At 43.6% G+C, this 144,179-nt stretch overlaps 7 protein-coding genes across 8 annotated transcripts in view; 5 read left to right on the forward strand and 2 right to left on the reverse strand.

Annotated features, from left to right (window-relative positions):
• The first annotated feature begins 12,402 nt into the window (after positions 1-12,402).
• On the forward strand, positions 12,403-34,513 carry LOC129825676 (dentin sialophosphoprotein-like). Its single transcript, XM_055885864.1, has 4 exons — positions 12,403-12,486; positions 12,908-13,015; positions 23,173-23,587; positions 32,733-34,513. Exons 1-4 carry the CDS (start codon positions 12,403-12,405, stop codon positions 34,511-34,513), a joined length of 2,388 nt encoding a protein of 795 aa, XP_055741839.1.
• An 18,940-nt stretch (positions 34,514-53,453) lies between these two features.
• On the reverse strand, positions 53,454-87,745 carry LOC129825502 (poly(A) polymerase alpha-like). The gene is made up of 20 exons (XM_055885653.1): positions 87,548-87,745; positions 85,161-85,331; positions 83,874-83,940; positions 83,558-83,639; positions 83,249-83,358; positions 83,052-83,105; positions 82,771-82,882; positions 75,173-75,262; positions 72,183-72,321; positions 67,916-67,988; positions 67,332-67,452; positions 63,584-63,668; positions 59,444-59,497; positions 58,598-58,717; positions 58,260-58,369; positions 57,884-58,005; positions 56,877-57,152; positions 56,429-56,716; positions 55,777-55,848; positions 53,454-55,504 (listed from the first exon to the last, which is right to left on the reverse strand). Exons 1-20 carry the CDS (start codon positions 87,553-87,555, stop codon positions 55,409-55,411), a joined length of 2,250 nt encoding a protein of 749 aa, XP_055741628.1. The 5' UTR covers positions 87,556-87,745; the 3' UTR covers positions 53,454-55,408.
• Positions 87,746-108,137: 20,392 nt separating this feature from the next.
• Positions 108,138-116,441, forward strand: actc1a (actin alpha cardiac muscle 1a). Its single transcript, XM_055885654.1, has 8 exons — positions 108,138-108,244; positions 111,785-111,938; positions 112,204-112,332; positions 112,643-112,838; positions 113,504-113,665; positions 113,808-113,999; positions 115,406-115,587; positions 116,172-116,441. The coding sequence occupies exons 2-8, from the start codon at positions 111,810-111,812 to the stop codon at positions 116,313-116,315; spliced, it is 1,134 nt and encodes a 377-aa protein (XP_055741629.1). The 5' UTR covers positions 108,138-108,244; positions 111,785-111,809; the 3' UTR covers positions 116,316-116,441.
• An 818-nt stretch (positions 116,442-117,259) lies between these two features.
• On the forward strand, positions 117,260-121,528 carry LOC129825504 (inactive Rho GTPase-activating protein 11B-like). Its single transcript, XM_055885656.1, has 8 exons — positions 117,260-117,600; positions 118,370-118,466; positions 118,621-118,741; positions 118,949-119,084; positions 120,148-120,296; positions 120,620-120,763; positions 120,886-120,982; positions 121,099-121,528. Exons 1-8 carry the CDS (start codon positions 117,407-117,409, stop codon positions 121,235-121,237), a joined length of 1,077 nt encoding a protein of 358 aa, XP_055741631.1. The 5' UTR covers positions 117,260-117,406; the 3' UTR covers positions 121,238-121,528.
• A 116-nt stretch (positions 121,529-121,644) lies between these two features.
• On the forward strand, positions 121,645-131,369 carry LOC129825505 (neuroendocrine protein 7B2). 2 transcript variants are annotated; one of them, XM_055885657.1, is made up of 6 exons: positions 121,645-121,744; positions 124,157-124,372; positions 126,911-127,060; positions 129,469-129,581; positions 130,134-130,187; positions 130,440-131,369. In XM_055885657.1, the coding sequence occupies exons 2-6, from the start codon at positions 124,159-124,161 to the stop codon at positions 130,563-130,565; spliced, it is 657 nt and encodes a 218-aa protein (XP_055741632.1). In that variant the 5' UTR covers positions 121,645-121,744; positions 124,157-124,158; the 3' UTR covers positions 130,566-131,369. The 2 variants fall into 2 exon arrangements, with proteins under 2 accessions (XP_055741632.1, XP_055741633.1); XM_055885658.1 differs by having other exon boundaries at positions 121,655-121,744; positions 124,131-124,372.
• An 85-nt stretch (positions 131,370-131,454) lies between these two features.
• On the forward strand, positions 131,455-133,357 carry LOC129825506 (gremlin-1-like). Its single transcript, XM_055885659.1, has 2 exons — positions 131,455-131,632; positions 131,849-133,357. Exon 2 carries the CDS (start codon positions 131,850-131,852, stop codon positions 132,396-132,398), a length of 549 nt encoding a protein of 182 aa, XP_055741634.1. The 5' UTR covers positions 131,455-131,632; position 131,849; the 3' UTR covers positions 132,399-133,357.
• Positions 133,358-133,432: 75 nt separating this feature from the next.
• LOC129825677 (uncharacterized) overlaps positions 133,433-144,179 on the reverse strand; it is a 63,212-nt gene continuing 52,465 nt past the window's right edge. The window contains exons 15-18 of the mRNA XM_055885865.1: positions 138,751-138,802; positions 138,421-138,570; positions 137,161-137,242; positions 133,433-134,052 (exon numbers count right to left, since the gene is read on the reverse strand). Of these exons, the coding sequence (XP_055741840.1) occupies positions 134,005-134,052; positions 137,161-137,242; positions 138,421-138,570; positions 138,751-138,802 (332 nt within the window). The 3' untranslated portion in view covers positions 133,433-134,004. The remainder of the gene's footprint in view (positions 134,053-137,160; positions 137,243-138,420; positions 138,571-138,750; positions 138,803-144,179) is intronic.

A 144,179-nucleotide genomic window follows, 5' to 3' on the forward strand; every position in this document is an offset into this window, starting at 1 on the left:
GTACTGGAGCTGAGGTGCAGGGGTAGTCCTGGTTTGTAGGAGTACTGGAGCTGAGATTCAGGGGTAGTCCTGGTTTGTAGAAGTACCGGAGCTGAGGTGCAGGGGTAGTCCTGGTTTGTAGGAGTACTGGAGCTGAGGTGCAGGGGTAGTCCTGGTTTGTAGGAGTACTGGAGCTGAGGTGCAGGGGTAGTCCTGGTTTGTAGGAGTACTGGAGCTGAAGTGCAGGGGTAGACCTGGTTTGTAGGAGTACTGGAGCTGAGGTGCAGGGGTAGTCCTGGTTTGTAGGAGTACTGGAGCTGAGGTGCAGGGGTAGTCCTGGTTTGTAGGAGTACTGGAGCTGAGGTGCAGGGGTAGTCCTGGTTTGTAGGAGTACTGGAGCTGAGATTCAGGGGTAGTCCTGGTTTGTAGAAGTACTGGAGCTGAGGTGCAGGGGTAGTCCTGGTTTGTAGGAGTACTGGAGCTGAGGTGCAGGGGTAGTCCTGGTTTGTAGGAGTACTGGAGCTGAGGTTCAGGGGTAGGCCTGGTTTGTAGAAGTACTGGAGCTGAGATTCAGGGGTAGTCCTGGTTTGTAGAAGTACTGGAGCTGAGGTGCAGGGGTAGTCCTGGTTTGTAGGAGTACCGGAGCTGAGGTGCAGGGGTAGTCCTGGTTTGTAGGAGTACCGGAGCTGAGGTGCAGGGGTAGTCCTGGTTTGTAGGAGTACTGGAGCTGCAGGGGTAGTCCTGGTTTACAGTTTATGAGTATTCAGGCTTCAACACATTTAGACCTGGCTCAGTTGACTTATATGGTTCCAGCACAGTTGCAAACTTTGTAGTTATGTATATGGGAGCGTGTACACCTGTAATTCAGAAGTACACTTATTTATATGACAATTGGGACTGACATGTAGCAGTAAACCTTTTGTTTGTTATCAATATTGGGTTAGACGTGCAGGTGTACACACCGGGTCTGTAAGAATATTGGTGCTGAAGAACAGGTGTGGATGTGGTTTGAATGAATTTTGAGGACTTTGGAGTAGACCTGTTCTATATGAGCATGTCTACGTATTTACCTGCTTTATAGAAGCAATGGGTGTAGGGATACACAGGGTTCATACAGGTAATGGGTCTGGATGCATGTCTATTGCACATTCAAATCCTTTCTGGCAACAAGTTTGTGGTAGGAAATGAATGGGGGTGGGGCACATGTGTTAACCCGCTGTACTATGAGTTTATCTATGAAAAGATTAGTGTGTACAGGTCAGAGGTCACAGGATAAGATATGCAAATAACAGGGTTGTGGTGTACAGCGAACAGCTGAATATGGGTTACTGTTGGTGACTTGGGGAATACAAGCCTAGGCAAAGTGGGTAATAGGGCTGTGATAGGAAAGTAACAGGGATGAGGTGTATTGACAAAGGAACTGGGGCCTATGAGTAATAAATAGGGGATTTAGGGCCAGGATATGGAGGTATTGGTACTGGATTGTATTCATTTTCATCGTATTGGCATGTGAGTGTAAGGGTTAGGGCATTGGGTAACAGGGCTTGTGTGTGTAATTTGGGTTTCAGTGTGTGGGTAAGTGGGCTGAGGTATACAGTGCATTTGGAAAGTATTCAGACACCTTGACTTTTTCCACATTTTGTTACGCTACAGCCTTATTCTAAAATTGATCAATCTACACACAATACCCCATAATGACAAAGCAAAAACAGTTTTTTAGAAATATTTGCAAATGTATAAGTATTTAGACCCTTTACTCAGTACTTTTTTGAAGCACCTTTGGTAGCGATTACAGCCTCGAGTCTTTTTGGGGAATGACCTTACAAGTTTGGAACCACCAAGACTCTTCCTAGAGCTGGACGCCCGGCCAAACTGAGCAATCGGGGGAGAAGGGCCTTGGTCAAGGAGGTGACCAGAGTTCCTCAGTGGATTTGGGAGAACCTTCCAGAAGGACAATCATCTCTTCAGCACTCCACCAATCAGGCCTTTATGGTAGAGTGGCCAGACGGAAGCCACTCCTCTTGGAGGCACCTAAAGGACTCTTAGACCATGAGAAACAAGATTCTCTGGTCTGATGAAACCAAAATGTAACTGTTTGGCCAGAATGCCAAGCGTCAAGACTGGAGGACACCTGGCAACATCCCTACGGTGAAAAATGGGGGTGGCAGCATCATGCTGTGGGGATGCTTTTCAGCTTCAGGGACTGGGAGACTAGTCAGGATCGAGGGAAAGATGAACGGAGCAAAGTACAGAGAGATCCTTGATGGAAACCTGCTCCAGAGCACTCATGACCTCAGACTTGTGCGAAGGTTCACCTTCTAACAGGACAATGACCCTAAGCACACAGCCAAGATAATGCAGGACAAGTCTCTGAATGTCCTTGAGTGGCCCAGCCGAACATTTCTGGAGAGACCAGAAAATGGCTGTTCAGCAAGACACCCCATCCAACCTTACAGAGCTTGAGAAGATCTGCAGAGAACAATGGGAGAAACTCCGCAAATACAGGTGTGCCATGCTTGTAGCGTCATACCCAAGAATCCTCAAGGCTGTAACCACTGCCGAAGGTGCTTCAACAAAGTACTGAGTAAAGGGTCTGAATACTTATGTAAATGTGATATTTTTTTTTTTTTTAGCACATGACAAAACAGTTGTTGCTTTGTCATTACGCGGTATTGGCTGTAGATTGATGAGGGGGGGGAAACGATCTAATCAATTTGTGGAAAATGTCAAGGGGTCTGAATACTTTCCGAATGCACTGTATATCTTTTAAAGCAATATGAATTACATGTTAGGGTTTCTAATGGCATAAGATTTGCAAAGTGGCATGTCTGTAAACAATCAGGGAACAAATGGGTTCAGAATAATGCTCTCAGAAATATCAGAGGACTCACATTATCTACAGTCCAGAGAGACTGAAAAACAAGAGAACAGATTCCTCCAAATGAAACAGTCTTGTTTTCTACATCTTCCTCCCTTCATCGCTTGCTATGTCTCATTACTTTGATGCCAGACAGACAGACAGACAGACAGACAGACAGACAGACAGACAGACAGACAGACAGATGTTCTTCCGCCCAAAAGAGACAGAGCTTCAAATAAACCCGTTGCAATTCTTTTCCAGTTCAGTCATCCTCATCCTCATCCTCGACTCTGCCAGGTTAGGGAACTCATTTAAATGTCTCCCCCCTCTCCTCTCTTTTCTTCTCTCCTCTCTCTAGCTCACCCTATTCCTCTACTTGTCTCTTCTCCCCTCTCTCTAGCTCTCCCTATTCCTCTACTTGTCTCTTCTCTCCTCTCTCTAGCTCTCCCTATTCCTCTACTTGTCACTTCTCTCTTCTCTCTAGCTCTCCCTATTCCTCTACTTGTCTCTTCTCTCCTTTCCTCGCCCCTCTCTCCTTTCTCTCCCCCTGTCCTCTCTTACCTCCCTTCTCTCCATTTCTACCCCTCTCTCTCCTCCACTGAATGAGATGCCTGTGTCTGATGGCCCGAGCCAATTTGCAGAGTCGGGTGGCACCCCTACCTTCAGATCGAAGCATTGTGCCTCCCGCTCCCTGGCATTGTGCCTCCCGCTCCCACACACACACACACAGACACACTGCTCCCTGGCAAAGACGAGAGGAATTATTTTTATCCCCAGAACGCACTGGTTATGCACCGATGATTTCCAATGCCTGGCTGGCGTGCGCCTCACATTGTCAGGGATGATTCTGGAGCGGTGCCAAACCTATTATATTGATCTCTCTTTCAATGGCAACCGACAATAGCGATTTACAGCAGAGCATATTAGGGAAATACAATCTGCCTCTCACATTGCGCGTGTGTGTGTGTGTGTGGGTGTGTGTGCGTGCGTGCGTGCGTGCGTGCGTGTATTTAATTACTTGTAGACGATGACATTCTAACACTATCATATTGATGTCCAATAAATCCCTGTGCACTTGCCTTTCCTAATTTGTACCTCATTTACGTCTCATGCTAAAGATGTACATTATAATTAGCTTCAGATAGACAGCTATACTTTCATGTCATGTCAGGATCGTATTACTGTGGTTCAGCCAGTTTTTACTGCTTATTGCCTGCTGGCATCCAGGTCTCAATTCCTGAGAGTCCTCTCTCTCTCTCACTGGCAGGCATGTCAGAACTGGCTATTTTGGAAGAGATCAGACCTTCGATGTTTACCAAGGCAAACACGGGAATATTCAAATGCTGAAACTGGCCGGGAACAGACGGTTAATGAGCGTGTCTATGAGAAAACGATTCATTTGTTTCCAGAAAATCACAGAGAATGAGAATCCTCTGTAGAGAAGAGACGGGATCAGGAGCAATGGTACGGTGGTGGAGCGACTATGTTAGGAAACCAGACCAGGAAATGAATCTCTCTCTCTCTCCATGCCAGCGTCATTAGGACAGTGAGAGGACAGAGTTGGTTAGTGTGTCTCCTTTGACTGTCATTAGAGAGCGGGGACACCAGAGGTAGCTAACAGTCTGGACCTTGGATTGGAGGTCACCCCAGTCACAGGAGAATTAAATAAGTGTCTGCAGATGCGACTTTTTCCAGACGTTTCTTTTCCCGATAGCTAAAGGTCCCACAGCCTCTGCGCTACTCGTTGGGCTGCCCAGAGAACAGGCTACTCTGGCAAATGGTGCTTGTTTAATAAAGTTAGATCAAAGATGAATCAATATCAGGGTCTGTAAAAGTCAGCCTTGAATATAACGATAATAGTAACACAACACCTGATCACCGACAACGATGAGACAGCCTATAGGGAGGAGTGGCAGTGTGGTGCCACAACCTCTCCCTCAATGTGAGCAAGACAAAGGGAGCTGATCGTGGACTACAGGAAAAGGCGGTCCGAACAGGCCGCCATTAACATCAACGGGGCTGTAGTGGAGCGGGTCGAGAGTTTCTAGTTGATTGACTGGTTGCAACACCGCCTGGTATGGCAACTGCTTGGCATCTGACCGTAAGACGCTACAGAGGGTAATGCCTACGGTCCAGTACATCCCTGGTGCCAAGTGTTCTGCAATCCAGGACCTATATAATATGCGGTGTCAGAAGAAAGCCCATAAAATTGTCAGAGACTCCAATCACCCAAGTCATAGACTGTTTTCTCTGCTATCGTACGACAAGCGGTACCGGAGCGCCAAGTCTAGGACCAAAAGGCTCCTTAACAGCGTCTACCCCATGCCATAAAACTGCTGAACAATTAATCAAATGGCCACCGTACTATTACATTGACCCCCCCTCCCCCACCCCATTTGTTTTGTACACTGCTGCTACTCTGTCTATTATCTATGCATAGTCACTTCACCCCTACATTTATGTACACTGCTGCTACTCTCTGTCTATTATCTATGCATAGTCACTTCACCCCTACATACATGTACACTGCTGCTACTCTCTGTCTATTATCTATGCATAGTCACTTCACCCCTACCTACATGTACACTGCTGCTACTCTGTCTATTATCTATGCATAGTCACTTCACCCCTACCTACATGTACACTGCTGCTACTCTGTTTATTATCTATGCATAGTCACTTCACCCCTACATACATGTACACTGCTGCTACTCTCTGTCTATTATCTATGTATAGTCACTTCACCCCTACATACATGTACACTGCTGCTACTCTCTGTTTATTATCTATACATAGTCACTTCACCCCTACCTACATGTACACTGCTGCTACTCTCTGTTTATTATCTATGCATAGTCACTTCACCCCTACATACATGTACAAATTACCTCTACTAACCTGTACCCCCGCACCCTGACTCGGTACCGGTACCCCTGTATAATGCCTCGTTATTGTTATGTTATTGTGTTACTTTTAATTTTTTACTTTAATTTATTTGGTAAATATTTTCTTAACTCTTCTTGAACTGCACTGTTGGTTAAGGGCTTGTAAATAAGCATTTCACAGTAAGGTCTACACCTGTTGTATTCGGTGCATGTGACAAATAAAGTTTGATTTAGATTATATTTTATTACGCATCTCACCAATATACGGCTGCAGTCTGTCAACACATTCCTACCATTCACTCAGGTCAGAATCTGCATAGCTTCGTACTTACACGCACACACAAACACACACGTACAAAATGGAGGGCAGGGCAGTGCAGCGGTGAAGATCCAATTCAGAACTCAATTGTGGTGCTGCTGGCCCTGAGGCATCGCCACGGGAACCCAGGGGAACCCTATCACAGCTCTATATGCAAATATCCCTCCACCTGGCCAATAGACTGGGTATGCTGAGACCCAACGCTTATTTAGGAACATTTCATAGAGAACACAACACTGAGCAGAGCAGACAGAGAGACAGAGCAGACAGACAGAGCAGACAGACTAGGCCTGAAGCCCCTGAGTCCAGGCCTGTAGGGTACCCAAAAGCAGAAAAAAAGTATAATAAACATCACACAAAAAAAAGGAAATACAGTGCCTTCGGAAAGTATTCAGACCACTGGACTTTTTTCACATTTTGTTACGTTACAGCCTTATTCTAAAATTGATTACACTCTTTTTTCCCCTCATCAATCTACACATAGTACCCCATAATGACAAAGCAAAACAAGGTTTTTAGAAAAAAACTGAAATATCACATTTACATAAGTATTCAGACCCTTTACTCAGTACTTTGTTGAAGCACCTTTGTCAACGATTACAGCCTCGAGTCTTCTTGGGTATGACGCTACAAGCTTGGCACACCTGTATTTGGGGAGTTTCTCCCATTATTCTCTGCAGATCTTCTCCAGCTCTGTCAGGTTGGATGGGGAGACAGCTATTTTCAGGTCTCTCCAGAGATGTTAGATCCTGTTCAAGTCCGGGCTTTGGTTGGGTCACTCAAAGACTTGTCCTGAAGACATTCCTGCATTGTCTCAGCTGTTTGCTTAGGGTTGTTGTCCTGTTGGAAGGTGAACCTTCGCTCCAGTCTGAGGTGCTGAGACCTGAGCATACTTTGCACCATTCATCTTTCCCTCGATCCTGACTAGTCTCCCAGTCCCTGCCTCTGAAAAACATCCCCACAGCATGATGCTGCCACCACCATGCTTCACCGTAGGGATGGGGCCAGGTTTCCTCCAGATGTGACGCTTGGCAATCACGCCGAAGAGTTCAATCTTGGTTTCCTCAGACCAGAGAATTTTGTTTCTCATAGTCTGAGAGTCCTTTAGGTGCCTTTTGGCAACTCTAAGCCGGCTGTCATGTGCTTTTTATTGAGGAGTGGCTTCTGTCTGGCCACTCTACCATAAAGGCCTGATTGGTGGAGTGCTGAAGAGATGATTGTCCTTCTGGAAGGTTCTCCCATCTCCACAGAGGAACTCTAGAGCTTTGTCAGAGTGACCATTGCGTTCTTGGGCACCTCCCTGACCAAAGCCCTTCTCCCCCAATTGCTCAGTTTGGCCGGGCGGCCAGCTCTAGGAAAAGTCTTGTTGGTTCCAAACTTCTTCCATTTAAAAATGATGGAGGCCACTGTGTTCTTGGGGACCTTCAATGCTGCAGAAATGTTTTGGTGTCCTTCCCCAGATCTGTGCCTCGACACAATCCTGTCTCTGAGCTCTACAGACTGTTGCTTTGACCTCAAGGCTTGGTTTTTGTTCTGACATACACTGTCAACTGTGGGACCTTATATAGACAGTTGTGTGTCTTTCCAAATCATGTCCAATCAATTGAATTTACCACAGGTGGACTTGAATCAAGTTGTAGAAACATTTCAAGGATGATCAATGGAAACAGAATACACCTGAGCACAATTTGGATTTTTTTAAACTGTAATACATTTGCAAAAATTTCTAAAAACCTGTTTTCACATCATCATTATAGGGTATTGTGTATAGATTAATCAGGAAAAATGTATATATAATACATTTTAGAATAAGTCTAACGTAACAAAAGGTTGAAAAAGTCATGGGGTCTGAATACTTTCCGAATGCACTTTATATACAGTATACATTATATATGTAGTATATATTTAGTATTTTTTTTAATGCAACCTCCAACCACAGGAGTACTCAGGAGCCCGCTCTCAATGAGGGTAGATAGCCTTCTGCTGCCCGCTGCCTACTGCCGCTCTGCTAATTATCAGATTTGGGGAGGAGAGGCGATAGGGTGCCCACATGGGTAACTGGGGGGCCCTGCCTTGATTGGGTAACTGAGGGGCCCTGCCTTGATTGGGTAACTGAGGGTCCCTGCCTTAATTGGGTAGCTCATTAATAAAAATCAATCAATCAATCAATCAAATGTGTTTATAAAGCCCTTTTTTACATCAGGAAATTTCACAAGTGCTGTACAGAAACCCAGCCTAAAACCCCAAACAGCAAGCAATGCAGATGTAGAAGCACGGTGGCTAGGAAAAACTCCCTAAAAAAGCCAGAACCAAGGAAGAAACCTAGAGAGGAACCAGGCTCTGAGGGGTGGCCAGTCGTCTTCTGGCTGTGCCGGATGGAGATTATAACAGAACATGGCCAAGCTGTTCAAATGTTCATAGATGACCAGCAGGGTCAGATAATAAAAATCACAGTGGTTGTAGAAGGGTGCAACAGGTCAGCACCTCAGGAGTAAATGTCAGTTGTCTTTTCATATCCGATCATTCAGAGTTAGAGACAGCAGGTGCGGTAGAGAGAGAGAGTCCGAAACAGCAGGTCCGGGACAAGGTAGCACGTCCAGTGAACAGGTCAGGGTTCCATAGCCGCAGGCAGAACAGTTGAAACTGGAGCATCAGCATGACCAGGGGGACTGGGGACAGCAAGGAGTCATCGGGCCAGGTAGTCCTGCGGCATAGTCCTATGGCTCAGGTCCTCCGAGAGAAGAGAGAGAGAAAGAAAGAGAGAGAGAATTAGAGGGAGCATACTTAAATTCACACAGGTCACCGGATAAGACATGAGAAATACTCCAGATATAACAGACTGACCCTAGCCCCCCGACAAATAAACTATTGCAGCATAAATACTGGAGGGTGAGACAGGAGGAGTCGGGAGACACTGTGGCCCTGTCCAACAATACCCCCAGACAGGGCCAAACAGGCATGATATAACCCCACCCACTTTGCCAAGGCACAGCCCCCACACGACTAGAGGGATATCTTCAACCACAAACCTACTACCCTGAAACAAGGCCGAGTATAGCCCACGAAGACCTCCCCCACGGCACGAACCCGAGGGGGGTGCCATCCCGGTCAGGAAGATCACGTCAGTGACTCAACCCACTCAAGTGAAACACCCCTCTTAGGGATGGCATGGAAGAGCACCAGTAAGCCAGTGACTCAGCCCCTGTAATAGGGTTAGAAGCAGAGAATCCCAGTGGAGAGAGGGGAACCGGCGAGGCAGAGAATCCTAGTGGAGAGAGGGGAACCGGCGAGGCAGAGAATCCCAGTGGAGAGAGGGGAACCGGCGAGGCAGAGAATCCCAGTGGAGAGAGGGGAACCGGCGAGGCAGAGAATCCTAGTGGAGAGAGGGGAACCGGCGAGGCAGAGAATCCTAGTGAAGAGAGGGGAACCGGCGAGGCAGAGAATCCCAGTGGAGAGAGGGGAACCGGCGAGGCAGAGAATCCCAGTGGAGAGAGGGGAACCGACCAGGCAGAGAATCCCAGTGGAGAGAGGGGAACCGGCGAGGCAAAAAATCCCAGTGGAGAGAGGGGAACCGGCTAGGCAGAGAATCCCAGTGGAGAGAGGGGAACCGGCCAGGCAGAGAATCCCAGTGGAGAGAGGGGAACCGGCGAGGCAAAGAATCCCAGTGGAGAGATGGGAACCGGCGAGGCAGAGAATCCCAGTGGAGAGAGGGGAACCGGCGAGGCAGAGAATCCCAGTGGAGAGATGGGAACCTGCCAGGCAGAGAATCCCAGTGGAGAGAGGGGAACCGGCGAGGCAGAGAATCCCAGTGGAGAGAGGGGAACCGGCGAGGCAGAGAATCCCAGTGGAGAGAGGGGAACCGGCGAGGCAGAGAATCCCAGTGGAGAGAGGGGAACCGGCGAGGCAGAGAATCCCAGTGGAGAGAGGGGAACCGGCGAGGCAGAGAATCCCAGTGGAGAGAGGGGAACCAGTGAGGCAGAGACAGCAAGGGCAGCCCGACGCTCCAGTGCCTTTCCATTCACCTTCACACCCCTGGGCCAGACTACACTCAATCATAGTACCTACTGAAGAGATGAGTCTTCAATAAAGACTTAAAGGTTGAGATCGAGTCTGCGTCGCTCAGATGGATAGTCAGACCATTCCATAAAAATGGAGCTCTATAGGAGAAAGCCCTGCCTCCAGCTGCTTGCTTAGAAATTCTAGGGACAGTAAGGAGGCCTGTGTCTTGTTATCGTAGCATATGTGTAGGTATGTACGGCAGGACCAAATCGGAAAGATCGGTAGGAGCAAGCCCATGTCATGCTTTGTAGGTTAGCAGCAAAACCTTGAAATCAGCCCTAGCCTTAACAGGAAGACAGTGTAGAGAGGCTAGCACTGGAGTAATATGATCACATTTTTTGGTTCGAGTCAAAATTTTAGCAGCCATGTTTAGCACTAACTGAAGTTTATTAAGGGCAGTAGTCTAATCTAGAAGTGACAAAGCATGGATTAATTTTTCTGCGTAATTTTTGGACAGAGTTTCAAAAAAATTAAATGCTACAAAGATGGGAAAAAAACTGTCCTTGAAACAGTCTTGATATGTTCGTCAAAAGAGAGATCAGTGTCCTTCACAGTTATATCTGAGATGAATGTACAACCATCAAGATTAATTGTCAGATCCAACTGAAGATCTCTTTGTTTCTTGGGACCTAGAACAAGCATCTCTGTTTTGACTGAGTTTAAAAGTAAAACATTTACCGCCATCCACTTCCTTATGTCTGAAACACAGGCTTCCAGGGAGGGCAATTTTGGGGCTTCACCATGTGAACCATTTCATCATTGAAATGTACAGCTGTCTATCGTCTGCATAGCAGTGAAAGTTAACACTATGTTTCCCAATGACATCACCAAGAGGTAAAATATATAGTGAAAACAAAAGGGATCTAAAACGGAACCTTGAGGAGGAACACCGAAATATACAGTTGATTTGTCAGAAGACAAACCATCCACAGAGACAAACTGATATCTTTCCGACAGATAAGATCTAAACCAGGCCAGAACTTGTCCGTGTAGACCAATTTGGGTTTCCAATCTCTCCAAAAGAATGTGGCGATCGATGGTATCAAAATCAGCACTAAGGTCTAAGAGCATGAGGATAGATGCAGAGCCTTGGTCTTACGCCATTAAAAGGTCATTTACCACCTTCACGAGTGCAGTCTCAGTGCTATGATGGGGTCTAAATGATGGGGTTTCGTATACATTGTTTATCTTCAGGAAGGCAGTGAGTTGCTGCGCAACAGCTTTAAGCTTTAACAAAAAAATGAGAGGATTTGGGGGATTCGATATATAGGCAGATAGTTTTTTTTATATTTTCTGGCTTTTTCTTGTGCTTGGCATTTTCAAGAGAGGCTTTATTACTGCAACTTTTTGTGAGTTTAATAGGGAGCTTATTGTGTTCAACATAGGAGGGCCAAGCACAGGAAGCAGCTCTTTCAGTAGTTTAGTTGGAATAAATTCCAGTACGCAGCTTGAAGGTTTAGAGGCCAAGACTGTTTTCATCAATGTGTCAAGAGATATAGTATTAAAAAACGTGAGTGTCTCCCTTGATCCTAGGTCCTGGCAGTGTTGTGCAGATTCAGGACAACTGAGCTTTGGAGAAAGAGTCCGTAATTTGCTTTCTAATGATCATGACGTTTTCGTCAAAGAAGTTCATGAATTTATCACTGCTGAAGTGAAAGCCATCCTCTCTTGAAGAATGCTGCTTTTTAGTTAGCTTTGCGACAGTATCAAAAAAATGTTTTGGATTGTTCTTATTCTCCTCAATTAAGTTGGAAAAATAGGATGATCGAGCAGCAGTGAGGGTTCTTCGATACTGCACGGTACTGTCTTTCCAAGCCAGTCGGAAGACTTCCATTTTGGTGTGGCGCCATTTCCGTTTCAATTTTCTGGAAGCTTGCTTCAGGGCTCGGGTATTTTCTGTATACCAGAGAGCTAGTTTCCCTATAATATTTTTTGTTTTTAGGGGTGCGACTGCATCTAGAGTATTACGCAAGGTTAATTTTAGTTCCTCAGTAGGTTGGTTAACTGATTTTTGTACTCTGACATCCTTGGGTGGGTGGAGGGAATCTGGAAGGGAATCTAGAAATCATTGGGTTGTCCAAGAATTTATAGCACAGCTTTTGATGATCCATGGTTGGGGTTTTAGCAGATTATTTGTTGCGATTGCAAATGTAACAAAATGTTGGTCCGATAGTCCAGGATTATGAGGTAAAACATTAAGATCCACAATATTTATTCCACGGGACAAAACTAGGTCCAGAGTATGACTGTGGCAGTGAGTACGTCCGGAGACATGTTGGACAAAACCCACTGAGTCAATGATGGCTCCGAAAGCCATCAGCTTCAACACCCATGGTTCTCCTGAGGTCATCTTGAGTGACCGAGATCATGAACGCTGGAACACGGTATGGATGGTTTAGCTTATATTCTGACACCAATGGTTTGTTTAATTTATTTTTTACACTTTGTTTTTGTTTTTCCATGGTACGTAATCAGACATATATAAATATCTTGCATTGTCAATAGATATCCCTTTCCTACCCCCTCCTCCAGGTTTGGATGTATGGAACAACCAGACCCTCAAGGCTGCTATGGGCAAATCTCTTGATGGGTACCAGGAACGGTGAGAGAACAACCTGAAGATAATTCTCTTTGCTCACAGCAGCCTGCAGGCCTCCACCAAGTACGGGTGGGAGCAGCAGCTGTTGACTGAGGGAAACAATGCAATTGTATATGCACTTATTACATATACTATAGTCTTTCATATTTGTGACTGTCTTAGTGTTGTTGTTTGTCCATTGCTTTTTTTGTATAACGTACTTTCAGATCACTGAAACCCCACGTGATGTGGTGGAAGTTTTCGAACCACATCAGAACGCCTTCGAGGACCACCTTCCAGGACGGACCGAGCATGATGTGGAGGTGTTTGACCAGGTAAAAATGATTGTCCGCTGTTCATTTATTTTCTGGCCCTCCAAGAGATATGTAAGAAAAGTATTTGTAATATGAAATATAATTGCATTTATTCCTGTTATCAATCAAGGTGAGACTGAACATCGACAAGCCGTAGAAAAAACAGAAGGAGAGCTACTGGAGGAGAATCAAGAATGGGACCAAGTGCTTCGACATCCGGGTGAATTACTTGGTTTTGTCACGCCCTGATCTGTTTTACCTGTCCTTGTCCTTGTGCTTGTCTCCACCCTCCTCCAGGTGTTGCCCATCTCCCCCATTATCCCCTGGGTACTTATACCTGTGTTCTCTGTTTGTCTGTTGCCAGTTCGTCTTGTTTGTCAAGTCAATCAGCGTTTTGTCTCAGCTCCTCCTTTTCTCCATTCCCTCTTTTTCCTCACTCTCCTGGTTTTGACCTTTGCCTGTCCTGACTCTGAGCCCGCCTGCCTGACAACTCTGCTTGCCCCTACTTTGGTTTTCCAACCTCTGCCTGACCTGACCCTGAGCCTGCCTGACCACTCTGCCTGTCCCTGACCCTGACCACTCTGCCTGCCGTCCTGTGCCTTTTCCCACTACTCTGGATTATCGACCCCTACCTGCCTTGACCTGTCGTTTGCCTGCCCCTGTTGCTGTAATAAACATTGTTACTTTAACACAGTCTGTATATGGGTCTTACCTGAAATGTGATAGGTTTGGAAGGACGAAAGGTAGGCGAGACCTGGAAAACCTCACTGCTCTTTCACTCCTAGCTAGGGTCACCATCTGTTAGTTAAGGTGAATATAAAAAAATCTCAGATAAAACTGTTTGCATTTGCACACAAAATAACCTGAAGCTACTTTTAGTTTCCCTAACACTGATATTTTTGTCTTCCTAGGGTTACCTTGGTGGAAGCCAACAATCTTCTCCAGCTGGATGGTCAGCCACTGAAAGCCCTGACGCCTTACACTTTGTTGAAGCCCAATAGACAGAGAACGTTAAGCTTTGGTTGACATTTGAGGAAACAAGAAATGGTAGTTGTGCTGAGCTTAACAAAATGTACCTCTTTAATTTACCTCTTTAATGTACCTCTCCATATTACTTTAGGACCATCGACTGTTCGAGCCCCCGAGGAGGTATCCCTTCCACCAGAGCTAGTGAGATTGGATCCGTCTGATTCTCTGTGCTCGGAGTCAGAGGGGGACTAGCTTGAGGTAGGCTATACCTTCCAAAAGTACATATCTCCAATTTATAACACTGCACTAATCCATCAAATGTTCTCCCAGTAAAGTGTAACCTGTGTGTTTGCGTCTCTGTCTCCGACCCTGTTCCCATTAACTCTGCTCCTGTTTTCCAGGACCTAGGGGTTCCACCCAACACCTGCCATGGATCCACCTGATGTCCTCCATTACCGGGCATCATTGGGGTGGCAGGGTAGCCTAGCGGTTAGAGCGTTGGACTAGTAGACGAAAAATTGCAAGTTCAATTCCCCGAGCTGACAAGGTACAAATCTGTTGTTCTTTTTGAGACTGAGAACAAGTGACAGACAGAACCTCCCACCCACACCAGAATTCAGTATTTTAGTTTATGATTGCCATATGAGTGTACAAAAAAATCTGTGAAAATAAATTAACGATACAACAAAAAAGCTGAGTTTATATATAACAAAATGTAATATTGCCAGGTTGGTTTTCACAGCTGTTTCACAAGGCGTTCATTATTGTAAGTTGTAAGGATTCCTTTGATGGTACTTATTTGTTCCACATTATTCATTGTTTTATCCTAGGACCTACAATAGATACATATATATTCAACCACAAGGGGGTGCTAATGAACAATGTGAGATAGAACAAAAATGTTCATAATAGAGGACTACTGAAAATATATTATTTCAGTGTAAATAAGGGAAGGGCAGGTTAAAATAAAAACATGTCGGCCAGACAAGTCAGTCTGGAAAATCTGAATTGAATAGCAGGGATGAAAATAATCATTAGGTCATCACACTGTTGATATAGCAATGGACGCTAAAAGTTAATCGAATTCCATTGTGATGCAGTGGGGGACACTTTTTGGCTGGGGGACATTATTTGGCATGACAGGCCGAAAAAGCAAGAAAATATACAGTTGAAGTTGGAAGTTTACATACACCTTAGCCAAATACATTTAAACTCAGTTTTTCACAATTCCGGACATTTAATCCCAGTAGAAATTCTCTGTTTTAGGTCAGTTAGGATCACCACCAATGTGAAATGTCAGAATAATAGTAGAGAGAATGATTTATTTCAGCTTTTATATCTTTCATCACATTCCCAGTGGGTCAGAAGTTTATATACACTCAATTAGTATTTGGTAGCATTGCCTTTAAATTGGTTAAGCCATTTTGCCACAACTTTGGAAGTATGCTTGGGGTCATTATCCATTTGGAAGACCCATTTGCGACCAAGCTTTAACTTCATGACTGATGTCTTGAGATTTTGCTTCAATATATCCACATAATTTCCCATCCTCATGATGCCAAGTGCACCCGTCCCTCCTGCAGCAAAGCAACCCCAAAACATGATGCTGCCACCCCCATGCTTCACAGTTGGGATGGTGTTCTTCGGCTTGCAAGCCTCACCCTTTTTCCTCCAAACATAAAGATGGCCAAACAGTTCTATTTTCGTTTCATCTGACCAGAGGACATTTCTCCAATAAGTACGATCTTTGTCCCCATGTGCAGTTGCAAACCGTAGTCTGGCTTATTTTATGGCGGTTTTGGAGCAGTGGCTTTGTCACGTTCCTGACCTATTTCTGTTAGTTTGTTTTATGTGTTAGTTGGTCAGGACGTGAGTTTGGGTGGGCATTCTATGTTTTATGTTTCTATGTTGGTTTATGGGTTGCCTGGTATGGCTCTTAATTAGAGGCAGGTGTTTGGCGTTCCTCTAATTAAGAGTCATATTTAGGTAGGTGTTTTCACAGTGTTCGTTGTGGGTGATTGTCTCCTGTGTTTGTGTATGTCGTTACGCCACACAGGACTGGTTTCGGTTTGTTTGTTCAGTGTCATTTATGTGTAGGCTTTTTTCCCTGTTCGTGCGTTCTCGTGTGTTATGTGAGTCCGTCGTTCAGATCTGTCTACACCGTTTATTTGTTTTGTTAGTTTATTAGTCAAGTTCGTGTTTTCGTGTTTTTTCTTTAATAAATCATGTCTACAAACTCAGCTGCATTTTGGTTCGATCCCTGCTCCTCCTCTTCTGATGAAGAGGAGGAGGAAAGCCGTTACAGAATCACCCACCAATCCAGAACCAAGCGGCGTGAAGGCAAGCAGGATTATACACAGGAATCATGGACTTGGGAGGAAATATTGGACGGGAGAGGTCCATGGGCACAGCCGGGAGAATATCGCCGTCCCAAAGCTGAGCTGGAGGCAGCGAAAGCAGAGAGGCGGTGGTATGAGGAGGCAGCAAGGACACGTGGCTGGAAGCCCGAGAGGAGACCCCAAAAATTTCCTGGGGGGGAGCTAAGAGGTAGTGGGCCAAGGGCAGGTAGGAGACGGGGAGCATTCAACCAGGTAAGGTTGGGCAGGCTCGGTGCTCAAGGGAGCCAGTACGCCTTCACGGTCCGGTATTTCCGGCACTACCTCCCCGCCCCAGCCCAGTACCACCAGTGCCTACACCACGCACCAGGCTTCCAGTGCGTTTTCAGAGCCCTGTGCCTCCTCCACGCACTCTCCCTATGGTGCGTGTCTCCAGCCTAGTGCCTCCAGTTCCGGCACCGCGCACTAAGCCACATGTGCGTCTCCTAAGTCCTGTGCACACTGTTGTTTCTCCCCGTACTCGTCCTGATGTGCGTTCACTCAGCCCGGTGCCACCAGTGCCGGTACCACGCACCAGGAATATAGCACGCTTTGAGAGTCCAGTGTGCCCTGTCCCTGCTCCCCGCACTAGGCTTGAAGTGCGTGTCCTCAGTCAGGTGCCTCCAGTTATGGCACCACGCACCAAGCTTACAGTGCGTCTCAGCCGGCCAGAGTCTGCCGTCTGCCCAACGGCGCATGAACTGCCTGTCTGCCATGAGCCTGCAAAGCTGCCCGTCTGCCATGAGCCTACAGAGCCTTCCGCCAGACAGGAGCAGCCAGAGCCTTCCGCCAGACAGGTGCAGTCTGAGCCATCCGTCTCCGCAGCGCCATCTGAGCCATCCGTCTCCCCAGCGCCATCTGAGCCATCCGTCTCCCCAGCGCCGTCTGAGCCATCCGTCTCCCCAGCGCCGTCTGAGCCATCTGTCTGTCCTGAGCCATTAGAGCCGCCCGTCTGTCCCGAGCCGTCAGAGCCGATAGTCAGTCAGGAGCCGCTAGAGCCAGTTATCAGTCAGGATCTGCCAGAGCCGCCAACCAGACAGGATCTGCCAGAGCCGCCAACCAGACAGGATCTGCCAGAGCCGCCAACCAGACAGGATCTGCCAGAGCCGCCAGTCAGACAGGATCTGCCAGAGCCGCCAACCAGACAGGATCTGCCAGAGCCGCCAACCAGATAGGATCTGCCAGAGCCGTCAGTGAGCCATGAGCATCCAGAGCCTTCAGCCAGCCATGAGCGTCCAGAGCCGTCAGCGAGCCATGAGCGTCGAGAGCCGTCAGCGAGCCATGAGCGTCGAGAGCCGTCAGCCAGCCATGAGCGTCGGGAGCCGTCAGCCAGCCATGAGCGTCGAGAGCCGTCAGCCAGCCATGAGCGTCCAGAGCCGTTAGCCAGTCATGAGCTGTCCCTTAGCCCGGAGAGGCTATTTACCCAGAACTGCCCCTCAGTCCAGAGCTGTCTCTCTGTCCGGAGCTGCCTTTCAGTCCGGAGTTGCCCCTCTATCCTGATCTACATCTCTATCCTGAGCTACCTCTCTATCCTGATCTATCCCTCTGTCTTGAGCTATCCCTCTGTCTTGATCTATCCCTCTGTCCCGGTGCTGCCCCTGTTGTTGATGTTACCAAAAGGATTTTGTGGGGGTAAGATGAGGGTGGACATTCATAGGGGGAGATGGAAGCTGGGAGTGACTATGGTGGGGTGGGGACCTCGCCCGGAGCCTGAGCCACCACCGTGGTTAGATGCCCACCCAGACCCTCCCCTAGACTTTGTGCTGGTGCGCCTGGAGTTCGCACCTTATGGGGGGGGGTTATGTCACGTTCCTGACCTATTTCTGTTAGTTTGTTTTATGTGTTAGTTGGTCAGGACGTGAGTTTGGGTGGGCATTCTATGTTTTATGTTTCTATGTTGGTTTATGGGTTGCCTGGTATGGCTCTTAATTAGAGGCAGGTGTTTGGCGTTCCTCTAATTAAGAGTCATATTTAGGTAGGTGTTTTCACAGTGTTCGTTGTGGGTGATTGTCTCCTGTGTTTGTGTATGTCGTTACGCCACACGGGACTGGTTTCGGTTTGTTTGTTCAGTGTCATTTATGTGTAGGCTTTTTTCCCTGTTTGTGCGTTCTCGTGTGTTATGTGAGTCCGTCGTTCAGATCTGTCTACACCGTTTATTTGTTTTGTTAGTCTATTAGTCAAGTTCGTGTTTTCGTGTTTTTTCTTTAATAAATCATGTCTACAAACTCAGCTGCATTTTGGTTCGATCCCTGCTCCTCCTCTTCTGATGAAGAGGAGGAGGAAAGCTGTTACAGGCTTTTACTTGCTGAGCGGCCTTTCAGGTTATGTCGTTTTACTGTGGACATACAGTGGGGAGAACAAGTATTTGATACACTACCGATTTTGCAGGTTTTCCTACTAAGAAAGCATGTAGAGGTCTGTCATTTTTATCATAGGTACACTTCAACTGTAAGAGACGGAATCTAAAAATCCTGAAAATCACATTGTATGATTTTTAAGTAATTCATTTGCATTTTATTGCATGACATAAGTATTTGATCACCTACCAACCAGTAAGAATTCCGGCTCTCACAGACCTGTTAGTTTTTCTTTAAGAAGCCCTCCTGTTCTACACTCATTACATGTATTAACTGCACCTGTTTGAACTCATTACCTGTATAAAAGACACCTGTCCACACACTCAATCAAACAGACACCAACCTCTCCACAATGGCCAAGACCAGAGAGCTGTGTAAGGACATCAGGGTTAAAATTGTAAACCTGCACAAGGCTGGGATGGGCTACAGGACAATAGGCAAGCAGCTTGGTGAGAAGGCAACAACTGTTGGCACAATTATTAGAAAATGGAAGAAGTTCAAGATGACGGTCAATCACCCTCGGTCTGGGACTCCATGCAAGATCTCACCTCGTGGGGTATCAATGATCCTGAGGAAGGTGAGGGATCAGCCCAGAACTACACGGCAGGACCTGGTCAATGACCTGAAGAGAGCTGGGACCACAGTCTCAAAGAAAACCATTAGTAACACACTACGCCGTCATGGATTAAAATCCTGCAGCGCACGCAAGGTCCCCCTGCTCAAGCCAGCGCATGTCCAGGCCCGTCTGAAGTTTGCCAATGACCATCTGGATGATCCAGAGGAGGAATGGGAGAAGGTCATGTGGTCTGATGAGACCAAAATAGAGCTTTTTGGCCTAAACTCCACTCGCCGTGTTTGGAGGAAAAAGAAGGATGAGTACAACCCCAAGAACACCATCCCAACCGTGAAGCATGGAGGTGGAAACATCATTCTTTGGGGATGCTTTTCTGCAAAGGGGACAGGACGACTGCACCGTATTGAGGGGGAGGATGGATGGGGCCATGTATCGCGAGATCTTGACCAACAACCTCCTTCCCTCAGTAAGAGCATTGAAGATGGGTCGTGGCTGGGTCTTCCAGCATGACAACGACCTGAAACACACAGCCAGGGCAACTAAGGAGTGGCTCCGTAAGAAGCATCTCAAGGTCCTGGAGTGGCCTAGCCAGTCTCCAGACCTGAACCCAATAGAAAATCTTTGGAGGGAGCTGAAAGTCCGTATTGCCCAGCGACAGCCCTGAAACCTGAAGGATCTGGAGAAGGTCTGTAATGGAGGAGTGGGCCAAAATCCCTGCTGCAGTGTGTGCAAATCTGGTCAAGAACTACAGGATACGTATGATCTCTGTAATTGCAAACAAAGGTTTCTGTACCAAATATTAAGCTCTGCTTTTCTGATGTATCAAATACTTATGTCATGCAATAAAATGCAAATGAATTACTTAAAAATCATACAATGTGATTTTCTGGATTTTTGTTTTAGATTCCGTCTCTCTTACATGCTTTGTAAGTAGGAAAACCTGCAAAATAGGCAGTGTATCAAATACTTCTTCTCCCCACTGTAGATACTTTTGTACCTGTGGTGCATGCATGGTCCCATGGTGTTTATACTTACGTACTATTGTTTGTGCAGATGAACGTGGTACCTCAGGCGTTTGGTAATTGCTCCCAAGGATGAACCAGACTTGTGGAGGTCTACAATTTTTTTTCTTGACGTCTTGGCTGATTTCTTTTGATTTTCCCATGATGTCAAGCAAAGAGGCACTGAGTTTGAAGTTAGGCCTTGAAATACATCCACGGGTACACCTCCAATTGACTCAAATTATGTCAATTAGCCAATCAGAAGCTTCTAAAGCCATTACATAATTTTCTGGAATTTTACAAGCTGTTTAAAGGCAAAGTCAACTTAGTATAGGTAAACTTCTGCCCCACTGGAATTGTGATACAGTGAATTATAAGTGAAATAATCTGTCTGTAAAAAATTGTTGGAAAAATTATTTGTGTCATGCACAAAGTAGATGTCCTAACCGACTTCCCAAAACTATAGTTTGTTGACAAGAAATGTTGGGAGTGGTTGACAAACGAGTTTTAATGACTCCAACCTAAATGTATGTTGACTTCTGACTTCAACTGTACAAATAAACATAGCATTATTTTATTTTTTTGTAATTATCCAACCACAGGAGCCCGCTCTCAATGTTCAAAATACACCAGAGAGCATCATTTAACAACAGAGGAGCAATAGTTTCTAAAAAAATAACTGTAGATTTGGTGTTATCACAGTCAAATACAGGTAACTTCTAAAATAAAGGAAACACCAACATTAAGTGTCTTAATTAAAAGGGTGTTTTTTGCATTGCTTTGTGGCCATAGACCTATAATCCTTAGAAGGGTTTTGGAACCTTTTACCCTGGCAATTTGACTGTTAAACTCATGCAATGGCTGCCAGTCCTGACTTGAATTGGAACCGCCATCTATGGAGTATATTTCTATGGTTGTTTGCAGCTGTAGGTTTTCCTTTTGCAGATTCCAAAATACAATCTCGGAAATACGTACAGTTTGGAAAGCAAATGACTACTGCTGAAAAGAGAAGACTAATCTGTCTGTAGAACCAATAGATACAATTTCTTATCAACAACTCCCAATTATTTGAGAGCAGCAGCACTGTTTTTCAAAGTAACTCATTTTGAGGTAGGCTATTGCCACTAAGAGCGCGTCGGCCATCACCGTGAGTACCCTTCATCTTCATCATTAGGTGTGCCACTGGAAATTGCATTTAGTTGCTTACTGTAGACGATAATATATTCCCTCCTAATAATCTGTGTGTTGCTTCATTGGCCTGGGCTATAGAGCGCCACAGCGGAGGTGTCGTAATACCCATAAAACCTAGCAGTCAAACAGAGAGATGGTTCCAATCATTTTTCCACCATTCATTTTTCCCATAGGGAATTTTAGAAACACTTAACATAACGGCTGTGTTTCATGTAGGCTTACCTTGGCGTGATGTGTAGATAGCCATGTAAATATCTCTCGGACAAGGTGACTTTTATCAGTATATTTGGCTCTATTTACTTTCAGATTGTAAAATGCTAATTAGTAGACATGCAAAACTTCAAATCCCTTTAAGCCCCTGAACTCAAGCTGACCCCTTTGCTTCAAATCCCTTTAAGCTCCTGAACTCTAGCTGACCCCTTTGCTTCAAATCCCTTTAAGCTCCTGAACTCTAGCTGACCCCTTTGCTTCAAATCCCTTTAAGCCCCTGAACTCTAGCTGACCCCTTTGCTTCAAATCCCTTTAAGCTCCTGAACTCTAGCTGACCCCTTTGCTTCAAATCCCTTTAAGCTCCTGAACTCTAGCTGACCCCTTTGCTTCAAATCCCTTTAAGCCCCTGAACTCTAGCTGACCCCTTTGCTTCAAATCCCTTTATGCTACTGAACTCTAGTCGACCCCTTTGCCTCAAATCCCTTTATGCTCCTGAACTCTAGCTGACCCCTTTGCTTCAAATCCCTTTAAGCCCTTGAACTCTAGCTGACCCCTTTGCTTCAAATCCCTTTAAGCTCCTGAACTCTAGTTGACCTCTTTGCTTCAAATCCCTTTAAGCTCCTGAACTCTAGTTGACCCCTTTGCTTCAAATCCCTTTAAGCCCCTGAACTCTAGTTGACCCCTTTGCTTCAAATCCCTTTAAGCCCCTGAACTCTAGTTGACCCCTTTGCTAACAGGTATTGTGTCAATTTAAAACTTGCGCAAAACAATTCATAGAATTGTCAATTTAAAGAAATGTTGCCAGTTAATTCATGACTACATTCAGCTAACATCAGATAGTCAATCCAGAGATTCTTACTTTTGCCTTGATTTGTCAGTCTCGTCCAGAGTATCATGGTATCTGTAGTTCTTTATGACAGCCACATTAGCAGCTAATTAGCATTTCATTTTGGAGGCGGTAAATACAGGAGAATATACTGATAAAAGTCACCTTGTCCTAGAGAGATTTACATGGTTATCAAAACGTCACGCCAGGGTAAGCCTACATGAAACACAACCCTTGTTTTAAGTGTTTCTAAAATCCTATAAAAAAAACAAAGCCCGGGGGTCTATGATTTCTTAATCCGGCCTTGCGCATGCACATGCATGCATGTACGTATACAAACACACACAGACGGCTATCTTTCACTGGCAGTTCATTTCTCACTCTCACTGTCTCACTCTCTCGGTCTCTGTCTCTCTCTCTCTTTCTCGGTCTTCGTCTCTCGCTGTCTCTTTCTGTCTCTCTCTCTCGGTCTCTGTCTGTCTTTCTCTGTATATCTCTCTCTCGGTCTCTGTCTCGCTGTGTTTCTCTGTGTCTCTCACTGTCTCTCTCTGTCTTTCTCCCACTCTCAAACTAGAGCAAAACTAATAATCTATCTGTCTCAGCTGGCTCTCTCCGCCAACCAACAAGGCCCTGAGATCATCTCTGTCTCAGCTGGCTCTCTCCGCCACCCAACAGGGCCCTGAGATCATCTCTCTGTCTCAGCTGGCTCTCTCCGCCACCCAACAGGGACCTGACATCATCTCTCGGTCTCAGCTGGCTCTCTCCGCCATCCAACTGGGCCCTGAGATCATCTCTCTGTCTCAGCTGGCTCTCTCCGCCACCCAACAGGGCCCTGAGATCATCTCTCTGCCTCAGCTGGCTCTCTCCGCCACCCAACAGGGCCCTGAGATCATCTCTCTGTCTCAGTTGGCTCTCTCCACCACCCAACAGGGCCCTGAGATCATCTCTCTGTCTCAGCTGGCTCTCTCCGCCACCCAACAGGGCCCTGAGATCATCTCTCTGTCTCAGCTGGCTCTCTCCGCCACCCAACAGGGCCCTGAGATCATCTCTCTGTCTCAGCTGGCTCTCTCCGCCACCCAACTGGGCCACCGTGGGAGAGCTATCACACAGGATAGCTCACTCCTACCCCTCGGCGCTCACCGCTTAAAACAGGCAGTATTAATATGCAAATGTATGCAAGAAAATCAAAACGCAGAATGGGATTATGAATAATTACGGTACATTTTCTGGAATTTAGTTTTTCCTTGACACAATTACTTTATTGAGGAAATGCAACAGTGGATGGGTAATTGTCCGGTATCCAGTAGTGAAAAACAACTTAGTCCTGGACTGGTGGACACAGTAGGGGGGACTAGAGTCAAAGTTCTCCCTGCTTTATTACTAAATATTCTCCTTTTATGGTGGTTTCCACATACATTGCAGTGACACTATAAAACAATTTCGAAAACAAGGGTTATATGGCACCTCTATCTCCATCTAAAGTACTGGAGACAACATGGTCTCTCTATCTCCATCTATTGTAGACACAACGCTCCCTCCATCACCATCTACGGTAAAGTAGCAAACATGGCCTCTCTATCTCCATCTACAGTACAGTAGCCAACATGGTCCCTCTATCTCCATCTACAGTACCCAACATGGTCCCTCTGTCTCCATCTATAGTACCCAACATGGCCCCTCTATCTCCATCTACAATACCCAACATGGCCTCTCTATCTCCATCTACAGTAGCCAACATGGCCCCTCTGTCTCCATCTATAGTACCCAACATGGTCCCTCTGTCTCCATCTATAGTACCCAACATGGTCCCTCTATCTCCATCTACAATACCCAACATGGTCCCTCTATCTCCATCTATAGTAGCCAACATGGCCCCTCTGTCTCCATCTATAGTACAGTAGCCAACATGGCCCCTCTATCTCCATCTACAATACCCAACATGGCCCCTCTATCTCCATCTACAATACCCAACATGGCCCCTCTATCTCCATCTATAGTACCCAACATGGCCCCTCTGTCTCCATCTACAATACCCAACATGGCCGCTCTATCTCCATCTATAGTACCCAACATGGTCCCTCTATCTCCATCTATAGCACCCAACATGGTCCCTCTGTCTCCATTTATAGTAGCCAACATGGCCCCTCTGTCTCCATCTATAGTACCCAACATGGCCCCTCTGTCTCCATCTACAATACCCAACATGGCCCCTCTGTCTCCATCTACAATACCCAACATGGCCCCTCTATCTCCATCTATAGTACCCAACATGGTCCCTCTATCTCCATCTACAATACCCAACATGGCCCCTCTATCTCCATCTATAGTACCCAACATGGCCCCTCTGTCTCCATCTACAATACCGAACATGGCCCCTTTGTCTCCATCTACAATACCCAAAATGGCCCCTCTGTCTCCATCTATAGTACCCAACATGGCCCCTCTGTCTCCATCTACAATACCCAACATGGCCCCTCTATCTCCATCTACAGTAGCCAACATGGCCCCTCTATCTCCATCTACAGTACCCAACATGGCCCCTCTGTCTCCATCTACAATACCCAACTTGGCCCCTCTGTCTCCATCTACAATAACCAACATGGCCCCTCTATCTCCATCTATAGTACCCAACATGGCCCCTCTGTTTCCATCTATAGTAGCCAACATGGTCCCTCTATCTCCATCTACAATACCCAACATGGCCCCTCTGTCTCCATCTACAGTAGCCAACATGGTCCCTCTATCTCCATCTATAGTATCCAACATGGCCCCTCTATCTCCATCTATAGTACCCAACATGGCCCCTCTGTCTCCATCTACAATAACCAACATGGACCCTCTATCTCCATCTATAGTACCCAACATGGCCCCTCTGTTTCCATCTATAGTAGCCAACATGGTCACTCTATCTCCATCTACAATACCCAACATGGCCCCTCTGTCTCCATCTACAATACCCAACATGGCCCCTCTGTCTCCATCTACAATACCCAACATGGCCCCTCTATCTCCATCTATAGTACCCAATATGGTCCCTCTATCTCCATCTATAGTACCCAACATGGCCCCTCTGTCTCCATATATAGTAGCCAACATGGCCCCTCTGTCTCCATCTACAATACCCAATGTGGCCCCTCTATCTCCATCTACTGTATAGTAGCCAACATGGCCCCTCTATCTCCATCTATAGTACCCAACATGGCCCCTCTATCTCCATCTATAGACCCAACATGGCCCCTCTATCTCCATCTATAGTACCCAACATGGCCCCTCTATCTCCATCTATAGTACCCAACATGGCCCCTCTATCTCCATCTATAGTACCCAACATGGCCCCTCTATCTCCATCTATAGTAGCCAACATGGCCCCTCTATCTCCATCTACAATAACCAACATGGCCCCTCTATCTCCATCTATAGTAGCCAACATGGCCCCTCTATCTCCATCTATAGTACCCAACATGGCCCCTCTGTCTCCCTCTACAATAACCAACATGGCCCCTCTATCTCCATCTATAGTACCCAACATGGCCCCTCTGTTTCCATCTATAGTAGCCAACATGGCCCCTCTGTCTCCATCTACAATACCCAACATGGCCCCTCTATCTCCATCTATAGTACCCAACATGGCCCCTCTGTCTCCATCTATAGTAGCCAACATGGTCCCTCTATCTCCATCTACAATACCCAACATGGCCTCTCTATCTCCATCTATAGTACCCAACATGGTCCCTCTATCTCCATCTATAGTACCCAACATGGCCCCTCTGTCTCCATATATAGTAGCCAACATGGCCCCTCTGTCTCCATCTACAATAACCAACATGGCCCCTCTATCTCCATCTATAGTAGCCAACATGGCCCCTCTATCTCCATCTATAGTACCCAACATGGCCCCTCTGTCTCCATCTACTATACCCAAAATGGCCCCTCTGTCTCCATCTACAATAACCAACATGGCCCCTCTATCTCCATCTATAGTACCCAACATGGCCCCTCTGTCTCCATCTACAATACCCAACATGGCCCCTCTGTCTCCATCTACTATACCCAAAATGGCCCCTCTGTCTCCATCTACAATAACCAACATGGCCCCTCTATCTCCATCTATAGTACCCAACATGGCCCCTCTATCTCCATCTATAGTACCCAATATGGTCCCTCTATCTCCATCTATAGTACCCAACATGGCCCCTCTGTCTCCATATATAGTAGCCAACATGGCCCCTCTGTCTCCATCTACAATACCCAATGTGGCCCCTCTATCTCCATCTACTGTATAGTAGCCAACATGGCCCCTCTATCTCCATCTACAATAACCAACATGGCCCCTCTATCTCCATCTATAGTACCCAACATGGCCCCTCTGTCTCCCTCTACAATAACCAACATGGCCCCTCTATCTCCATCTATAGTACCCAACATGGCCCCTCTGTTTCCATCTATAGTAGCCAACATGGCCCCTCTGTCTCCATCTACAATACCCAACATGGCCCCTCTGTCTCCATCTACAATACCCAAAATGGCCCCTCTGTCTCCATCTACAATAACCAACATGCCCCTCTATCTCCATCTATAGTAGCCAACATGGCCCCTCTATCTCCATCTATAGTACCCAACATGGCCCCTCTGTCTCCCTCTACAATAACCAACATGGCCCCTCTATCTCCATCTATAGTACCCAACATGGCCCCTCTGTTTCCATCTACAGTAGCCAACATGGCCCCTCTGTCTCCATCTACAATACCCAACATGGCCCCTCTATCTCCATCTATAGTACCCAACATGGTCCCTCTATCTCCATCTATAGTACCCAACATGGCCCCTCTGTCTCCATATATAGTAGCCAACATGGCCCCTCTGTCTCCATCTATAGTACAGTAGCCAACATGGTCCCTCTGTCTCCATCTACAATACCCAATGTGTCCCCTCTATCTCCATCTACTGTATAGTAGCCAACATGGCCCCTCTATCTCCATCTAGAGTACAGTAGCCAACATGGTCCCTCTGTCTCCATCTACAATACCCAACATGGCCCCTCTATCTCCATCTATAGTACCCAACATGGCCCCTCTATCTCCATCTATAGTACCCAACATGGCCCCTCTTTCTCCATCTATAGTAGCCAACATGGCCCCTCTATCTCCATCTATAGTACCCAACATGGCCCCTCTGTCTCCATCTACAATAACCAACATGGCCCCTCTATCTCCATCTATAGTACCCAACATGGCCCCTCTGTTTCCATCTATAGTAGCCAACATGGTCCCTCTATCTCCATCTACAATACCCAACATGGCCCCTCTGTCTCCATCTACAATACCCAACATGGCCCCTCTGTCTCCATCTACAATAACCAACATGGCCCCTCTATCTCCATCTATAGTACCCAACATGGTCCCTCTGTCTCCATCTATAGTAGCCAACATGGACCCTCTATCTCCATCTATAATACCCAACATGGTCCCTCTGTCTCCATCTACAATACCCAACATGGTCCCTCTTTTTCCATCTGTAGTAGCCAACATGACCCCTCTATCTCCATCTATAGTACCCAACATGGCCCCTCTGTTTCCATCTGTAGTAGCCAACATGACCCCTCTTTTTCCATCTGTAGTAGCCAACATGACCCCTCTATCTCCATCTATAGTACCCAACATGGCCCCTCTGTTTCCATCTGTAGTAGCCAACATGACCCCTCTGTTTCCATCTGTAGTAGCCAACATGACCCCTCTATCTATCTGCAGTGACTAGCCTATAACAGTAACGTTTAGCACCAGTGTTTTCACAGTAATTAGCGCAGTGACTAGCCTATAACAGTAGCATTTAGCAACAGTGTTTTCACAGTAATTGGTGCAGTGACAAGCCTATTACAGTAGCATTTAGCAACAGTGTTTTCACAGTAATTAGTGCAGTGACTAACCTATAACAGTAGCGTTTAGCACAAGTGTTTTCACAGTAATTAGTGCAGTGACTAGCCTATAACAGTAGCGTTTAGCAGCAGTGTTTTCACAGTAATTAGTGCAGTGACTAGCCTATAACAGTAGCATTTAGCAACAATGGTCCAGGGATGTACGCCTGGCGCTCTAAGTCTATCCGTGCATCAGCCTGGTAGCACACTGTCAGCTATGATACTCTGATACCAAGCTCCTGCCTTTCACCTCCACGAGAAGACAAATAGAGGAGAGGAAGAAGGGAGGAGACGGCAGGGAGGGGAATAGAGAGAGGAAGATGCCATGACTTATGGTTTGACAGTTTGAGTGATAGCGAATGTAGAATGTGACATAAAGAGCCTTCAGAAAGTATTCGCACCCCTTTGCTTTTTCCACATTTTCTTGTGTTACAGCCTGCATTTAAAATGTATTAAATTCAGATTTTGTGTCACTTATCTACACACAATACCCCATAATGTCATAGTGGAATTTTGTTTGCAGAAAACTTTAGAAATTAAATAACAATGAAAAGCTGAAATGTATTGAGTCGATATGTATTCAACCCCTTTGTTATGGCCAGCCTAAATAAGTTAAGAAGTAAAAATGTGCTTAACAAATTGCATAATAAGGTACATGGACTCACTCCGTGTTCAATAATAGTGGTTAACATGATTTGTGAATGACTACCCCATCTCTGTATTCCACACATACAATTATCTGTAAGGTCCCTCAATCGAGCAGTGAATTTCAAGCACAGATTCAATCAGAAAGACCAGGGATGTTTTTCAATGCCTTGCAAAGAAGGGCATCGATTGGTAAATATGTAAAAAAATATATATAAAAAATAAACGGAATATCCCTTTGAGCATTGGAACTTCATTAATTAGAGTTTGGATGGTGTTTCAGTACACCCAGTCACTACAAAGATACAAGCGTTCTTCATAACTCAGTTGCTGAAGAGGAAGGAAACTGCTCAGGGATTTCACCATGAGGCCAATGGTGATTTTAAAACAGTACAGACTTTAACGGTTGTGATATGAGAAAACTGAGTATGGATCGACAACATTGTTGTCATGCCCTGATCAGTTTCACCTGTCCTTGTGCTTGTCTCCACCCCCCTCCAGGTGTCGCCCATCTTCCCCATTATCCCCTGGGTATTTATACCTGTTTCTCTGTTTGTCTGTGGCCAGTTCGTCTTGTTGTCATGTCAACCAGCATTTTGTCTCAGCTCCTGCTTTCCCCTAGTCTCTCTTTTTCTTGCCCTCCTGGTTTTGATCCTTGCCTGTCCTGACCCTGCCTGCCTGACCACTCTGCATGCCCCTGACCCTGAGCCTGCCTGCCATCCTGTACCTTTGCCCACTACTCTGGATTACCAACCTCTGCCTGACCTGACCTGTTGTTTGCCTGCCCCTGTTGCTGTAATAAACATTGTTACTTCAACACAGTCTGTATTTGGGTCTTACCTGAAACGTGATAATTGTAGCTACTCCACAATACTAACCTAATTGACAGAGTGAAAAGAAGAAAGCCTATACAGAAGAAAATATTCCAAAACCTGTATCCTGTTTGCAACAAGGCACTAAAGTAATACTGCTAAAAATGTGGCAAAGAAATTAACTTCAGTCCTGATTACAAAGCGTTATGTTTCGGGCAAATCAAACACATTACTGTGTACCACTCTTCATATTTACAAGCACGGTGGTGCCTGAATCATGTTATGGGTATGCTTGTCATCGGCAAGGACAGGGGAGTTTTTTAGGATTAAAAAAAAGGAATGGAGATAAGCACAGGCAAAATCCTAGAGGAAACCTGGTTTAGTCTGCTTTCCACCAGACAGTGGGAGTTGAATTCAAATCAAATTTAATCAAATCAAATTTATTTATATAGCCCTTCGTACATCAGCTGATATCTCAAAGTGCTGTACAGAAACCCAGCCTAAAACCCCAAACAGCAAGCAATGCAGGTGTAGAAGCACGGTGGCTAGGAAAAACTCCCTAGAAAGGCCAAAACCTAGGAAGAAACCTAGAGAGGAACCAGGCGATGAGGGGTGGCCAGTCCTCTTCTGGTTGTGCCGGGTGGAGATTATAACAGAACATGGCCAAGATGTTCAAATGTTCATAAATGACCAGCATGGTCAAATAATAATAATCACAGTAGTTATCGAGGGTTCAGCAAGTCAGCATCTCAGGAGTAAATGTCAGTTGGCTTTTTTAGCACGTCCGGTGAACAGGTCAGGGTTCCATAGCCGCAGGCAGAACAGTTGAAACTGGAGCAGCAGCAAGGCCAGGTGGACTGGGGACAGCAAGGAGTCATCATGCCAGGTAGTCCTGACGCATGGTCCTAGGGCTCAGGTCCTCCAAGAGAGAGAAAGAAAGAGAGAAGGAGAGAATTAGAGAGAGCATACTTAAAATCACACAGGACACCGGATAAGACAGGAGAAATCCACCAGATATAACAAACTGAACCTAGCCCACCGACACATTAACTACTGCAGCATAAATACTGGAGGCTGAGACAGGAGGGGTCAGGAGACACTGTGGCCCCATCCGATGATACCCCCGGACAGGGCCAAACAGGAAGGATATAACCCCACCCACTTTGCCAAAACACAGCCCCCACACCACTAGAGGGAAATCTTCAACCACCAACTTACCATCCTGAGACAAGGCCGAGTATAGCCCACAAAGATCTCCACCACGGCACAAACCAAGGACAATAACCCAAAACACAAGGCAAAATCTACACTGGAGTTGCTTACCAAGATGACATTGAATGTTCCAGAGTGGCCATGTTACAGTTTTGACACAAATCTGCTTGAAAATCTATGGCAAGACTTGAAAATGGCTGTCTAACAATGAACAACAATCATCAGCAATCTACTTGACAGAGCTTGCATAACTTCTTATAGAATAATGGGAAAATACTGTACAATCCAGGTGTGCAACACTCTTAGAGATTTACCCAGAAAGACTCACAGCCTTAATCACCGCCAAAGGTACTTGTACAAAGTATTGACTCAGGACTGTGAATACCTATGTAAATTAGATGTTTGTGTATTTAATTTTCAATACATTTGCAAACTTTTCTAAAAACCTATTTTCACTTTGTCATTATGGGAAATTGTGTGTAAAAAAAAATATATATATTTAATCCATTTTGAATTGAGGCTGTAACAACAACATTTTGAATAAGTCAAGGGGTATGAATACTTTCTGAGGGCAAAGTCTCTTTTAGATGGAGATGAGGAGTGAACATTAAGAGAGGCGTGTGAGGAGTTGTTGGTGCTTTGTCAGTAGATGAAATATGGCAAAGTGTCAAGAAAACCAGTAGGTGTTGAGGAGGTAGGGGAGTATGAAGGAGCGTAAGGTTGAGCTCTGTGTTGTTATACAATTTAGAAGTCCTTGTGCTGTGCAAGGCGTCGGCTACGGTGGAAGCAGAAGTTAATTTAAATGCATGCTCACGCCTGGGTGGCATGGTGGAGTGGAGAGGGTCTCTCTGTCTGATAGCAATTCATCAGGGCCGTTTTGTCGCTGTGTAGTGACGCAGCCATGGCCCCTGAGACAGTGTTTCTGCCGGTGTTTCACACTCTTGAGGCGAGATTGCTTTATGGACACTCGTTATGTAGAATTAGATAGCCTAGGCTTTTCCCCCTGACACATGCAATCAACTCTGACCCTTTCGATATTATCTATTTCCTCATTTGAATAAACACAGTCTTTCTTTATCTGTACGGCAGTATACTACATCAAAACAACTCGGACTGATTGGTCGAAAACGTTATGCACTGGTCCATTTTCTCATTGACACACAAGACCAGTGTCCTTCTCTCTGATGACATGCATGTAGACACACAGTCTTTGAATACAGCATAGACCCATCCACCCAGTGTAATTTACTGTAGTGTAAGATGGTAGTATGAACAGGCAAAAAGAGACAGAGGGATTATCATCTAGTCCCATAGAAGTAGCCACAGTCATAGAAATCACCTATATTTCAACACAGATCATTTAGTAAAGAGGGGTAATTAAAACACGCACAAAGACAAACAGCAAGGGGAACAATGGGATTAAAAGGTGCGTGTGTGTGTATGTACAGTATCTGTGTTTGTTTGTTATTTCAAATGGAAATCATAATTAACAGAATAAGTGGTTACTGACTGTAAGTGGTAATTGACTTGCAGTGCAGTGTTGTGAATTCAGACTTTTCAGCCCTTACAGTAGCTGTTGATGAAATAGCTTTAAAACAAGGCTAAAAACAGCCGATAAGTGAACTTAAACTGTACCCTTTCTTACAGTGATAAAGATAACGAGGAGGCCTACATGCAGCTTCATCAACACAACGACACAGGTCGTGGTTTTGCTAACACCGCTAACACCGCTGACCCTTCTAACACCGCTAACACCGCTGACCCTTCTAACACCGCTGACACTGCCAACACCGCTGACCCTTCTAACACCGCTGACCCTTCTAACACCGCTGACCCTTCTAACACCGCTGACCCTTCTAACACCGCTGACCCTTCTAACACCGCTGACACTGCCAACACCGCTGACCCTTCTAACACCGCTGACCCTTCTAACACCGCTGACCCTTCTAACACCGCTGACCCTTCTAACACCGCTGACCCTTCTAACACCGCTGACACTGCTAACACCGCTGACCCTTCTAACACCGCTGACCCTTCTAACACTGCTGACACCGCTGACCCTTCTAACACCGCTAACACCGCTGACCCTTCTAACACCGCTGACACCGCTAACACCGCTGACACCGCTGACCCTTCTAACACCGCTGACCCTTCTAACACCGCTGACCCTTCTAACACCGCTGACCCTTCTAACACCACTGACCCTTCTAACACCGCTGACCCTTCTAACACCGCTGACCCTTCTAACACCGCTGAACCTTCTAACACCGCTGACACCGCTAACCCTTCTAACACCGCTGACACTTCTAACACCGCTGACCCTTCTAACACCGCTGACCCTTCTAACACCGCTGACACCGCTGACCCTTCTAACACTGCTGACACTGCTAACACTGCTAACACCGCTGACCCTTCTAACACCGCTGATCCTTCTAACACCGCTGACACCGCTGACCCTTCTAACTCCGCTAACACCGCTGACCCTTCTAACACCGCTGACCCTTCTAACACCGCTGACCCTTCTAACACCGCTGACCCTTCTAACACCGCTGACCCTTCTAACACCGCTAACCCTTCTAACACCGCTGACCCTTCTAACACCGCTGACACCGCTGACCCTTCTAACACCGCTGACACCGCTGACCCTTCTAACACCGCTAACACTGCTAACACCGCTGACCCTTCTAACACCGCTGACCCTTCTAACACCGCTGACCCTTCTAACACCGCTAACCCTTCTAACACCGCTGACCCTTCTAACACCGCTGACCCTTCTAACACCGCTGACCCTTCTAACACCGCTGACCCTTCTAACACGGCTGACACCGCTGACCCTTCTAACACCGCTGACACCGCTGACCCTTCTAACACCGCTAACACCGCTGACCCTTCTAACACCGCTGACCCTTCTAACACCGCTAACACCGCTGACCCTTCTAACACCGCTGACACTGCCAACACCGCTGACCCTTCAAACACCGCTGACCCTTCTAACACCGCTGACCCTTCTAACACCGCTGACCCTTCTAACACCGCTGACCCTTCTAACACCGCTGACCCTTCTAACACCGCTAACACCGCTGACCCTTCTAACACCGCTGACACTGCCAACACCGCTGACCCTTCTAACACCGCTGACCCTTCTAACACCGCTGACCCTTCTAACACCGCTGACCCTTCTAACACCGCTAACACCGCTGACCCTTCTAACACTGCTGACCCTTCTAACACCGCTGACCCTTCTAACACTGCTGACACCGCTGACCCTTCTAACACCGCTGACACCGCTGACCCTTCTAACACCGCTGACACCGCTGACCCTTCTAACACCGCTGACCCTTCTAACACTGCTGACCCTTCTAACACCGCTAACCCTTCTAACACCGCTGACCCTTCTAACACCGCTGACCCTTCTAACACCGCTGACACTGCTTAAATTATAGTCCCTAATTACTCCATTCCATGCCATGGCCATTCTCTGATGTCACATGACCATTTTCCGATGTCACCTGACCATTCTCCCAATTCACTTGACTCTTAACTAACTACAAACAGGAAGCTCAGGATGGCGTAGTAGGCCAATCAGTCCTCCTCTTTGGACCACCCACTAACCTCCCTCCACTCCCACCTCCATCTATCTGAAAAGTTTATGGAGGGGGTTAGGTGTTGGTATGTGGTGGTGAAGTAGTTAGCCTAGGTGGCAATTAACGCAGTGCTAATGAATTCCCAAGCATTATCAGTAAATCAACAGGCCCATGCTAATTACAGTTAGCGTACAGGACAGACTCGTCTCTCCCACAGTGTTGGGGCGGGAGGCACGGCGTCGGGCTCCCAAGGTCCCTCCGGAGCCAAACTCGCCAGCTGTGCGGTGCTGACAACAGCCACAGGTGCTCCTCAGACACAGACACACGCGTAAACACATACAGTTGAAGTCGGAAGTCTACATACACCTTAGCCAAAGACATTTAAACTCAGTTTTTCACAATTCCTGACATTTAATCCTAGTAAAAACTCCCTGCCTTAGGTCAGTTAGGATCAACACTTTATTTTGAGAATGTGAAATGTCAGAATAATAGTAGAGAGAATGATTTATTTCAGCTTTTATTTATTTCATCACATTCCCAGTGGGTCAGAAGTTTACATACAGTCAATTAGTATTTGGTAGCATTGCCTTTAAATTGTTTAACTTGGTTCAAACGTTTTGGGTAGCCTTCCACAAGCTTCCCACAGTAAGTTGGGTGAATTTTGGCACATTTCTCCTGACAGTGCTGGTGTAACTGAGTCAGGTTTGCAGGCCTCCTTGCTCGCACACACTTTTTCAGTTCAGCCCACAAATTTTCTATAGGAATGAAGTCAGAGCTTTGTGATGGCCACTCCAATACCTTGACTTTGTTGTCCTTAAGCCATTTTGCCACAACTTTGGAAGTATGCTTGGGGTCATTGTCCATTTGGAAGACCCATTTGCAACCAAGCTTTAACTTCCTGACTGATGTCTTGAGATGTTGCTTTAATATATCCACATAATTTTCCTGCCTGATGATGCCATCTATTTTGTGAAGTGCACCCGTCCCTCCTGCATCAAAGCACCCCCACAACATGATGCTGTCACCCCCATGCTTCACGGTTGGGATGGTGTTCTTCGGCTTGCAAGCCTCCCCGTTTTTCCTCCAAAGATAACGATGGTCATTATAGCCAAACAGTTATATTTTTGTTATGTTTCCAAAAAGTACGATCTTTGTCCCCATGTGCAGTTGCAATTCGTAGTCTGGCTTTTTTTATGTCAGTTTTGGAACAGTGGCTTCTTCCTTGCTGAGCAGCCTTTCAGGTTATGTGAATATAGGACTCGTTCTACTATGGAAATAGATACTGTGTACTTGTTTCCTCCAGCATCTTCACAGGGTCCTTTGCTGTTGTTCTGAGATTGATTTGCACTTTTGCACCAAAGTACATTAATCTCTAGGAGACAGAATGTGTCTCCTTCCTGAGCAGTATAACGGCTGCGTGGTCCCATGGTGTTTATACTTGCGTACTACTGTTTGTACAGATGAACGTGGTACCTTCAGGCGTTTGGAAATTGCTCCCAAGGATGAACCAGACTTGTGGAGGTCTACAATTTATTTTCTAAAGTCTTGGCTGATTTCTTTTGATTTTCCCATGATGTCAAGCAAAGAGGGACTGAGTTTGAAGTTAGGCCTTGAAATGCATCCACAGGTACACCTCCAATTGACTCAAATTATGTCAATTAGCCTATCAGAAGCTTCTAAAGCCATGACATCATTTTCTGGAATTTTACAAGCTGTTTAAAGGCACAGTCAACTTAGTGTATGTAAACTTCTGCCCCACTGGAATTGTGATACAGTGAATTATAAGTGAAATAATGTGTATGTAAACAATTGTTGGAAAAATGACTTGTATGATGCACAAAGAAGATGTTCTTACCGACTTGGCAAAACTATAGTTTGTTGACAAGAAATTTGTGGAGTGGTTGAAAAATGAGTTTAAATGACTCCAATCTAAGTGCATGTAAACTTCTGACTTCAACTGTACATCGCACACGCAAGCACACCTACAAACACACACACACACACACACACACACACACACACACACACACACACACACACACACACACACACACACACACACACACACACAGCCAATGTTAGCGACACACAGAACAACACTGTGTGTGTATCTAGCTATTTCCCCCATCCAAGGGGCTATATCAAATCATATGGGAATGATATGGCCTTTCAATCTCAGGTCCAATATTTGTGCATGAAGATTGTATGTGTCCTAAATGTCACCTTATTCCCTATATAGTACACTACTTTTGACCAGAGCCCATAGGACTCAGGCAAATTACCAACTAACTTCTTTAAAATGCAAGCAAAGCACGGGCACATAATGAATTGGTGAAACATCACTAGAGACACCGGTTGGTATCATACATCTAGTGCAGTTTAAAGGATGATTGTTGAGAACAGGAACCAATACATTAAACCCCCGAGAGTCGATTGACGCACCAGTGTGTCAATCTAAGTAACATAATAAAAAAATCTCCATAAAAAATCTGTCAGTTTAAACTAGAGATATCTGGGGGGGGGGGGGGGGGGGGGTTGCATTGGTTGTGTCTGAATCCACCGCATCCTCTGATGTCGCACTTCCGCATCTGCGGTGGAAGGTGGCAGAGCTGGAGTGGTGTTTGTCAGACCTGGAAACATCTGCGGTGGAAGGTGGCAGAGCTGGAGTGGTGTTTGTCAGACCTGGAAACATCTGTGGTGGAAGGTGGCAGAGCTGGAGTGGTGTTTGTCAGACCTGGAAACATCTGTGGTGGAAGGTGGCAGAGCTGGAGTGGTGTTTGTCAGACCTGGAAACATCTGTGGTGGAAGGTGGCAGAGCTGGAGTGGTGTTTGTCAGACCTGGAAACATCTGCGGTGGAAGGTGGCAGAGCTGGAGTGGTGTTTGTCAGACCTGGAAACATCTGTGGTGGAAGGTGGCAGAGCTGGAGTGGTGTTTGTCAGACCATGAGACATCTGTGGTGGAAGGTTGCAGAGCTGGAGTGGTGTTTGTCAGACCTGGAAACATCTGTGGTGGAAGGTGGCAGAGCTGGAGTGGTGTTTGTCAGACCTGGAAACATCTGCGGTGGAAGGTGGCAGAGCTGGAGTGGTGTTTGTCAGACCTGGAAACATCTGTGGTGGAAGGTGGCAGAGCTGGAGTGGTGTTTGTCAGACCTGGAAACATCTGCGGTGGAAGGTGGCAGAGCTGGAGTGGTGTTTGTCAGACCATGAGACATCTGCGGTGGAAGGTGGCAGAGCTACAGTGGTGTTTGTCAGACCTGGAACCATCTGCGGTGGAAGGTGGCAGAGCTACAGTGGTGTTTGTCAGACCATGAGACATCTGCGGTGAAAGGTGGCAGAGCTGGAGTGGTGTTTGTCAGACCTGGAAACATCTGCGGTGGAAGGTGGCAGAGCTGGAGTGGTGTTTGTCAGACCTGGAACCATCTGCGGTGGAAGGTGGCAGAGCTACAGTGGTGTTTGTCAGACCTGGAAACATCTGCGGTGGAAGGTGGCAGAGCTGGAGTGGTGTTTGTCAGACCTAGAACCATCTGCGGTGGAAGGTGGCAGAGCTACAGTGGTGTTTGTCAGACCTGGAACCATCTGCGGTGGAAGGTGGCAGAGCTACAGTGGTGTTTGTCAGACCATGAGACATCTGCGGTGAAAGGTGGCAGAGCTGGAGTGGTGTTTGTCAGACCTGGAACCATCTGCGGTGGAAGGTGGCAGAGCTACAGTGGTGTTTGTCAGACCTGGAACCATCTGCGGTGGAAGGTGGCAGAGCTGGAGTGGTGTTTGTCAGACCATGAGACATCTGCGGTGGAAGGTGGCAGAGCTGGAGTGGTGTTTGTCAGACCTGGAAACATCTGCGGTGGAAGGTGGCAGAGCTGGAGTGGTGTTTGTCAGACCATGACACATCCCGAAAATCGGTCTTCTCATGAAAACGTTTGTGGCGTCCGATTGGTTTGGACTACAAACTATTATCTCACGAACAAGACGGTGGTCTCTATTTTGCTCTACGACCCCCACAAGTGAATTTATTTGAAGGTTAACTGGTATCGGTTATTAAACATGAATGTAAGCATGAAGGGAGTTTTGTGCCAAACCCCCAAAAACGGTTAAATATGTGTAAAGAAAACCAAAACTATTTCCTGAACTTTCTTTCTCAAAACTTTTTTCTTAAGATTTTTAAATTATTTTTTACTGTATTTTTTGCCATTTATGAATGTGATATTCAATGAGTTTCAATGGGCTTTAGCAATAAAGGCCAAATTCTATATTTTATAAAATAAATGTTATATATTTTTATACCTAAAGAGGTCCTAAACTTCTAAATCAAATACCTGAAAACAATTCCATGTGTCACTTAGAACCAACCCCCCCCCCCCCCCCCTAGAACGGCTTACAGGCTCACAGAGGTCAATAGATGACTGGTAATGACGAATTCTAATAACTAAATCAGTGAAGCAGAGATTACCCAAACGATCACGAGCGTCGCACCACAGCATGAGCTATAAAACCTGACCTGAGCACGCACACACACACACACACACACACACACACACACACACACACACACACACACACACACACACACACACACACACACACACACACACACACACACACACACACACACACACACACACACACACACACACACACACACACACACACACACACAAACAAACATGTACAGACACACACTCACACACACTGCTCGTGAGTGTTGAGGAGATTCCTCCATAATTTAAGAGGAGATCAGTGAATGAAACACTTAATCCCAAAGGGGTGCTTTCTCAACTGTAATTTCAAAATAGTGTTTTAATAACACACCACTGCAACACTACATTAATCTCTGAATTAATTACCAACCCCACCCCCAAACCCACTCCCGCACCCAGCCCCACCCCCAAACCCACTCCCGCACCCAGCCCCACCCCCAAACCCACCCCCAAACCCAGCCCCACCCCCAAACCCACTCCCGCTCCCAGCCCCACCCCCAAACCCACTCCCAGCCCCACCCCCAAACCCACTCCCGCTCCCAGCCCCACCCGAAAACCCAACCACACTCCCAGCCCCACCCTCAAACAATACAGGAAGTTATTCACCTCACAAACTCAAATGAACAAACAATTAAATTAGGCCATAAATCTATAACATGTCCCTAATCTAAACATAATGTAACAAACATCTGGTGTATTAAGGTATAAATTACGGAACATTCACCTACATTTTATGCGAGACATTTTTAATCAAACATTTTAATAAAATACAATTCCAGAGAGAAATTAAAGAATATAGCGGGCGACTACGAGCCAGACCTGAAGGCAACACACAAACATTAAAAAAACATTTTAAATAGGGAACAAATACTGTAATAACCTTCTTCTTTGGTAATATAACATTCAACGGTCAGGGGACGACAAGCACTTTGAATATAAGGAAATGAAACACAAGAATCATGAATCATGCTGTAACAGGAACGTAAAGGAATTTGTGATTGTGAAATTAGCCTACGCTTTTTTTTTTTGCACTGGTACCAAGCAGTAGTAACACATAGACCTAGATAAAATATTGTAGCCTAACAATAAGATAAAGGCATTTGTGACACAAAAGTTCAAGCTGACAAGAGATAAAAAGCCCCAATTAAAAATAAAAATAAATCTGATTAGCAACAGTGCTACGGATGATAAAAGAGAAATCCCTCCCCTGCTATCCTGGCTAACCTCTATAATAATAAATAAAGAGCTGACACTACAGTGATCTCCCTACATCACACTGTGTATGTTCTCATATGGATAAAATAACAGTGAGTGAGCGACGTGTGTGTGTGTGTTCTCTCTGTGTGTGTGTGTGTGTGTGTGTGTGTGTGTGTGTGTGTGTGTGTGTGTGTGTGTGTGTGTGTGTGTGTGTGTGTGTGTGTGTGTAGGTGTGTGTGTAGGTGTGTGTGTAGGTGTGTGTGTAGGTGTGTAGGTGTGTAGGTGTGTAGGTGTGTGTGTGTGTGTGTGTGTGTGTGTGTGTGTGTGTGTGTGTGTGTGTGTGTGTGTGTAGGTGTGTGTAACTCTCTCTCCGTATGAACTATCTGCAGAGAGACTAAAGCATGCCCTCGAGGTCTGCGTATCAGTGATAACCTTTAGAATAAGGTGTAGTTCATGCCTGTCGCCCTCCGCTCTGCTCTGCCCCTGTCTATCTGATGAAAGGATATGGAGATGGTTTGGATAGATTCTCAATTTCTCATGCAGAGGAAGGGAAGACAGGCAGGACAGGCAGACTGGCATATGTGATTGATGTCATATTTTTGTATTAGGCATTTTAAGGTGTAGCAGAGTACATAGCCAACCCTTACAGCAAGCTGAAATACTCTAACTGAAAGGAGGGTGTTTTGGCATGTAAGGGTTGTCTAACTGAAAGGAGGGTGTTTTGGCATGTAAGGGTTGTCTAACTGAAAGGAGGGTGTTTTGTCATGTAAGGATTGTCTATCTGAAAGGAGGGTGTTTTGGCATGTAAGGGTCGTCTATCTGAAAGGAGGGTGTTTTGGCATGTAAGGGTTGTCTAACTGAAAGGAGGGTGTTTTGGCATGTAAGGGTTGTCTATCTGAAAGGAGGGTGTTTTGGCATGTAAGGGTCGTCTATCTGAAAGGAGGGTGTTTTGGCATGTAAGGGTTGTCTAACTGAAAGGAGGGTGTTTTGGCATGTAAGGGTCGTCTATCTGAAAGGAGGGTGTTCTGTCATGTAAGGGTTGTCTATCTGAAAGGAGGGTGTTCTGTCATGTAAGGGTTGTCTATCTGAAAGGAGGGTGTTTTGTCATGTACAGGTTGTCTAACTGAAAGGAGGGGGTTTTGTCATGTATTTCAGAGGTTTGACTCCCCTTGGTTTCTGGTAATGGTCCTAGCGGTCCCTTTAGTGTGATATGCCTATGGCCAGCTCTGCTACATGACGTCAATGTCATATATTCATCTTGTGTAATTCCACTCTCTCTGACAGGAAAATGAATGAAGAATTCAACACACACTCAGACATCCTCTACCAAGCACTCATATTTCAATTAACTTTTGATTGAGTTATGAAATATACAAAATGACAAAATATTTTCTTGTTTGTGACATCCGTCTTCTTAGATTCCCCAGTATTCTACATGACATTCCATTAATTCCGTTTGCACCGGGACAGGTGATCGTCAGCAATAGTAATTTCATCAATACATTTTTCCGGGCCTTGCCTTCTATTTTTCGAATGAAAAAATAACTTGCTAATTTTGTCGGTGCTCTTTCTAGACACTGCAGGTTTAATTGCTAATTGTGAACTGGGAATGAATACATTTGCATATTAATTAGTTAATTCATTTGCATTTTTAATTTGCTGCCTTCAAAGGGGGTGAGATAAAAGGTCGCGCAATTCTGAATAATTTAAATAATTTATGCTCCATTGGTGAAAAGAAGCCGAACAGAAGTGCTGTGTGGATGTTAACCCCAGAGAGCTTTTAGCGAATAAAGCACTCCAAAAATTGTTTTAACAAATCTAATTAAACGGAAAAAGCCACCAACCAGTACAGTTGAGGAGAGAGTAGTGTCCTGAGGAAGAGCGACTGAGAGAGAGAAAGAGGGAGGGGGGAGAGAGGGGGAGGGAATAAAGAGAGGGTGAGAGAGACAGGTATGAAGCCACCACCCAGAGCAGTAGGAAGGAGAGAGAGTAGTGTCCTTAGGAAGGGAACATGAGAGAGGGGGAGAGAGAAAGAGAGAGAGAGACACAGACAGACAGAGACAGACAGACAGACAGACAGACAGACAGACAGACAGACAGACAGACAGACAGACAGACAGAGAAAGAAGATGGAGGAGACATCCTTTCATTGGGATATGAAGGCCATTCTGATTCTTATCATCCTTTACATTGATCATATAGCCCTAGAGGGATGAAGAGGATGGAGTTATTACTCAGTACTTGCTTCTGTCATTCTCTCCCATGTTCAAAGTTACTGGAAATACTGTACAGTGCCTTCAGAAAGTATTCACACCCCTTGACTTTTTCCACATTTTTGTTGTGTTACAGCCTGAATTTAAAGTTGATTCCATCTAGATTGTTTTTGTCACTGGCCTACACACAGTTTACCCCATAGTGTCAAAGTGGAATTATGTTATTAGAAATGAAAAGCTGAAATGTCTGGAGTCCTCAACCCAGCGTTTCCCAAACTCGGTCCTCGGGAGCCCAAGAGGGGCACGTTTTGTTTTCTGCCCTAAAACTACACAGCTGATTCAAATTATCAAAGCTTGATGATTAGTTTATTATTTGAATCAGTTGTATAGCGCTAGGGCAAAAAAACTAACTGTGCACCAAGTTTGAGTAACCCTGACTCAACCCCTTTGTTATGACAAGCGTAAATAAGTTCTGGAGTAAAAATTTGCTTAACAAATCGCATAATAAGCTGCGTGGACTCTGTGTGCAATAATAGTGTTTAACATGATTTTTAAATGACTGCCTCATCTCTGTATCCCACACAAACAATTATCTGTAAGGTCCCTCAGTCGAGCAGTGAATTTCAAACACAGATTCAACCACAAAGACCAGGGAGGTTATCCAATGGCTCGCAAAGAAGGGTAGATGGGTAAAACTTTTTTGGGAAAAGCAGACATTGAATATCCCTTTGAGCATGGTGTATCAATACACCCAGTCCCTACAGAGATACAGTCATCCTTCATAACTCAGTTGCCAGAGAAGAAGGAAACCGCTCAGGGATTTCACCATGAGGCCAATGGTAACTTTAAAACAGCTACAGAGTTTAATGGCTGTATTAGGAGAAAACTGAGGATGGGTCAACAGCATTGCAGTTACTCCACAATACTAATTTAATTGACAGAGTGAAAAGAAGGAAGCCTGTACACTTTAAATACAAAGTGTTATGTTTGGGGCAAATACAATACAACATTACTGAGTACCACTCCATATTTTCAAGCATAGTGGCAGCTGCATCATGTTATGGGTATGCTTGTCATCGTTAAGGACGGGAGTTTTTCAGGATAAAAAATAAACGTAACGGAGCTAAGCACAGACAAAATCCCAGAGGAAAACCTGGTTCAGTCTGCTTTTCACCAGACACTGGGAGATGAAATCACCTTTCAGCAGAATAACCTAAAACACAAGGCCAAATCTCCATTGGAGTTGCTTACCAAGAAACAGGCAGAGTTACAGTTTCAACTTAAATCTGCATGATGATGAAAAATGAAAAATCTATGGCAAGACCTGAAAATGGTTGTCTAGCAATGATCAACAACCAACTTGACAGAGCTTGAAGAATTTTGAAAATGATTTTGAAATGGGTAATCCAGCTGTGGAAAGCTTGTCCAGAAAGACTCTCAGCTGTAATCACAGCCAAAGGTGATTCTAACATGTATTGACTCAAGGGGTTGAATACTTACCTAATCAAGATATTTTTGGATATTTATTTAAAAAATTTAACTAAATATATTTTGGCTCTTCCACCTTGACATTACAGAATATTTTGTGTAGATTGTTGACGAAAAAGGAAAATTAAATCAATTTTAATCCCACTTTGTAAACACAACAAGATGTGGGAAAAGTACCTGGGTGTGAATACTTTCTGAAGGCACTGTAGTCCTTCCTGCCTGGGCTGTGAGGAGAGGAGGAACACACACCCACAGAGACCATCCATGCGTTCAGCGCTCCTTGTCCCTGCCACAGCAAAGGTGAAACACACCGACGCCAGCCGACACCTGAGACAGAGGATAGCTAGCTCCAGAGTGTGATTCCATTCCTCTCCATGGTCGTTGTAGATAATAAAGGTTAATTATAGTGGTTCACCATGTCATATTTGACATGACCAGTCATCGCTGTAATTACAATCATTACACTCCAATGAATGTGTAGTTATCCCCTTTTAAACACACGGCCGCACAAAGACAATCTATTATTCAATCAGACCAGAGCCATTCAGATCAGACCTGCCTGAGTTCACTTCATCTTGGGCCTGGATGAATCTGACTGCAGTTAATACGCCCTCTGAGCCCCGGAGAAGAAGAGAAGAACAAAAAAAAGAGAGAAGAGACCTAATTAGAACCCTTTCAAACGGTCAATCACATTTTCAAAGGAATGCTTTAAGTTTATTCTGATAATCAGGTGACGTGAATAGGACTGGATTTCATCTGCTGCTTATCAGAAGTTATCTGGAGATAGAGGGGATGGCAAGTCAGGTGGATGATGAGGCTTTGCCCTTCTCTAGCTTTGTTTCTCTCTCTCGTTTCCCCCTACTGTATCTCTCCCTTTTCTCTCCCCTCTCCCTCACCTCATTTCTACCATATCCTCGGTCTACTCTACCCAGTGCCCACAGGGATTGGCAGCATGTAATTTAAGAGCAACTGGCACAAAGACCAAATCCCGAGCAGGCAGGCCTATAATGGAGGCTGGTGAGATGTGTTCCGATTTAAATGGGGCCGAGCATTCGGCTCGCAGCACAGGCCCACGGTGTGTAATTAAGATCACTAGGGACAAAGGAGAGTAGAGGAGACAGTCCAACAATGCAAAGACAGGACCTGGGGTGTGGAGGGGGGGGGAATATCAGCTTCATTCACCCAAAATGGAATAGGAAAGACCAAATCTAGTACTTCCTACCTCTAGTCTACTTTATTGTTAGTGTGTTTAAGTCAGTGGTGTAAAGTACTTAAGTAAAAATACATTAAAGTACCACTTAAGTTGTTTTTTGGGGGTATCTGTACTTTACTTCACTATTTACATTTGATTACTTTTACTTCACTACATTCCAAAGGAAAATATTGTACTTTTTACTCCATACATTTTTCCTGACAACCAAAAGTACTTGTTACAATTTTTAATTATAATTCACTGTATCACGATTCCAATGGGTCAGATGTTTACATACACTAAGTTGACTGTGCCTTTAAACAGCTTGGAACATTCCCGAAAATGATGTAAAGGCTTTAGAAGCTTCTGATAGGCTAATTGACATCATTTGAGTCAATTGGAGGTGTACCTGTGGATGTATTTCAAGGCCTACCTTCAAACTCAGTGCCTCTTTGCTGGACATCATGGGAAAATCGGATTGGAGACCTCCACAAGTCTGGTTCATCCTTGGGAGCAATTTCCAAACGCCTGAAGGTACCACATTCATCTGTACAAACAATAGTATGCAAGTATAAACACCATGGGACCACGCAGCTGTCATACCGCTCAGGAAGGAGACGCGTTCTGTCTCCTAGAGATGAACATACTTTGGTGTGAAAAGTGCAAATCAATCCCAGAACAACAGCAAGGACCTTCTGAAGATGCTGGAGGAAACAGGTACAAAAGTATCTATATCCACAGTTAAACAAGTCCTATATCGACATAACCTGAAAGGCTGCTCAGTAAGGAAGAAGCCACTGCTCCAAAACTGCCATAAAAAAGCCAGACTACGGTTTGCAACTGCACATGGGGACAAAGATCGTACTTTTTGGAGAAATGTCCTCTGGTCTGATGAAACAAAAATAGAACTGTTTGGCCATAATGACCATCGTTATGTTAGGAGGAAAAAGGGTGAGGCTTGCAAGCCGAAGAACACCATCCCCTCTGTGAAGCATGGGGGTGGCAGCATCATGTTGTCACGACTTCCGCCGAAGTCGGCCCTTCTCCTTGTTCGGGTGGTGTTCGGCGGTCGACGTCACCGGCTTTCTAGTCACCACCGATCCATTTTTCTGTTTCGTTTGGTTTTGTCTGCATAATTACACACCTGGTTTCAATTCCCCTATTATGTTCCCTATTTAACCCTCTGGCTTTCATTTCTGTTTTGTCCGTGATTGTTTGTTACGTTAGTGGTTGTTGTTATTTCTTGTCATTCCCTTTGTGGATTTTTGCTGTGATTTTGAGTAAACGTTTTGTGTTTCGCTCAACCCCTGTGTCCTGCATTTGACTCTGCTACTTCGCTGCACACAACACTGACACATGTTGTGGGGTTGCTTTGTTGCAGGAGGGACGGGTGCACAACACAAAATAGATGGCATCATGAGGATGGGAAATGATGTGGATATATTGAAGCAAAATCTCAAGACATCAGTCAGGAAGTTAAAGCTTGGTCGCAAATGGGTCTTCCAAATGGACAATGACCCCAAGCATACTTCCAAAGTTGTGGCAAAATAGCTTAAGGACAACAAAGTCAGGGTATTGGACTGGCCATCACAAAGCCCTGACCTCAATCCTATAGAACATTTTTGGGCTGAACTGAAAAAGCGTGTGTGAGCAAGGAGGCCTACAAACCTGACTCAGTTACACCAGCTCTGTCACGAGAAATGGGCCAAAATTTACCCAACTTATTGTGTGAAGCTTGTGGAAGGCTACCCGAAACATTTGACCCAAGTTAAACAATTTAAAGGCAATGCTACCAAATACTACTTGAGTGTATGTAAACTTCTGACCCACTGGGAATGCGATGAAAGAAATAAAAGCTGAAATAAATCACTCTCTACTATTATTCTGACATTTCACATTCTTAAATTAAAGGTGATCCTAACTGACCTAAAACAGGGAATTGTTACTGGGATTAAATGTCAGGAATTGTGATAAACTGAGTTTAAATGTTTTTGGTTAAGGTTTAAACTTCCTATTTCAACTGTATTACCTCAATTACCTTGACTAACTTGTACCTCCGCACATTGACTCGGTACCGGTACCCCCTGTATATACTGTAGCTTCGTTATTGTTATTTTATTGTGTTACTTTTTTAAACTTTAGTTTATTTAGTAAATATTTTCTTAACACAATTTTTCTTAAAACTGCATTGTTGGTTAAGGGTTTGTAAGTAAACATTTCAAGGTAAGATCTAAACCTGTTGTATTCATTTTAAATGATTTATACTTTTACTTTTGATACTTAAGTATATTTAATCATTTACATTTACTTATGATACTTAAGTATATTTCTAACCAAATCCCTTTAGACTTTTACTCAAATAGTATTTTACTGGCTGACTTTTACTCAAATAGTATTTTACTGGCTGACTTTTAATTGAGTAACTTTCTATTAAGGCATCTATACTTTTACTCAAGTTTGACAATTGTGTACTTTTTCCACCTCTGGTCTAAGTACTCCAGATCGGCTGATTACTCAGGTGATACATTTCTATATGACAATGCTAATTCTGGAGTTTGGTTGAAATGACATAGTACAGTAAAGGCTTATGCCACTCTACATTTCTCTAATAAGGCCTGTGCAGTTCTGCAGAGAGAGAGAGAGAGTGAGAGGCCTCCACCTCAGCCCCCTCCTCGTCACCAGGACCCCGAGCCCCATCCTCGCCTCCTGACAAACCTCCAGAGGCGGAGCTGCCAGGCTGTGCCAGCAGCTGTGGAGACGCTCATTTGCATATGAAGGCCTTAATTAGGTTTTGTGTAGTGCAAGCGCCCGTGAAAGAGAGCGCTCGTGTAGGGAGAGTGTGACCAGCGGACATGAGGTGGCACATGACTGGGGTGTTGGATTGAAGTCCTTTGTGGTGACGATGGGCACAAAGGGGGGCTGTACAAAACAAAGTCATCAGCGATTGGATCGTCTCTAACCCGTCATAGTATCAAAGCCAATGACGAATTTTCAAACTGCCGCTTTACCCAGGTGTGTTCTGGATCTGGCCCAACCCATCGGTTTCTGAACCAATCAGAAGACCCTGAATATGTTGGCATTCGGTGAAGGGTCGGGGGAGGTACTCAGATCCAGACTCATTGCAGAGAAGAAACTAACATCTGTGGGCGTGGTGTAGCGTTTGGCTAGAGCAAGGATAGTCTGGGTAGCCAGGCATGGTTCGGATGGCAACTGAGGTGGTAGAGGGACAGGGGGTGGGGGTACTGGTACTGGTACAGGACCAGAGAGGAAGCTAGTTTAGGGATAAGGTCGAAATGGGATTGACAAATCAACCGCTTGAGGTTGGAGCACAAACATTCTCCTGCTAAGAAACTGTGCCTACAATACATGTGTTCAAGGCCGTTAACCCACGACAACAACTGATGACGTGGACGTCGATTAAGACAGCCCCCCGCACCTCTCTGATTCAGAGGGGTTGGGTTAAATGTGGAAGACACATTTCAGTTGAATGCATTCAGTTGTGCAACTAACTAGGTATCCCCCTTTCTCTACTGTTTCCTCTAGAGCCAAGCCTTTGCTAATTGTACCTTTGCTTACCTCCAACAGTACAACAAGGCATCCACACCCTCAACCGGTTTTGACTAGAAAGGATACAGCTTGTCAAAATTGATTAGGAGGATAGGAGAACTTACACAGCAAGTTAGGAGAATTAACACAGCAGGTTAGGAGAATTAACGTAGCAGGTTAGGAGAACTTATGCAGCAGGTTAGGATACTTAACGTAGCAGGTTAGGAGAACTTATGCAGCAGGTTAGGATAATTAACGTAGCCGGTTAGGAGAATTAATAACTAGCAGGTTAGGAGAATTAACGTAGCAGGTTAGGAGAACTTACGCAGCAGGTTAGGAGAATTAACGTAGCAGGTTAGGAGAATTAACGTAGCAGGTTAGGAGAATTAACGTAGCAGGTTAGGAGAATTAACGTAGCAGGTTAGGAGAATTAACGTAGCAGGTTAGGAGAATTAACGTAGCAGGTTAGGAGAATTAATGTAGCAGGTTAGGAGAATTAATGTAGCAGGTTAGGAGAATTAGGTTAAGGTTAGAAAAAGGCTTTGATAAAATGATTTTAAAAATCTACTTTTGACATAAGCTGTATCCAATCTAGACATGACATCAACCTGTCTGTCATGACACAGCAGCCTTCTCTCCGCTATAGAACTGGCCAGATCACTCAGAGCGCTGTCTCAGTTTATCTTCTCAGATCTCCTTGAGAAGGAGACCTCTAAACATTGCGGCACATCCCTTCCCTTTCAAGGTAGAAAGCACAGTAGCATTCATTGTTTTCATCTCACCTCTCAGTTTGTGAAAGCCGCTCCTGCTTTTATCACCTGATTTGTTGAGTGGAGACGCTTGAAAACAGTCAGGAGAGATTTAATATGCATCTAAGAGGGGAACATCAATGACAGGTATGGTATGATAAAGAGGGGAACATCAATGACCGGTATGGTATGATAAAGAGGGGAACATCAATGACCGGTATGGTATGATAAAGAGGGGAACATCAATGACCAGTATGGTATGATAAAGAGGGGAACATCAATGACCGGTATGGTATGATAAAGAGGGGAACATCAATGACCAGTATGGTATGATAAAGAGGGGAACATCAATGACCAGTATGGTATGATAAAGAGGGGAACATCAATGACCAGTATGGTATGATAAAGAGGGGAACATCAATGACCGGTATGGTATGATAAAGAGGGGAACATCAATGACCAGTATGGTATGATAAAGAGGGGAACATCAATGACCAGTATGGTATGATAAAGAGGAGAACATCAATGACCAGTATGGTATGATAAAGAGGGGAACATCAATGACCAGTATGGTATGATAAAGAGGGGAACATCAATGACCGGTATGGTACGATAAAGAGAACATCAATGACAGGTATGGTATGATAAAGATGGGAACAGGTAGGTAGCCTAGTGGTTAGAGCGTTGGACTAGTAACCGAAAGGTTGCTGGGTCAAATCCCCGAGCTGACAAGGTAAAAATCTGTCGTTCTGCCAATGAACACGGCATTTAACACTGTGTTACCCGGTAGGCCGTCATTGTAAATAAGAATTTGTTCTTAACTGACTTGCCTAGTAAAATAAAGAGGGGATCCTCTGAAAGGAGTGTGTACAAGGAAAGGAGAGCAGCACCGGGTCAACTGGGAGGGAACCTAACTTTAGTCAGGAGCCCAGAGGATTTAGCCGTCACAGAGAGCAACTCAAGAGAGATGGAGGAGGAGGCATCCAAGGCAAAGGAAAGTCTTGTCTGTCTAGATGAACATAGCACCTAAGACATGGTTGCAATATGAACCAGGCTGCACTCCAATGGGTGCCACTTAGTGGAGGCTAAGGTCAAAGTGTATGTATGGCCCTATTTCAACTCATAACATCACTATGGCCCTATTTCAACTCATAACATCACTATGGCTCTATTTCAACATTGAAATTTAATTCATTGATTGAAAAGTATATATATAAAATAAGGACAATCCATTTCATTCACTGATAAAGAATCCAAGCGTGCCTATAAACCAGGCTACCTGTAAACATTACAGTACTCTCAACACGAGCCGTCCTGAACTAAACTACATGTCCCAGCATGCATTGCCAGACCATGCCCTCCCACCAGCATCGGCACGTTGCCCGTGGCGACGAGTGTGGGGTCACGGCAACGTAGAGTCCCGTAGGTGGTACAGAACCCCTCTGTCACTCACATGGTAAACGTCACTTACTCCTTGTCCCGTCATCAATCTGGTGGTCTAACAACCTCCAGCAGATGGAGACCCAGCAGGAGGACAGGAGGGCCGTGCCCTGGGCCGCTACCCCACACAGAGAGCACTCTGTTGGGCTAAGAGGGGACACAACACAAGGATAGCCTGGGTCGCTCCCAGCAGGAGCTACCCCACACAGAGAGCACTCTGTGGGGCTAAGAGGGGACACAACACAAGGATAGCCTGGGTCTCTCCCAGAAGGAAGACGGGGGACCGTGCCCTGGGCTTCTCCAAATCAGAGAACATTCTGCTGGGCAAAGAGGAGTCACAACACTGGGGGAGACCCACGGCCCAGCCCAGATCTCTCCCACAGAGCAGCCAGACACACCTCTGGATGAAGGCCTAATGTAGGGGAATATTGATGAGGACAGCACACAGAACAGTTATTTAACACATCTCTATGGAGGACTGTTTGTATGGTGGAGTAGCATTTGAAATAGAATGGACATTCCTATGCATTTTCTATGGTGCAGGGTCACTGCTGTCAATGATGAGGATCCATTTGAATTAGCCTAGCTAGAACACATGCACTACTTCTATAGTGACGCAATAGGAACAGCCAGCAAAGACAGACAATACGAACGACCAAGTTTATTGTTCCTTACCATGTCCCTCTGCCATTTTATACCGCGTCTGGCCGAATGCGCCGAGCCACAGATACGGCTTGCTGTAAATACATAGGACCTATAGAGTCAAAGGTAGACCCTATATAAAGCAGAGATGTGAATGCAAACATCTGATCACATTGAAGCAATACATACACTAATGATAAACATGATCTGGGAGTGAATAAACTGGTGTGTCCAATCAAATATATTCAAAAGACAAGACTAACCACCTGCTGAGTAAAGAGGAAGACTGATCTGTTCCTAAGCAACAACACACTCTTACAAGCTCCGTCTAATGTCTTGGGAAATTCGGACCGGCTCGGGATGCAGATAGGAGGATTCGGAGGGACATAGGAATAACAACAGACTAGTTTAACTAGGACAAGTCATGAGCATGCTCTCTGCATAGCCACGGTCTCGTCTTTTACATTTCTGTGATATTTCAGAAACTGTCGTCTGACTTGTGGGACTACACTCAGAGTATCACAGTCTCTTTGTCTACTAGGAGACTGCTCCCTGGGTATACCAGTCTCTTCGTCTACTAGGAGACTGCTCCCTGGGTATACCAGTCTCTTCATCTGCTAGGAGACTGCTCCCTGGGTATTCCAGTCACTTCGTCTACTGGGAGACTGCTCCCTGGGTATACCAGTCTCTTTGTCTACTAGGAGACTGCTCCCTGGGTACACCAGTCTCTTCGTCTACTAGGAGACTGCTCCCTGAGTATACCAGTCTCTTCATCTGCTAGGAGACTGCTCCCTGGGTATACCAGTCTCTTCATCTGCTAGGAGACTGCTCCCTGGGTATTCCAGTCACTTCGTCTACTGGGAGACTGCTCCCTGGGTATACCAGTCTCTTTGTCTACTAGGAGACTGCTCCCTGGGTACACCAGTCTCTTCGTCTACTAGGAGACTGCTCCCTGAGTATACCAGTCTCTTCATCTGCTAGGAGACTGCTCCCTGGGTATACCAGTCTCTTCATCTGCTAGGAGACTGCTCCCTGAGTATACCAGTCTCTTCGTCTGCTAGGAGACTGCTCCCTGAGTATACCAGTCTCTTCGTCTGCTAGGAGACTGCTCCCTGGGTATACCAGTCTCTTCGTCTACTAGGAGACTGCTCCCTGGGTATACCAGTCTCTTCGTCTGCTAGGAGACTGCTCCCTGAGTATACCAGTCTCTTCGTCTGCTAGGAGACTGCTCCCTGGGTATACCAGTCTCTTCATCTGCAAGGAGACTGCTCCCTGAGTATTCCAGTCTCTTCATCTGCAAGGAGACTGCTCCCTGGGTATACCAGTCTCTTCATCTACTAGGAGACTGCTCCCTGAGTATACCAGTCTCTTCGTCTACTAGGAGTTGAGATACTTAAGCAAAAGTAAATGTATTTCCTACTTTATAAATTTACAAATAATGTATGATTTTGTAATGTTGTAAATCAAGTTAAAAATAACATTTTAAAATGAATAGAAATGTGCTAAAACATCTGATAATATAAGCACTGCCATTTGAACCATAGGTCTCATATAGCAGAAACCAGCAACCCAGGTCTTCCCCAACTCGGTCCTGGGGCACAGTGTTTGCCCCAACACTACGCAGCTTATTCAAAACAATCAAAGTCTAATGATAAGTTGATCATTTGAATCCGCTGTGTAGTGCTAGGGGAAAAACCAAAACGTGCACCCCTTCAGTTCCCGAGGACCGAGATGGGGAAACAGCAGGGGTAAGAGTGCGCTGGGGTGTTATGCGACTGTGGTGGAACTTCTTGCTGCGTTTTTCCCCTCACGCAGTTGTGGCACACTTTGAACAAAAACACGAGAATATCTTCGCAACAAGGTAGACCTTTATTTGTGAAAAAAAGTACAATACCTCTCATCCTTACAAATACACCTAAGAAATAAAAACCGTTCAACTGAAAAAGAGCATTGTAAGAACAGGGGACAGAACATTTAAATGGTAGTCATTGAAGAGAAACATCTGTACATGTTGATTAACACACTGTAGGTTGACCGTGGTCTTCAGATTCATCATCACCATACAAGTCCACACGATTAGCACAAACAAATTCAAACAAAAGTATCATTTTGTTAATACATCTAGAAAATATTGAGAAAGTTAAAATGTTAAAAGTCAGGACACATTGTTTTTAAAACATAAAAAAAAAAAAAAAAAAAAAGATCTGTTACTTTGTTTGCTAACCCTACGAACAAGTTTTAAACCAGTTGACTATTCCCACAAAGTCCACATCCACTACGATGTGAACAAGCAAATCCAAAATGAATAAGCAACAAAGACAATTGGTCTTTTGAACTAAACCCTCTATGTAATGTTAGAATAATTATCTTGATTCAAATTGCACCATTTTAAGCAAAAATAATAATAATTCACCAAGGCGAAAGCTCAAGTCCTTTTATATTCTAAGCAAAAGAAAAGCGTTGTTTTTCATCATGTTATTGTACAAGACAGACACTAATGGTTACTGTACAATGCATGTACACATAGAACAAATTTAGATTCTATGCCCATTCTAATCATTTTGATTCAATACAATTTATATCTGAATGCTTCCAGTCAGACACCAGACCACGTCTCTACTCTACACTCGGCCTACAGCACTCTGCTACTACCCTCTCTTACTGTAGCAGTCCTCGGACATAAATCAGAGATAATCTGAACGTTAGCGTGAATGTAGAAAGATGACTAAACTCTTAACTCCTCTGTGTCATCTCTAGATTATAAACATGCATCCTAGACAGAGAAACTACACCATCCTGTTCACAGAGACATTCGGAGATATTCGTTTTTTTTTTTTTTGGTCAAAGTTATTGTGTTGTACATGTACACAAACCTGATGTAGTTCCATTAGCAAGCATACAGCTGCACGTGATGACAGCGTGGACATCTTTATGAGGTGTTCCCTCATACACTACCTGTAAACCCTGAAGGCCACCTCATATCCCAACAGTTACCTGACAGACAGCGATTACCTGCCCATGGATTATAGACTGAAACACAAATGGCAGCCGATTCCCTTTATATAATGACCAGGGTTGTAAGTAGTGGACTATATAGGGCCTTCAAGCCAGTTCCACTTTTCATTGGTCCAGTCTAAAACGGGGATTGATTTAGACCTGGGACACCAAGATGTGTGCAATTAGTTACCAGGTAGAATAGAAAAGCAGCAGGCTCCAGACCTCGTAAGGGTCAGAGTTTATTAACCCTGCTATAGGGAACAGGGTGTCATAACCTGTAGTCAGTCATCTCTAATCTGTTATAGAAGACCGGAAATAACAGGTTAGAACTGGCCTACGTGAGCACGTCTGTCTGCAGAGTCACTGTGACATCTTTGTGCAACATTCTACTCCTTCCAGCAGCTCTGGAAGAAGTAGGATGAAGATACCTCAATGGTTAAGGTGAAGACACAGGGGAAGGTAAGCTGATCCCAGATCTGTGCCTAAGGGACAACTGTAAATTTAACCAGTAAGGTAGAAGTTGGAAGCTGCCTGGGAGAATCCAGTAGAAGGGCAACATCGCCCTCTTGTGAAGATAGTTGCAACTACGCCCTGCATGTCAACTGACAATGTCCCTAGTCGAGAGAGCGCTGTCTGTTGTCTGTGTGTCTGTCTAGTCGCCTGTGCGTCCACCCTGTCTGTCTGTGTGTCTGTCTGCAGCACTGTGGACATTCCGTGGCAAAGGACAAGTAGGTCTTAGGACATCCACCGTAGCGGTCAGGGGTTGGGGGCCGGGGGAGGCTGGATTGGTGCGTCTGTCTGTCCTCTCCTACCTGCTGAGACGAAGCTTGATAGAGTTCTTCACCACTGGAATGGGGTTGGCTGGCAAGAGAGGCACGTCAGACAGATCCGTACTCACCATTCTCTGAGGGGAGGAGAGAGAGATTATTAAGTCGTTGTTTGGCTGCAAAATTCCCAAAATAAAACAGACCAAAGTGGAGAAAATTACCTGTAGCCTACCTAGAATAATGAGAGATACTCTTTTGTGAGTGTAATATTTACTGTTAATTTCCCTTTTCTTTCTTCTTTAAAAAAAAAAATATCTATTTCACTTGCTTTGGCAATGTAAACATGTTTCCCATGCCAATAAAGGCTATTGAATGGAGAGAGAGAAAGAGAGAGAAAGAGAGCTGATACCTTAATGTTTGCCTCCATCTTCACTTCCCCCTCAGAAGCAGTCATCTCCTCAGATATACTGTCCTCATTGACCTGGGAACACAAGGGCCCACAGAACGGTTTATCACAACTATCATTGACCTGGGAACACAAGGGCCCACAGAACGGTTTATCACAACTATCATTGACCTGGGAACACAAGGGCCCACAGAACGGTTTATCACAACTATCATTGACCTGGGAACACAAGGGCCCACAGAACGGTTTATCACAACTATCATTGACCTGGGAACACAAGGGCCCACAGAACGGTTTATCACAACTATCATTGACCTGGGAACACAAGGGCCCACAGAACGGTTTATCACAACTATCATTGACCTGGGAACACAAGAGCCCACAGAACGGTTTATCACAACTATCATTCACCTGGGAACACCAAGACCCACCGAACAGTTTATCACAACTACTAGGCTGGGGCAGTATACCGTATACCAAGGTATTTGGAAAAAGCCACAAGATGATTTTTCAACACCGTCCAAACTATTTATTTGAAGTTTTTCAATAAATGTGAATATCTGTAGTCAACTTCTGCAATACATTAGGAGACGCAGAGACATAAAAACGGTATCCATACATGAAATTGGACCATGATGATTAGCTTGTTGTGTACCTCTGCCTCCACAGAGGTGCCCTCCTCTCCCTCTCCAGCGCTAGCTGCACCACTATCCTCTGTTGTCTTTGTCTCTGGGACTATGGAGGGGTCCTCCCTCTGGTGCTCCTTAGGGCTCTTCTCCTCCAGCACCTCCTGGTTAGGGGTCTTGTGGGCCACTGGGGGACCCATGGTAGCGGGAGGGGAGGGGGTTTGGGGGGCCGCTGGGGGACCCATGGTGGGGGGAGGAGAGGTGGTCTGGCTGCTGGGGACGGGGTCTCCTGAGGTCTGTCTCTCAGTGGCTGACTCCTACAGGAAACAGAGGAGAACCTTATCAAACCGGATCAATAACTGGAGTCGACTGTCCCAAAATGGCAGCAACAAACACCTGCAACAACAAACTTTGAAGCGGTGTGTACATTCTGTAAACTCCTGGCTGCACAATGACAATTTATATTGAATAGAATACCTCTGAGTCTGATTTTAACCTCTTCCTCTCTTCTTGCATAGGGGAACCAGGTCTCTTCACCGCTGGCGGACTCATAGTGGAAGCTTGGACTTCTGGTTGGCTGGCTGCTGCCGCGATGGGACTGGGAGGGGGACCTAGTGGGCCACTCTTCACTGGGGTCGACGTGGGCACTGCGGCTGACAAGGCTGTGGGGGAGGGCACTGACATGCTGTTGTCACTGTCCAGCGATAGGTCCAGACTACTGTCATTCATCTGACGAAGCCCCTCTGTAGAGTGCTGGAGGACAGAACAAAATGACACGGGTTACAGGAAGCATGCAGTCAGTGAAATTAGAGACAGAGTATCTGCTCCACTTCTATAGAGTTAATGACACACAGCTGAAGATGCATATCTGAATGGTTAATGACATACAGCTGAAGATGCATATCTGAATGGTTAATGACACACAGCTGAAGATGCATATCTGAATGGTTAATGACATACAGCTGAAGATGCATATCTGAATGGTTAATGACATACAGCTGAAGATGCATATCTGAATGGTTAATGACACACAGCTGAAGGTGCATATCTGAATGGTTAATGACACACAGCTGAAGATGCATATCTGAATGGTTAATGACACACAGCTGAAGATGCATATCTGAATGGTTAATGACATACAGCTGAAGGTGCATATCTGAATGGTTAATGACATACAGCTGAAGGTGCATATCTGAATGGTTAATGACATACAGCTGAAGATGCATATCTGAATGGTTAATGACACACAGCTGAAGATTGATCAGAGGTGGAGGATCAAATCAAGTTTATTTTATAAAGCCCTTTGTACATCAGCTAATATCTCGAAGTGCTGTACAGAAACCCAGCCTAAAACCCCAAACAGCAAGCAATGCAGGTGTAGAAGCACGGCGGCTAGGAAAAACTCCCTAGAAAGGCAGGAACCTAGGAAGAAACCTAGAGAGGAACCAGGCTATGATTATTAAGGAAATGGGAGTCTGTCGTACCTTCCTGCGTTTGGGCATGACCAGGCTGGGCAGTAACTGGTGAAGTTGTCTCTTCTTCACATGCATGGCCTGGATCTTCATGTCTGCCTCAAACATCTTACTGCTGATCGCCTGGCGGTACACTGCAGGAAACATTTAGAAAATAACTAGGATTATGGTCCTTTTTAATAGAACATTAGCACCAGTTTGTTTCAAATAATAAATACAGAAAACAGGACAATAATCCAAATCTGGAAGGTTTCTAATTCTACATCCCATGACGTTCCCATGGCGTTCCCATGGCGTTCCCATGGCATTCCCATGGCATTCCCATGGCATTCCCATGGCATTCCCATGGCATTCCCATGGCGTATGACTTTGAGTGAGGTGAACATACCCGTGTCAGTAAAGGACTGGATGTCAATGGTTAGGTCAACGTTGAGGTTCTCTGATGTCTCCATCTTCTTAAAGATAACCCCTATCACCCACATGGTGCTGACCTCCTCTCTGACACACACACACACACACACACACACACACACACACACACACACACCACACAGAGAGAGAGACACAGGAAGAGAGACAGACAGAGAGAGAGAGAGAGACAGAGAGAGAGAGAGAGACAGCGTTATAAAAGAAAGAGACCATGTCCATGGTCAAGTAAGAGTTTGTTACAATCTTGCATAAATAAATTAAAATCAATCAAATGTCCCAGGTCAATAATAAACTGACTTCTCCCTGCTTTCCTTGGGTCCAGGGAAGGACTGGGGGTTGACATGGGCCAACGTTATGAACTCATTCTTCTCCAGGTTCCCCACAAGGATCCTGATCTTAGACTCAACCAGACCAACCCTGCAGGGACAGAGAAAACAGTACTTTTAGCAATCTATTTCCCAACAGTAGTCTGATAAAAGACCCATCTATTCCCCAACAGTAGTCTGATAAAAGACCCATCTATTCCCCAACAGTAGTCTGATAAAAGACCCATCTATTTCCCAACAGTAGTTTGATAAAAGACCCATCTATTCCCCAACAGTAGTCTGATAAAAGACCCATCTATTCCCCAACAGTAGTCTGATAAAAGACCCATCTATTCCCCAACAGTAGTCTGATAAAAGACCCATCTATTCCCCAACAGTAGTCTGATAAAAGACCCATCTATTCCCCAACAGTAGTCTGATAAAAGACCCATCTATTCCCCAACAGTAGTCTGATAAAAGACCCATCTACTCCCCAACAGTAGTCTGATAAAAGACCCATCTATTCCCCAACAGTAGTCTGATAAAAGACCCATCTATTCCCCAACAGTAGTCTGATAAAAGACCCATCTATTCCCCAACAGTAGTCTGATAAAAGACCCATCTATTCCCCAACAGTAGTCTGATAAAAGACCCATCTATTCCCCAACAGTAGTCTGATAAAAGACCCATCTATTCCCCAACAGTAGTCTGATAAAAGACCCATCTTTTGGCTTTAGGAGCAACATTGAAACAGATGAAATGCAATACATGTTATACACTAGGTCTCCACCCTCATCTAATTCTCATCAAGGTTTTTCCAGTTTCTGTCAATACTCACCATTCCAGGTGCTGCTTCTCAGTAGGGGCGCTTGCTAGCAACACAATATAATGCCTTGGAACATAAGAGACAGAACAATACCATTACACCCTAAAAGACAGAGGCCAGGCAACGAACCCAGGCTAGGAGAGAGGCACTGAGAGGCCCGGAACAGATCGCCACCGCTCTCACAGCATGTCATGGAAATATATATATATTTTTTTAAATATATTAAAATATATTCTCTCAAACCCCTAAAAACTACAGGTCTAATACCAAAGTGTGTGTTAAGGCAATAAATTATAGACATAAACGTCAATAGCTTACGTGACACTGTCATACAGCAACACGTCACAGTATCAGCTACAAATGCGCCACAGCACATCAAACTTCTCAGATAAAACAAATAGAACTAACACAATCATTTACTCTCCAAACCATCATGTCAGAGAACGAACCTGATTCAGTCTAGAAAACATAACTACACAATATTAAAAAGTATCCTGATAGACAATACTAGTTTTGCTCAGTTATAGTATAATAGTGACTGTCTGTGTACAATCTCTACAGTTACCACGGTAGCACCATAAAGTTCTCCCTACAGTTACCACGGAAGCACCACAAAGTTCTCTCTCCGCAGTTACCACGGGAGCACCATAAGGTTCTCTCTCCGCAGTTACCACGGTAGCACCATAATGTTCTCTCTCCGCAGTTACCACGGTAGCACCATAATGTTCTCTCTCCGCAGTTACCACGGTAGCATCATAATGTTCTCTCTCCGCAGTTACCACGGTAGCACCATAATGTTCTCTCTCCGCAGTTACCACGGTAGCACCATAATGTTCTCTCTCCGCAGTTACCACGGTAGCACCATACATTTCTCTCTATGCAGTTACCAAGGTAGCAGCATAAAGTTCTCTCTATGCAGTTACCACGGTAGCCCCATAAAGTTCTCTCTATGCAGTTACCACGGTAGCCCCATAAAGTTCTCTCTATGCTCTGTGTGGAACAGCTCTGCCTTCCATCTTGTTAAAAACCACCTCACTGTTCATCCAATCACAGGAGCTTGTACTCTGATTATTTCCCATGAGGTTACAATATTATAATAGGTTTAAAATGACAAGCAGATGATAACGGGAAAGATAGTTTTTCATTTTCAGGCCACATTGAAAATAAAAAAGTGTCTGAGCCCGGGATAAAATGACATTTTTTTTTTTTTTTTAACAGTACAGAGAAACCAGTTGCAGTAATCAGCAGGATAGTCTGATTCTGAAATCTATTAATCAAGCCTGATGTGTAAAAGCCTGGATGGCAATCAAAGTGGAATTACTCCTCTAATGCACCTGTCCAATCCACAGGATGGATGTATTTATTCACTTAAATTATCATTCATTTCTTTCAGGGTCTCCAGAATGTTCTGTTGCATTGTCTCCTTTTCTCAGCCAGCAACCCAGAGGGGGAGGAGTTGTGTTTAAGGCAGGGTGTGCTGTCAGCAACCCAGAGGAGGAGGAGTTGTGTTTAAGGCAGGGTGTGCTGTCAACAACCCAGAGGAGGAGTTGTGTTTAAGGCAGGGTGTGCTGTCAACAACCCAGAGGGGGAGGAGTTGTGTTTAAGGCAGGGTGTGCTGTCAACAACCCAGAGGAGGAGTTGTGTTTAAGGCAGGGTGTGCTGTCAACAACCCAGAGGGGGAGGAGTTGTGTTTAAGGCAGGGTGTGCTGTCAGCAACCCAGAGGAGGAGGAGTTGTGTTTAAGGCAGGGTGTGCTGTCAGCAACCCAGAGGGGGAGGAGTTGTGTTTAAGGCAGGGTGTGCTGTCAGCAACCCAGAGGAGGAGGAGTTGTGTTTAAGGCAGGGTGTGCTGTCAGCAACCCAGAGGAGGAGTTGTGTTTAAGGCAGGGTGTGCTGTCAACAACCCAGAGGAGGAGTTGTGTTTAAGGCAGGGTGTGCTGTCAGCAACCCAGAGGAGGAGGAGGAGTTGTGTTTAAGGCAGGGTGTGCTGTCAGCAACCCAGAGGAGGAGGAGTTGTGTTTAAGGCAGGGTGTGCTGTCAACAACCCAGAGGAGGAGGAGTTGTGTTTAAGGCAGGGTGTGCTGTCAACAACCCAGAGGAGGAGGAGTTGTGTTTTAGGTTAGGGTGTGCTGTCAGCAACCCAGAGGAGGAGTTGTGTTTAAGGCAGGGTGTGCTGTCAACAACCCAGAGGAGGAGGAGTTGTGTTTAAGGCAGGGTGTGCTGTCAACAACCCAGAGGAGGAGGAGTTGTGTTTAAGGCAGGGTGTGCTGTCAGCAACCCAGAGGAGGAGGAGTTGTGTTTAAGGCAGGGTGTGCTGTCAACAACCCAGAGGAGGAGTTGTGTTTAAGGCAGGGTGTGCTGTCAACAACCCAGAGGAGGAGTTGTGTTTAAGGCAGGGTGTGCTGTCAGCAACCCAGAGGAGGAGGAGTTGTGTTTAAGGCAGGGTGTGCTGTCAGCAACCCAGAGGGGGAGGAGTTGTGTTTAAGGCAGGGTGTGTTGTCAACAACCCAGAGGAGGAGTTGTGTTTAAGGCAGGGTGTGCTGTCAGCAACCCAGAGGGGGAGGAGTTGTGTTTAAGGCAGGGTGTGCTGTCAACAACCCAGAGGGGGAGGAGTTGTGTTTAAGGCAGGGTGTGCTGTCAACAACCCAGAGGAGGAGTTGTGTTTAAGGCAGGGTGTGCTGTCAGCAACCCAGAGGAGGAGTTGTGTTTAAGGCAGGGTGTGCTGTCAACAACCCAGAGGAGGAGGAGTTGTGTTTAAGGCAGGGTGTGCTGTCAACAACCCAGAGGAGGAGGAGTTGTGTTTTAGGTTAGGGTGTGCGCAAGGCAAACACCTTTCCTCTGCCAGCAACCCAGAGGAGGTGTGCTTAGCCAGGGTGTGCTATAGGCAATATATCAACATATTTCTGGCCAAGAAAGGGTGTATAGATCAAACTGATTTGCCAGAAGACTTTGAGGGTATTTCACTTCAAACGGAGCACTCCAGTAATGGAAGATTTTGGGAAATTAAGGAGAGGATTGGATCACTAAACTCTCAATAGAACACTTAAGACAAAAGGGGAGGGGATTGGGCTGCAAAAAGCTCTGCATTCTGAAAATAGGTCTACACATTGATTGGGGCTGCAAAAGGAGAAATCCCTCCTCTCCCAAGGACAATGCCTCTTGGGTACAATGCCTCTTGGGTAACAGAACTGTGGCCACTGTCCTATCATCATGCTCTTGCGTACTACTGATAAGCCAATTAAAAAGGTATCTATAACCTATCTAGCTATGTATCCCTCCCTTAAGAATGTGTTCTTTAAAACTGACTTGCCTAGTTAAATAAAGCTGAAATGTAAAACAAATGCAAATACATTTATCTATACACAGATCAACACTCAAGTTTGAGCAGTACTGCTAAGTGAAAATGGAATCCAGGATGTGAGTTAGTGATGTGGATCCATATATAGAATTAAACTGAAAGAGCGAATGACACGTTCATTAAAACGACGCTTTCATTTTTGGTGTTCTTCACACGGCTTCTTGCTAATGCTTAGTGCTACAATTTACGGATTTGATTTAGGGATTTGAAAACGTGATAAGGGGAAAAAAAAAAAAAAAAAAAAAAACATGTCTACAAAATCAAGACTAACAAGAAATACATTGTGCAAATTGTGAACTAAAGCATTTTATTTGGGATTTGATAGACAATATAACAAGACAAGGAAAACCAGGAGATGGTTTAATATAGGAAACCGTACAAGTGAAGTACCTACCTTTAGTAAAATATACAAACATCAAATATTGAGTTGTGCTTACATTGGAGAGGCACAGTCTATACTAAATATTACTGAGAACACTGGGCTTCAGGCCCTGCATAACGTTAACATAGTATTTGCGTTTATGATAATTGTTTTGTGAATCAAAGAGGATGCTTAGGTAAGAAGAAAGCTTACTTTGAGTCTTGTATGAAAGCCTGAAGTGTGTATATTTAAATCACACAAGTAATTCAAACTGAAGGAGTGGATTACATAAACAGTTGAATATAAAAAGACGAAGAGGAGAACTTCACATTTACTGAAAAGTATGTTGGTATATTTAGAAAATAGAAATCTTTATTGAAATAGTTGGTTTGTCTCACCATGTGTGTCCCACAGGATAAGCTGCTTAATACATACTTGTATTTCTGAAAGAAGTTTGGTGCTTCAAATAGTTTGGACCACTCTGCTTTATTCTGCAAAATTTCATCTGTGATGGACAGACCTGTGGGAGGAAGGAAACCTTGTTTACCAACAGGGAGAACCAAAGGAAACCTTGTTTACCAACAGGGAGAACCAAAGGAAACCTTGTTTACCAACAGGGAGAACCAAAGGAAACCTTGTTTACCAACAGGGAGAACCAAAGGAAACCTTGTTTACCAACAGGGAGAACCAAAGGAAACCTTGTTTACCAACACGGAGAACGAAAGGAAACCTTGTTTTTCCAACAGGGAGAACCAAAGGAAACCTTGTTTACCAACAGGGAGAACCAAAGGAAACCTTGTAAACCAACAGGGAGAAGGAGAGAGGAAACCTTGTTTACCAACAGGGAGAAGGAGAGAGGAAACCTTGTTTACCAACAGGGAGAACCAAAGGAAACCTTGTTTACCAACAGGGAGAACCAAAGGAAACCTTGTTTACCAACAGGGAGAACCAAAGGAAACCTTGTTTACCAACAGGGAGAACCAAAGGAAACCTTGTTTACCAACAGGGAGAACCAAAGGAAACCTTGTTTACCAACAGGGAGAACCAAAGGAAACCTTGTTAACCAACGAGGAGAACCAAAGGAATCCTTGTTAACCAACGAGGAGAACCAAAGGAATCCTTGTTAACCAATGAGGAGAACCAAAGGAATCCTTGTTAACCAATGAGGAGAACCAAAGGAATCCTTGTTAACCAATGAGGAGAACCAAAGGAATCCTTGTTAACCAATGAGGAGAACCAAAGGAATCCTTGTTAACCAATGAGGAGAACCAAAGGAATCCTTGTTAACCAATGAGGAGAACCAAAGGAATCCTTGTTAACCAATGAGGAGAACCAAAGGAATCCTTGTTAACCAATGAGGAGAACCAAAGGAATCCTTGTTAACCTGTTCTGGCTGCACGCTGAATATTGAAAAAACTGGAAAATGTGTGCACATTTTCAAACGGCCTCCTAAGAAACTTTTTATTTTCCAATATGCATATATTTACTACTGTTGGATAGATAACAGTCTGTAGTTTCTAAAAAGGTTTGAATTGTTTCTCTAAGTCGAACAGAAATATTTTTACAGCCATTTTCCCAGCCGAATTGAGTTTCCCAAAATGCGATGTGTCTCTTTAAGACCTTCTCTATAAAAGGCCATTTGACTTGGGACCATAGGGACACGTCAGAGGTGTACGTCAGACTGTAATGCGGAAGTGAGAATTGAAAGGGGTCGAATATCTCGTCCCTGGACTGAATAACAGAACTTCTTGTGAGACATGCGCAGTTAAAATAAAAATCCGGGCGCGAAGGATAATTTGATCTCGGCTTCTGGAACAAGGTAGATAACTTTGAATATGATGCCTGACTACGATATTATTTGCTACATGTCACAAAATCATCCTAAAGGTTGTTTTTTCAATATACTTTAATTATATTATTGCAATTTATTCTGGACTTTAGATGTGAAACGACGGAAGAATTTTTTGAAGAAACGCTTTCTGGCGCAGCAATGCTACCGTGCTAGCTAACCAAAGAGGGAAATCATTCGTTCTGGAACCCAACTAAAGACTCTACTGGACATTGGACCCCGTTACAACATTCTGATGGAGTACCAAGAAAGATAAGACCCAATTTGGGATGCTTTTTCATATATATGTCGAACTGTTGAATGCTAACGCTGCTAACTATGCTAGGCTAGCGCTTGACTAGAATCAATGCTGCCTTATGCTAGCTTATGATGTTAGCTAATATAACGATATATTGTGTTTTCGCTGTAAAACACTTCAAAAATCGGAAATGTTGTCTGTATTCACAAGATATCTGTCTTTCATTAGTTATCCACCATATGTTTTTCTGAAATGTTTTATGAGGTGTAATTAGTAGCCGACGTTGGTGTATGTATTTTCTCTGGCTACTCCCGGCTGGATTCAGACTGTAGCTATGTATTAGCATTTTTGGGTAGCATCAATGTAAAACAGATTTATAGCTAAAATATGCACTTTTTATGAACAAAACATAGATTTATTGTGTAACATGTTATATGACTGTCATCTGAGGTCGTTTTTTCTGGGCTCTTTAGGTTGGTTTTAGTTTATTTCGGTTGGTTGTGCATGCTACTTCAATCATAATTCATACTTCATAATCATAATTCATACGTGTCTGTCCACTTTTGTATTTGGTGGTGAGCTAACATAAATATATGTGGTGTTTTCTCTGTAAAACATTTAAAAAATCGGACATGTTGGCTGGATTGACAAGATGTTTATCTTTCAAATGCTGTATTGGACTTGTTAATGTGTAAAAGTTAAATATTTTTAAAAAATAGATTTTGAATTTCGCGCTCTGCAGCTGTTGTCATTTTCGGTCCGAGGTCGGGCTTGCACCCCAAACAGGTTAACCAATGAGGAGAACCAAAGGAATCCTTGTTAACCAATGAGGAGAACCAAAGGAATCCTTGTTAACCAACGAGAAGAAAACTACAGATGAGACAACGTATCTAGGCTACAATGAAGTAGGACGCTAGGAACCCCTTCAAAAAGAAATGACTACCGTAATTGCTGGACTATTAAGCGCACCTGAATATAAGCCTGAAAAAAGAAAAAAAAAAAGAAAATGTATTTTGTACATAAATAAGCCGCACGTGCCTACCGGTACATTGAAACAAATTAACTTTACACAGCCTTTAAACGAAACACGGCTTGTAACAAAAATAAATAGGCTTTAACGAAACAGGCTTGTAACATATTTTTTTTTTTTTTTTTTTTAAATAGCAGTAAACAGTAGCCTACCAAGAAAGTCCTTGGTCACTATCTTCCTCCTGTGCACTGAAACCAATGAAGTCATCTCCTTTGGTGTCGGAGTTGAATAGCCTCAGAATTACTTCATTCGATGTTGGATCGTTTTCATTGTCGCTCTCCTCACTTTCATCCGGAGGCAAATTCCCCGCTGAGCTCATGCTGCCCTCTTCAATACGCAGCAGCTCCACGCTGTCAGGACCCACTGGCAGACTTGACCATAAGTCGCTCTTCGCATGCGGCCCGTTTTAGTGAAGGATTTCTCCCCACTTGTCATCCAAGCCTCATTTTCTAGTTCGGGCCATCTGCTTTTCTTTCCTCTGAAAGCTTTTGTTGTCTTTTTGCACCGAGTCAGTTTCTCACGCTGCTGTTTCCAACGTCTTATCATCGACTCATTAAGGCCAAGCTCCCGTGCAGCAGCTCTATTTCCTTTTCCAACAGCCAGATCGATCGCCTTCAAATTGAAAGCTGCATCATATGCATTTCTCCGTGTCTTTGCCATGACGAGGGTGACAAAATGACTACCGTAATCAGAATGATGGAAAGTTTGAGCGCGCTCGATTTACGTCACATTATGTGACGGTGCTCAGTTTTTTGGCGACATGAATTTGTGAAAGCGGGAAAAATCCATAAATTAGCCGCGTCATTGTATAAAGCGCAAGGTTCATAGCGTGGGGGAAAATTATCGGCTTATAGTCCGGAAATTACGGTAAATAAAAAGGCCAGACTAGATGGAATTTACTTGATATGCATGCAAAACTTACATTTGATGAAACTTCCCTTTGACATCAATCTATCATTTATGTGAATGTTTGAGTAAGTTTCACACTCAAGTCTCTGAAGTTAGGACACTAATCTGGATGCAAAAGTTTGTGTATAAAAGTTAGAAATCGAGACGGCCAACGGACCCTGTTTGAACTCGTCCACCATGACAGCCCGTGTGGAGACGGAGACGTTGTAGGTGGAGTTCTGCTGGGGGTAGGCTGGTGTGATGATGGGCATCAGGTGGTACCTGTCACTGGGTGTCACCTGGAACAACACAGTGACACATGCTCAGAGAGTCATATCCTACATGGGAATACAGGGCCTCTAGCAGGGTAGGAGTCAATTTCATTTCAATTCAGTCAGTTGTATGATATATTACGCCTCAAATGCAGTTGAATCAAATTGTTTGTACTGGAACAGATGAAATAAGTAACTGACTCGGGGTTCAGTTCACAGGTAAAACCCCTGGCCCTAGACTTTAAATGGTTGATACAAGTGGGATATGTCTGTGTCCTGGAGGATCGGGTGTGTATAACCGCTTTAAAAAATACATAAATAAATACATTTATTTATAATATAAAAAAATAAAAATAAACACACCTCCCCCCTCCTTAATTTGGCAGCTCAGCTAGTAAAATGCTCTAGGATGTTAAGTTCATGTTTATGACAGTCTTTGATGTATTAGTGTTGCTCAGGAAAGGACTTGTATCAGCATGACCAACATTACCCTGGGGTCCCAGACTGGCAGGTTCAGGTTGCAGTCCTCTGGCTGCTTCAGGAGAACAGGGTTGGGCCATTCCCTGCAATACAACACAATTCAAGTTCAGTGTGATGATACGGACCAGGTATACCATCAGTCAGGCAATCCTTTGCACTAGCCATCTTGTTTCACTATGTTCTTAAGAAATACAGGAGTAATTAAGGCTGCCAAAAGCATCAAAGACTGAGAAAATGTGATGCCAATCAGGGTTTCTCTGGATCAAAAAGGGCAGGGTGGCGTGGTAACGAGGACCGTCGGCACAGCTACATTTTAGAGGCCTACATCTTGGCACTGTAGAGACATTGCATTCTTAAGCAAATTGCCTGCAATTCTATAAATATCTCTATGGAGCAAAGGTGCAAAAAAACAACAATTAAAGCTAATTTCCTGCAATTCTGTGCATTTTGCCATGGATAATGCCGTGTTCTTTTGCTCAAACATAACAAAATGAACACAGCTAAATTCATTGGTTTTGGAATTTTCAATTCTCCGACTGTCTAGCTTTTATTTTAGTAATTGTTAGTTCTGAAAGACTATATTATATATATTTTAAAAAATCATATAGAAAAGATAACCTGTGGTTTTAGTCCTTTGAGTTTACACAAAGCTTTTAGGAGACCCGAAAATCCATTTAGGCAGCTCCCTAAGGACTAGAACGGCAGAACAATCTCATAATATAGAAAGGGTGTCTATTAAATCCCGCTTCATAACAAGGTTTCTGGTAGGCGGGAAATGCCGGCTTTTGGCCCTAAATTGTTTTATTTAAAGCCAATAAATAAAACAGCTGCCGGCAAATGACAGGGAGCAAAAAATAAATATATATATATATTTTTTTTTTAAATAGCTAAAAAAAATATATATATATATTCAATGGAAATAGATTTGACAGTCATGCTTATTGGTCAATAGTAGGGCTGTTTAGTATAATGGAGTGGAATTAAATTGACTTTATTTTCCTTAGTTATCATGCATCTTATTTATTGTTGGATTCTAGCTTGAAACATACTTGTTCATGTTCCCATACCAGAATTTATTGATTACGTTACATGTATAAGGAATGTATACAATATGATAGATGTCAAGGAAGGGTAAACAGGAACTAGTTGTGAAATAGGTGTGTGGAAAGTTACCGAGTGACGTGGAAAGTTACCGAGCGACGTGGAAAGTTACCGAGCGACGTGGAAAGTTACCGAGCGACGTGGAAAGTTACCGAGCGACGTGGAAAGTTACCGAGCGACGTGGAAAGTTACCGAGCGACGTGGAAAGTTACCGAGCGACGTGGAAAGTTACCGAGCGACGTGGAAAGTTACCGAGTGAGAAAAGGGATATATCCTGTTGAAATATGTTATTGTTGAATATAAATGTTCCTAAGGAGGGAGACAAAGGGCAACAGTCTAGTGTCAGTTCTTGACAAGGCAGACCAGTTTCTGAGGAATGATGTTGTCTTTGCAGCTGTATGACCCAGTGGGTGACTAAACTTGGTTTGAGCTTTTTCTACTCTGTTCAGAACCTAACATTATGCAAAACAGCTACCACACGTGCACAGCATTCAGAGCCTATTTTGAGCAGGATTTATCCTGGAGCTCCTCAGCTGGTTGCTGCACGATTAAAAAGAGCTACTCATTTTTCCCCCTTCTCAACTGGTAACTGAAGTGCACCTCCCAGTCACCATTTAAGTGCAGGCAACATGCAATCAGCGAGTGACCCATCACTTTACAACGTGAGCTGGAGGCAGTATGCATTTCAAAAACAAACAATTTTTTTATGAGGCATGTCTTGCTTAAAAGTAGCCTCTACTCAAAACCGGACCATTGAAACATTTGAGGTAAATAGATTTTTTTTTTTTTTATAATTTTTTTTTTTTTTAACATAGGCGGCACGTGAGTTTCAAGTTAGGGGAAGCTTACAATTTATCCTACCCTTCTATATGCCAGTTATGATCATATGCGCATTTTCATGGAACAGTTTCATTTCAAATAACAATGTTCTGCTCTCTCTTCCATCATTGTCAGGTGGTTAATCATACAAGGTAAAGTAATGAGGGATAATCATATGCCATATGGACACATTGATACATTGTGAACCATTGACGGCAACAAAAAAGTTAAAAAAAATTAAGAACAAATTGTTATGTACTATGACGGCCTACACCGGCCAAACCGGGACGACACTGGGCCAATTGTGTGCCGCCCTATGGGACTCCCAATCACGACCGGTTGTGATACTGCCTGGAATTGAACCAGGGTGTCTGTAATGATGCATCAAGCACGGGGATGCACTGCCTTAGACCGCTAAGCCACTCGGGAGACTAAAGAAATGAGAGCATGGAACTCATAGCCTATAGGTCAATGCAGCAGTAAGTCTATAACTTCCATTGATCTTTCTCACTGAGGACTGGTGATTATCGAGACACTGTTGGAAAGATTTTACAAATAGCTTACTGTAAGGAACTATAGTTAGTCCAACAAATAATTTAGGCAAATTTTCATTTCATTTCCTACTGGACCCATCACTATACCATTTCTCTCCTGTTCCATTAGACCCAGCACTATACCGTCGACCCAGCACTATACCGTCAGACCCTGCACTATACCGTCAGACCCAGCACTACACCGTCAGACCCACCACTACACCGTCAGACCCACCACTACACCGTCAGACCCACCACTACACCGTCAGACCCACCACTACACCGCCAGACCCACCACTACACCGCCAGACCCACCACTACACCGTCAGACCCAGCACTACAACGTCAGACCCAGCACTACACCGTCAGACCCACCACTATACCGTCAGACCCACCACTATACCGTCAGACCCACCACTATACCGTCAGACCCACCACTATACCGTCAGACCCACCACTATACCGTCAGACCCACCACTATACCGTCAGACCCACCACTATACCGTCAGACCCACCACTATACCGTCAGACCCACCTCTATACCGTCAGACCCACCTCTATACCGTCAGACCCACCTCTATACCGTCAGACCCACCACTATACCGCCAGACCCACCACTATACCGCCAGACCCACCACTATACCGCCAGACCCACCACTATACCGCCAGACCCACCACTATACCGCCAGACCCACCACTATACCGCCAGACCCACCACTATACCGCCAGACCCACCACTATACCGCCAGACCCACCACTATACCGCCAGACCCACCACTATACCGCCAGACCCACCACTATACCGCCAGACCCACCACTATACCGCCAGACCCACCACTATACCGCCAGACCCACCACTATACCGCCAGACCCACCACTATACCGCCAGACCCACCACTATACCGCCAGACCCACCACTATACCATTAGACCCACCACTATACCATTAGACCCACCACTATACAATTTCTCTCCTGTTCTATTGGTTTTCATATCAACTTTCTTTCATTGTCCAGAAGACAAATCCACAGTCCTAGTCATATCAGAAACCCATCCTAGTTGTTTCATCTTTAGATTCTCCCTCTTTCTAAGTTTCTAACAAAAACGCTATCAGATGCTCTGTTTTAGAATGGTGTTCTCCTAGGCACGCCGTTTTAGAATGGTGTTCTCCTAGGCACGCCGTTTTAGAATGGTGTTCTCCTAGGCACGCCGTTTTAGAATGGTGTTCTCCTAGACACGCCGTTTTAGAATGGTGTTCTCCTAGACACGCCGTTTTAGAATGGTGTTCTCCTAGACACGCCGTTTTAGAATGGTGTTCTCCTAGACACGCCGTTTTAGAATGGTGTTCTCCTAGACACGCCGTTTTAGAATGGTGTTCTCCTAGACACGCCGTTTTAGAATGGTGTTCTCCTAGACACGCCGTTTTAGAATGGTGTTCTCCTAGGCACGCCGTTTTAGAATGGTGTTTTCCGCTAACTGCATTTTGGCAAATGTTTGAAAATTAGGTTTTATTGGCTGCTTCATTACAGGTGTTGTATGTTCTGTTAAGATGAATTACCATAATCTACAAGTGATTTCTGTCATTCTGAACATCGTGGCTGGACGCCTTAATGGCTTCTGCACCCAATGCATATGGGTTCGGTAAATTTCTCAAATGGACGGTAAATTTACAATCTTCCCGGCCACGTTGTCCGGCACCACGGAAAACCCTCATTCATTAACACCTCACACAAAAACGACACGTCACTGGCAAAGCACAGATAAAAAACAAATGATCATCTGAAAACAGGTCACAGAGTACTCCTGAAAGAGAGAGACGTCTCACCACTTAGAGAAGACGAGGAAAAACTTGTGTACGAGGGTGGAGGCCACGGCGTTGGGGTAGAGCTGGCAGGTCCTGGCTACCAGCATGGCCCAGGATACACCACCCAGGAAGCCCAGGATGTTACTGTAGATGTTATGGCCTGGGGGAGAACAATTACATAACATTAGGTGTATATATATATATATAAAATGGTGTTGGGTAGAGCTGGTAGGTCCTGGCTACCACTAAGAGATTAGATTTGTTGTTGCCCTACAAGGCAGTTGGCAGAATAGAGGTGAGTTGTAGTAGTCGTAACAGCAGTAGATACATTTCTGATACATACATTAGGGGTGGGAACGTTTAAACTGAAGAAGAAAATACCACTAACAGGTCCCAATCATGAGAACAATGTGGCAGCGGAGTGAGGAGACGAAGAAACAACCCTTTCCTTAAGAAAAGTCAGAGGAGCGAGTAAACCCCAACTTAGTTATAAATCAACTGTTAAAAATGTGCCAGGATTTATAAACACATCCATAAATATCTTCAGAAATTAGACAGATCCTGGTTCTGTTGTTTGTTTAATACGGATTCCGTGAGCTCTAAGATTCACACGGATTCCGTGAGCTCTAAGATTCACACGGATTCCGTGAGCTCTAAGATTCACACGGATTCCGTGAGCTCTAAGATTCACACAACATCTGTCAGATATAGCAATTTCACCAATTCAACTGTTTTTAAATATTTTGCCATGATGTAATAAAGGCGTAAAAAAAATCAAATAGAACAAGCTCTCCGGGATCTCAGAATGTATTTAGTGTTTACACTGTTCCAAACCGGCAGGATCCTTTAGAGGGCTAATCTACAGGTCCACCAAACACACGTACAAATCTAACAGCCACTCAGATTCTTAACCAGATAAAATATTTTTATTACACTCAAATTAAACCAACGAAAAACACAACAACAAAAAATGATGCTTTCTAGTGAGAAATAAAAATGTGGTATAGTGTTTCCATTTCATTTTTTGTGATCTGAATCTTAACCAAAATATCACAGATCCAGCCAGGTAGTGTTGCAACACAGGGGGGGGGGTACATAGGACTCCTAGTTCTCTGACTTTGTGCGATTAATTTAACCAGCTATGAAACAAAAACGTCAGAAATACTTTGAAAACAGCAACATTTTACTATAAAATGTGATCATACTTGACTATTTCTATTCACAAATGCAAGTGAAATGCTCGCACTGTGTCGCCCTGACCCCCTGCCAACATGGCTAGTGAAAGACATCTTACCAATGCCAAAATGCACTAGGATTTGGCACACATACCCATGCAGGCTCAGAGAAGTAGCCTACCCGTCTTCCTGCAGGCTCAGAGAAGTAGCCTACCCGTCTTCCTGCAGGCTCAGAGAAGTAGCCTACCCGTCTTCCTGCAGGCTCAGAGAAGTAGCCTACCCGTCTTCCTGCAGGCTCAGAGAAGTAGCCTACCCGTCTTCCTGCAGGCTCAGAGAAGTAGCCTACCCGTCTTCCTGCAGGCTCAGAGAAGTAGCCTACCCGTCTTCCTGCAGGCTCAGAGAAGTAGCCTACCCGTCTTCCTGCAGGCTCAGAGAAGTAGCCTACCCGTCTTCCTGCAGGCTCAGAGAAGTAGCCTACCCGTCTTCCTGCAGGCTCAGAGAAGTAGCCTACCCGTCTTCCTGCAGGCTCAGAGAAGTAGCCTACCCGTCTTCCTGCAGGCTCAGAGAAGTAGCCTACCCGTCTTCCTGCAGGCTCAGAGAAGTAGCCTACCCGTCTTCCTGTAGGCTCAGAGAAGTAGCCTACCCGTCTTCCTGCAGGCTCAAAGAAGTAGCCTACCCGTCTTCCTGCAGGCTCAGAGAAGTAGCCTACCCGTCTTCCTGCAGGCTCAGAGAAGTAGCCTACCCGTCTTCCTGTAGGCTCAGAGAAGTAGCCTACCCGTCTTCCTGCTGTCCTATTTTAGGAAATGCCTCGCACCCTCTACATTTCACATGGCCAGTGGATTCTCCTGTAGTTTCCACAACCATGTCAAATGTCTTCCACACATGACTTGTCCGGCCCAAATCAATTCTCAGAATTTGAGTCTGGCCCGGTATAAGACCAGGATGGGCAGTCGAGACCTGTCGGGTTCAGTCTGAGAATGACAACTTAATTCACTTGGAATTTTATTTATCGTTTTAAATGGAAAACCGATTAAAAACGTCAGTTTCAAAACGTAAAGGAAAACTTATATCATCACATCTTTAGTATACAAGCCGATTCACATTTGATGGTGAGTGAGCTATTTGGCCGTACATGAATGATTCAGCAATTCAGCTGCAATTCCTTGACGGTTCTGCCTCGTCTCCCAATAAGCTTGGCGAATCCTATGCCATATCGCTTACAGCCATCTAGCTTCTAAATAGAACTAAAGGGTTGGGGGCAAAGAGGCATGGGATGTTTTTTGATTGGGCTTAGTTTCACACAAAATTTAAAAAATAAAATAACTACAGCCATAGCTAGAGAATCACATTCAGTACCTGCACCTGGCTGGCCTACAGGCCAGTGAGTGACTCTCTCTGCAGATTCTGTTCCCGCAAGACAAAATATGATTGGAAAGTTGTTTGCCAGGCAGAATATGCAAGCCAAACAAACTCACCATGGCAATGAGGCGTGTGGTCCGTCCTGTGTGTAAAAATGCCATGACACACGGTTTCTATTAGTCAGGATAATCCCGTTTAGGAAATAGGAGCTCAGTTTGGGCCCAGTGCGTTGACATGTCATTAGTTGATTGTTAGTGTGAAAAGAGGGCAAGGTGAGAATGAGTGAGATAATCCCTACCTGCCTAGCCACAACAGTCAGTGTTACACAGCGCACACACAAACAGGGACAGACACATACCAAGCAGGTGAACACACGCACGCTTACGGAAGATACCGACTCAACACACACAGTTCTGTTTTCCACCAAGACAAATGATTGTGCTCCTACGCAACAACAATACTACAGATCCAACTCACGTTTAGCCCACAGCTTGATGGTCCTCAGAGTCAGTCTGAAGTTCTCAATGTTGGGTACAAGATGAAGGATCTCATCTGTAACTCTGCAACCTGAAAACACAACGTCAAGTCATTATTGTCCCCAACTAACCCACAGTCACAATAGATAGACTGTTAGGCTACAATGTATCCCCGTAACTAACCCAGTCACAATAGAGACTGTTAGGCTACAATTTATCCCCGTAACTAACCTAGTCACAATAGAGACAGACAGTTAGGCTACAATTTATCCCCGTAACTAACCTAGTCACAATAGAGACAGACTGTTAGGTTACAATGTATCCCCGTAACTAACCCAGTCACAATAGAGACAGACAGTTAGGCTACAATTTATCCCCGTAACTAACCTAGTCACAATAGAGACAGACTGTTAGGCTACAATGTATCCCCGTAACTAACCTAGTCACAATAGAGACAGACTGTTAGGCTACAATGTATCCCCGTAACTAACCCACAGTTCTAATAGAGACAGACTGTTAGGCTACAATGTATCCCCGTAACTAACCCACAGTTCTAATAGAGACAGACTGTTAGGTTACAATGTATCCCCGTAACTAACCCAGTCACAATAGATAGACTGTTAGGCTACAATTTATCCCCGTAACTAACCCAGTCACAATAGAGACTGTTAGGCTACAATTTATCCCCGTAACTAACCTAGTCACAATAGAGACAGACAGTTAGGCTACAATTTATCCCCGTAACTAACCTAGTCACAATAGAGACAGACTGTTAGGCTACAATGTATCCCCGTAACTAACCTAGTCACAATAGAGACAGACTGTTAGGCTACAATGTATCCCCGTAACTAACCCACAGTTCTAATAGAGACAGACTGTTAGGCTACAATGTATCCCCGTAACTAACCCAGTCACAATAGAGACAGACTGTTAGGCTACAAGTTATCCCCGTAACTAACCCAGTCACAATAGAGACAGTTAGGCTACAATGTATCCCCGTAACTAACCCAGTCACAATAGAGACAGACTGTTAGGCTACAAGTTATCCCCGTAACTAACCCAGTCACAATAGAGACTGTTAGGCTACAATTTATCCCCGTAACTAACCTAGTCACAATAGAGACAGACAGTTAGGCTACAATTTATCCCCGTAACTAACCTAGTCACAATAGAGACTGTTAGGCTACAATTTATCCCCGTAACTAACCTAGTCACAATAGAGACAGACTGTTAGGTTACAATGTATCCCCGTAACTAACCCAGTCACAATAGAGACAGACAGTTAGGCTACAATTTATCCCCGTAACTAACCTAGTCACAATAGAGACAGACTGTTAGGCTACAATGTATCCCCGTAACTAACCCACAGTTCAGTTCTAATAGAGACAGACTGTTAGGCTACAATGTATCCCCGTAACTAACCCACAGTTCTAATAGAGACAGACTGTTAGGTTACAATGTATCCCCGTAACTAACCCAGTCACAATAGAGACTGTTAGGCTACAATTTATCCCCGTAACTAACCTAGTCACAATAGAGACAGACAGTTAGGCTACAATTTATCCCCGTAACTAACCTAGTCACAATAGAGACAGACTGTTAGGCTACAATGTATCCCCGTAACTAACCTAGTCACAATAGAGACAGACTGTTAGGCTACAATGTATCCCCGTAACTAACCCACAGTTCTAATAGAGACAGACTGTTAGGCTACAATGTATCCCCGTAACTAACCCAGTCACAATAGAGACTGTTAGGCTACAAGTTATCCCCGTAACTAACCCAGTCACAATAGAGACAGTTAGGCTACAATGTATCCCCGTAACTAACCCAGTCACAATAGAGACAGACTGTTAGGCTACAATGTATCCCCGTAACTAACCCAGTCACAATAGAGACAGACAGTTAGGCTACAATGTATCCCCGTAACTAACCCAGTCACAATAGAGACAGACTGTTAGGCTACAATGTATCCCCGTAACTAACCCAGTCACAATAGAGACAGACTGTTAGGCTACAATGTATCCCCGTAACTAACCCAGTCACAATAGAGACTGTTAGGCTACAATGTATCCCCCTAACTAACCCAGTCACAATAGAGACAGACTGTTAGGCTACAATGTATCCCCGTAACTAACCCAGTCACAATAGAGACTGTTAGGCTACAATGTATCCCCCTAACTAACCCAGTCACAATAGAGACTGTTAGGCTACAATGTATCCCCCTAACTAACCCAGTCACAATAGAGACTGTTAGGCTACAATGTATCCCCATAACTAACCCAGTCACAATAGAGACAGACAGTTAGGCTACAATGTATCCCCGTAACTAACCAGGTCACAATAGAGACAGACTGTTAGGCTACAATGTATCCCCGTAACTAACCCAGTCACAATAGAGACAGACTGTTAGGCTACAACGTATCCCCGTAACTAACCCACAGTTCTAATAGAGACAGACTGTTAGGCTACAATGTATCCCCGTAACTAACCCAGTCACAATAGAGACAGACTGTTAGGCTACAATGTATCCCCGTAACTAACCCAGTCACAATAGAGACAGACAGTTAGGCTACAATGTATCCCCGTAACTAACCCATTCACAATAGAGACAGGCTGTTAGGCTACAATGTATCCCCGTAACTAACCCAGTCACAATAGATACAGACTGTTAGGCTACAATGTATCCCCGTAACTAACCCAGTCACAATAGAGACAGACTGTTAGGCTACAATGTATCCCCGTAACTAACCCACAGTTCTAATAGAGACAGACTGTTAGGCTACAATGTATCCCCGTAACTAACCCAGTCACAATAGAGACAGACAGTTAGGCTACAATGTATCCCCCTAACTAACCCAGTCACAATAGAGACAGACAGTTAGGCTACAATGTATCCCCGTAACTAACCCAGTCACAATAGAGACTGTTAGGCTACAATTTATCCCCGTAACTAACCCAGTCACAATAGAGACAGACTGTTAGGCTACAATGTATCCCCGTAACTAACCCAGTCACAATAGAGACATACTGTTAGGCTACAATGTATCCCCGTAACTAACCCACAGTTCTAATAGAGACGGACTGTTAGGCTACAATGTATCCCCGTAACTAACCCAGTCACAATAGAGACTGTTAGGCTACAATGTATCCCCGTAACTAACCCAGTCACAATAGAGACTGACTGTTAGGCTACAATGTATCCCCGTAACTAACCCAGTCACAATAGAGACAGACTGTTAGGCTACAATGTATCCCCCTAACTAACCCAGTCACAACAGAGACTGACTGTTAGGCTACAATGTATCCCCGTAACTAACCCAGTCACAATAGAGACAGACTGTTAGGCTACAATGTATCCCCGTAACTAACCCACAGTTCTAATAGAGACAGACTGTTAGGCTACAATGTATCCCCGTAACTAACCCAGTCACAATAGAGACTGTTAGGCCACAATGTATCCCCGTAACTAACCCAGTCACAATAGAGACTGTTAGGCTACAATGTATCCCCCTAACTAACCCAGTCACAATAGAGACTGTTAGGCTACAATGTATCCCCGTAACTAACCCAGTCACAATAGAGACTGTTAGGCTACAATGTATCCCCCTAACTAACCCAGTCACAATAGAGACTGTTAGGCTACAATGTATCCCCGTAACTAACCCAGTCACAATAGAGACAGACAGTTAGGCTACAATGTACCCCCGTAACTAACCCAGTCACAATAGAGACAGACTGTTAGGCTACAATGTATCCCCGTAACTAACCCAGTCACAATAGAGACAGACAGTTAGGCTACAATGTATCCCCGTAACTAACCCAGTCACAATAGAGACAGACTGTTAGGTTACAATGTATCCCCGTAACTAACCCAGTCACAATAGACACAGACAGTTAGGTTACAATGTATCCCCGTAACTAACCCAGTCACAATAGAGACAGACTGTTGGGCTACAATGTATCCCCGTAACTAACCCAGTCACAATAGAGACAGACTGTTAGGCTACAATGTATCCCCGTAACTAACCCACAGTTCTAATAGAGACAGACTGTTAGGCTACAATGTATCCCCGTAACTAACCCAGTCACAATAGAGACAGACTGTTAGGTTACAATGTATCCCCGTAACTAACCCACAGTTCTAATAGAGACAGACTGTTAGGCTACAATGTATCCCTGTAACTAACCCAGTCACAATAGAGACTGTTAGGCTACAATGTATCCCCGTAACTAACCCAGTCACAATAGAGACAGACAGTTAGGTTACAATGTATCCCCGTAACTAACCCAGTCACAATAGAGACAGACTGTTAGGCTACAATGTATCCCCGTAACTAATCCACAGTTCTAATAGAGACAGACTGTTAGGCTACAATGTATCCCCGTAACTAACCCACAGTTCTAATAGAGACAGACTGTTAGGCTACAATGTATCCCCGTAACTAACCCAGTCACAATAGAGACAGACTGTTAGGCTACAATGTATCCCCGTAACTAACCCAGTCACAATAGAGACAGACTGTTAGGCTACAATGTATCCCCGTAACTAACCTAGTCACAATAGAGATAGACAGTCAGGCTACAATGTATCCCCCTAACTAACCCAGTCACAATAGAGACAGACTGTTAGGCTACAATGTATCCCCGTAACTAACCCAGTCACAATAGAGACTGTTAGGCTACAATGTATCCCCGTAACTAACCCAGTCACAATAGAGACTGACTGTTAGGCTACAATGTATCCCCGGAACTAACCCAGTCACAATAGAGACAGACTGTTAGGCTACAATGTATCCCCGTAACTAACCCAGTCACAATAGAGACAGACTGTTAGGCCACAATGTATCCCCGTAACTAACCCAGTCACAATAGAGACTGTTAGGCTACAATGTATCCCCGTAACTAACCCAGTCACAATAGAGACTGTTAGGCTACAATGTATCCCCCTAACTAACCCAGTCACAATAGAGACTGTTAGGCTACAATGTATCCCCGTAACTAACCCAGTCACAATAGAGACTGTTAGGCTACAATGTATCCCCGTAACTAACCCAGTCACAATAGAGACTGTTAGGCTACAATGTATCCCCGTAACTAACCCAGTCACAATAGAGACAGACAGTTAGGCTACAATGTATCCCCGTAACTAACCCAGTCACAATAGAGACAGACTGTTAGGCTACAATGTATCCCCGTAACTAACCCAGTCACAATAGAGACAGACAGTTAGGCTACAATGTACCCCCGTAACTAACCCAGTCACAATAGAGACAGACTGTTAGGCTACAATGTATCCCCGTAACTAACCCAGTCACAATAGAGACAGACTGTTAGGCTACAATGTATCCCCGTAACTAACCCAGTCACAATAGAGACAGACTGTTAGGTTACAATGTATCCCCGTAACTAACCCACAGTTCTAATAGAGACAGACTGTTAGGCTACAATGTATCCCTGTAACTAACCCAGTCACAATAGAGACTGTTAGGCTACAATGTATCCCCGTAACTAACCCAGTCACAATAGAGACTGTTAGGCTACAATGTATCCCCGTAACTAACCCAGTCACAATAGAGACAGGCTGTTAGGCTACAATGTACCCCCGTAACTAACCCAGTCACAATAGAGACAGACTGTTAGGTTACAATGTACCCCCGTAACTAACCCAGTCACAATAGAGACAGACTGTTAGGCTACAATGTATCCCCGTAACTAACCCAGTCACAATAGAGACAGACAGTTAGGCTACAACACAACGCAGAGAGAACACTTGAAACCGATAACACAGCAGTTGCTTTCAACCAGCTGTAGGTACGGTTAGATGTGAGTCAACAACCAATTGTTAAGAGGCCTTTCAACCATTCAAACCACACTGTTTTTAACTTGGATCAGTGTAGTGAGATACCATTCAGCAGAGGGTTTAATCCTAATCAATTTAACAGTACATGCAGTGCATTTGGAAAGTATTCCCACCCCTTTACTTTTTCTACATTTGGTTATATTACAGCTTTATTCTAAAATGGATTACATATTTATTATTTTTTTATCATCAATCTACACACAATACCACATAAGGACAAAGCAAAACCAGGTTTTAGAAATGTTTGCAAATGTATTCAAAATTAAAACAGAAATACCGTATTTACGGAAGTATTCAGACACTTTTTTTATGAGACTCAAAATAGAGCTCAGGTGCATCCTGTTTCCATTGATCATCCTTGTACAACTTGATTGGAGCCCACCTGTGGTAAATTCAATTGATTGGACATGATTTGGAAAGGCACACACCTGTCTATATAAGGTCCCACAGTTGACAGTGCATGTCAGAGCAAAAACCAAGCCATGAGGTCGAAGGAATTGTCCGACGAGCTTCGAGACAGGATTGTGTTCAGGCACATATCTGGGGAAGGGTACAAAAACATTTTTGCAGCATTGAAGGTCCCCAGGAACACAGTGCCCTCCATCATTCTTAAATGGAAGAAGTTTGAAGCAACCAAGACTCTTCCTAGAGCTGGCCGCACGGCCAAATTGAGCAATCGGGGGAGAAGGAAGGTGACCAAGAACCCGATGGTCACTGAAGGACATCCATCTCCGCAGCACTCCACCAATCAGGCCTTTATGGTAGAGTGGCCAGATTTACTGAGGAATGGCTTCAAAAGGCACGTGACAGCCCGCTTAGAGTTTTCCAAAAGGTACCTAAAGGACTCTCAGGCCATGAGAAACAAGACTCTCTGGTCTGATGAAACCAAGATTGAACTCTTGGCCTGGAATGCCAAGCATCACGTCTGGAGGAAACCTGGCACAATCCCTACGTTGAAGCATGGTGGTGGCAGCATCATGCTGTGGAGATATGTTTCAGTGGCAGGGACTGGAAGACTAGTCAGGATCGAGGGAAAGATGAACAGAGAAAAGTAGAGAGAGATCCCTGATGAAAACCTGCTGCAGAACACTCAGGACCTCAGACTGGGGAAAAGGTTCACCTTCCAACAGTACAACGACCCTAAGCACACAGGCAATACAATGCAGGAGTGGCTTTAGAACAAGTCTCCGAATGTCCTTAAGGTGGCCTAGCCAGAGCCCCGGACTTGAACATCTCTGAAGAGACTTGAAAATAGCTGTGCAGCAACGTTCCCCATCCAACCTGACAGAGCTTGAGGGGATCTTCAGAGAATAATGGGAGAAACTCCCCAAATACAGGTGTGCCAAGATTGTAGCGTCATACCCCAAAAGGCTTGAGGCTGTAATCGCTGCCAAAGGTACTTCAACAAAGTACCGAGTAAAGAGTCTGAATACTTAGGTAAATGTGATATGCATTTTATTATTAATAAATTTGCTAAATAAATGTATCTGTTTTTGCTTTGTCATTATAGGGTAGCGTGTAGATTGAGGGGCAGAAACCATTTAATAATAAGGCTGCAATATAAAATGTAGAGAAAGTCAAGGGGTCTGAATACTTTCCCGAATACACTGCACATTTTAGTATCTGTGACCCCAGCGAGAATCGAACCCATCACCTTGGTGCTGATAACACCACACTTTCACCAACTGAACCACATCAGGACCCAAGCTCCAAGGATACAAAGAGCTCTGTGTTACCATTGAGACTCCTAATGCAGCGGATGTCAAGGTTCTTCAACAGCCCGTCATCCCGAAGGTCCAGATTCTTTGGGATGGTTTGCAACGCTAACCGAGCAAACAGGATGTCGATCTAAAAATACACAACAAACAGTTCATGGACATTTTTTTTTTAACGTGGTACATCTCAATATTAGATGTACAGAACCAGTTTTGCATGGTTTCCTTGCAGTAATGCAAATGTTCACATTTTAGGCCTATAAAGGAATCATGAATAAAAAAAATACATTCAAATGTCACACCTCAATGCTGTCGAAAGACAGCTTTATGACCGGGACAAATGCCTCCTCAACAGCCTGGAAAATAAAGACAGAAGTTCATGAACAGTCTGCACCCCGTTCATTTTTAGGTATGCATCTTTACCTCCAACTCTACCAATACCCACTTCACTCTCACTTACTACCAACAACAAGTCCCACTCTACCAATACAATACCCACCCTCAAATCCTTGACCTCCTCCTGCTCCTTCAGCTTGTCCAGGAACGAGGAGAAGAAGTCTGTCCTCTCCACATGCCGAGGAGCCACAAACAGGGCGTCAATGTCTGCCCCTAGAAGACGAACACAAGGACAGAAGACCTTGTTTAGATGTAAACTCTGTGGTCATGCGTTTTCAGAACTTTTGAACCTGTGTGGTCGACAGTCATATTCAGTAGGTACCAACAAATGTTTTGAAATTAAAATTAGCATTCCTGTTGGACAACAACTCTTACTGTAACTTTTGCAGTGAAAAGTGGACATAACATGTACCTTTAGTGTGAACTCCTAACCTGTACGACCCAAATGTGAATATCTTCCCTCCAACAGTCTCAATCACTGAGGCAGGCAGATTCTAGGAGAAAATAAAAAAATTTGTACATACTGTTGAATCATGGTAGGTAACAGTGCCATGCGGTTGTCATATCAACCCAAAATTATCTGCACAACAAATAGCACACGATTCCATTTTATAGTGCAGAGTCCTGATCAAAAGTAACGCAGTACATTTGGGACTCAGCCATTTGATGTTATCACCAGACCCCTTGATGTACCAGAGAACTGTCTACAGGCGAGTGTAAAATAATACCTTTGTCTCACTGACGTCATGGATCCATTCCTTCACCAGGGTGTTCAGTTTTCCCAAAACATGTATTCTATGGAAAACAAGGCATGATTTAGAGGAAGTCTGTGGTATTCTGAAGTTGAACCCCCTAGAGTCGATGTTCACACCCCTGCTGAAATGTAATTAGCATAATAAATAAAATAAAAAGAATAATATATATATATCTCTAACTTAAACCGATGGATTTTTTAAGGATTATTTGTATTATGCTAATTGATTTCGGCATTACATTTATTTATTTTTTGCACTGAATGCGTCTCAATCCACCACATCCGCTGATGCTGCATCCGAGGTGGCTGAGTTTGAGTGGTGTTTGTCAGACTGAGACACCCCGAAAATCGGTTTTCTCAACTGGCAGTTTCATTAAATATTACCCACAAAACACCAGTGTCAACGTCAACAGTGAAGAGGCAACGCCGGGATGCTGGCCTTCTATGCAGAGTTGTAAATAAAAAGCCATATCTCAGACTGGCCAATAAAAAGAAAAGATTAAGATGGGCAAAAGAACAAGACACTAGAGAGAAGGACTCTGCCTACAAGAACAGCATCCCGGAGTCACCTCTTCCCTGTTGACGTTGAGACTGGTGTTTTGTGGGTACTATTTAATGGAACTGCCAGTTAAAGACTTGTTTGAGAAAAAGACGCCTCACTAGACACTCTAATGTACTTGTCCTCTAGCTCAGTTTTACACCGGGGCCTCCCACTCCTCTTTCTATTCTGGTTAGGGCCAGTTTGCGCTGTTCTGTGAAGGGAGTAGTACACAGCGTTGTACGAGATCGGCAGTTTCTTGGCAAATTTTCACATGGAATAGCCTTCATTTCTCAAAACAAGAATAGACTGACGATAACTATAGTAGTATGTCACTTTATAACCACGGCAGGAAGCCTAGTGGTCAGAGCGTTGGGCCAGTAACCGAAAGGTTGCTAGAGCGAATCCACAAGCTGACAAGGTAAAAAAATCTGTCGTTCTGCCCCTGAACAAGACAGTTAACCCACGGTTCCCCTGTAGGCCGTCATTGTAAATAAGAATGTGTTCTTAACTAACTTGCCTAGTTAAATGTGTATTTTTATTTTATATATATTTTTAAATACAGTTTACCAAGTACTGACTGAAACCCCAACATAAGAATAATTGGCTGATGTACTGGCAAGATATTGGATAAAGTTATCCTCCTCCTCATAGGCCTTGACACTACCTGATATAACTTGTGTTCATTCTAACATGACCATTTACGAGTGACAACCATCCTACCTGCGCTGTAGTTCCAGCTCCTCTTCAAACACCCCGTACGGTTTCAGGGCCTCAGTCAGCCTGTGTGTGAGGACCAGGTCAGCCTCCTTAGCTTGGACCAGGCTGATAGGAGAAGTGATCCCATAGTGTTTGGGAGTCTCCCGACCCAACGACACCTGGTTAGCAGTTGGACTGAAAACAGGACAGGACAGATGTGTTTGTGATCTGAATAAATGTATGTGCCATGTAACAAATGTTACTAGAAATTTCTCTTGGTATTGTACAAAGAAACATCCACACATCAACAATCCATCAATACAAATATACATGACAGCCCATACAGAAAGTGTGTAATGGCATCACAGCACATACAAATGTTGTGTGTAGTGTGTCTTTTATAGTTAGTTCTATACTGACTCCCTAGCATACATTGCCTGCTGTGGTTTCTGTGGGTGTGGTGGAAGAGGAGAACAGACATAGCTACACATCTTCATATTGGACTCTGGGGAAAAACACAGAGGCTTCTGAATGGATTCTGATGATGTCATGTCTCATATTAATCTAGAATGTTTTGACTGAACAGAGACAAGGACATAATCAACATCAACTTGGTGACATTCTGTAATGTTACAGTTTGATGTTGACATGACATTACAAAGGCCTAACATGCTGACCAGACCAGGCATGCATGTGTCCGCTATCGTGCGCATGTTGGTTTTGTCCACCCACACCAGACACGATCAGGACACGCAGATTGAAATATCAAAACCAACTCTGAACCAACTAAAATAATTTGGGGACAGGTCACTTGCTGTTGCTAGCTAATTTGTCCTGGGATATAAACAGTTGTTATTTTACCTGAAATGCACAAGGTCCTCTACTCCGACAATTAACTCACAGACAAAAGGTTAAAAACAGTTTGTTTCTAGCAATCTCTCCTCCTTCAGGCTTCTTCTTCTTCAGACTTTATATGGAGGTTGGCAACCAACTTTAAGGTTCATTACCACCAACAACTGCACTGGAGTGTGGACTTCATTTCAACTTTCAATCACCCACATGGGTATATGCTCCTAAAAACCAATGAGATGAGAGAAGAGGGACTTGCAGCGTATCAAGTGTCACAAATAGAACCAATGTATATTTTAGCGGCTGGCTATTCAGAGCGTGCGAGCAGTGTGTGTGCAATGATTGAAAAACATGTATGTTTACATTTATTTTGCAATGCGAGCGGTGTGGTCAGCATGTGAGAGAACATATGTTTGCACCAAAATTGATTTGACACGTCTAGTGACCCATCACAATGCAAAACATAACATGCTGACCACACTGCTAAAATAGACCTTGGTTCTATTTGTGTCACTTGATACGCTGCCAAGTCCCTCCTCTCCCATCTCCTCATTGGTTTTTCGGAGCATATACCCATGTGGGTGATAGATAGATGACCTGAGGTCTATAATCCAGTTGTTGGTGGAAATGCACCTTAAAGTTGGTTGCCTACTGCTATATAAAGTCCGAAGAAGCCTGAAGGAGGAGAGAAAACTAGAAACAAATTTTTACCTGTGGATTAATTGTCGGAGTAGAAGACTTTGTGCATTTCAGGTAAAATAACCCATTGTTTATATCCCAGGACAAATTAGCAAGCAACAGCAAACTAACTATCTACATTTCCAAATGTTTTTCGACCTGTCCCCAAATTACTTTAGTTGGTTCAGAGTTGGTTTGGATATTTCAACCGGCGTGTCCTGATCGTGTCTGGACAAAACCAACATCCGCGCGATGGCCAGCATGTAAGAGCTACGTCTAAATGTCAGTGGGCAAGACACCGGAACAGCCAACTTTCTCAAACTGGCAATGAAGCCACATGGTATTTTAGCTGTATCTGACAAATATATTTAACATAATTGCGAAAGAGACAATACAAACGAATTAGAGTAGTAACGGTAGCAAACGTTGTCTTTGTTTGCATTTAACCTTTAACGGCTTAACGTTTGCAACTGACAAATTACAATATCAACTTTACACTTAACTTTGGCGCTAGAAAACACGTAGTTAACTAACGTTAGTTGGTTACCGAATCACAATTACCTACTAGCTACGTGCTAGATGGCGCAAACATAGCATAACAAAGCTAACGTTCGTTAACGTGTGTTTTGTTATGGTAGCTAAGTCCTGGAAATGCTAACTAGCCGTTTGCAACTTCACTTGCCAAGAACGCTTGAATGCATTGGGTTAAAAGTCAGACGGTACTAACTAACTACTGTAGCTAGCTAATACTCAATTGTTTCTATACAATTTCCCGCTACAAAACCTGCTACCAAAAATAAATACTTGACAAACTGGCTCGCCAGCATCGGTAGGCCCAATCCCCTTTCCAAACACGTATCTGTCCAAAGTAACGAGATACTTACAGAGCCATTGAAACAACCTCCAGTAAGTCCAATCAGCCTTCCCAAAATTCCCTTCTCATACTCGTTTCTTATTTTATTTAGCTAGCTATGTTATTTAACCAGCAACCGAGCAGTGGGATTTACACCTTTTGTTTCCTCTAAACATGGCGCGTGTTCAAGCTGTGCGGTCTGCAAAAATCGCACGGTGAGTGGGTTGTGTTAACGTCATACTGTAGAGCACACTTATCACATGGGAACTGTAGTCTTTTAAAATAGATGGGCATTTTATTTTTTATTTGACCAAGCAAATTGACTGAACACATTCTCATTTACAGCAACGACCTGGGGAATAGTTTCAGGGGAGAGGGGCGATGAATGAGCCAATTATATGCTTTAAGAGCTCTGTGTAGTAAGTACTCTGAGTTATCACACGTCCTTTAAAAAAAAAATGTTATTTTTTTTTTATTAACAACAAATCAATACAGAAAGTACATAAGGGAACACGTGTATATATAGATTATATATAATGGACAATCGAGCTAGGGGGTACAATATCACATTACAATTACATAAGGACCTTAAGGGACATACATACACTTACAATTCTAACAGCTTTTTTGTTAGTAGAGTATTTAAGTCTTAAAATACAGTTCAATTTATTTTTGTAGGGTAAGAAAAAAAAAAAAATGTTAGTAAATTTACATTTGTGTATATGAAATTCGGCCAAAGGAATAATTAAATTAATTACGTAAAAATGTTTCAGCTTATTTTTATCGTATGTAAAGAATCCAAGCAGTACATCTCTCCACAATAGTGTAAAATCTTCATAAATGTGTTCAATTATAAATCTACTGATGTCTTGCCACAGTTTTCTTACATGAATACAATGCCAAAAAAGATGCAACACTGTTTCTGGGTGGTCATTACAAAAGGAGCAATTTGAGTTGATGTTTTCCTTAAACTTCTTCATATAGTGGTTGGCAGGATAATATTTATGAATAATTTTAAAGGAAACCTCCTTCATTTTGTTAACAAGTAGGTATGTGTGTGGCAACATCCAAACTTTTTTCCGAACAGATATTATCAATAAATCCATTCCAATAAGGCATGACATAAGGTATAGATACAACATCCTGCTGAAACAAGGTTAGTTCTGTTGTTGAATGGACCAAAAGAGAAACAAATCTTTCCTACTGATGAGTCAACAGGGTCAATAGAAGGTAGGCTCTGAGGGTCAGGTCTTGACACGTTCCTGAATAACAGAGCAACACCTGAGGGAATGGCGTCTAAAACAATTGCAAAAGCTTTAGGTGTTACAGGGACCTTGTAAAGAGATAAGAATTCCTTATAACTGAGTAAAAGACCCTCTGCATTTACCAGTTGGCTCACCAATAGGATATTATTTCGTAACCAATATTCTAAAAACAAAGAAGTATTTTTATACAATATATCCCGATTATTCCATATATAATATCTGTGTGGAGAAAAAATGTTTTTATAAATTAAGGACCATGACAAGAGAACCTGCCGATGAAAAGCAGAAAGTTTCACTGGAATTTTGTCAATATTATAATTGCACAACAACATGAAGTAAGGGCCACCAAAGGTAGAGAAGACATGATGAGACATCATACGTCATACATCATAAGACATCACACGTCCTTACCCTAGGAGGGGAACAACATTACCAGGAAGTCTACAGGGTCGTCTGGCTTGGCCTTGCAGCACTCCATCGTGCCCTCAGTGAGAGGGTATCCGGAAGTTTATCAGGGGGATGAAGCGAGCCTCCAGCAGCTCCTGCCTCTTCACCTCAGTCACGTGACTGTTCTAAAGATACACATACGTGTGTGTATACAACTCGGCTAAACAACTACAGCTCCATGGTTTGTTGCTGGTGGCCCACTCTTCGACAGTATACAGAGAGTGGTTTTAAGAGTTCACAGATCTGAGAGGACTGGACAGAAGGCGTTTTGTGACCCAGGAAACACATCTGCATAACGTCAACATTTTACGAATATGAACACTATGGTTTCAAAATTGTAAAAGTTGCACAATATTATAAATCACCACCCAGTTGATTTTGAAATCAGCGCATTTTGTGTAATTTTTACTAGCAACATTGAGGTTGCCATGTTACATCTCGGGTTACAAGTGTTCCACGTTCACAAAAGCATTTCGCTACACTCGCATTAACATCTGCTAACCATGTGTATGTGACAAATAAAAATTTGATTTGATTTCAGTTGTCCATGCTTGCAGAAAGCAACACATTTACCAGACCGAAGGAATCCCCAAATAATACGAGTTAAGAAGCGTTTGAAACATGGTAAATAGTTGTTGTTTTTTGGGATGCCAGAACAGTGCTTTATTTAGCTGTGGGGTCCTTGGTAGATTTGAGAGCTGTGTTAGCTAGTGTAACAGCATAGCTTCCGTCCCTCTCCTCGTTCCTACCTGGCCTCGAAACAGTTACTCTCGAAGCATCGTTACCCATCGCTCCACAAAAGCCGCGGCCCTTGCAGAGCAAGGGGAACAACTATGTCAAGGTCTCAGAGCGAGTGACGTCACCGATTGAAACGCTATTAGCTAATTAGCTAGCCATTTCACATCGGTTACACTAGAAAACATATTTTTCTTTAGTTTGGCTAGCAGGCAAGAGCAATGATGGCTCTTGTAGACCAAATACAGCTGCCAAAACCTCCAATAACTGAGAACCACTGTACACAGACAAAATATATTTAATCGTTTCGGGATTCATCTGGATCAGTGAAGGCAACGTATCGCTTGAGCTGATGCAAAGACGAACACACGGTTCTGTGCACCAGTGTGGAAACAAAAGTAACCAAGGTGAAACGGCAGTGTTGCTAGGGAAATTATCCAAGATGCGCTGTGATTTTGATGCCAAATATCATAACTTTGATTAAAGAGAACGTATGCTCTTTTACAAGTTTTGAATCACACAATATTCATGTCCATAACGTTAGCTACTGTAATAAATACCATTTTAAATAACACAAGCATATTGCTATTACATTGTTATAACTAACTTCTTTCTAAAACAGGGTTTCTCACATACTCATAAGCAGAAACTGAGACCCACACACACCCAGAGACAGATGGCTGACACAGACCATTCATAAACACTGATAAGGCAGGAAAGGCCTTGATCAAGAGTGCTTGGGTCTGCATTTCACGAGATAATGAGACACACACATAACCAAGGACAGAGGGCTGACATAAACCTTTCATAAACACTGATTAAATAGGAACATCTGCGCACACACCTAATCTCCTGTTTTAGCTGAACATTTGGTAACAAAGAACTTTTGCTGTAAGACTCAGAAGGATGATGCCCAGCTCATCAGGACCAATCTGAGAAGACAACAACCTGATCAGGACCAACCAGAAAACCAGATCTACCAGACTCAACCTACTTTCTGTCCTGTATAAAATGTCTATGTATTTCTGTTATCTGGGCTCTGTCTGCAGGTTCCTTACGAGCTGAATGAACGAGTCCATGCACGCTTGTATCAGATATCTTTACCTCTGAATAAAACTGCTTTTTATTATACGAATATCCACCCTGTCCAGAGTCTCTACTTCGTCTCAGTTTTCCAGTAAACTTGTGTCATCAACACTACATAGTGTTACTGATATTTTGCAGTTCTGTTTTCTGGGACACAGAAAAACATTTTGTTTTGGTGGGTGGACCTTGACTTAATGAGGGATTCTAAAACGCAGTCTTTCTGTCCTCAGGGGTGGGTCCGTAGTTCCGGAGATGCCCCACCAGCCAGGTGGTGATCTCCATCATAGTACGGTTTTTGTTCACCTCTGACAGACAATGAAAAACTGACAGATTTCCTCTCAATGCGTTAAGTTCTATTCAATCAATTTACTACAATTACTATACACTGGTTCTGATAATTAGGTTGAATATTGGTTTTGAAATGCTTTGGCTAAATCAGTATTATATTCTAGCCTTACCAATTGTGTTCTGGGTGACTCTCCAGCATGTCAAAAGTATTTCAGAACCATTTCATCTTCCACATTCTATATTTCTTCAGCTGGCTAAGGTACTTGTCTTGAGAGTAACGTGTCTATTCTGCCACACCCTAAGCCTCGTTCTGCACCCGCTCCATTTAAGTCATCAGATGCCTCCAGGGAGAAAATAAAATCTGCAAAACAGACACAGGTGGCCTCACAGCAGTCTATGGCGTCACTACAGACCCGGGTTCGAACCCCGGCTGTGACCGGGAGACCAACAAGGCAGTGCAAAATTGGCCCAGTGTCGTGAGGGTTTGACCGGTCGGGATGTCCTGATTCCCATCGTGCTCTAGCGACTCCTTGTGGTGACCTGCAAGAATGACATTTATGAAACCACTAACTCCGCTTCAGAAATGTTACAAAAACAACCATTTGAAATCCAACACGATAAGACGAGGCAGCGAGTCTAAATAAAATCTACAAACATGCTTTCAGGAACAACTCGTGCCACAACTCCATACACACATACTACCATATCTCAATTTGAGAACAAACTCCCCTCAACAGGTGTCCTTCACATAAAGAACTGGCATGTGAACACACCTTAATTTTGCTCCATGCTGTCCCTTTTAGTGAGGCCAGTTGGACCTCATTGACAGCTCGTGTACACTAGCACATGGTAAATTGCTGTTTTCAGCCACCCCAGAGTGGCTCACTTGTGGGCGTGCTGGCAGCATATAGCAGCACGTTCGATTGTGCATCTCAAGAATTCAGCATAGCAAGTTTGTATGAAGGTCTGGTTATTTAAATGAGTAAATGGTTTAATCCATTCTCCATTTCATTACTTTATTCACAGGTAAATGGTAATATGCTCTAAACCGCTCTGGTGACAAACAAACTTTGCTGCCTTGTTTCCAATTGTCCAAATGGCTGGGAGAACCTATTCAAGTAAGTAAATACATTTCCAATGTAAACTATATTATTAGCTACAGTGCAGTCTGCTACAGTGCAGGCTAACTCAAATGAGCTGCTAACGTAACTAGCTAGCTATCTAGCCAACTTTACACTGCAAGGTTTGGTGACCAGGGCCATCTGGGACTGCCTCCAGAGGGCCTTCAGGCGTGTGAAGGCTACCTGTGTCCTGCATAACTTAATGGACATGAGGACCAGGAGGGGATCTGCAGCTTGCCGCTGTGTGCCAGAGGAGAGGTCTACAGGATGTTTCAAGGATGGGGGCAAACAAATCGGCACAGGAGGCAATCCATGTGCGGGAGATCTTCACCACCACCTTCAAAGAGGGTGCTGTTCCCTGGCAACACCATAGACCACACTATGCACAACCAAATGCTCTTAAGAGCCATCCACATTGCAATAAGAGTATTCTCCCATTTACTTAGCTATGTCAACTGCAGTTATTCAATTCCAGGTTTCTTACCTTTTGATTTCTACTTCAGGTGAGGGTGCTGTTCAGGTGAGGGTGATGTCTGTACAAAAATAAAACAGGCTCTTTTAAGAGTCGCCCATATTATTATTATTATTTTTACAATTTGCCAACCTATAACCCACACCTACACATTTGTGTATCAATCTGATGTGTTGTGCAGTAAGCAGGCTCAGGTGTAACTGTGGCTCCTTCCACCTTCAAAGAATACGCAAGAGAACCAACCATGGAGAATAGTAAGACCCTTCATTATTTAGAATACTACACTATATTGTTTGTCATGACTGTTTTTCAGTATAACGAACTCTGCAGCCACTTAGTGTGGACACCAGGTGAGACCACACAGATTCCTATTGAATGCTGTCTCTTTAACTACATTATTATCTCAATAACAGTCGCTGTCCTTTACTTAATCTCCTCCCTAAATCATGGAGGTTATATCAGCTGTGTCGGTGAACCCCTCCCACATCTGAACTGGCTGACAGAGGGCACAGCATGATCAGAGGTGAGAGGTTACTTGGTCGGGTCAACAGGAAGTATTATTAAAGATGCTTTACATTGAAATAGAGATGTAGTAGTCCCAAAGTTAAGACAAGGTCAGTTTTGCATTTCACCTACTGATGATTGAGTGTTGATTACGCCTTGTTTTTTTATTAATTCTGTCTCCCGTCTCCAGGTAGGTTGATGTGAGAGAGGATAAACTGGGGACCCGAGGCTGTTAGGAGACATGGCTAGAGACACTTAGGTAACTGATAAACTGAGAGAATATTAGGGTAACCCTGTAATTCATTAATCATACACCGTCTTCCCTGCTCCTCAGTTCTTACCTCTTTGTCTCTCACACCTCTCCCCAACTTTCTTTATAATGGACACCAGATGTGCATTGAAGTACAGATTGAACATTTTATTTAGAATATATTACAATTATACACTGCTCAAAAAATAAAGGGAACACTAAAATAACACATCCTAGATCTGAATGAATGAACTATTCTTATTAAATACTTTTTTCTTTACATAGTTGAATGTGCTGACAACAAAATCACACAAAAATTATCAATGGAAATCAAATTTATCAACCCATGGAGGTCTGGATTTGGAGTCACACTGAAAATTTAAGTGGAAAACCACACTACAGGCTGATCCAACTTTGATGTAATGTCCTTAAAACAAGTCAAAATGAGGCTCAGTAGTGTGTGTGGCCTCCACGTGCCTGTATGACCTCCCTACAACGCCTGGGCATGCTCCTGATGAGGTGGCGGATGGTCTCCTGAGGGATCTCCTCCCAGACCTGGACTAAAGCATCCGCTAACTCCTGGACAGTCTGTGGTGCAACGTGGCGTTGGTGGATGAAGCGAGACATGATGTCCCAGATGTGCTCAATTGGATTCAGGTCTGGGGAACGGGCGGGCCAGTCCATAGCATCAATGCCTTCCTCTTGCAGGAACTGCTGACACACTCCAGCCACATGAGGTCTAGCATTGTCTTGCATTAGGAGGAACCCAGGGCCAACCGCACCAGCATATGGTCTCACAAGGGGTCTGAGGATCTCATCTCGGTACCTAATGGCAGTCAGGGTACCTCTGGCGAGCCCATGGGGGGTGTGCGGCCCCCCCAAAGAAATGCCACCCCACACCATGACTGACCCACCATCAAACCGGTCATGCTGGAGGATGTTGCAGGCAGCAGAACATTCTCCACGGCGTCTCCAGACTGTCACGTCGGTCACATGTGCTCAGTGTGAACCTGCTCTCATCTGTGAAGAGCACAGGGCGCCAGTGGCGAATTTGCCAATCTTGGTGTTCTCTGGCAAATGCCAAACGTCCTGCACGGTGTTGGGCTGTAAGCACAACCCCCACCTGTGGACGTCGGGCCCTCATACCACCCTCATGGAGTCTGTTTCTGACCGTTTGAGCAGACACATGCACATTTGTGGCCTGCTGGAGGTCATTTTGCAGGGCTCTGGCAGTGCTCCTCCTGCTCCTTCTTGCACAAAGGCGGAGGTAGCGGTCCTGCTGCTGGGTTGTTGCCCTCCTACGGCCTCCTCCATGTCTCCTGATGTACTGGCCTGTCTCCTGGTAGCGCCTCCATGCTCTGGACACTACGCTGACAGACACAGCAAACCTTCTTGCCACAGCTCGCATTGATGTGCCATCCTGGATGAGCTGCACTACCTGAGCCACTTGTGTGGGTTGTAGACTCCGTCTCATGCTACCACTAGAGTGAAAGCACCGCCAGCATTCAAAAGTGACCAAAACATCAGCCAGGAAGCATAGGAACTGAGAAGTGGTCTGTGGTCACCACCTGCAGAACCACTCCTTTATTGGGGGTCTTGCTAATTGCCTTTAATTTCCACCTGTTGTCTATTCCATTTGCACAACAGCATGTGAAATGTATTGTCAATCAGTGTTGCTTCCTAAGTGGAAAGTTTGATTTCACAGAAGTGTGATTGACTTGGAGTTACATTGTGTTGTTTAAGTGTTCCCTTTATTTTTTTGAGCGGTGTATTTAACACTTGGATAATGAACATTCAGTAAAGCGTTTCACGTTCTCTAATGGTTGAAATGAAGTCTCATTTGATGCCATACTCCACCTATCCTGTGTCCTCAGATCAACGTAAAATAAGTGTTTGATATTGAGATGAACTGGTTTTATAGTAGTTACATGATGCAAAGGAAGTAATGTACTGTTTTTATTATTCTGTTTCTGTATATATGAATTACAAATTAGCCTTTTAACTACTTAACTCATGTTTCTAGTCTATTGCATAGTTACAATGTGTAACCATTGAGGTCCCAGGACTCGGAATGGTAAACACTGTGGAAGTTTATAATTGTCATACATACACAGCATCATTCAAGAATGGTACTGGTATTGGATATGACGGAAATGTCACAGTCAGATATTCATAACTGAACCGCACCTTTATTTGCCAAAGTAGAGTACGTGATCGGTGAATATATTCAATGTACAGGCTACAATGTGAGGATCTCAAGCTTGGTAATAACTACATGTATATAGGACTTGCATCCTTGGCACAACGTTATTATATTCTACTCAATCCACGGGCTTCATTCATACTGTTTTGAAGTCGATACAACAGGCCATGATAGCTGAGGTTCATAGCTAGGTTCTGAACTAATACACAGATCGGCTAACGTTTCATAGCTAGCAACACATCCATGGGCATACAGGTATTTTTATACTACACAAGCAAGACAATAGCTAGATACGTTACTTCAGCTGCATTGCATGGGAAATGCCAAGGCAAGCTTACAAAATTGTACATTCAATTTGCAGTAAATGCTTTCTTAGATTCTTTGCATCCACTGTTTTCACAAGACGAAAGCCTGGTTTGCTGGTTTTCTCAGGAGTCCCAAAAACCATTAAACAACCAGAATTACAATGTCACATCCATAAAGCTAACGTTACCTAGCTGGTTAATGTTAGCTAGTAGTCAGCTAGCTTGCTAAATAGCGATGTTCGTAAATTAACTTTGACATGCGTAATCGTTTATCTACGTTATCTAAGATTTTTTCTTGTTGCACGACTCATGACGTTATAATTTCTTAAATTCCATCCTGGTATTTTTATTAAACATCTTTGCTGAAAACAATCACTAGCGATAGGGTTGTAGAGCGTCAAATTCGTCATGGGAACCACTCGATGTGATTGGTCATCGCCCAGGGGTCGCCACTGGTGATTTCCATGAACTTGGGAAATGCTTTTGACTCTTCACTCTCCCGCTCAACCCCTTTCATACCCTCCTCCTGGAATAGAATATTTGATACATTTATTTTTATACGTTTTTGTAGTAAAGGAAAACTCGGCGATATGACGTAGATGCAAAGTAAATAGCATAGTGGGTCAATGTCCGCAACAACTAATAGCGTTGATGCGCGAAGCTAAACTTCTACTCTGTTTTTGTTTCCCACGTTATGATCCAGTGCACATGTGCAGATACTGTGTGAGAGCGAAGTGTTACTTCTCGCTCATTGCAATATCTGCCCTGCCCATAATGTCCAAGTAATTTCGCTGACTCTGCCTTTCAAAAATGTGCAAAATACATAAATTTCTGCATATTGGATTTTCATGGTTTTGACACACAGGTATTTTAAATGTATAGTTCAGAACTGTTATCAGAAAATAAGATGCACGCTTTTTGGGAACGACAGAAAATCTGAGTCATCTTCTAGATGACCTCTGAACTTGATGTTGATCATTTGAATGTTTACAGTATCTCTGCCACAGTACTCTTCCCTACCGCTGGAGGGCCTAGGAGACAGACTGGAAAACAAACAGCACAATATCTCAATATTCTATGTCTGGCTTGAGTATGGGTATAAGGCAATAATACCATGGTACACTCATCGTTGCTGTGTACTTGCTACAGCCCTGTACTCCTATAATACATCAATTATAAACTGATGCTGGTCAGCTTTTTGTTGTTAATACCACAGCTGGACCACCCACTAGAAGTTGTCTCAACAGTTTGTATTCCTTCGTCACCCGGTTGATTTCAACAATTCCAGCCTCGAACACCCAGTGGAGAATGAAGGTATCCTTCAGAAAGTCTGGTTATTGACCCTCCAGTAATCCACATCTGTGTGCAATTAAAAAAGAATAATAATTTGGTCAAACTGATGCTCCAATTTAGACCAGTCCCAGATCTACTGCTGCAGTGCCAATGTCCTCCCATCGTTGAGCATAGGAGTTGTCAAGACTGTCAAACAAACAGATCTGGGATCAGGATAGTGAAGATATGCTCCAACTGACCATTGTCATTTCTGATTTAGATTTCCTAAACCTGAGACGGGGATCAAATTAGACATACCGTCAGAGCCTCGGTGAGGTAGGCCTCCTCCTTGGAGGATTTTCTTGATCTTCCCTGGACCGAGCACAACATTTGAGCCATTTAGCAGATGCTCTTATCCAGAGCGACTTACAGGAGCAATTAGGGTTAAGTGCCTTGCTCAAGGGTACATACAGATGTTTCACCTAGTTGGCTCAGGGATTCGAATAAGCGACCTTTCGGTTACTGGCCCAACACTCTTAACTGCTAGGCTCCCACCCCTTTTTATCTATACAGAAAACACCAACCAATTAAATCTACACATCTGTTTAAAATATAGAAATGCAACAAAATTACAAATGCACTTAATGATCATAAATATGTCTTGCTTATGTTTATTGTATTTTTTTTTTTACATTTCAGTCATTTAGCAGACACTCTTATCCAGAGCGACTTACAGATGTGAATGCATACATTAGCTTTTTCTTTTCATACTGGTCCCCAATGGGAATCAAACCCACATGTTGGTGAAGGCAGGCGCCGTGCTCTACCAGCTGAGCCACATGGGACAATATCCTCCAGTGTACTTGGATTCATCCACAGCGATGAAATAATGTCTTCTGGCTTGTGGTCAATAACATTCTGGATTAACCTTGTAGACTAAAGTAAACAGTAATTGTAGGATTAGTATTTTTTTCCACCCCAACTCTGACAGATACCCTTGAATAAGCAGTAAATTAACACCAACATAATGGAATGGACCCATAGGAAAAATACAAACTCTGCAAGGTCTCTGACATAAATGGTACGGATAATATTTATGCCAGGCCCAAAAACAGGAACTCTTGCAAACTCCAAGCCAACACACCCTGGTGTTTGGAGGATATATTGGCACGGGTGTTGTTAGGCCTGAAACAACGTTTTTTGACTGGGCTGACGAGACAGTGGATTGCGCAGTCAGATGGAACAGAGTAAATAGGCATTTTAACGTCATAGATTTAGCCGGTGGTAACGTGTGGATTATAAACTTGGTGGTTCGAGACCTGAATGCTTATTGGCTGACAGCCGTGGTATATCAGATCATATACCACGGGTATGACAACGTTTTTTCCTGCTCTAATTACGTTGGTAACCAGTTTAAAATAGCAGTAAGGCACCTCGGGTTGCGTTGTGCTTACGAACAGCCCTTAACCGGGGTATATTGGTCATATACGACACCCCCTCTGGCCTTATTGCTTGAATAGACACTGTCTGGAATGTGGCTTTAACCAATCAGCATTCAGAATTAGACCCACCCGTTGTATAAATACTCACTGAATAACATTCTAATGCAAAACGGGAGATTCTCCCCTCGCTGTTAGAGATAGTTCCAACAATTTGGAAAGTCCGATCTTGCAGTGTAGGCTCATCCGCAGCCGCAGGAGGACCATCCTCAGTTGACAGAATATACACGGTCACAAAAAAATAAACATTTTAGATGAATAGATATCAATAGTTGAATAACTTTCTTTCTTTTCGTCCACCATGTCTCCTGTTGCTATGGAAACGTGTTGAAGTTGCTAACATCGCATCAGCCAATGAAATAAGTTCATTTGCAAAAGGGAGCACTGTATCTTGCTCAGATAAATTATAAAATAGACATTTAAAAAAAACATTATATGGGTTCAATGCATATTTCATATTATATCAAATGCAATGCAGAAATGTTTTTGTTCTTTTACACGGTATTTGGTGGAGTTTAGTGCAGAAGATGGCTCTGTTCTCCAGTTAGTGTAAAAATATAATCAAATAAATGCTATTTTTGTCAGTCACATATTTAAACTCTCCCCATGACTTCTAGGCTAGCTATTAGCTCGCTGTTGTGTCCTGTCAAAAATGCCTTCATCAGTTCTCTTCCACCCTTGATTTGTTTTGTTTGGTGATTTAGGCCTACTACAGTAAGTCTTCCTCAGCTGTGTGGTCGTAAATCTGACCAATCATTCAGGGTCTTCCTCCAAAACTCACCTCAACTAGTCTTGTAAACTACTCTTATTCAGTGTTTATATGAATGTAATTCACAATAGGACAGTTGATTGTAGGCCATTATACAGTATGTGCAATGCAACTCACACACACACACACACACACACACACACACACACACACACACACACACACACACACACACACACACACACACACACACACACACACACACACACACACACACACACACACACACACACACACAGTAACCCCTCCCCTCACACACTCCCCCAACCACCACACACCTGTAGCAGCACAGGACAACAACAGGGTTAGTGCTGACATGGAAACTTCCAAAGCACTTCACATATTTATAGAGCTGACACTATGTGACAAACTGTCGGCACGACCTCATCTGCCTTCAAACTGCCCCACTCCCTCCTACAGGTCCCTCTCTCAGCACACGGTAAAACACAACCACACAACAGAATGCCTGTCAATAACAACACCCTGTAAAACACTGTTACACACACGTCACCTGGCAGTAAATTGTAACACACATTCACAGACTGGCAGTAGATGACAAACTGTTTAGCTATTTGAATTGAAAATTCAGTTATAATTCAAATAAGTAATAATGCAGATAAAATACTCTGATTTCATACTTATTTTCAGCTTTTTCAAATTGCATGACTTACTCGTGCTCCAACCTTCTCACGTGGTCTTTCTTTAGAGCGTACTCAACAACAGGGCTGTAAAGTACTTAAGTAAAAATACTTTAAAGTACTACATAAGTAGGTTTTTTGGGGTATCTACTTTACTATTTATATTTATGACAACTTTTACTTTTACTTCACTACATTCCTAAAGAAAATAATGTACTTTTTACTCCATCCATCCATGGTTCAATTCACACACTTATCGAGAGAACATTCCTGGTCATCCCTACTGTGTGCCCCTGGTGACCCATAAATTACAAAAACAAGAAAATCATGCCGTCTGGTTTGCTTAATATAAGGAATTTTAAATTATTTACTTTCGATACTTAAGTATATTTTTGCAATTACATTTACTTTTGATACTTAAGTATATTTAAAACCAAATACTTTCAGACTATTACTCAAGTAGTATTGTACTGGGTGACTTTCACTTTTACTTGAGTCATTTTCTATTAAGGTATCTTTACTTTTACTCAAGTATGACAATTTAGTACTTTTTCCACCACGGCTCAACAAAGTGTCCAACTGCATCTAAATCCTGTCTCAGAGAGTATAGAGCTCTTAAGTAGTCAATATAATCTCACCTCTAGAGTCAGTCAGGGGCCTCAGGAAACAGAGAATTGATGGTGCCATGGCTGACTACCACTCCTCTGTTGACAGCTACTCTCTGTCAGTCATTTACAGTGAGAAACGTTCATCGATTTGAGTAATATTTCGATTGCTTTTCTTGATTGACATGCCTCTCACGGTGCATTCTGTCTACTGCTGTACTGCCAGCAGCTGTTAGAGATGACATGTGGCACACACATCCCACCACATAGTGTTAAGGACTGAGAATACAATTAGCCTGCTGTCAAGGATCTCCATTTTGTTCCTCCCTCGGTGTCATTCAGTTCAGTAGTATGTTTGTTGTTGTTTTTATGTCCACTAATAGTTTTTATGACGCAAAGCACATTTCTTTGAAAACAGACACACTGCTTATCTGTTTTACTATCTAAAGCCATGGTTCCTTCCCCACAGTTGCTCTCGGTAGTCTCTCACTCCCAGTAACCCAACAACAGGTGTGAAGTCAAAATGTTGCCGTGAACTGAACATGTGTTGGTGGCCCTAAAATACAATGAAAGTCCTCTGCAATGAATATACCAAATGGCCTATCATATACCAATGGCCCACCACCACCACAAGCAAGAGACTGTATACTTCTAGCTTGATTTTTCACTTAAAAAATGGCCTTATTTTTTTTATCACACTGCTAGGCTGCACAAGCCTGTGATGGATAAAGACGTCATTTTGAATGGTAAACAAAAATCACGTCCACCAAGGTGAAGTACATTTTAAAATGCATTTGTGGCCAATGGAACAGCTGCCTACGGGGATGACTACCCATTACTGATAGGGGTTGAGATACCAATGCACACAGTACTGGGGGGTTGACCAAGGCAGGCCAGGCAGCTGTCAGAGACAGCCACAGGCAAACACATCCTGGGCCGCCTGCTTCACCTTATACGGAAGAAGGTCCCCCAAAAGTATGACCATGTTTCAGACCTATTCTGGTTATCCTGGTCAACTCTCACTTGGCTTGGTGTTACCTGGTTATCCTGGTCAACTCTCACTGGACTTGGTGTCACCTGGTTATCCTGGTCAACTCTCACTGGGTTTGGTGTCACCTGGTTATCCTGGTCAACTCTCACTGGGCTTGGTGTCACCTGGTTATCCTGGTCAACTCTCACTGGGCTTGGTGTGACCTGGTCATGAACAACTTGGTGGGTAACCAGAGTGATTTATTTTCCATTTCCACTCCTGATGGTAACAAAATATGATATTTGTTCTCCACTTTATTAGAATGATGTTCGTTTTGAATCGTTCCTTTGTTTATCTGTTGTTATATCTCAGTGTTCTGCTTTATGCATGACAGTTCATGTTGTTGAATGTCTTACATGTTTCCTATGTTTGTCTAGGACGGATTAAACATGGACGTCAGAGCTGGAGGTGTTGATGGACTCGAGGGAACAAATGAATCAGAAGACACATGCAGTATTTCCACCACTACTTTGGTGAGTTAATGTTCAAATCTTAAAATAAAAAACACTGTCAAAAGTTCTTCATAATCGCTTTTCAGGGAGGCGCTCTTCGAGTTCAAAATGAAACCGTTGACCCTGTGAAGAGACAGTTACTGTATTTGTTATTCAGATCATCCCTCCTCCGCTCTACTATTTTCCTCCCTCATCCCTCATCCACTCTACTATTCTCCTCCCTCCTCCACTCTACTATTCTCCTCCCTCCTCCACTCTACTATTCTCCTCCCTCCTCCACTCTACTATTTTCCTACCTCATCCCTCATCCACTCTACTATTCTCCTCCCTCATCCATTCTCCGCTCTACTATTCTCCTCCCTCCTCCACTCTACTATTCCCCTCCCTCCTCCACTCTACTATTCCCCTCCCTCCTCCACTCTACTATTCCCCTCCCTCCTCCACTCTACTATTCCCCTCCCTCCTCCACTCTACTATTCCCCTCCCTCCTCCACTCTACTATTCCCCTCCCTCCTCCACTCTACTATTCCCCTCCCTCCTCCACTCTACTATTCCCCTCCCTCCTCCACTCTACTATTCCCCTCCCTCATCCCTCCTCCACTCTACTATTCTCCTCCCTCCTCCCTCATCCATTCTCCGCTCTACTATTCTCCTCCCTCCTCCCTCATCCATTCTCCGCTCTACTATTCTCCTCCCTCATCCACTCTACTATTCTCCTCCACTCTACTATTCTCCTCCCTCATTGACAGCTGTAGGAACACACTGGTGTACAAGGGAATCCTGAAGACCTGTATCTGCTGTGTTAACCTCCACTAAATATACCCACTAGCCTCTCCACAGCACATCATCCACTAAATATACCCCGTAGCTTCTCCACAGCACATCATCCACTAAATATACCCACTAGCCTCTCCACAGCACATCATCCACTAAATATACCCCGTAGCCTCTCCACAGCACATCATCCACTAAATATACCCACTAGCCTCTCCACAGCACATCATCCACTAAATATACCCCGTAGCCTCTCCACAGCACATCATCCACTAAATATACCCACTAGCCTCTCCACAGCATAGCATCCAGTGACACTACACTGTGTCTGCATCCCAATGGCACCCTATCCACTATGTAGAGCACTACCTGGAGAATAGAGTGCCATTGGGACATCTGCATCCCAATGGCACCCTATCCACTATGTAGTGCATTATCTGGAGAATAGAGTGCCATTGGGACATCTGCATCCCAATGGCACCCTATCCACTATGTAGTGCATTATCTGGAGAATAGAGTGCCACAATGGGACACAGCCACTGAGTTGAGAAATGTCCACATATAATCCTGATGGAACAGGGGATACCTAGTCAGTTGCACAACTGAATGCATTCAACTGAAATGTGTCTTCCACATTTAACCCAACCCCTCTGAATCAGAGAGGTGCAGAAGGCTGCCTTAATCGACATCATCAGCGTCCGAGGAACATTTGTTGTTAGGGAATATCGGCCTTGCTCAACGGCAGATTCTTTCCCCACCTTCCTGGCTCGGGGATTCGAACCAGCGATCTTTCGGTTACTGGCCCAATGCTCTCAAACGTTAGGCTACCTGCAACACAATCAGGGAAGTGGAAATGCCTCCAAAACCTCGTAGTGTTGGGTCACCAGCTGAAACGGGACATAGTGTAAGACACCACACCGCCATCCATCCATCTCCCCCTTTTGGTGGCTAGTGGCTGGGCGGAGGTGTAGCACACGCTGTCATATGGCAGTATTGCAAATGTTTCTAACAGGACTTGTGTTGTGTGAAGAGATCCACCAGGAAATTCCTCAATACAGTGCATTTGAAAAGTATTCAGACCCTTTCACTTTTTCTACATTTTGTTACATTTCAGCTTTATTTTAAAATGGAATGAATAAAAAGATGTCCTCATCAATCTACACACAATACCCCATAGTGACATCACAATACCCCATAGTGACATCACAATACCCCATAGTGACATACCAAAAACAGGTTTTTATACCTTATTTAAATAAGTATTCAGACCCTTTGCAATGAGACTCGAAATTGAGCTCAGGAGCATCCTTTTTCCATTGATCATCCTTGAGATGTTTCTACAACTTGATTGGAGTCCACCTGTGGTAAATTCAATTGATTGGACATGATTTGGAAAGGCACACACCTGTCTATATAAAGTCCCACAGTTGACAGGGCATGTCAGAGGAAAAACCAAGCCATGAGGTCAAAGGAATCGTCCGTAGAGTTCTGAGACAGGATTGTGTTGAGGCACAGATTTGGGGAAGGGTACCAAAACATTTCTGGCAACATTGAAGGTCCCCAAGAACACAGTGGCCTCCATCATTCTTAAAATGGAAGAAGTTTGGAACCACCAAGACTTTTCCTAGAGCTGGCCGCCCAGCCAAACTGAGCAATCGGGGGAGAAGGGCCTTGGTCAGGGAGGTGACCAAGAACCCGATGGTCACTATGAAAGAGCTCCAGAATTCCTCTGTAGAGATGGGAGAACCTTCCAGAAGGACAACCATCTCTGCAGCACTCTACCAATCAGGCCTTTGTGGTAGTGGCCAGACAGAAGCCACTCCTCAGTAAAAGGCACATGACAGCTCACTTGGAGTTTGCCAAAAGGCATCTAAAGGACTCTCAGACCATGAGAAACAAGATTCTCTGGTCTGATGAAACCAAGATTGAACATCACATCTGCAGGAAACCTGGCACCATCCCTACGGTGGAGCATGGTGGTGGCAGCATCATGCTGTGGGAATGTTTTTCAGCGGCAGGGACTGGGAAACTAGTCTGGATCGAGGGAAAGACGAACGGAGCAAAGTACAGATTGATCCTTGATGAAAACCTGCTCAAGAGCACTCAGGACCTCAGATTGGGGTGAAGTCTAACCATTCAACAGGACAATGACCCTAAGCACACAGCCAAGACAATGCAGGAGTGGCTTCGTTACAAGTCTCTGAATGTCCTTGAGTGGCCCAGCCAGAGCCCGGACTTGAATCCGATCTAACATCTCTGCAGAGACCTGAAAATAGCTGTGCAGCGACGCTCCCTATCCAACCTGACAGAGCTTGAGAGGATCTGCAGAGAAGAATGGGAGAAACTCCCCAAATACAGGTGTGCCAAGCTAATAGCGTCATACCGAAGAAGACTCAAGGCTGTAATCGCTGCCAACGGTGCTTCAACAAATGACTGAGTAAAGGGTCTGAATAGTAATGTAAATGTATATTTCATTTTTTTATTTTTATACATTTGCAAAAATGTCTAAACACCTGTTTTTCATTGCGGGCTATTGTGTGTAGATTGATAAAGGGGGGGGGGGGGGGGGGGGGGGGGGGGGGGGACGATTTTAATCCATTTTAGAATAAGGCTGTAACGTAACAATGTGGAAATAGTCAAGGGGTCTGAATACTTTCCGAATGCAATGTATGTATTCAATCCAGCAATTATTCTCCAATATTAGGTTTAATTTATTTGCACCAAAGAAAATAAGTGATAAACAACAATACAGATAAAAACGAAAAGAGAGAAAAAAATGGTATGCAGGTTAGAACGCAAAGGGCTTAATAATATAGATACAAGAACCCTTGAAGGAATTTTTTGGTGTGAAACACGTATATTATTTAAAGGCTGAGAATAGGCCATAATGAGTAGGTTATCTATAGATACTCTCTTTGAGGTGCATCAACAGTACAGTATATCAGCTACAAATGGAATACCGCATTCCTATTGGACCTTACCGGGCCAAGACTCTCGATATAGAAAATAAACCCTCTGTCTCCTGATAGGACACAAAGCCAGAGTGTATGGGGGCACGGAGGGAGAAGCCTCTCTGTCACCCCACAGAGGGTGGTGACGAATAAGGAGCTGTGGCAGAGGATGTTACCTCCAGGAGCCGCCACAATGTGCAGCCGCCGACACCCGTTACCCAGCATGCCCCTAAAAGGAGAGAGAGGCGCCAATCAGAGCAAAGTTACCGCCCGGCTGCTGCCACAGGCTGTCCCCAAGACCCGTTGAGCCAAGCCGAGCAGACGGGGAGAGAGAGGAGGGTCTGAACTCTGGGCCCTATCTCTCTGTCTCTCTCCCTGCCCCCCCCCTCTCTTAACTTGTAATCCCCCTTCCTACCGTCTGTCACTCTCTTAACCCCCCCCCCCCCCCCCCCTCAGCTGTCTGGCATGTTTCTGGCCCTTCACTCTCAAACATACCACAATGGCTCTTTGCTGGAAAATCTACACAGGCACTATCCCACCACAGGCACTATCCCACCACAGGAACTATCCCACCACAGCAGCGCCGGATTAACAAGTCATAGGCCCCAGGCCCCCTTTTGATTTTGTTAGTCACTCTCACTTAGATATCATTAACATGACAAAATGTGTAGAATTGCAGGTAATTCGCTTTAAAACGGCAAAAATTACTATCCACCCCATGGCAAAATGTGTAGAATTGCAGAAAATTTGCTTTAAAACGTCAACTTCTTTGATATGCCCCATGGCAAAATGTGTAGAATTGGGTTAAGCGGATTCAGGCCCTGTGAAACCCTGCATTCATCAGGCCCTGCACTACAGCCACTATCCCACCACAGACTGGACTGCCCCTCAAACCACTTCTTAATGAGACGCCCCAAGGGGGTCTAAAGTTACACCAGCACCGCCTACCCCCCCCCCCCCCCCCCCCCCCCCCCCCTCTGACAAACACCCCTAACTGAGCTTAGTCATATTAACGTGACTGTCTCACTGGGTCATGGACAGGAGGACAGTTTCAGTGAATGGAGCTGACATTACAAGCTTCAAGTTTCAGTTAGGCTATGTAAATACAATACAGGGTCTGTGTTAAGTTGTGACTTCAATATTTCACTCCGTGTTGGGATGAGATGACAACCGGTAGAGAGATATTGGATGATTGACGTGAACAAATAATGTTTTGATTGTCTGTTATGAGCCAAAAGGTGTAGGACAGGGTAAACAAATCATGCCCTTCATCAACAAAAACAGACCTGACGGAAAAATAAGCTTCTGTCATATTCAGCGACAACACTTGTAGGCTATTTGAGACGTACGTTCATATGGAAAATAAAAAATATCAAAACTCTCAATTAATGCTTTAGTAATTTATAATCATTATAAATATCCAAATCACTATGCAAATGATGTAAAACATGCAGATGAATTGTGTGTCCTATGTCTTTCCTTCTCTCCATTTATAACACAATAACAGACCGGCTAAATCTGATATAACAGTAGACTATTTTAGCTCCCCAAATCCCAAGAGCCAGAAATTCCTTGACAGTTTTGTTGCATTGTCTGAGCTAATCATCTTCCTCTTTTTATAAAAGTAAAACGTCAGACTGAAAGAGAATTATTTCACATCAATCGGTTAACACCTTCATCATGACCCAACTATAATCAACCATAACACAATAATGGAAAAAAAATCTAGAAATAATCCCTTTCACTTCCCTCTGCCAACCATTCCTTATTTTTGTACCAGTCGGACAGCCAGGCAGTCAGGGGCGGTACTAGAACCCTCCGTCTCCTAGGTAACTACACTCCGTTTTAGATGGCGTCCCATCAGGAAGGAGGCCTCTGAGTGACACAGGATAGACTTTCTAGTGAACCGTTATGTAGAAGTTCTTATTTGGGCTTGTATAAACTCTTGGTCCCGCCTCCAGGCTCCAGGACGCTGATCCTGGACAAGGGGGCATATTTAAGGGACACCTCTCACCCTCATCCTTTTATCTCAGTGGAAACTCCAGTCTTGGCATACAACTTGGTGAGTGTCTTCTTTCTGCTATTGTTCATGTTCCAGTACTGCCCTGTGGCACTGTTTCCTCTATTGGACTCAGTACTGCCCTATGGCACTGTTTCTCTATTGGACTCGGTACTGTATATAACACTGTTTCTCTATTGGACTCGGTACTGTATATAACACTGTTTCTCTATTGGACTCGGTACTGTCTATAACACTGTTTCTCTATTGGACTCGATACTGTCTATAACACTGTTTCTCTATTGGACTCAGTACTGCCCTGTGGCACTGTTTCTCTATTGGACTCGGTACTGCCCTGTGGCACTGTTTCTCTATTGGACTCGGTACTGTCTATAACACTGTTTCTCTATTGGACTCAGTACTGCCCTGTGGCACTGTTTCTCTATTGGACTCAGTACTGTCTATAACACTGTTTCTCTATTGGACTCAGTACTGTCTATAACACTGTTTCTCTATTGGACTCGATACTGCCCAGTACCTGTAGCCGCTCTGTTTAATGAATTATTGGACTACTTCAGACAGACGACGACAGAGGGAGGGGTGCTGAGAGGAGAATGGCTACATGACTTGTTAGTGCTAGAAAGGATCCACACTCAGCTATTCTTAGAGAGCATTGTGGTCTGTGTTGTTGTCATTTTGGAAAGGGAAGAAAGGCCAGGATCTTGGTTTACCAGCCGGGTGCTACTATTGAAAGAGATAGCACATAGGGATCACCTGTAGACTTAACACCTGCAATGGATGCCTACCTACTTCTAATTGGCTTTTAGAGAAGGACGTTAATGAGAGAGCTTGAGAAGGAATTGTTTTGTGAGAAATTGTGAAGGAAGAATATTAGGAGAAAGAAAGAGCCTGAGAGAGAAATGGATAAATAAAGGGAGTCGAATGGGGAGAAAGAGACTGCAGGACAGCGGCAGTTGCCCGGCAGCCAGGGCTTGTTGTGATTGATTGACATGCCATGCTGTTGGCAACACATGCTGGTGACAGGCCATGCTGGTGGCAACACGTGTGAACAGTGACCTGAGGCTCTTGTGGATTAGAGGGGGGGGGGGGGGGTAAAACAGGGCGACAGAGTGGCCACTGTGTAGTACCAGGTCTTCCGACTCCTGACCACTGGCCAGGCAACCTGACTAGGCCTCAGGCACCCTGACCAGGCCACTAATGAAGGGAGCTGTCAGGCCTCCTGACCGCTGGCCAGGTCACTAATGAAGGGAGCTGTCAGGCCTCCTGGCCGCTGGCCAGGTCACTAATGAAGGGAGCTGTCAGACCTCCTGACCACTGGCCAGGTCACTAATGAAGGGAGCTGTCAGGCCTCCTGACCACTGGCCAGGTCACTAATGAAGGGAGCTGTCAGGCCTCCTGACCACTGGCCAGGTCACTAATGAAGGGAGCTGTCAGGCCTCCTGACCGCTGGCCAGGTCACTAATGAAGGGAGCTGTCAGGCCTCCTGACCGCTGGCCAGGTCACTAATGAAGGGAGCTGTCAGGCCTCCTGACCACTGGCCAGGTCACTAATGAAGGGAGCTGTCATGCCTCCAGGCCACTAATGAAGGGAGCTGCCAGGCCTCTAGGCCACTAATAAAGGAAAGCTGTCAAGCCAGGGTTGGAGGGATCAGACTCAGGGGCTGGCTGGCTGGAGGGTGATGGATAGACGGATGAAGCTTGCTGGAGGGTGATGGATAGAGGGATGAAGCTGGCTGGAGGGTGATGGTTAGAGTGATAGAAAGATGAAGCGATAGAGAGAGAGGTGGACTGGAGGGAGATATGGAGGGACAGTAACACATATTTTGAAGGGAGCAGTCAGGCTAGGGAGGGAGCGAGAGAGAGGGAAGGAAGGAAGGATAGAGCTATAGAGAGAGGAGGCTGGAGCGATAGTTACACTTGCTTTGAAGGGGTCTGTCAGACCATGGCTGGAGAGGGGGATGGAAAGATGGATGAAGGGATAGAGGGATGGATGAAGGGATAGAGGGATGGATGAAGGGATAGAGGGATGGATGAAGGGATAGAGGGATGGATGGAAGGATAGAGGGATGGATGAAGGGATAGAGGGATGGATGAAGGGATAGAGGGATGGATGGAAGGATAGAGAGATGGATGAAGGGATAGAGGGATGGATGAAGGGATAGAGGGATGGATGAAGGGATAGAGGGATGGATGAAGGGATAGAGGGATGGATGAAGGGATAGAGGGATGGATGAAGGGATAGAGGGATGGATGAAGGGATAGAGGGATGGATGAAGGGATAGAGGGATGGATGGAAGGATAGAGAGATGGATGAAGGGATAGAGGGATGGATGAAGGGATAGAGGGATGGATGAAGGGATAGAGGGATGGATGAAGGGATAGAGGGATGGATGAAGGGATAGAGGGATGGATGAAGGGATAGAGGGATGGATGAAGGGATAGAGGGATGGATGAAGGGATAGAGGGATGGATGAAGGGATAGAGGGATGGATGAAGGGATAGAGGGATGGATGAAGGGATAGAGGGATGGATGGAAGGATAGAGGCAGGTATGGAAGGATAGAGGGATGGATGAAGGGATAGAGGGATGGATGAAGGGATAGAGGGATGGATGAAGGGATAGAGGGATGGATGAAGGGATAGAGGGATGGATGAAGGGATAGAGGGATGGATGAAGGGATAGAGGGATGGATGGAAGGATAGAGGGATGGATGAAGGGATAGAGGGATGGATGAAGGGATAGAGGGATGGATGGAAGGATAGAGGGATGGATGAAGGGATAGAGGGATGGATGAAGGGATAGAGGGATGGATGGAAGGATAGAGGGATGGATGAAGGGATAGAGGGATGGATGGAAGGGATAGAGGGATGGGTGGAAGGATAGAGGCAGGTATGGAGAGGGACTGGGGGGACAGTAGCACATTCTGTCCAGCTCCCTTCCATGGGAAACAGGAGTTACTATTGTGCCGACAGCTGAGGGACCTCCAGGCCACCACTGTTACTTGTCAACAGACAAGCTCCTTCAGCTGCGACATAGCTCTGTTAGAGATAGGGGAGGAGGGGGAGGAACGGGGTAGAGGAGGGAGAGGGAGGGGATGTAGTGTTCCGTGTGGCTGCTGTTTGGAATGACAAGGGCCATGGCTAAGAATAGAGAGTGATGTGGGGGCTCTACTATGTCCCTTTTTGGCTTTACAGGGCCGCTCTGACGAAGAGGGGGAAGATAGGTTATCAGTGGCCCGTAAGAGGACTAGGTTATTTCAACAACACTTTTGAAAAGGTCTTTCTAGGAACATTTGAAATATTTGCACTTTCTAAATAGTGAAAGTATGACAACATAAAAAAAACTGATATCATGAAAATAGGCAGTGCAGTACTGTTTATATATAACCATAATGATAAGATAATTCACCAGTCAGGATGTCTTTAATGTAACAGGTGCATCAATGTAGCTATAGTGCTTAACTGTTAATGCATAGAGGTAGCCCCCAGTCTAGTGATAATCTCATGTACTGGGTGTTTGTTATGGTGTTACTGTAATTAGCGCCCAGGCGGAGCTCTTACCGCCGTGTCTCTCCTCCCAACAGAAGGTCATCCAAAACAAGACCAATCATGTGTGACGACGATGAGACTACTGCCCTCGTGTGCGACAACGGCTCTGGCCTGGTCAAGGCTGGTTTCGCCGGTGATGACGCTCCCCGCGCTGTGTTCCCATCCATTGTTGGACGCCCCCGTCACCAGGTACGCTACTTGCAGAGAAAGAACGGATAGCCATTGCCGGTTACTAACGGATTTGTTTGTGTACTTATGCCATGACGTAAAAGTTACGAGGCTATAAGGTGACATATTGTGATGTAGTGATACAGATAATGTAGTGTAGTTTACGTTTGTAGCGTTGCATTGGTAATAAGACGCACGTCTAGCCATGCGTAAATTTGGGGTAAAGTATGATTCACGCGTTGTGCGTAGTGCGAACCCTCCTGACCTATGCTTCCTCTCTATGCAGGGTGTGATGGTGGGAATGGGACAGAAGGACAGCTATGTGGGAGACGAGGCTCAGAGCAAGAGAGGTATCCTGACTCTGAAGTACCCCATCGAGCACGGCATTATCACCAACTGGGACGACATGGAGAAGGTGGGTACGAGAGACAAAATGCTACTAGAGATATTGGACACGATTGTAGGATGATAAAAGCAGTACTTCATATCTCAAGATACACACATACTTAGAGACAAGAAGTGAAGGATACTATCCAATATGAAGTTAAGACTTATCGACACACATACATATTTTAAAAAAGGAACATAGGAAATATTTATTGAGCTAAGTTATGCCAAACAGCATGACTTCAAAGGGACAGCTTAATCTTTCTCTATCTCACAATGTGTTATATTGTTCCAGAACCACTTCTCTGACCGTGTCTGTCCTCTACTTCCTCTACCAGATCTGGCACCATACTTTCTACAACGAGCTGCGTGTGGCCCCTGAGGAGCACCCCACCCTGCTCACGGAGGCTCCCCTCAACCCCAAGGCCAACAGGGAGAAGATGACCCAGATCATGTTTGAGACTTTCAACGTCCCCGCCATGTACGTGGCCATCCAGGCCGTGCTGTCTCTTTACGCCTCCGGTCGTACCACTGGTGAGAAACGAGCAGAGGAGAAAGGCTCCATACATTAACATACAATTCAGATCCAGTGCATTATTGAGTCTCATGCAACCTTTCATTACATGAATCGTAGTTTACACCATTTAAGATAAACATAAAGCTGTTCTATTCTATTTCCTCTGGTTGTACCACTGGTGAGTTTCCACAGGACGTCAGACCATCACATTTACCAGAACCACAATAAACACCACATGGTGTAATGCCACAGAAGCAATATATTGACTTCTATCAAGACGTGCTTTAACATTAACAAGTGCTGCTCACATTACTCACATGATACCTTAGAGACTCTATAGGGATAGTGATCTACTACAACAGGGATAGACAACTAGATTCAGCCATGGGAAGTTCTTGTCCGAGTGGATGGTCAGGGGCGCCGGAAACATAATTATAATCATTTGTACACTGCAAATTGACCACAGGTAAGCCCAAAAAATGTCAGACCTCCATTACATTGAGACACCATAACATATTTCTCTCTTTTATTAGTGGGAATACTTGGGAACAGAATTTTTTTTGCTGAATTCCTGGTGATTTTGCAGTCTTTAAAAAATATATATTAGAATGTTTTACTAAAAACTTTGGGGGAGCAAAAAAAAATCTCTTGCGGCCCAGTAGTTAGTCCATCCTTTCCTCAGGTATTGTGCTGGACTCTGGTGATGGTGTGACCCACAACGTGCCCATCTATGAGGGTTATGCTCTGCCTCACGCCATCATGCGTCTGGATCTGGCGGGTCGCGACCTCACTGATTACCTGATGAAGATCCTGACAGAGCGTGGCTACTCCTTCGTGACCACCGGTAAGATGGACACATACAGGATATAGTTATACAGAGACAAGATGAGAGAACATCTTTGAGGCTCTACGTAGCGTCTATGAGGCTCTATGTAGCGTCTAATGTAGAACTTGATTCACCAACACTCTGAATCTGCCCCCTACAGCCGAGCGTGAGATCGTGCGTGACATCAAGGAGAAGCTGTGCTACGTGGCCCTGGACTTTGAGAATGAGATGGCCACCGCTGCCTCCTCCTCCTCTCTGGAGAAGAGCTATGAGCTGCCTGACGGTCAGGTCATCACCATCGGCAACGAGCGTTTCCGCTGCCCAGAGACCCTCTTCCAGCCTTCCTTTATTGGTGCGTATCTCTTCTTCCTCTCTCTCCGTGGTCTGACAGATCCCTTCTCTCTCTCTCTCTCCTCCTCTACCTCTCTCTCTCCTCCTCTACCTCTCTCTCTCCTCCTCTGCCTCTCTCTCTCCTCCTCTGCCTCTCTCTCTCCTCCTCTGCCTCTCTCTCTCTCTCTCTCCTCCTCTGCCTCTCTCTCTCTCTCTCTCTCCTCCTCTATCTCTCTCTCTCTCTCCTCCTCTGCCTCTCTCTCTCTCCTCCTCTACCTCTCTCTCTCCTCCTCTGCCTCTCTCTCTCTCTCTCTCTCCTCTGCCTCTCTCTATTTCTCTCCTCCTCTGCCTCTCTCTCTCTCCTCCTGTCTGGTCTGGTCTGGTCTGGTCTGGTCTGTCTGTCTGTCCGTACGCACGTACCTCTGGTTCATCTATTCCTTACCTAACCTTACCATGTAGCTTTCCACACACTTACTTTCACATTAGACTCCATTAGACTGGAGCTCCCGAGTGGCGCAGCGGTCTAAGGCACTGCATCTCAGTGTCACTACAGACCCTGGTTCGATTCCAGGCTGTATCACAACCGGCCGTTATTGGGAGTCCCATAGGGTGGGGCACAATTGGCCCAGTGTCGTCCGGGTTTGGGTTTGGCCGGGGTAGGCCGTCTGTCTCTATTTCTTCTCCTTCATTTTTTAAGAAATTAATTTGTTGAAACTGTTCAATTATTGTCTTTCTCTCTCTTTGAGTCAACTACTCACAATTTATTCACTGTGGTGCTAGCTAGCTGTAGCTTATGCTTTCAGTACTAGATTCATTCTCTGATCCTTTGATTGGGTGGACAACATGTCAGTTCATGCTGCAAGAGCTCTGATAGGTTGGAGGACGTTGTCCGGAAGTTGTCATAATTACTGTGTAAGTCTATGGCGAGACTGAAAACCATGAGCCTCATAGGTTTTATATTAAAGTTGATGTACCCAGAGGAGGATGGAAGCTAGCTGTCCTCCGGCTACACCATGGTACTACCCTACAGAGTGCTGCTGAGGCTACTGTAGACCTTCATTACGAAACAATGTGTTTTAATCAATTATTTGGTGACGTGAACATATTTATTATAGTTTTATCTAAAAAGGAAGAAAAAAAATAGAATAATTTTACACAGTTCCTTTTTATGAAATTCACTGAGGAGGATGGTCCTCCCCTTCTTCTGAGGAGGAGCCTCCACTGGTTGCCATATATGTTACAGCACTGCTCTGCCCTCTAGTCTCCAATGGACAATACATTCAGTTACAGTTACAGAGTCCACATACGTAGCCATTTACTGTGAGCATCATCTATTCCTTACTTTTCTAACTCCTGTTGGTCACCTAGGGTCCTGTCTGTAGAGGTGTCGTTGCTCACTAAGTGTCTCTTCTCATCTCACCTGCTCAGGTATGGAGTCCGCTGGTATCCATGAGACCGCCTACAACAGCATCATGAAGTGCGACATTGACATCCGTAAGGACCTGTACGCCAACAACGTCCTGTCAGGAGGAACCACCATGTACCCTGGTATTGCTGACCGTATGCAGAAGGAGATCACCGCTCTGGCACCCAGCACTATGAAGATTAAGGTGGGGGAACATTTCTATTCAACACAGGAGGAACTCTGTTCCAATGTCCACCAGGGTTAGGGTGAATTTATTTTCAATTCCAGTCAGTTCAGCAAGTACAATGAAATTCTAATTCTCTTCAATGCTTTTCCATTAAGAAAATTTGGAATTCGGGAATTGGAATTTGGTGTCCACACTAGGGCACGAGTTATAAACGAAGCCATGTCTTGGGCGTGTATTCTAAGTGGTATGATAGTATGGAGTAGTTCCAACAATATCAGAGCCTTGGATAAACTGTAGGTCTACAGGATTTGTGTTCAGCAGTACATGGGTACACACAACTCTGGTTAAAATAAGCAACACTGTCTGTCCACTGTGGTAGAGAGCAGCAACAACTTCTGAAGAGTTCTTAAACCTACCCTCTACATTTCCTTCCATACAATCCACTACAATATCATGCTAAAAATGGCATTTTGACTAGAATGGTTAACTCTGTATACCCACAGCGCTTATTCAAATGAGCAACACGTGTACACTGCACCGCGCAGGAAAGGACAATAGCTTCTGAGTTCTTAACCGACCCTCGACATTTCCTCCTCCGATAGATCATCGCTCCCCCCGAGCGTAAGTACTCGGTCTGGATCGGCGGCTCCATCCTGGCCTCTCTCTCCACCTTCCAGCAGATGTGGATCAGCAAACAGGAGTACGACGAGGCAGGTCCTTCCATCGTCCACAGGAAGTGCTTCTAAAACATCCCATCTACCCACACCTCCTCCATACACATTCACGCTCCTTCTGTTGTTTGCATTTCTACCTATGTCTTGTGCTGTATATACAGTTGTAATAAAATAGTTGTCTGTAACAATAATCACTGAGATACTCGTTGTTGGTCATCTGTTGCTGGGTTTGAGGGAACACACATTCTGAATACATAAAATGGTCAAATTTACATTGGTGATTAGACCAAAGCATCTGGCCCCTCAGTTATATTAACTGTTGTAATTAAATCATCATCCACCACATCATGAAATTATATATCTCCCAAATGAAGATGCTGGTAACAGTATACCTTCGATTTCAACACAACGACTAGTAGGCTTACATCCAAATATCACACAATATTGTTTCCTTCATCAATTTACTCAAAATACAGCAGCACCCTTAGCCAGTTGACCTTATCTAAAGTAATGTCTTAGCCAGTTGACCTTATTTGAAGTAATGTCTTAGCCGTTGACCTTATCTGAAGTCATGTCTTAGCCAGTTGACCTTATCTGAAGTAATGTCTTAGCCAGTTGACCTTATTTGAAGTAATGTCTTAGCCAGTTGACCTTATTTGAAGTAATGTCTTCGCCAGTTGACCTTATCTGAGGTAATTTCTGTATTTGACATTGCAGCCTTCTTGAAAGGTGAGTCAAGAGTGACTGATCTAACTTGCATCATAAAAAAACTACTCAGTATGATTTGTAGATCAGTCAGTCACAATTTACCCATGATACATCACGGTTTTGATGCTCTTGAACACAGCCATTGACTAGGCTAGGGCTAGGCAGGTTCAACCTGTAAGCCTACTAAGTGCTAAGGTGATGATATAGCGCCGCCTTCAGTCTGATTAATGTATTGCATCTTCCAGGCAGAGGCTCTTTCATTGAAGGGTGTGTCCTCACAGTGCCACAGGTGATAATGATGCCAATAATTGCACACGAGGAACAACAAGTGACTTTTCAGAGTCATCGGCAATTGTGCTGTTAAAATAGTTCACCTGGAAGAAACTGCTAAATAACATTTAGGACTACTCTGCTTTTACTGTTTATGTTTCACCTGCAAGTAGAGTGACAGAAAAATGAAGATTTCAGATCGGCCTAGTGACATGGTCCGTCTCTCTGTATTGGAACATCTCCGTGTGGTTCACGGGATAAAGCTGAAGAACTGTGGACGGAAGAAAGAGAAAAGGTTTACAGGTGGTACCAAAGTGTTTGGAGTTCCACTGGAGAGTTTGCCGTTGTGTTACATGCCTCAGTGTGGGCTGCTACCCTGGTAAGAAACTAGGGTTGCAAAGGTACCGGTAACTTGACCAAACTTACCTGAATCTTCCGTCATTTTGATAATTAACAGTCTATGGCAATATATCGTAAGTTTGGTAATTTTATACTTTAATAACTTTAGACAAATATATTTTATAGATATATATTACACTTTAAAAAAATGTATAGTTGTGTCCATGAGTTTCTAGTAGATACAAAATAACGTTCAACAGAAAATTGCCTAATTCATGAAAAAGGCATCTAATCAACAATGGCATTATATTGAATTACCTATGCAGCTCTTCCAACTATTGACTTGTTTCACAACTGCCACCAGTTTGATGTCAAAACATTGGCAACGAATCCATATTGACACTAAAATATTAGTGTATAATAATGTTAATTGCTGAAACCCTCATTAAACACCAATGATATTCACTATATATATATATAGGATCATGTTTTATATTTAAGATAATGATTTACTACTTTTCCATTTCAAATTCATCTTATTTTATATATTTTACATGTAATAAGGCCAGAGGAGACAGAAAATTACACACACCTGTGATAATCTGAAGTACCCAAAAGAGCCACTAGATGTCTTTTGATAGATTACGTAAAATCCTTGAAAGATGCCGAAATTTCGGTAGTTAACTGATTTTCCTGTAAAAACCCTCTTTGCTACCCTAGTAAGAACACAGGCTCTAGTCTAACAATGAACAATGTGCAACTGAAGTGAGAAATAAGAATTCCTTTTAATTATTACAACTTCAATGTAGCTTTCTAGTGGATGCCTGTGAGCATCTACTGGAGCATGCTGGGACTGATGGCCTTTTCAGAAAGTCCGGCTCTGTTGTTCGTCTGAGGACCCTTAGGGTAAGTGTGTGACTTCAACATGCACGGATTATTGTTGATTTAAAGGATGTCAATTTAAGACCTTTGTTTTGTTATCTGATGGACTCTGGACTCTAATCCCCCTCTTTACCCTCTCCCCCCCTCTTTCCTCACCACACCTCCAACAATATCACAGGCTAAACTAGACCATGGGGAGGCGTGTCTATCCACAGCCCTCCCCTGTGACGTGGCCAGCCTTTTGAAGCTGTTCTGCCGTGAGCTTCCAGACCCCCTATTCCCCTCAGACCTCCACTCAGGTAGGCAGCCTAGAGGTTGGAGAAGGTCGTTGGTTTAAATCCCGGCTCTAATGGGGGAAATTCTGGGCCCATATTCATAAAGTGTCTCAGAATAGAATTGCTGATTTTAAAGATCAGGTCCACTGCTCTGAGGTGTTTCATGAATACAGGTCCTGTGTGAAGTGGGTCTGTGACAATAATAGATGGCAACACATTTTCTTTCTCCAGCCCTGCTGAAGGCCCAGCTATTACCCACTTTGGAGGAGAGGGCCTTGGCCACCCAGCTGCTGTCCTGCCTACTGCCTGACAGGAACTTTGCCTTCCTCAGTTACTTCTTCCACTTCCTCTCAAAGGTCTCCCACAGGTAATATGTTTGGAGACAGTGTTGCTATTGTAGGGGAATAGCAGGCAACAAGGAAAGTGTACTAGACTGTTTACTCTGCTAACGTTCAGCAAATGGTTCCGAAGCATCGGCTTTCGGACCAGCAGGTTCGAGACAGCTTCTACCCCCCCAAGCCATAAGACTGCTAAATAGACATTAGTTGTCTATCTTGCACTGACTTTATGCACTCACAAGACTTACACTCATCATTTGCTGCTGCTACTCTGTTCTTTATTTTACTCTTAATATAATCTATTCTGATGCCTAGTCACTTTACCCTGTCTTCATGTACAGCACATATCTACCTCAAATACCTAATATCCCTGTGCATTGATCTGGTACTCCCTGTATATAACTATTACCCTGCACATTGATCTGGTAGTCTCTGTATATAGCTATTACCCTGCACATTGATCTGGTACTCTCTGTATATAACTATTATCCCTGCACATTGATCTGGTACTGGTACTCTTTATATAGCTATTATCCCTGCACATTGATCTGGTACTGGTACTCTTTATATAGCTATTACCCCTCCACATTGATCTGGTACTCTCTGTATATAGATATTACCCCTGCACATTGATCTGGTACTCCCTGTATATAGATATTACCCCTGCACATTGATCTGGTACTCCCTGTATATAGATATTACCCCTGCACATTGATCTGGTACTCCCTGTATATAGCTATTACCCTGCACATTGATCTGGTACTGGTACTCTCTGTATATAGCTCTGCTCACTGCAATTTATTAATCTTGTATTTTTATTTTAACTCTCCATTGTTGGGAAGGGCTTGAAAGCAAGCATTTCACAGTAAAGTCTACACCTGTTGTATTCAGGGCATGTGACATATAACATTTGTCTTGAAGCTTAGCTCTTGTGCCGTAAAGGTCCAGACCATTCTTTTTCTGGAACTCCGATTGAGACAATAATAAAAATACCATTTAGCAGATGCTTTTGATCCTACAAGTGACTTGTAGTTCTGGTTCTTATTGAGATCATCAATTGTCTTTGCTCTGCTTTTCTATCATTTTTCCAAGGTGTGCAGAGAACAGGATGACCAATAGTAACCTGGCTGTGATCTTTGCCCCGAGCCTGCTTCGTCCCAGCCACGGAACAGAGGGGATGGACACATATATGAAACTCAAAGCTGTGGTCTATACCTTCATAGAGAATGTCCATTCATTTGGTATGACTCTCACACCCCTCACTCTCCACCTCGATTGCTTTCACCCATCAGATGTAGGACGAGACTCGTATGATGATGTCATGTAGGGGGGCTCCCGATTAGCGCAGCGTTCTAAGGCACCATCTCAGTGCTAGAGGCGTTACTACAGACCCTGGTTCGATTCCAGGCTGTATCACAACCGGCTGTGATTGGGAGTCCCATAGGGCGGCGGACAATTGGCCTAGTGTCGTTAGGGTTTGGCCGGGTTAAACAATCGTTATAAATAAGAATTTGTTCTTAACTGACTTGCCTAGTTAAATAAAATAAAAACTGTCTGTCTATAGGTGTGGTTCCTCAGGTGATCATGGAGGGCATCCCAGGTCATGCTGAAATGTCTCCCTGCAGGAAGAGACGGCCACTCAGAAAGAGCCTGGGTTTGGAGGCTTTCCCAGACATTCAGCTTTTCAGGAGCAAAACATTTTGCTCAGGTACATGTTTACAATCTATTTTTTCCACATGAATTTGGGCTGTCAAATTGTGTGTGCAGTATAATGACAATGTTTCAGAGGCTTATCATTTGAGCTTGTGATACATTAACTTCTTTACCCAGGGAAACCAGGCTCAAGTCCTTCAGCTCGGTTGGCCAGATCTCCCTCCACCCCAGTGAGGACAGAGAGCTGCAGAGTACAGAGCAAAACACTCAAAAGGTAAAATGTAGTTTTGTATGATATATCTTCTTTACAGAGAAAGCGATCAAGGTAGGGTCCTGCCCCACATGGGTGGAACTATTACCAGTTTTCATTCCCTGTCCGTCCCTCCTCAGAATGGATTCGGGAAACGTTGGGTGTTTTTCGGCCAAAAGGCTGAAGGGAGGTGACAGTATCCGCAGGTATCCTGGTCTGTCTGGTCTGGGAAAGCTGAACCTAACCCCCTGGAAGAGCAGGAGACGCACCACTCTATAGTCTCTATCAAATAGAGAGATCTTAATTCATCAGACATCAAGGCCCATATCTCAGTTGTCATTGTTTTGCATTGAAGATGAAAATGAAACCCAATGAATGTCACATTGTATTTGTCTTTAGAAACTTTTGGACATCTGGTTATTTAATTTATTTCCCTGTACATATTTCCTGTAGTCCACCTGTCCAACATGTCTGTAAAACTAACATTTGTTTTAATAAATAGGTTTATTTTTAATACTACTTTGGAGTCAAAGGTATGAAAATACTATTTTAGCCACATCTTAGGCTATTGCATGTCTGTCTGCTAATTTGTAAAGCACACAAAAACGAATATGGCACACTGATTCGCTTAATTATTAACATTGTCCGCCGACCAATGACATTCACGGAGATGCCAGTTACTTTCGGAGCCTGGCAACAGTGGTAGGCTAATAAACTGTGGAGCAAGGACCGACTGCATCCTCGTTCAGCATTACAGGCTCTTGCTCCTCGCATCCAGGATACACGGTAAGGAAAACGCTATATTGTAAGGTTCAGATAAATATCGTATAGGCCTTTTAGATATGCCTAACCAGTAGCCTAATGATATTGGAAGCATTGCATCTGAATTCATATCGTTTATTGGTGTATCTAAATCTTGGGATGACCGTAGCGGACTCTGGCGCATATTTCCCTCTGACGTAGGCCTAAACGTTTGATGGCGGACCTACATTTTGTTTTCACAGAAAAGTGGCAGATGCACATATGCCTTGATACCACATACTGTCGGGCAATTGGTGATTTGAGTATATGGCTAATTAGCCCGATGCATGCATATGTATTTCCATTCTGGCCATAAGATTTATAGACAACACCGTTTTATGTGCGTAATTTTGGATTTATTATGATGGTTAGTATAGGTTATGCCCATGTCAACATTATTTAGACATCAACAGCGATATTTGGGACCAAATGGTGTGTGATATTATTTGCCTAATGGGGAAACATCAATACCGTTTATTTGTGCCTACCTTCTGTAAACCAACGGTTACATAAGGTTGTCCATACAAAACATTTGAATATTTTTGAAAATAATAATTGATACATTTGATCAGGTAACAATGGCAATGCCTGTTTCCAGTGGCGTAACGCAGTTTCACAGCGCGCAAGGTCTTTTAATGTTTGTGCAGAGAAAAGTATAGTTTCTCGTCCTATTTTGCTATGGGGCCGAGATTTTTTGTTGTTGCTGTTTGAGTTCATGGATTTTTGAACAATCTCAAATATTTGTCCTAATGATAACATTTCAAAATATTAATTTTGATAGACAATTATCAGCTGTCACACCATGTAAAGGAACAACCATACAACTTGTTTCAGACACTATAAAAGGCTTTTTTTTTTTTTTTTACAATTATTGTCCAAGTATTTAAAGGCATTGATTGTTTACTTCTAACATTGAGAGTATTCAAATATGTGATACTAATCTTTTTGTAGCGTTGTGAAATGCTCCAGGGCTCATGGTATGCGTGTTCCAGATTTAAAACATTTTGTAAAGAAAGCCTCCTTTGGGTGTAGCACAGAACATACTTTCAGTGTTTAAGCTTCTGCTGCTGAACAGTGATTACAATACCTTTTTCTCAATATTGACAAGTGTCTTAAGGGGATTAGCCATCAATGACGGAGTTGACAAAAGATCAAAACATACAAACGTTTGTAAAATATGAAAATAATTCATTTGAAAATCCCCAATAATAACTGTTCATCTTTTTACTGAATTTAAGAAAGATTTCATTCAAGTGGTGTATACCATAACAATTTAGCTTTTTCACTGTAGCATTACTTCTCAAAACAGCTGTGTTACGTTGAATTCATCAGGCAGAGTGAGTTTATGGTTGTGATCATGGTGATTCCAGTATTGTTTGTTTTTAAGTCTATCAGAAGTAGAGAACTTTCCAGACCATTTCTGGTCTTTGTGGTTTGAAATGCGCTGCATTTCAAATGTGGTTTGAAATGAGCTGCATTTCAAATGCGGTTTGAAATGTGGTATAGACATGAGGTAGTCATTCAAAATTCATGTTACACTATTATTGAGCACAGAGTAAGTCCATGCAACTAATGTGACTTTTTTTAATTTTTACAAATTTCAAAAAGAGTATTCCAATTTGACATGAGGTATTGTGTGTAGGCAAGCGACCCAAATTTAATGAATAAAAATCAGGCTGTAATACAAAAAAATAGGCATTAAGGCATAGAGTCGACATGGAAATTAATAATATTGGTTTTGGTAATTTTCGAAAAATACTTTCAATCTCTTAATTATCCTAAGTGAACATTTTAAGATCAAATAATGTAAAAAAAAAAATAAAAAAAAGTGTTCACTACAAAAATAAAGTTTACCTGCCGGACAAGGATTGTCCCGACCTTTCAGTAATTCTTGAGCTAATTTCCTGCTATTCTACACAGTTTGCCATGAAGTTGAGCGAAACAACATGTAGTTTTATAGCATACAGTATAAACGTCAGGAAATTAGCTATCTGGTAAGCTTGTGTTCTATGCCAGTGCCTGCGTTAAAGCCTGCCACCTTATCCTTCAACGGAGACTTTTCTTTTATAAGTGCCTAATTGTCCAATTATCCACTTTACTTTGTTTTAGTATACATGTGTATAGGTGATGTAATGCATTATTAATGATGGTCTGTACCATGCTTGACTGATTGTTCCACAATGTGGTATAGAATAGTTATTTTTAACTCCATACAGTTTTCTAATGACGGGTTAACGATGGGTTAACGATGGTTCCTGTCAGATGGACTTTCTTCTGATGAAATAGAATATAATTAGAACACGTTTTTCAGTTGCATTTTCTACTGAATACATTAGACACAACATATAGGCCTATTAGACATAAGCCACAGTGTTTTTATCTCATACCCGACACTAGCGATGGCTTCGGCGGTCAGCTTGAGGAGAACAGTGCTGCTGATTGTCCTAGCGGGGCTGGCATCGGCCCGGAGCCCCCGCACGGCGGACCAGGTATCAGAGGCCGACATTCAGCGTCTCCTACACGGAGTCATGGAGCAGCTGGGCATCGCTCGGCCCAGGGTCGAATACCCTGCTCACCAGGCCACCAACATCGTGGGGCCACAGAGCATCCAAGGTAGGTGATTATGGTCCATGATTTCTAATAATAATGTATGGGTTAGAGGAGTTGTCTGTTATAGTCATGGGTATGGATAGTAGTTTCCAGTGTTATCTATTTTGTTCTTATTCTGTATCCATTTGTTTTTGGTCAATAACCACGTTTCCATCCAACCACAATGTGGATTAATTACCCGACTCATAAAAAATAACTTCAGGACTTATGTAAACAGCAAATTTGTCTTAATGTTGACTAAACAAAATACTCACGACAAGGTGGAATCTTTTGTCAGGGAAATTGATTATGCGTCAATTGCGGTGGAAATGCTTTTATGCGCAAATCTTGATATGAAAACAATCATATCGCAGTAATCTTGGAGTCACGCGATGTTTCATTGTACTACCGAAGATGATCTATTATATTGACAAGATGGTCCAGTGACTGCTCTAACAATGGAAATATAGTACATGTCCTCAAAGATGTAAGGCAGGTGGGAAGATGCGAGATCAGGTGGGACCATTCTAGCCAATGAGAGGGCAGATACGCCAGCCTCAACTCAGTCGTTTTTCTCAAAGTTTCTGGAATGTCACGTGCTTACATCAGTACATTTGGAACAACCTAAACAATTTAAAAAACAAACATATATTTGATCAAATAAGCCTCACATAATTCGACACTCTCATAGACATCCAGGGGCGGACTAGGACAAAATCGGAACTGGCTTTTCTAACACAACGGCCCATTCTTTTCCTTGAGGCCCCCACACCCGCCCATTTTTAGTTCTCAAGGCCCCCATTATTAGTGAGATAATGATCATTTTGTCCAACAAAACGGGCCTACTGGGCTAAAAACGGACCAGCTCATCTGGCATTTGCCCGAAATGTCAGATGGCCAGTCCACTTCTGTAGACCTCCCCACTTGGTCTGCTTATCTTGCATGGACAGATTTTGGGATTTTGAGAATTCTTTCCCTTTGCCTCTTCCTTTCTGGTACTACCACATGGAAGGCATGCAAAGTCTATAGGCAGATGGAATAAATGATTATAACTTTACAACTTATTCCTTAACTACATAAAATATGGTGGTTAAGTCCACAGTGATGAGCTTAATGCAAATGTCCACTAAATATAGGGTAGGCTATCATTTGAATGACGCTGGTGACATGATGATCGGTGCTTGGCTGGAAATTGTCATATACAAATAATCCGTTTTTTAAATTCATATCGTCATATAACTGTATCTGTCTGCTGTATCAGAGAACCGTCTAGAGAGTATCCACCAACACCAGCCTGGGCAAGTTTCTTTTGTGACAAAACCATCAGTAAAGTTGAAAATGCGATGGAAACCTGTTACCGCAAAAGTGTTTTTTTAATCTTCACTATGTCATTACGCACATCCTTTTAACAGCAACAAGTCAGTTGGATGGAAACACCACTCTGGTGTGTCATGTTCGCTGGAATAATCATCGGACCAAGGTGCAGCGCGATATGGTTTCCACATATTTAATAGAGACACACACAAAACAATAAAGAAGTAAACGAAATGACAATGGAGTGCTAACATGCAACTACACAAACAATATCCCACAAAACACAGGTGGAAAAATGTTACTTAAATATGATCCCCAATTAGAGACAACAATAACCAGCTGCCTCTAATTGGGAATCATACCAAACACCAACATAGAAAAACAAAACTAGAACCCCACATAGAAAATATAAACTAGACTAACCCCCCCCAGTCACGCCCTGATCTACTCCACCATAGAAAATAAGGATGTGGACAGGACGTGACATGGTGGGAAAATTAGCATATTGTTTTTATGCAGATGTTAGAATATTTGCATGGAAATCTGTCACCAATTGGATGGAAACCTTCTAAATACCTGACTAATAATAAACCTAGCTAGTGAGGTACAGTAACAACAGGACTATAGCTAACAAAATGGGTTGGCAACTTTATTATGTTAACAGTATGAAATGGTGTACAACCATCAGCCTAGTTTGTGTATATCTGGGATGTGTCATGATTTGGCCGATGGTTACGTCTAAGAAATATACTCTACCCTCTAAAGCAGGACATTTAAAATAAATATTCCCTACTAGTTTTTACACCACAAGCAGTCGTGTGCCCAGTTCAAAGCCTGGGAGAAATCACTGCTATAATGGAGTTTACATCAATGTAGAAGCTATTTTATATGTGCTCCTGCCAAATGTTAATCAGGAGTATTAAGGGGATATGTTCTGTGGGAGAGAGAGAGAGAGAGAACATTTTTTTCACCAAGCCAATGGTTATAGTTCCCAGTACCATTATGGAGATTACGTTGCCATTTCTGTCCTTGGGTTTCTGTACTTGGGATTTGTTTTGGACATGGAACGTAATAACAATATGATGATATCTAGGCTGAGTAGGTGATATTCTTATTAAGATATTGATTTGACTTTCAAAATGCAGTAATCACATTTAAAATGTAAAAACAGTAGGTAACATGTCCTCTCTGTCTCGGTCAATGAATAAACAATAAGGTGTCCCTGTTATGCTGTGTTTCTTCCATTAGGTGGCGCTCATGAGGGACTGCAGCACCTGGGTCCCTATGGAAACATCCCCAACATCGTAGCTGAGCTGACAGGAGACAACATCCCTAAAGACTTCAGTGAGGACCATGGATACCCCGACCCTCCTAACCCATGTCCAGTGGGAAAGACAGGTAGACAGTTACCCTCCTAACCCCTGTCCACTAGGAAAGACTGGTAGACAGTTACCCTCCTAACCCCTGTCCAGTGGGAAAGACTGGTAGACAGTTACCCTCCTAACACCTGTCCACTAGGAAAGACAGGTAGACAGTTACCCTCCTAACCCCTGTCCAGTGGGAAAGACAGGTAGACAGTTACCCTCCTAACCCCTGTCCAGTGGGAAAGACAGGTAGACAGTTACCCTCCTAACCCATGTCCAGTGGGAAAGACAGGTAGACAGTTACCCTCCTAACACCTGTCCACTGGGAAAGACTGGTAGACAGTTACCCTCCTAACCCCTGTCCAGTGGGAAAGACAGGTAGACAGTTACCCTCCTAACCCCTGTCCAGTGGGAAAGACAGGTAGACAGTTACCCTCCTAACCCCTGTCCACTAGGAAAGACTGGTAGACAGTTACCCTCCTAACCCATGTCCACTAGGAAAGACTGGTAGACAGTTACCCTCCTAACCCCTGTCCACTAGGAAAGACTGGTAGACAGTTACCCTCCTAACCCATGTCCACTAGGAAAGACTGGTAGACAGTTACCCTCCTAACCCCTGTCCACTAGGAAAGACTGGTAGACAGTTACCCTCCTAACCCCTGTCCACTAGGAAAGACTGGTAGACAGTACTTATTCCACATGTACATAGACAGTACTTATTCCACATGTACATAAAGGCCTACTATACCTTACTTTACACGAATAGACAGCTTGACACGTACTGTATAACACAACGATGTAGCCTGGGTAACAGACTTTAGTTTCTGCATTCGATATTGCAAACAGCTACGACTAGTTGGCTAAAGCAGGAACAGATGTGCACCTACCAAGGCTATTTGTTCTGTATGATTTTGTTCTATGTAGATTAAGTATTCTGCTATAGCAGGGGATCTCAAAGTGAGGTCTGCGGACCTCTGGGGGTACGTGGAGTTCCTGTAGGGGTCCGCATCCAAATGTCAAAAGATAGTTCAATCTTAGTTTCATCAGACCAGAGAATCTTGTTTCTCATGGTCTGAGGGTCCTTTAGGTGCCATTTGGCAAACTCCAAGCGGGCTGTCATGTGTCTTTTACTGAGGAATGGCTTCCATCTGGCCACTCTACCATGAAGGCCTGATTGGTGGTGTGCTGCAGGATTGGTTTTATTTCTGGAAGTTTCTCCCATCTCCACAGATTAACTCTGGAGCTCTGTCAGTGACCATCGGGTTCTTGGTCACCTCCCTGACCAAGGCCCTTCTCCCCCGATTGCTCAGTTTGGCTGGGAAGCCAGCTGGTTCCAAACTTTTTTCATTTAAGAATTATGGAGGTCACTGTTCTTGGAGACCTTCAATGCAGCAGACATGTTTTGGTACCCTTCCCCAGATCTGTGCCTCAACACAATCCTGTCTCGGAGCTCTACGGACAATTCCTTTGACCTCATTGCTTGGTTTTTGCTCTGACATGCACTGTCAACTGTGGGGACCTTATAGACAGGTGTGTGTACCTTTCCAAATCATGTCCATTTACCACAGGTGGACTCCAATCAAGTTGTAGAAACATCTCAAGGATGATCAATGGAAAAAGGATGCTCCTGAGCTCAATTTCGAGTCTCATAGCAAAGGGTCTGAAAACTTATGTAAACAAGTTATTTCTGTTTTATTTTTAATACATTTGCAGAAATGTCTAAAGTTGTTTTTCACTTTGTCATTATGGGGTATTGTGTGTAGATGAGGGGGAAAAATGATTTCATCGATTTTTAAATAATGCTGTAACCTAACCAAAAAGTAGAGGGTCTGAATACTTTCCGAAGGCATTGTATACGTTTCCTGATCTTTCTTACATCTCTCAGATATAGGACAGACACTTCAGAACAAACTTCCTTTAGACACAGTCTGTTGTTCCATGTAGTGAAGCTGTTATTCAATGTGTTTGTATAGGCTAATAGGCCAAATTTATATTTTTCATAAAATGTTTTTATATTTTTTGGGGGATACTTCAAGAGGTCTTGGAATTCTAAATAATCCATGGTATGACCTTCTTAAAACAATTCCATATAGTTTAGTGGAACCCCCCCCCAGACAGGGCTTGGACTGTTATGGGTTAAAGTTGTAACAACATGAAAATCTCTAAATGTGTAGAATTGCAGAAAAATAGCTTGTAATGTGCTTAATGTTCTCTCCGATGTCAGGAGGCGGGCCTTAAAAATGTTCCTTCCCAGGGCCTGAGACTTAGTTTGTCTGGCCGTGAACTGCCGAAGCCATAGTAAAACTCCTTGCTATTTTCCTTGTATGCTATACTGATTATGAGGGGGTCCCTGAGGAATTTGCTATCCCAAAAAGTTTGAGAAACCCTGTCCTATAGTATTTGGCCAATCTCTGACTCTCTGCTCCCTCTTTTGTACTGTAGCCGCAGATGGGTGTCTGGAAAACGCCCCGGACACAGCAGAGTTCAGCAGAGAGTTCCAGAAGCATCAGCACCTGTTCGACCCCGAGCATGACTACCCTGCTCTGGCTAAGTGGGTGAGTGACTGGGGTGGGTGCTATGGTTTGTTTGGTTATGGATGTTATACCATCCCAAAATCAAACTGACCTTAGAGTCAGGGGAAATGTCAGCCCACTCCACTAAGCTCAGGAGTGGATACAGTAAACTGACCTTAGATCAGACTCTAGTCTGCTATATTGGAGTTTACATCAATGTAGAAGCTATTTTATATGTGCTCCTGCCAAATGTTAATCAGGAGTATTAAGGGGATATATTCTGTGGGAGAGAATTTTTTTTTCAATAAGCCAATGGTTATAGTTCCCAGTACCATTATGGTGATTACGTTGACATGAACTAGTCCAGTCCATCTCACCCTCTATTAGGAAAAACTACTAATTTACACCACACCCCATCTGTGGACACCAGACAAGTCAACCAGAGAAAATAAATTTGTTCTCCAGAAAAGGCCTAATCAATTTGTTTACAATGATTCAAGAAAAAAGGCCTTTTCTGTAAAAAAAAACAAAAAAACAATAACAAAAATATATACCTATGTGTGTCCCTACTCACTTTTGGATATTTCCTTTTAGAACAAGGAACTGTTGTACCAGAAACTGAAGGGAGGAGCCAAAAGAAGAAAAAGGGTGGGTCTATAATTGGTTTTTTTTTTTTGTTTGTTTTTTTCCCCTCAGATTTTTTTGTTGCTTTTGTAGAAATAGTCTCTGTGAATCCACATCACCACAATTTATTTGTTATACCCCGAAGGAGATAATTCAACTTTAAACTCACATTTCTGGATGAAGTCATATACATGTTTCTTTATCTTCAGCACCATGACAACTAAATATTTCATCTCGAAAACAGGAAAGTACCCATCTTACCCTTTTTTATTCCAGAGTGTCAATAACCCCTACCTGATGGGTCAGAGGCTGAACAATGTGGTGGCCAAGAAGTCTGTTCCCCACTACCCAGAAGAGGACGAAGACTATCGCACCACCACTGCAACAAAAACCACCACCTAAACACACTGTTGTTCTAACATTACTGGCCACCATGTTCACTTCACATTATCTCAAGTAGATTTAAGCAATTAAGCCCGAGGGGGTGTGATCTGGCCAATATACCACGGCTAAGGGCTCTTCTTTAGTACGACACAACGTGGAGTGCCTGGATACAGCCCTTAGCCGTGGTATATTGGCCAGATCACACCCCCTCGGTGCCTTATTGCTATTATAAACTGGTTACCAACGTAATTGGAGCAGTAAAAATACCTGCGTTATACGGTCTGATATACCACGGCGTCAGCCAATCAGCATTCAGGGCTCGAACCACCTAGTTTGTTTTAAAACGTCACATCAGACAAGTATGTTCTCTAAATGTGTTACTTTTTCACCATGACACATCTTTGTTGACCTACGTAGCCTACTAACAATGTTAGGTACGGTAACGCAGGGGTATATTGATATGTACCACTTGTGTACAAAAAGACATTACCATCTGTTGTCTGTTTTCAATCTATCAAAATGACTTGCTCAGGGTGGAAAATGTAACGAGCTTATGAGTTATTTTGTGCCTGTGGTCCACTGTGGCATGCAATTCAGTAATATTAGAGCAGCCTATAAAGCTGAATGTTGTCTCAATTATATATTGGATCAAACCAAAAATATGCTGTTTGTGATACAAAGTATTTAGTCAAGTTGTTGTGATTTTAGCTTTTTAATATTTTTTTGGGCTCAAGCCATTATCTAACTCTCTTGGTGTTTTTTTTGATGAACATTTGCTGTTAATTCTTAATAATATAAAATAAACGATTTACTCTGCAAGTTTCCCAGGTTTGAGTCCGTTTTGAATAGTATCTATCAGAGAGGATGACGGGCGTTGGAGGGGGCGGGCACATCCTTCCACTGTACTTAAATCTAAGACAGTACAGCTGGACAGCAGTTTGTTTGGCCTCTTCCAAGAAGACGTCATACAGAAATACTTCTACTTAACCAATATCTTACTTCCGCAGGGAATCTAGCAGTTTATTCAAAACACTTCAATCTAAACCAGGAGTGTTTCTGTTGTGTGGAGTTTGTGTAGGACACAGGTGAGTAAATCTAGCTATTTATCATTCTTGCTCTACCAAATACTCGCTATGTTGAAATTACCCTATTCATCTGGTAACTACATTGTATAGCCATGTGGAAATGTAGTATTTGGTTTGCGTAAACCTTGCGTAAAGGTTATGCGTAATTTGTTCTCTCTTGATTTCCACGACGGCTCTAAATATAAACCTTATATATTTTAACATTCTAAATCTAAGGATGAAGACATCAACAGTATTTGCCTCGGCCATGGTGTTGGGACTATTCTTCTGTCCGCTGAGGAGCGCAGCGGGAGGTGGCTTCCAGGGCGCCTCTCCGCACCCATACAAATACAACTCCAGCCCCAACAAGTCGGAGCGCTCACCGCAGCAGCCACCACAGAACGGATTTGTCTCCCGCCAAATGGGGCCAGTAACGGCCACTGACGAGGTTCTAGAATCCAGCCAAGAAGCCCTACACGTCACGGAGCGCCGGTACCTGAAACTGGACTGGTGCAAAACGCAGCCGCTGAAGCAAGCGATCCACGAGGAAGGATGCGTCAGCCGCACTATAATCAATCGTTTCTGTTACGGGCAGTGTAACTCCTTCTACATCCCCCGACACATCTACCAAGATGACGGGGCTTTCCAATCGTGTTCCACCTGTAAACCGAAAACATTCACTACCGTCACCTACACCCTCATCTGTCCAGGCCAGTCACCCAGCACCCAGAAGAAACGCGTCCAGCGCGTAAAGACGTGCCACTGCGCTTCCATAGACCTGGATTAGTTAAAGCCAGATGGAATGGACACATTTCGTATAGTCTGTGTTGGTTTGCTTTCCACTGGAATATCTAAAAGGAATAGAGCGAGCGACCAAATGCGTTAAATCAAACGTGCTTCCATTGCAAAAACCGAATATGCATGAGGGAGAAAATGTCCAATCTTAATCCTAAAAGAGGAGATCAAAACACAACGAAAACAAGGGATGGAACTCTTCACAACCATGCCAAAACCCCTAAACGGGCAGCTATGCCAACTCCAACAGACCCCCAGTGTAATGTATGGGACTATAACGACTGGTTTGGCATTATTGACAGGTTTAGCACATTGTAAATGGCTTATAGCTTCGTGCTTAATTCTTTTTGAATATTTCTGGCTTGCGCATAATACAAATAACAGTATCACTGTGGAGACCAGAATGTTAGCGCATGTATGGCATTTAAATAAGGAGAAAAATCCACACAGTGTGTTCAATTTGACATGGACTTGTTAACTGTTATGAGCCAAAGTGGAGAGAATAAATATTGTTTCCTTTTTCCTTTTTAAAAATAATCTTTATTGAAGTTTTTCACATTTTACAATTATAAATAGTTCACATAAATACAATTAAACTTTCACATCAATACATTTGAGTTCATAATCACATGACATGATTTACAGATTTAATAGTGTTCAACTGATTTCTTTTATTAGTTCTGTGTTGATTTGTACAAAGAACTAAAAATAATGTTTGAACAAAAGTTTGTTTTGACTCAAAATGCAACATTTCTTCGAAATGTCACTAAGTGTCATTCTCAGTGGACACACTCACTTCAGGAACTCTTAAGAAGTTTGTTGTCAACGAATGTTGGCAATTCATTTTAAACCTGCACAGTTAGACGTCACTTCACGTTCATGCTATTGTATTATATATGTACAGTATATAAAGTGGTTGGTGAATAAACTCGTATTTGTACACCTTGTTAACTGTTTTGGGTTGCTGGCAAGTTGTAATAACAGAGACCGATGGCAAGATACATAGCTGATTTATCTATATTGATGTAATGATTGACAGTGGAAATATAAGGTGAAAAACATGATACATTTCTTATAAAACACAGAAACAAGACTTCTGATATTGAATATCAGAAAACAAACATTAACAAATCTACACGAGAAAAAGTTTCCCACACAAATCTAGACACACTGTCTTGCTTCATTTAACCAGATATTAATCAGTTGTTGGACTGAAAAACATGTATTATTTTTAAACATGAACGTCCTTAGGATGAGGTGGAGAATCCACCACCTTTCATATGAATATACACTACTCCCATAAATTAACAAGAAAATAGTCATCCCTCTTGTTGCCAGTTTCCTGTTGGTCAGTGAATCCATCTGCAACTTTGTGACCTGTGAACCATAGTATGAGGGGTTTCCTCTAGTCTCCAACAGGGGAAGGTTCAGAGGGCAGGGTTCCAGGCTGTGTCTGTAAGAGGGTGGGCAGGAACAGAGACTGGTATGATCCTGATCACCCTGTGTGGGTGGCTAAAGGGGTGGGAGAAGTCCCCACTTACCTCACAAATCAACTCGTACATTTTCTCATGAATATCTTCTCTGTCCTGTTCTGTCTCTCAGCTTGTGGCCACCATGTTAGCTTCCTTCTGGCGTAGCCTGTCTTTCTGTCAGGGCAGAGGAAAGGGGTTTGTTTTTTCCCGTTAGGGACAGTATGCAAACAGTGTCCACATACCACACTATACTGGCTTTAGAAGCCAAGTAAGGAAGTAAATAAGCCTTGACCGAGCAAGAACGGCCCATAGGGCATGAGCCTGTCAGAGTTTGAGGCCCAGTGGAATAATTATTATGATTGGAACAGTAGTTCAATAATTCAATCAAAACCAGGTTCTGAGATAGGTCAAAAAATATATTATTCCTGTTAACACTGTTTTGTTGAGCCTGAATCCAAACCTAGAAGATGGATGATGGTTAGCCTGTTTGATCCTATCATATTGTGTAGAGCAGTGGTACTGTTGCTTTGACCCATAGGATCACACCAATAACTGTACTGTATATATCTCTCTATATTTTCCTTACCCATCTATTCCCCTAAGCACATGTTTTTATCCAAAGTGACTTACAGTGACTTAACACATTTTTAGTAGGTGTAAGTGATCCCTGCGGGAATTGAACTTTTCTAGTCTAGGACATACAGGTGAACAGTAATTCATTGAGGTTGTAGGCGTAACTGACAAAGGTTCAAACCCAGGGTGTTCTGCATGCCACAAGACTGAGTTAGCCCTCTAAGAAAAAGCCTAGGCATTAGGTCTCTCGCCCACCCACTCCTCTCTCTCTCCCCCTCCTCTCACCCCTCTCCCTCTCTCACCCCCTCTCACTCTCGCCCCTCTCTCTCCCCCTCCTCTCACCCCTCCCACCCCCCTCTCTCCCTCCCTCTCACTCTCGCCCCCTCTCCTCAACATTTCTCTCACCCACCCCTCTCTCTCTCACCCCTCTCTCTCCCCCCCTCTCTCTCTCTCTCTCTCACCCCCTCGCTTTGTCTATTTGTCTCTCTCTCCCCCCTCTCTCTACAGTGCCTTCAGAAAGTGTTCAGACCCATCGACTTTTTCAAACATTTTGTTACAGCCTTATTTTACCCCTCAATCTAGACACAATACCAATTAATAACAAAACAAAAAACAGGTTTTTAGAAATGTTTACTAATTTATTAAAATCAAAAACTGAAATATCACATTTACACTATAAACTTGGCACACCTGTTGGAAGGTAAACCTTCAATCCAGTCTGAGGTGCTTAGCACCCTGGAGCAGGTTTTCATCAAGGATCTCTCTGTACTTTGCCTCGATCCTGACTAGTCTCCCAGTCCCTGCTGCTGAAAAACATCCCCACAGCATGATGCTGCCACCACCATGCTTTGCCGTACTGCTGGTGCCAGGTTTCCTCCAGACGTGACGCTTGGCATTCAGGCCAAATTTTCTCATGGTCTGAGAGTCTTTAGGAGCCTTTTGGCAACTCCAAGCAGGCTGTCATGTGCCTTTCACTGAGGAGTGACCTCTGTCTGGCCACTCTACCATAAAGGCCTGATTGGTGGAGTGCTGCAGAGATGCTTGTCCTTCTGGAAGGTTCTCCCATCTCCACAGAGGAACTCTAAAGCTCTGTCAGAGTGACCATCGGGTTCTTGGTCACCTCCCTGACCAAGGCCCTTCTCCCCCGATTACTCAGTTTGGCTGGGCGGCCAGCTCTAGGAAGAGTCTTGGTTGTTCATAAATTCTTCCATTTAAAAATGATGGAGGCCACTGTGTTCTTGGGGACCTTCAATGCTGCAGACATGTTAGGGTAACCTTCCCCAGATCTGTGCCTCAACGCAATCCTGTCTCGGAGCTCTACGGACAATTCCTTTGACCGCATGGCTTGTTTTCTGCTCTGACATGCACTGTCAACTGTGGGACCTTATATAGACAGATCATGTCCAATCAATTGAATTTACCACAGGTGGACTCTAATCAAGTTGAAGAAACATCTCAAGGATGATCAATGGAAACAGGATGCACCTGAGCTCAATTTCGAGTCTCATAGCAACGGGTCTGAATAAAGGTATTTCAGTTTTTTTATTTTTAATAAATTTGCAAAAATGTCTAAAAACCTGTTCTCGCTTTGCTATTGTGGGGTATTGTGTGTAGATTGCTTTGTATATAAAAGATATATATATATATTTTAGAATAAGGCTGTAACGTAAAACAAAATTTGGTAAAAGACCAAGTACATATTATGGCAAGAACAGCTCAAATAAGCAAAGAGAAACGACAGTCCATCATTACTTTAACACATGAAGGTCAGTCAATCCAGAAAATTTCAAGAACTTTGAAAGTTTCCTCAAGTGCAGTCGCAAAAACCATCAAGCACTATGATGAAACTGGCTCTCATGTGGACCGCCACAGGAAAGGAAGACCCAGAGTTAACTCTGTTGCAGAGGATAAGTTCATTGGAGTTACCAGCCTCAGAAATTCCAGCCCAAATAAATGCTCCACAGAGTTCAAGTAACAGACAGATCTCAACATCAACTGTTCAGAGGAGACTGTGTGAATCAGGCATTCCTAGTCTAATTGCTGCAAATAAATAACTACTAAAGGACACCAGTAAGTGGAGAGATTTGCTTGGGCCAAGAAACACGAGCAATGGACATTAGACCGGTGGAAATCTGTCCTTTGGTGTGATGAGTCCAAATTTGAGATTTTTGTTTCCAACTGCTGTGTCTTTGTGTGACGCAGAGTAGGTGAACGGATGATCTCCGCATGTGTGTTTCCCACCGTAAAGCATGGAGGAGGAGGTGTGATGGTGTGGGGGTGCTTTGCTGGTGACACTGTCTGTGATTTCTTTAGAATTCAAGGCACACTTCCAGGTGAAGCTGGTTGAGAGAATGCCAAGAGTGTGGAAAGCTGTCCTCAATGCAGATTTGAAGAATTGATCATAGAAAATATACTTTCATTTGTTTAACACTTTTTTGGTTACTACATGATTCCATATGTGTTCTTTCATAGTTTTGATGTCTTCACTGTTATTCTACAATGTAGAAAATAGTAAAAATAAAGAAAAACCCTTGAATGAGTAGGTGTGTCCAAACTGTTCACTGCTACTGTATATATCTATATATCTCTCAGTGTTAAATGCCTCTATGTTCTCACCAGACTGTTAGGGTTGATCAGATGTGATTGATAGTGGATAGGGGTACTTTGGATTTATACTGTATGTCTATATTAAGTTTAAGTTGTGCTCACCAGACTGTTAGGGTTGATTTTCCTAGTCTCCACCTTCTTGTCTGCTGTGATCTTCTTCACCGACAGCTGGGCCTCTTTCAGCCTGGGAGAAGGAGGGAAGAATGGGAAATGAGGTTCACATCAGTCTCATGGTGAGAAAGCTGATCTAGGATCCTCTAAGATCATAGTGAATAACATTACATGGACAGGGGGGACCTGATCCCAGACCTGCACTCCTACTCTGAGACACTTGATGCATACGGCCCCAAAAGACAAAGCTCACATCAGTCTCAGACCTAGTCATACAGGAGATTATGCTGTGTTAAGACATACAGACTACGTACTAGATAATACAGGGTCACATTGTTCAAAAAGACAGACAGTCTAGATAGATATGAGAACAGTGTTTCTTAACTCAGTCAGTCGGTGGACTGGCAGGGTACATGTAGCTGATCCCAGATGTGGGATGTCACATATCTTAGAGTTATCTTCCTGATTTAGTCACTTCTCAGGCAGATAGAGTTTTATAAGCAAAATAATATATATCCAAGTCAAAATAATATATATCCAAGTCAAAATAATATATATCCAAGTCAAAATAATATATATCCAAGTCAAAATAATATATATCCAAGTCAAAATAATGTATATGGTATGCCACTAAGCACATGTTTTTATCCAAAGTGACTTACAGTGAATTAACACATTTTTAGTAGGTGTAAGTGTTTCCTGCGGGAATTGAACTTTTCTAGTCTAGGACATACAGGTGAACAGTAATTCATTGAGGTTGTAGGCGTAACTGACAAAGGTTCAAACCCAGGGTGTTCTGCATGCCACAAGACTGAGTTAGCCCTCTAAGAAAAAGCCTAGGCATTAGGTCTCTCTCTCTCTCACCCCTCTCCCTCCCTCTCTCACCCCTCTCTCTCACCCCCCCTCTCCCCCTGTCTCGCTCTCCCCCTCTCCTCTCTCCCCAATCTCTCTCACACCCCCCTCTCATTGTCTCTCTCTCTCTCTCTCTCTCTCTCTCTCTCTCTCTCTCTCTCTCTCTCTCTCTCTCTCTCTCTCTCTCTCTCTCTCTGTCTCTCTGTCTCTCTGTGTCTCTGTCTCTCTGTCTCTCTGTCTCTCTGTCTCTCTGTCTCTCTGTCTCTCTGTCTCTCTGTCTCTCTGTCTCTCTGTCTCTCTGTCTCTCTGTCTCTGTCTCTCTGTCTCTGTCTCTCTCTCTGTCTCTCTCGCCCCTCTCTGTCTCTGTCTATGTCTGTCTCTCTCTCTCTGCCCACACACCTCTCTTTGGATATATTCTTGTTCTCTCTCTTCCACCTGGTCTTGAAGTCGGTACAGAACTCAAACCACAGCATAAAGAAGTGACCTGTCGCCACTTCGGTCTCTCCTGTCTTGGGCTTCAGCCCTAAGAACGTCACCAGCTCGTGGAAGCTGAGGAACGGAGATAAGGGAAGATAGTGTTAGAACTTCAGGTCCAGTGAATCTCTTGTATAAAATAATTTAATTACTGTAGAGAGCAGTATCACCTTGTGGAACTCTTCAATGAAACCTACAATGTTAAACATACTACAAAGAAGGGAAGTAGAAAGAGAGAAATGTGTGTTTTCAAACCTTTTTTGTGCAAACATCAACTGGGCATGCACTTCGTCTTGTTCATTATTCGCTGCAAATTAAATACACACAATTGTATAACATTTAAATTAACATATTCTTCTTTCCTCAAAGTGTATTGTACAGTACATATACCAGCGTGCAAAGACAAGCACTGACAACCTCTTGTGCTGTGCAATGCTTTTGTCAAATGGAGTCATACAACCATTTTATTTTTAGAAACACAAATGTTATCCCACAAAGGGGCCGCTTCTTGGTGCCATTTTCCAATATGGTTATGTCTTGATCACACACACACACACACTCTCTGTCTGTACAGTTTCTCCCACCAAACGTTCCTCCTGTCTGTCTCTCTCCAGAGTCCCAGTACTCAATGCCAAATCTGCCTGATCCCTATCTGTGTGTCTAGCCTCTGAACCCCACCGTAAGCTGTCTATCTCCCCCCCAGACCCTTATCTAGCCCTTAAAAAAGACGGAAGAGATATTCGCCATGGCAACAGGATGTACGCGTCCTTATCTGAGAGATAGAGACAATTGAATAATTACGTCAAGAGCAATGTGAGGAGGGAGAGGGGAGGGATGGAGAATTAGAGAAGGATGGAGAACGAGAGAGAGAGCGAGAGAGGGAGGGAGCGATACAGAGAGAGAGAGAGGAATAGATGGGTAAGGAAAATATATATACTCATAGTGAACACTGGGAGGCATGTTGAGATCAAAGGTTGGAACCGGTTCAGGGAACAGAAACAAAACCTAAAAAGAACAAAATGATTTAAGGAACAGAACCCAAACTGAAAACTAAAGAGATTTATACTGTTCCGGAACAGAAGCGTTATTTTATAAGCATGGGAACCAGTTAATAATGTTATTCTATAAGCATGGGAACCAGTTAATAATGTTATTCTATAAGCATGGAACCAGTTAATAATGTTATTCTATAAGCATGGGAACCAGTTAATAATGTTATTCTATAAGCATGGGAACCAGTTAATAATGTTATTCTATAAGCATGGGAACCAGTTAATAATGTTATTCTATAAGCATGGAACCAGTTATTAATGTTATTCTATAAGCATGGGAACCAGTTAATAATGTTATTCTATAAGCATGGGAACCAGTTAATAATGTTATTCTATAAGCATGGAACCAGTTATTAATGTTATTCTATAAGCATGGAACCAGTTAATAATGTTATTCTATAAGCATGGGAACCAGTTAATAATGTTATTCTATAAGCATGGGAACCAGTTAATAATGTTATTTTATAAGCATGGGAACCAGTTAATAATGTTATTCTATAAGCATGGGAACCAGTTAATAATGTTATTCTATAAGCATGGAACCAGTTAATAATGTTATTCTATAAGCATGGGAACCAGTTAATAATGTTATTCTATAAGCACCAGTTAATAATGTTATTCTATAAGCATGGGAACCAGTTAATAATGTTATTCTATAAGCATGGAACCAGTTATTAATGTTATTCTATAAGCATGGAACCAGTTAATAATGTTATTCTATAAGCATGGGAACCAGTTAATAATGTTATTCTATAAGCATGGGAACCAGTTAATAATGTTATTCTATAAGCATGGGAACCAGTTAATAATGTTATTTTATAAGCACCAGTTAATAATGTTATTCTATAAGCATGGGAACCAGTTAATAATGTTATTCTATAAGCATGGGAACCAGTTAATAATGTTATTCTATAAGCATGGAACCAGTTAATAATGTTATTTTATAAGCATGGGAACCAGTTAATAATGTTATTCTATAAGCACCAGTTAATAATGTTATTCTATAAGCATGGAACCAGTTAATAATGTTATTCTATAAGCATGGGAACCAGTTAATAATGTTATTCTATAAGCATGGAACCAGTTAATAATGTTATTCTATAAGCATGGGAACCAGTTAATAATGTTATTCTATAAGCACCAGTTAATAATGTTATTCTATAAGCATGGAACCAGTTAATAATGTTATTCTATAAGCATGGAACCAGTTAATAATGTTATTCTATAAGCATGGGAACCAGTTAATAATGTTATTCTATAAGCATGGAACCAGTTAATAATGTTATTCTATAAGCATGGGAACCAGTTAATAATGTTATTCTATAAGCATGGGAACCAGTTAATAATGTTATTCTATAAGCACCAGTTAATAATGTTATTCTATAAGCATGGAACCAGTTAATAATGTTATTCTATAAGCATGGGAACCAGTTAATAATGTTATTCTATAAGCATGGGAACCAGTTAATAATGTTATTTTATAAGCATGGGAACCAGTTAATAATGTTATTCTATAAGCATGGGAACCAGTTAATAATGTTATTCTATAAGCATGGGAACCAGTTAATAATGTTATTCTATAAGCATGGGAACCAGTTAATAATGTTATTCTATAAGCATGGGAACCAGTTAATAATGTTATTCTATAAGCATGGGAACCAGTTAATAATGTTATTCTATAAGCATGGGAACCAGTTAATAATGTTATTTTATGTTCCGGGCATTTTTTTCAGTTCCCAAAAAAAGTGCCAATACAAAGCACTCACTCTGACTCAAACTTATTCCAGCATCTGCCTGCCTGCTGGAGGTCTTTGCCAGCGGGTGTGTAGGCTACCTGCCCCTCCCCTCTGAAGCATAGGTTACTGTAGCCCCTCCCTTCTGAAGCACAGGCTACTGTAGCCCCTCCCCTCTGAAGCATAGGTTACTGTAGCCCCTCCCTTCTGAAGCACAGGCTACTGTAGCCCCTCCCCCTCTGAAGCATAGGCTACTGTAGCTCCTCCCCTCTGAAGCATAGGTTACTGTAGCCCCTCCCCCTCCGAAGAATAGGCTACTGTAGCTCCTCCCCTCTGAAGCATAGGTTACTGTAGCCCCTCCCCCTCCGAAGAATAGGCTACTGTAGCTCCTCCCCTCCGAAGCATAGGTTACTGTAGCCCCTCCCCCTCTGAAGCATAGGCTACTGTAGCTCCTCCCCTCTGAAGCATAGGCTAATGTAGCCCCTCCCCCTCTGAAGCATAGGCTACTGTAGCCCCTCCCCCTGTGAAGCATAGGCTACTGTAGCCCCTCCCCCTGTGAAGCATAAGTTACTGTATTCTACTGATGACGTTACATAGGTTACTGTATTCTACTGTTGACGTTACATAGGTTATTGTAGCCTACTGATGAAGTTACATAGGTTACTGTATTCTACTGATGACGTTACATAGGTTACTGTTATCTACTGATGACGTTACATAGGTTACTGTATTCTACTGATGACGTTACATAGGTTACTGTAATCTACTGATGACGTTACAAGTGTAATTCCGAAATTAGGGAGCGATGTTTAATTAGAGAAGAATGGATTTACTTTTTCAATGCTAGTTAAGGACACTATAATTATTACATTTTATTAACTGCAAAAAGGGAAGAAGTTTTCTTTATTATTCTCTTGCTGCTCTGCACACACAACCTTGTTAGCTCTGGTCCAACACTAAACCAACTCCAGAAGTTGAAAGACATTTAAAGTTCCTCCATAGAAGCCGGTACTCTGTGGGTATAATTCAGTGGGCCCAATTCAGATGACGCATGTCACAACAAGACGTCGAGAGCTTCAAGACAAGCTTCCTCCATCCTTTCCCACTCTCTCGATCAACATTTCAGTTGCATCTCACTGCCTACACTGTGACTGGCAGCACAGTGTGTGTTTGTCTTTCATTATGATTAAACCGTGCTGTTATGACAAAATACAATTTGCTTTAAACAACTTTCCTATACAGATTAAAATCGCTTGCCCGGTCCACAGCAAGCTGCTCTATCCACACTGATTGGTGAAGTGATTTAATGTTATATTTCAGAGGTTTAAAAAAGAACAGAAAGGAACGATAGAAACCCTTACGATTAGTTGGTGTTTGAACCGGTTCAGAACTTTATTTTGCTGGTCGGAACAGCGGAAGAGAAGGAAAACAATAATGGATCTGTTCAATAGGACTGGAATATCATTTCAGTTCCAACCCCTTGTTGAGATGTTGGCTTTTTAGTAGCACCTTGTACATCAAGAGATACTGTTTAGAAAAAACACCAATGGAAGTTTAAGTACATAAGAAGATGACTGATCAAACTATTGTGGAAAATTGGTTGGTGGTGTCACTATATTACTAACTACTGTTGTTGTGTTACTATATTACTAACTACTGTTGTTGTGTTACTATATTACTAACTACTGTTGTTGTGTTACTGTTGTTGTGTCACTATATTACTAACTACTGTTGTTGTGTCACTATATTACTAACTACTGTTGTTGTGTTACTATATTACTAACTACTGTTGTTGTGTTACTATATTACTAACTACTGTTGTTGTGTTACTGTTGCTGTGTTACTATATTACTAACTACTGTTGTTGTGTCACTATATTACTAACTACTGTTGTTGTGTTACTATATTACTAACTACTGTTGTTGTGTTACTATATTACTAACTACTGTTGTTGTGTTACTATATTACTAACTACTGTTGCTGTGTCACTATATTACTAACTACTGTTGTTGTGTTACTATATTACTAACTACTGTTGTTGTGTTACTATACTACTAACTACTGTTGTTGTGTTACTGTTGTTGTGTTACTATACTACTAACTACTGTTGTTGTGTCACTATATTACTAACTACTGTTGTTGTGTTACTATATTACTAACTACTGTTGTTGTGTTACTGTTGTTGTGTTACTATACTACTAACTACTGTTGTTGTGTCACTATATTACTAACTACTGTTGTTGTGTTACTATATTACTAACTACTGTTGTTGTGTTACTATACTACTAACTACTGTTGGTGTGTCACTATATTACTAACTACTGTTGTTGTGTTACTGTTGTTGTGTTACTATACTACTAACTACTGTTGTTGTGTCACTATATTACTAACTACTGTTGTTGTGTCACTGTTGTTGTGTTACTATATTACTAACTACTGTTGTTGTGTTACTGTTGTTGTGTCACTATATTACTAACTACTGTTGTTGTGTTACTGTTGTTGTGTTACTATATTACTAACTACTGTTGTTATGTTACTGTTGCTGTGTCACTATATTACTAACTACTGTTGTTGTGTCACTATATTACTAACTACTGTTGTTGTGTTACTATATTACTAACTACTGTTGTTGTGTTACTATATTACTAACTACTGTTGTTGTGTTACTATATTACTAACTACTGTTGTTGTTTCACTATATTACTAACTACTGTTGCTGTGTCACTATATTACTAACTACTGTTGTTGTGTTACTATATTACTAACTACTGTTGTTATGTTACTGTTGCTGTGTCACTATATTACTAACTACTGTTGTTGTGTTACTATATTACTAACTACTGTTGTTGTGTTACTATATTACTAACTACTGTTGTTGTGTTACTATATTACTAACTAC

This window comes from Salvelinus fontinalis, chromosome 27, assembly GCF_029448725.1.
Source record: "Salvelinus fontinalis isolate EN_2023a chromosome 27, ASM2944872v1, whole genome shotgun sequence".
In the NCBI taxonomy this organism is placed as follows: domain Eukaryota; kingdom Metazoa; phylum Chordata; class Actinopteri; order Salmoniformes; family Salmonidae; genus Salvelinus; species Salvelinus fontinalis.

Excerpts from the sequence above, each read along its gene's own strand:
- LOC129825676 (XM_055885864.1), top strand. The coding sequence starts at position 12,403 with ATGGCTCCGAAAGCCATCAGCTTCAACACCCATGGTTCTCCTGAGGTC. Across the intron at positions 13,016-23,172 it reads ATGTGGAGGTGTTTGACCAG|GGCCCTGAGATCATCTCTCT; the intron begins GTAAAAATGATT and ends GCCACCCAACAG. Across the intron at positions 23,588-32,732 it reads CGCCACCCAACTGGGCCACC|ATAACGAGGAGGCCTACATG; the intron begins GTGGGAGAGCTA and ends ACAGTGATAAAG.
- LOC129825502 (XM_055885653.1), bottom strand. Across the intron at positions 67,453-67,915 it reads TGCCAGTCTGGGACCCCAGG|GTGACACCCAGTGACAGGTA; the intron begins GTAATGTTGGTC and ends GTGTTGTTCCAG. Across the intron at positions 55,505-55,776 it reads AGATGGAGGCAAACATTAAG|AGAATGGTGAGTACGGATCT; the intron begins GTATCAGCTCTC and ends TCCTCCCCTCAG.
- actc1a (XM_055885654.1), top strand. The coding sequence starts at position 111,810 with ATGTGTGACGACGATGAGACTACTGCCCTCGTGTGCGACAACGGCTCT. Across the intron at positions 113,666-113,807 it reads CTACTCCTTCGTGACCACCG|CCGAGCGTGAGATCGTGCGT; the intron begins GTAAGATGGACA and ends TGCCCCCTACAG. Across the intron at positions 114,000-115,405 it reads CTTCCAGCCTTCCTTTATTG|GTATGGAGTCCGCTGGTATC; the intron begins GTGCGTATCTCT and ends TCACCTGCTCAG.
- LOC129825504 (XM_055885656.1), top strand. The coding sequence starts at position 117,407 with ATGAAGATTTCAGATCGGCCTAGTGACATGGTCCGTCTCTCTGTATTG. Across the intron at positions 118,742-118,948 it reads CCCCTCAGACCTCCACTCAG|CCCTGCTGAAGGCCCAGCTA; the intron begins GTAGGCAGCCTA and ends TTCTTTCTCCAG. Across the intron at positions 120,983-121,098 it reads CAGAGCAAAACACTCAAAAG|AATGGATTCGGGAAACGTTG; the intron begins GTAAAATGTAGT and ends GTCCCTCCTCAG.
- LOC129825505 (XM_055885657.1), top strand. The coding sequence starts at position 124,159 with ATGGCTTCGGCGGTCAGCTTGAGGAGAACAGTGCTGCTGATTGTCCTA. Across the intron at positions 124,373-126,910 it reads GGGGCCACAGAGCATCCAAG|GTGGCGCTCATGAGGGACTG; the intron begins GTAGGTGATTAT and ends TTCTTCCATTAG. Across the intron at positions 130,188-130,439 it reads GAGCCAAAAGAAGAAAAAGG|AGTGTCAATAACCCCTACCT; the intron begins GTGGGTCTATAA and ends TTTTTATTCCAG.
- LOC129825506 (XM_055885659.1), top strand. The coding sequence starts at position 131,850 with ATGAAGACATCAACAGTATTTGCCTCGGCCATGGTGTTGGGACTATTC.